Consider the following 144179-nt stretch of genomic DNA (forward strand, 5'->3'; position numbering starts at 1 on the left):
TTGCGCGCCCGGTCCCGACCGCTTCGACTCTATCCGCGCCTTTGAATTACACGCGCATAAAAATTAATGTGGCAGCGTGACGACCCTCGGGGCATGCGCTCCCTGCAGGAATTCCCCGGCCGGTCCTACCGGCAGCAACCGGCAGGCAAGCCTCCGTTTCTGGACCTCGGCGGTGGCCGCGCAGACTCGCAAAACATCCGATTTCCTCGATTTTGTTTCTTCCAGGACACAAACCGCACGCACAGCACTTTTCGGTAGCATGCAGCTTCACACGTCTGCTATTTACAAACATACTTATTTTTAAAATGGTTCAAATGGCTCTGAGCACTACGCGACTTAACTTCTGAGGTCATCAGTCGCCTAGAACTTAGAATTAATTAAACCTAACTAACCTAAGGACATTACACACATCCATGCCCGAGGCAGGATTTGAACCTCGAGCGTAGCGGTCGCTCGGTTGCAGACTGTAGCGCCTAGAACCGCACGGCCACTCCGGCCGGCACTTATTTTTACCTTTGCAAAATCCACAGCAATGCTCTTATGTATTGTGGCAAATGTTGCTTGACTTGGAACTTGATCCCCTCACCGGGGAGCCGGCCGGTGTGGCCGTGCGGTTCTAGGCGTTTCAGTCTGGAACCGCGTGACCGCTACGGTCGCAGGTTCGAATCCTGCCTCGGGCATGGATGTGTGTGATGTCCTTAGGTTAGTTAGGTTTAAGTATTTATAAGTTCTAGTGGACTGATGACCACATATGTTAAGTCCCATAGTGCTCAGAGCCATTTGAACCATTTTTGAACCCTCACCGAGGTCGAATCGTGAGCTAGTAAATTGGCTATTTCGCAGTTTGTCTGATATGTGGTGGAGAGTTAATTGCCTACAGTTGCTTCCCCCTAGACTGTGATGAAGCGCTCAGGTTTATATGCCAAACTTATCTGCGGTGTGCAGAGGAGTCGACGTTGATGGTGGTTCGTCCATTGGATGGAGCCCACAGACTAGTACTGTGCGGGAGGAGTAGGCTGTCTGCCTTTTACCTATCTGCCCTTTCTCTTCCCCTTTCCTTTCGTTTTCATATTCACCAAGAACACAGCATTATTCAGTCATTGGGCACAAACACACACTTGAATATGCAACGAGGTAAGTGGCGGGGGGGGGGGGGAGGGGGAGAGCGGAGGGGGGTGTCGGTTACACAACTGAGTCTTTCATTGTCCCCTTCGAAAACCGATGCAAATGGTTTCAGAAACTTTTTTGAAGGAAACAGAAATGGGGGTGTTAACGTCCCGTCGACGATGAAGTCATCACAGACCGAGCAGAAGCTCGGATTGGACGAAAATGGGCTAAAACCGTCGACCCTGGACTTTTCATAGCAAAAATCCCGGAACTCGCACAAAGTGGATTAGGAAATCACGGTATATCTAAATCCGGATGGCTGAATGGTTGTTTGGAAACTACTCCTTCTGAATGACAATCCAGTGATTTAACTCGTGCACTATCTCACTCTCTGTCATATTTGGATTAGAATTAGAGAGCCGGGAAGAGTATACTCATACTATGACTCCGTCACATGACGTAAGGTGGCTTGCGGTGTATGGATTTAGATGTAATGTCTCGTCTACATTGAGCTCAGTAAAATCGTAACGTTGTGTCATTTGAGAAGTATTCCTTGACTCTAGAAAGACATATCAACCTGTGTAAACCCTAATGAATCCGAACGAATGGTAACTGAATATCGTTTCCTTTTCCTTTCGAAATACAATCTGCATTTGTGCTAATGAGTAGCGTTTTAGCAACTTTAGATTGTGTGGCTACATCCTGGCTTCCCTGTTGTTCTACCAGATGGGCGAGAAACTATGTGCGAAGTCATCTTGGGTATTAATAATCGCTTCAGCTGTATTTAGGTCCTTTATTACTGTACCACTACCCGTTTCGTAACGTTAAAACCACATCTTCAGGTGACATATGATTAAAACATTAGAGCGGAAAAACTCGGAATCTTTTTTCCCAACATTAGTTGTCTGTGCTAAGTTCTTTTGAAGCTTTCACTAATTAGACGTGCTTCGGCTGGCGGTGAGTCATATAGCAGAATCGAATTGCTTCTGGATCGACTGAGAGACAGTGGGGCATTACTGGATGCTTAAGTTCTGAGAGAGCTAAGGGCAGAAGCATAAGGTTTCGACTCCTTGTTTGACATACTGTTTTAATCAGTCCAGTGGTCCAACGACAGCAAATACTTCTCTACCAGTGACAGCTACAGCTGAAAACCCGCTCTTACCTTTGGTTCAAGCCGTTCTCCTTCCTACCCACTTCTAGAGATGCCTATACCAGAGCACAGCCTGAAAACTCTGTGAAATTAGACACTATCGGATTGCGAATGGTTTGGATGAATCAACTGGTAATGCGTTGCTGTCTGAAGTCGTGTAGTAATCACAGTGTCATTGACAGTGTGATAGAACTAAACCGCGGTACGTGTTTCTTGTGATCTGAGGATATTCGTTGCCGGTCGATATCGGTGACTGTTCCGGGCAATAAACTATTTTGAAGACTTTTCTGTATCTTAGTTTTGTAGTGTAGCTGCTGCAAACTGTTGAGAAGGAAAGGTCGGCTGAATCACGAACACAGTTCTCTCTTCCCGGGCAGTTTCTCACCTTAAATTCCTTTGTTTAGTCGCATGTATTAAGGCGTCAGTGTTATAACAAGGGTTTTAGAATTTATACACATTATTTTACAAACGTCCTCGTGAAAGTAAATGATCTACAGTAGAAAGAAAGAGGTGCCTTGTTATTTAACATTAACAGCGTTCTAGGGTCGAGTATACATTGAAAAACATATTACGCATTTCAAGACGTTCCGACATGTCGCCACGATATTTCGGCTGATGCCCATTCAGCCATCTTCTGGTGAGTTTTACACTCCAAACTTGAAATCTCACGGCAAAAACTTCAACAGTCAGATGTTAAATGTTTTCTAATACGTTGTACGAGATCGTTCAATAAGAAATGCAACACTTTTTTTCTGAAAGCTGGTTGATTTTATTCCCCACTCTGTTGGCCACAAAACTCTATTTTTCAACATAATCTCCGTTTAATGCGACAACCTTGCGCCACCTAACTGAGAGGGCCTACAAGTTGTGCCCTCATGGTACCACTCTACTGTTCGAGGTCAGCCAGCGCTTTACTGCATCAATAACCTCACTATCATCCATGTATTGCTTCTCGCGGGGTGCATCGTCATGGGGCCAGACAGATGGAAATCGGAAGGCGCGAGATCTGGTCGTTAAGGTGGATGAGAAGAACAGTCCAATAAAGTTTCGTGAGCTCCTATCAGGTACTCAAGCTTGTGTGAGGCCGTGCGTTGTCAAGGAGGTGGAAATTACATCGAATGAGAGTGTCCACACGTTGAAACATTGCAGGAGTCACAGATATGCGCGGCCGGCCGGCACGCGGGATATCGGACAGTTTGCGCGACCGTGCTACGATGATGATAGACGCCTCGCTCACCGATTCACCGTGCTTTTGTTCACTGTCAGGTCTCCGTAGACATTCGGCAAGCGCCTATGAATATATGCGATGTTCTCGTTTTACGCTTAAAGGAACTCAGTTACTGCTCTCTGGTTGGAACGCACCTCCGTCTCCGTCACAGAGGCAATTTTGAAGGCTACGTATAGCACCGCCAACTATAGGAACGTCATGAAACTATGGGGTCTGAAACGTGAATATTCCACGATATCCCACAACAAATTCCGCATTTTTTAAACCGAAACTGGCCGAGAAAAAAAAGTGTTGCATTATTTATTGAACGCCTCTCATATTACTCTTTAGCCCCACAGTCCTTGTTATCAATACCAACCAGCAAATCTGTAAAGTTCCTCCACCAGTATGAGGAAACAAGATTGGAAGGACGGTGGTGGTCATCCGTGAATTAGAACAAGGGTGGTGCCGTGCAGAGGCGTGGGAGGAAGGGGAGGGGGGAGGGGGGATGGAGGACGGAGGACGGAGGGTATGCTTATTACGGGAGAGGAGCGCAGCGGGGGAGGCAAAAGGCTACGGAGGAGCGCAGGACGACGTTATCGCGATTTCATTCCGCCCACGTTCTAATAATGGCTGCCATAATTCGTGGCAAGTGTCCGATTTTCCAGCGGCAGCAGCTGAACTCGCGGCCTGTGTATATATAGATATAGAGCTGCGGCAGCGGCAGCGGCAGGAAGAGCTGCCCTGCCGTACATAGAGGGCGCCTAGTGTGGGCCGGATCAATATGGCCGCCTGGTCCTTACCTCGGCACGTACGGCCGTCCCGCCAGCCACACTTAAACGTTATGTCCTCCGCCAGCCGGCCGAGACCGTGTAATTTCGTCCGCGGCTTCCAGTCACTCCCAAATGTCGCCTGACGCCCTCCCGAGTGAGACTGCTGTACCAATGACCGGCCCAACTTTGCTGCAGTGACACCAGCTGAGACTCCATACTTTAGCTCGGCGCATGATCGCCGCGGTAGTCGTCCCACTTTGCCACATGGGTCTCTCGTTGCTCGCTGCGATTTAGATATTAAAAATTCCCCAATATATATTCGCCGATACTCTCCATGAGCAAAAAAACAGCTTAGTATGCTAACACCTCGTACTCCTGTTAGCTGTCACTGTTTCTACCGTGCGCGCCCCCTTGCGAGATAGTTTAGTGGTCCCGCATGAATATTCACTCTGCAGCGAAGTGTGCGCTGATTTGAAACATGCTGGCAGATGAAAAATACCTACTGGACATGGAATCGGACGAGGGACCTTTGCCTTTCGTGGGCAAGTGCTCTACTTACTGAGGTATCCAAGCGTGACTCACGACTCGTCCTCGCAGCTTTACTTCCGCCATTGCGGAGACATGCCTAAACCACACCCTAGGGGGACTGTTTTCAGGACGAATTTTAACTCTACAGCGGAGTGTGCGCTGATGTGAAACTTCTTGGTTGATTAAACACGTGTGCCTAACTGGGACTCGAAGCTGAGACGTTTGCCGTTCGTGGGCAAGGGCTCTACTGGCTGAGCTGTGCAAGCGCGACTCAGACTCTCCCTCATATCTTCACGTCCCCCATTACGTCACTTCCCACCTTCCAAACTTCACATAAGTTCTAATTGATTTGTATGTATTGTACTGTATGTTAACCGGGGATACCTTGCACTCCTGAAACAAGGTCGTAGCCTCGAGGTCCCGTCCAGCACACTGTCTTAATCCGCCACGAAGTTAGCGTAGTGGCGTTTCGAAGAAGCTGGGTCAAATCCATGTCTGGATATTCTGATATCGCTTTTCGATGGTTTCCACAAGTAGTTTGAGACGAAGGTCTCATTAATTTCTTGAACAAATGTTCAACCAATTCCCTTCGCTAATAGAATGTCTAAAACATGGAGGGAGGCCATTTGAAATTCTGTATACGGTCGACGACGGGGGTCAGAACGAGATCTCTGGCTCGGACAGGGAAGGAAATCGCCGCATACTGTTAAAGATACTATCCCAGAATTCGCCTTAATTAGTTTGTCCGAAACATTTAGCTGAGTATTCGGGCAGCGATTTGAACCCAACGGCTCCCAGTTGCGATATTGCAGGTACAAAGGAAAGAAGCGAGTTGATGACAATGAATAAAACAGATAATACTAATAAACTTAGGCCGGAAACCATTGGTTTCCTCGATATCGCCACATTTCATACTTGGTCGTCGTCTTATTGTCGAAGATTCGTGGTACGCATACCCGAACAGCCACATGGATATGTGCCGGTGCACCATCTCGCATGCAGCACATACGCATCATTTTACCAGAAGCAACATCGACCAAACTGTCAGTTAGTTTGTGTTACAGGAAACGATGTTACACACGACCAGTAAGTGTGTCGGTCTTGGTTCCCGTTACCATGGCCTCCCAGATTTCCCGGCTTGAACGTCTTGAATTTTTTCTTGTGGGAATATTTAAATCTCTTTTTCGTATTCGCTGACAGGTATACCTCCGTGATTTGCAATAGGCACATTTATTGGTTCCTCATACCCTATGTTTGACACTAGCAATCCGAAGTAAACGGGTGCAGCTTCCACTCGACGTATCCTGATTTGAGATTCCACGACTTTTTTAATGTTTCTAGCTGATAATTCTGAGTTGGTTTGTTAAAGATCCACGGCTTAATCCGTATTCAACTAACATAGGGCTTGTTCTCACGAAGATCAGCACGCTAGCAGGCCGTAAAAGTTCCACCTCTGCCGCCTGATTCTCATACCGCTTCCAGTCATGCAATTTGAGCTTTATCATGATTTCTGATAACGTAAAGATATTAAACATACATAGGAACCGGTTTTCTCAACTTAGCATGTACCAAAGCAGGTGGCGCAATTGATGGGTGTTATGGATCGATGCTGGAATTTCGCGCCCGGCCATCTTGATTCAATACTAATACCGAAATGATCCGTCAACTAGATATTCTCTAAGTGCTTCTTATTTAATAATTGTCCTGGACTGAAGATGAAGTATCTAACTGTTGGATTAGTAGTCACACTAATATAATTGCTATCCCAATTCCCGTGATCGGTTAGTCATATGGAAGCAGCTGATTGGATTGGATTGTTTGGGGGAAGAGACCAAACAGCGAGATCATCGGTCTCATCGGATTAGGGAAGGACGGGGAAGGAAGTCGGCCGTGCCCTTTCAAAGGAACCATCCCGGCATTTGCCTGGTTGATGTAGGGAAAGCACGGAAAACCTAAATCAGGATGGCCGGACGCGGGATTGAACCGTCGTCCTCTCGAAGCAGCTGATGCATCGCAAATTTCCTATAAGACGTTCAAGGTGAATATCCGTACATAAAATTTAGTCAGTGCCTTTTCACGTCACAGAAGCGGCTATGGGATCGTGATTCAGCGCGCTTGCTAGCCGATCAAATAAAAAAAAGGCAGCCCAGTTTTTGCTACAAATTCGCTGACGGACTCTGGCCACGAATGCGGACAGGCACAGACAGCGCAGTTAAGCGATGTATATTTTCTTCGTGTTCCCTTTTTTTCCCGCCGACGCCAGTGCGTTCGAGTAATAAACGTCGGCCTCGGCTGGGAAGGGAAGCGAATGACGTCCGCTGAAGAGCTGCTATCAGCTCATTTCCCGCGGGCCGCTGCGGCACTTCGACTGCCGTGTCAATTGCGCGACCCCCCCTTACGCTCATTGAAATATTTGAGGGTGCGATGTTTCTGGCGGCGGAAATGAAGCCGCTCCCTGCTGCCTGGTAGCCGCTAGCTACCCTGTCAGCAGGTCAGCGCGCCGGCGTGGCCGACAGCGGCAGTTACCACCGCGCCGCTGACAGGGGGCGCGAAGCTGCCTTCTCCCACGCTCCACTCCGAAGTTCTGCCGCAGTTCTCTACAGCGCAGCCTTCCTCACTGCCACAGGCACTTAATGTAGTACATCCAGAAGTAATGCACTGAAGGCGACAATTACTGTTCAACGATGCGACTCGCAGCGCCTCGCAATTTCCGTGTTGCGATAATCACATAGGCCTACTAAACCTTCTATTTCACAGTGACGGCAAAAAATTTGCAACACAAAAAAATTAATGTAGAGTAATGAAATTCCTGGAATACATTTGTCTAGGAAACGTATTTACGTGATTAATACTGCAGCATCACAGGTGAATGTAAGCCCGAGATGAGCTACTGCACATGTGAAATGAAATGATCGTATGGCATTGTTGGCCGGGAGACACCATTCGGGGTTGTTCGGCCGTCGTATTGCAAGTCCTTTTCAGGTGACGCCACATCGGCGACTTGCGAGTCAATGATGATGGACGCACAACACCCAGTCCCCTGCCGCGGATCGAACCCAGGCCCCCTGCGTGGTAGGCGGTAACGCTACCGCCACGCTATGGAGGCGGACACTGCACATGTGAAATGCTGTTACATCAATAACTTGTGTGACCGCCAGAATGTGGAATGCAAGCATGCAAACGCCTATGCATTGTTTAGCACAGGTGCCGGATGCCAGCTTTTGGGATGGAGTTCCACGTCTATTACACTAGGCCGGTCAATACAGGGACTGTTAACGCCGGCTGTGGATGATATTGGAGAAGTCGTCGAATGATATCCCATATACGTTGGACTGGAGACAGTTCTCGTGTTCGAGCAGACCAAGGCAACGTGTTGACACTCTACAGACGTTGTCGGGTTACAACAGCCGTATGTGGGCGAGTATTATCCTGCTGGAAAACACTACCTGGAATGCCAACGCAAAACGTCGAATCACCAGACTGACGAACAATTTTTCAGTCAGGTTGCGTGAGATAAGCACGAGAGGGCTCCTGCTGTTGTATGAAATCGCACCCCAAACTATAACTGCAGACGTAGGTTCAGTGTGTCTAGCACTTCTTCAACTGGCCAACACGCGGCCATCAGTGGCACCGAGGCAGAACTATCTTTTATCAGACAACAGACCTCCACCCTGCTCTCTAATGAGCTTTAGACTGACACCACTGTAGTCGCAAATGGCGGTGCTTTGGAGTCAGTGAAATGCGAGGTACACGGCGTCTGTCCTTGAAGTAACCGATTTGTGACAGTTCGTTGTGTCACTGTGGTGCCAACTGGCGCTCAGATTTCTGCTGCAGGTGAAGTACGATACGCCAGAGCTACACGCCGAACACGATGGTCTACCTTCTCGGTAGTGCCACGTGGCCATCCGGAGTCCGGTCTGTTGTCCACCGAACTTTTTCGTAACCTCCGCAGCCATCAATCATGTACAGTGGCTACATTCCTGCCGAATCGTACTGCAACATTGCAGTAACCCTATTGCACGACCTCGTTCAAACTCAGTGAGATGTTGATAATGGCGTCTTTGTGGCCTTAAAGGCCTCCTTCACAAACTTCAACTGACCATTTCCAGTCAAAAAGGTACCTAACAATGACGAGAGTCACAGCGTGTGTTTATAGCAATCCTAATTGGCATCTTCATAGTGGTGCTACTAATGCCACTCTTACCTGACTGGGGCGAAATTTGAATATACATCATCTTCCAGATGTGGAAACATGGCTACAAACTTTAGTTTGTGTCACACAGCTCCTGCCAGTGTGTTTTAATAAACGGCTGAAACAGTCATCCAGTATCAGTTGCTGGTTATCTAACTACGATTTTTAGTATATCGTACAATTACTGATCGAATTTTAAAAAAATAAACTTCTGTCATAATCTGCTCATTAAATAGGTGTAATCTTACTGTAAAGACAGCTTTGAGGCACTGTAAGTCATGGCGCGTAAATTACCCACACTATATTTACCCAGTATTAGAGAATGGAAGTGCTTAACTACTTCCAGTAAACTTTACATGTAATTTCAGACCTTTTAGAAACTTCTTCTCGCTCACAGCCCTCTACCAAGTAATGAAAGGAAAAAGTTTATCGCTTACTATATTTTCGCTGTTCATGCAGTAGAACTTCAGAATCACGCATGATGGTTTAAGTTACTGTTTGTGTATTAATAGCTCTATTCGCAACACATTTTGCAGACAATATCAGCATATGCCTCTGTATTTACCTGCAAAATTATATCATTATACGACACGCAGTTCAGGAGATGTTATGTCACAAACATAGAGATGACCGAAAAACTTGCTTTTCTTAAAACGTGGCGCAGATTACCCACACATGGGAGTTCAATTCTTTAAAGATTTGGGGATTTGAGATTTACTGCATTACATCTGTTTCTACTTTCTAATGGTTCAAATTGCTCTGAGCACTATGGGACTTAACATCTGTGGTCATCAGTCCCCTAGAACTTAGAACTACTTTAACCTAACTAACCTAAGGACATCACACACATCCATACCCGAGGCAGGATTCGAACCTGCGACCGTAGCAGTCCCGCGGTTCCGGACTGAGCGCCTAGAACCGCTAGACCACCGCGGCCGGCTTTTCTACTTTCTCAAGACTGGAAATGCTTGAGGCGGCGTCTTGTGCGCTAGAGCGTATATTTCTGTGCAATAAAATAAATACAAAGAAATATAATGTGTTTATCAACACTTTTGCAGATACCTGATCGTTTCATTACACTGATACATAAGCCGACATTTCCCCCACTTTTGCAAGTGACCTTTGTCAGGCTGATTTATACCAACCTGACTAAGAATGGTTTGAACAGCGGCGGAATTGTAGGTTTATGTAATAACTTGGCTAACTGGTAACACACTTGTTAAACTTTTGCTGAAGATGTCAGTGCCCTCGGAAGCCTAAACTCCCACAAATTACGACTGCCTCGCTTGCACTGGAAACTTGAGAAATGACATATGTGTGTAACTGCGGCCTCATAAATATTTTTATACACAACTGATAAAACGTATCCCGAAATTACTATATAAAGAAAAATTAACCACTAGATACCACGAGATGTGGGCCCGTCAGTATAAAAGAGAGCGGGGTATATTGTGTGGTCAGTAGAGAAGCAGTAGCAACGGGATAGATCAGCCAGGAGAACTCATTGACTTGGAACGTGATCTAGTCATTGCGTGTCGCGTGAGTAACACATCCATCAGGGATATTTCAACCCTTTTAGAGTTACCCAACTGCCGGCGACGTGACTGTAGATTGAAATCTCGAAGGAAAAATCACAGCTACACCAGGACCAGCAGATCTAATGCAATGATGGACAGGGACCGTCGGGCACTGCGGAAGGTGGTTGTATAAATCTCGTCAAATCGGCTGAAGGAATCACTCCTGAGTTCCAAAGTGCTACGAGCAGTCTAGCCAGATAGATGACCTCGTGTAGGGAGTTAAAAAAAAATATGGCGTACAGTGGTCGGCACCTTTTTAAGTTACATGTTTCTGTGGTCAATGCTATACGATGCTTGATGTAGTGTAAACAGTGACGTCACTGAACAAAGGATGACTGCAAACTTATGATGTGGATTGATAAATTACGCACGTTACACCCTGTGGCAGTCCGGTGGGAGGCGAATGTCTTCAGAACGTTGCCTGCCTTCATGTGTAAGGCTAATAGTGAAGAACGGAGGGGTGGTATTGCGTCAGTGAGGTATTTTGTATTTTGGGTGCTTAGTGTGTGGTTCGTTTTCTGCGCTTTAGAAAACATACACGCGGAAGGATCTGAAAACATTCCACAGAATTGTGTACTGCGTGCAACAGAGGACGTAGACGATAATTTCCTATCTGAGCCGGATGGTACGCTTTTGGGATGAGGTAGAGCGTCGACTTCGCTTCAAACCCTTTGCGTCCAACATAACTACTTTGTCTGATTTCGGCTCTCGAGGAAGAAAAGGCTGCCATTCCATTTAGTCACTTCATTGAAAGTGTCCCCAGCAGAGTCCAAGCTGTCGTAAGGGCGAATGGTGGATTCACCCTATATTAATACCCCTACCCAGTGTGATCAGATAATGTATAGGACTAATGTTTTACCCGAACATTTTTGCTAATGATGTATAGAATATGCTGGAAACTTTACATCTTTATGGGTGGGTGGGGATTTGAACTACAAGATTCTTCATTTCACGAATCTAGTGTCCGAATAACTACATAGCTTACCTCGATGCTTAAAGTCGACAGTGCTTAGTGCTATACACATCGAAATGTCATGTGGAAGGAGTAAAGAGAGTAGATACTCGCAGTGTTATTTCGCAACCTTGAGTTCCGGAAACCCATTTTAACTGATCCAGTCGATATTTTTGCTCGATGAGTTACTGTTTACGTTATTTAATACCTGATGTTAGTCGCAGTTCGTTGTCATAATACGAAATTAGGGTGCAGATTTAAACAAATTTCCAGTGTAATTTAGTTGCTTTTGAATACAGTGATCAATATGTTACAAATATTTACTATTCAAAAAATCAAATGGTTCAAATGGCTCTAAGCACTATGGGACTTAACATCAGAGGTCATCAGTCCCCTAGACTTAGAACTACTTAAACCTAACTATCCTAAGGACATCACACACGTCCATGCCCGAGGCAGAATTCGAACCTGCGACCGTAGCAGCAGCGCGGTTCCGGACTGAAGCGCCTCGAACCGCTCGACCACAGCGGCCGGCATTTGCTATTAAAAACAGTCTTGATCACAATTTATTTAGTACGAATCACTCTCTTGCAAAAGGAGGTTCTTACTCATTGGTCTGAAGATGACCACAGTAGTGGTCAAAACCGGTCACCGTAGTAAATAATTTGTGATCAAGACTGTTTTTAATAGTAAATAATTGATTTAGATATTTGCGGATGGCGCTGTTCCATACGTTAATGACTTTTAAGGAACCGTATGTGATCAATTTCCGTTTCATTGTGAGTTTTTTTTAGTCGTAAAATAACCAACTGACGTCTATCGACAGCGACGAGGATTTCGCAGTCCTCTTAGCGGGGATCGGACGCGATGCTGCCAGGTGAGGCTATCGACAGCTTTAGTGCCCAAGGCCCACCGCGGCACATATCTTCCCCGAAACGCCAAGCGCCACAATTTACGGTCGCCAGCGCAGACGTCTGGCGAAGCCCATTCTGTATTTGTGTCGAAACTCGCGGTTCCACTTAGCGCGATTTACATACGGGCATAAACAAGGCGCCGACGTCAGTCTCCGGTGACCTCCGCGTTCTATAGCTGGCCCGTCGCTGTAAGACAGCCGCGCGTCCTAAAGTTTAAGCACAAGGCTGCGACCCGAGTCGTACAAAGTCGTCCCACGTCACTCCTTCCAGTAACTCGCGTCAGCGCTCGAGGGGCTGCGACTGAGCAAGGTGGCAAGACAGCGGGCTCGCATTTAAGGTGGGTGGAGAGAGGAGGAATGTGAGGTTCAGATCCAGAACTAGGTTTCAGTGGGCCAGCTGGGTGGCCGAGCGGTTCTAGGCGCTACAGCCGGGAACCGCGCGACCGCTACGGTCGCAGGCTCGAATCCTGCCTCGGGCATGGATGTGTGTGATGTCGTTAGGTTAGTTAGGTTTAAGTAGTTCTAAGTTCTAGAGGACTGATGACCTCAGAAGTTAAGTCCCATAGTGCTCAGAGCCATTTGAACCATTTTAGGTTTCAGTGGACTGCCTAAACACTAATACAACTAGACGAGGACATGATGGCTAGTATCATGCACACGAGGTATAAAAGGACAGTGCACTTGCGGAGCTGTCATTTGTACTCAAGTGAGTCATGTGAAAAGTTTTCCGTCGTGAATGTGGCAGTAAGACAGGGATTAAGAGTCTTTGAACCGGAGTGGTTGTTGGAGCTAGATATATTGGACTTTGTATTTCGGAAATCGTCAAGGGTGTGTCGTGAATACCAAATTTCAAGCATTACCTCTCACCAGAGACAACACAGTGACCTACAACCTTCACTTATCGACCGAGAGCAGCGGCGTTTGTGTAGATTTGCCAGTGTTGACAGACAAGCTGAACTGGGTGAAATAACCACAGAAATTAATGTGGAACGTACGACGATCGTACCCATTAGGACAGTGCGGCGAAATGTGGCGTTAATGGGCTATGGCAGTAGACGACCGACGCCACTGCGAATGCTAGTAATGCCACTCCGCTTGCAACGCGTCTCCCGGGCTCGCACCATGTCGGTTGGACCCGAGATGACTGGAAAATCGTGGTCTGATCAGATGAGTCCCAATTTCAGTTGGGAAGAGCTGACTGTAGCGTCTGAGTGTCAACAAGTTGTCAACAAGACACTCTTCAAGCTGGTGGTGGCTCCATAATGGTGTGGGCTGTATTTACATGGATTGGATTAGGTTCTCTGGTCCAACTGAACCAATCATTGACTGTATATGGTTATGTTCGGATACATGGAGATCTTTTGCAGCCTTTCATGGACTTCATGTTCACAAACAAGGACGGAATTTGTATGGATTCCAGTGGGACAAATTGAAAATTTATGCTTGAGCGGTATTCGAATCCGGATCTCGTACTTACTATGCAGACGCGCTGACCACTATGCCACCGGACACAGTGGTCATTACAACCGCAATGACTACCGCAGCATGCCTCCCGTCAGATCCAAATTCTCAACTTATATCAAGCACTACTCATGTAGTCCCGCTGCTCATTAGCGTCATTAATTGCTGTATCTCGCCGATTCCCGTAACAGTTCGAGCTTGGTGTGCGTCTGCACTGAAGGGTTTGTTTTTCGGACATAACTGGAAGAACAGTCACCACATATATAATGGATTGAATTAATGGGAGGGGCGGGGTTGTACGGGGTGACCAAGGTTTGACATTAATAACCTGGTTAAAATGGCTGTATGTCGCATCAGCCATGCAGAGATTAAGTAGCTTGCGTAGCTTAGATTGGAGTGGACAGCTGCATCAAACCAGTCTTCTGACTAAAGACCTTAACTGAGACGGGTGTTACGATTAATCAAGGAAAACCCCCAGTTGGAAAACGGGGCCAAAATTACTTGGTTACTGTCGAGTTGCAATTTACAATTTCTTTATTGATTACTTCAACCATTAAAAGTCATTTCTTTATCACTTGACCAGGAACAGATCCAAAAAGCTAGTAGGCATGAGTGCCTTTTCAAAACAATATACTTTACAGTTAACGGCCAAGGCATTTTACTTAAAACCGACTTTGATAAAATATTTGATAACAAATCAAAATTTTCCAAGTAATGAAATTAAAAACATTACTTTACCGTTAATATCCAAGCCATTTTACTTAAAACAGACTTTGACAAAGCATTTAATAACAAAATTAAAACTTTCCAAGTAAGGAAACAAAAAAAAACCACCAATTTGCATACAATTTCGCTACCGAACATGTAGGGAGCCCACGTCTTTTAAACTTTGGCACAACAATATATTAAATTACAAGGGCTCCCTAACCGGGAGGCAGAACTAGCATTTTCAAAGGATGCCAAGTAGATTAAAACAATCAAAGTAAAGATACAGTCATTCACCTTTTATTATAACTAACAATTTTAAAGCCACGTAATTTTAAAAATCCACCAATGAAAGGCAAACAGTGGCCAAAAAACGATTAGAGTAAAATACAACCATTTAACATTTTACAATTACTAACAACTTTAATACCATGTCCTGCCACCAAAATGTCCTGGGATAGAAATAATTAACCGACCGGGTGTAAGGGAGGCCACAATTGTCTCCCGAAGGATGCTCAGGCTAGAAGCGGGCTAACACACCCACAAAGCCTCACATTCAGCCATCACATCGACCTCACTGGAGGCCAGGGAAGGAGGAGGAATCAAATCAGGAACCATAATCCCTGCCCAAAAATACACTTCCTCCCAGGCGGTACTAATAAGAAGCCAAAAGATCACTGTCTATAATTACACCGGCGGCAGGGACAGGAAATCCGAACGCAGAAGGCCACAAGGCAGAGAAAATGTAATCTAAAACAATAATCACTGCCCAAAAACACACTTCCTAAAGGGCAGTACTAATAAGAAGCGGAAAAGATCACTGTCTATAAATACACCGACGACACGACAGGAAACCCGAACGCAGGAGGCCACAAGGCAGAAAAGACGCTGGTTGTACAAACCAAAATTCTTCAATTAACATCTAAACCTTTAACCAACTTAACTTGCAGTTTATCAGAGAAACAGCAGGTGAACTCCGATACAAAGGTTCCTCACACCCGGCCGTGTACACGTCGCCAGCGTACCCAACTGGGCACAGTCACGCAGCCACGCGCTCTGTCACCGGAGCCCACGTCTTCTCTGCACCCACGGCCCCAAAATTCCACTCCTCAGGTTAGGCGAGTTGCTAGTCCATCATTCCCGCCTCCAGACGGAAAATGTAAAGACATTCGTTGCCGCTCCCACCAAGTAGTGACTCGGAACCACAGCCGTGGCCCCCGGGTGCTCACAGCAAGAGCTTACAGCCTTGTCCCCGTCAACTCGTCCCACTCGTCTCGCACCGCCAAGATAGACCACGCGGCTTCTCGCAACAACAGGCAACTCTCCACCGCCACGCCACGCCGCGGTCTCATAGTACGACATTCTCTAATTGCCGATTTTAAAAACCGACCGACCGACTCGTCACCGCTCGGCAACCAATCGGCCATCCCCCCAAAGATCTTATTCCCTTACACAAGGCTAACAGGAAGCAACGACTCGAAGATCGATAACGCCAGACACGCCGCCAGAGGGAAATCTCAACAGAATCGTACGGAGCATAACGATAAATATAAAATAATCAATTTACGATGGAATGGAAGGACTCAGAACAATCTTTACAGCGCTATATATTTTGAGAGCCGACACACGGCTCAGCAACAACGACAACAAAACCGACGACGACGGCGAACAACGACAATATCTTTATCAACAAGCAGCAATTGCAACAGTAACTCATTTCTGAGCGTCATCGGTCTCGTATGAGGTCCACGCGGTAGAATACTGTAGCTCTACTTGAGTCTCCCATGTCGTAGTGAAGCCTCATATTACGAAGAGTTGCCTGCTCATCATATTCGTCGTGCTTGCCAATGGCGCCCGAAGATTTATAAATAAACATGTGATGTTTGATTGGGCATTAATACATCGGAAACTGCTGCCAAACGTCAACGTTCGTACAACGGCCATGCATTATTACGTGATATTAAATATGAGTTTGCGTTAAGATTTGTGGAATTCTAACACACGCTCCGCGAAGTAGTGCCGAAGGGAACCAGCGCCGGCGCGCCCTTAAGACGGCGAGGACGCGCAGAGGTGAACGCGGGGGTGGGCGGTGGTTGGCTGGGTAGGGGGAGGAGGGGGTGGAGCAGCTCTATTTACATTCCTGGCGGCGGCAGTGACGCGGCCGGACATCTCATCAGCCGGCGGCGCCTCTGGCGGCGGAATGCGGCTTCGCGTCTTTATTGCGAGCGGCCGGCCTGCCCATTAGGCCCTCATCACTCGTGCCGGCGGTCCGAGGCCGAGGCGGAGGCCCCGCGAATAAAACCTTACGGCCGGCGGCTGGGAATGCGCCGCACTTGCGCCAATATGGCACCGGTGCTTAGCGGAGGCTGCCGAGGCGACCGCGCAGCGCCGCGGTTATTAACACGGCGCGCGATGGATGGCTCGCTATTGCCGACGCTCTCTGTCCGGCCGCTGGACGCAGCTGCTGCGAATGGGCGCGGCTGGCCTAGGCTGGCCTGCCTCCATTTCCGGCGCCACTAATTGAGGCCTGAGGCTTCCCCCTGGCCGTCCCGGAAGAAATGCTGACAGCACGCACTACCGGCCGGCTCTGTCGGCGATGGAGACCTCTGCAGCAACGCTCCCCAGCGGAAGAATCTTCAGTGTCGAATTTAAAGCGCAAATCAGTCAAGTGTCTCTCTCTAAACAAACGCATCAAAAATCAATTTTATGTCTATGTCTTCCCCACTTATTTCCTGTCATGCTCGCCAAAATTAATGAAATTGCGTTAGTGTCTCCTACAGCACATACAGTAGTCGACAACTTCTCAAACTACTTACGAACGCCAGCGCAATACTAGCAGGCCTATTGTGACGTCTTATACGTTTATTCTTACACGTGTAATCCCCTCTAATATCACGAGATAATTCCAGTTTAGGTCATTCCAGACGAATACGTCTAGGTGTTTTACAGCTGTCGTTTCTAGTGATTTTTCAGCGACAGCGTGATCGAACAATAATAAATCTCTTCACCTGGTTATGCGTAGTACTTTACGTTCATTTAGTTGCCGTAGTGGCCCATACTCCAGCCCTGGACGTCCCAGGTTCAATCCCTGATGGGGGTAATTTCACTCATCTCATTCCGTCCAGGACTGCCCCAGGTCCACTCTACCTGCTGTTAAAGTGAGTACCGACGTTCTTTCTCGAGGGTGAGGGAACCGCGGCAGATAGGAAGGATCTACGTGGCGACAGGCCGATAGGCTGGTCACGGGCTAGCGGTACAGACTTTACCTTTTTCGCATTGGAGTCTTGGAGTCTCTGACATTATGCACTAGATCAGTTATATGCAGCGTAAATCCGAACTTCAAAAAATGGTTCAAATGGCTCTGAGCACTATGGGACTTAACATCTGAGGCCATCAGTCCCCTAGAACTTAGAACTACTTAAACCAACCTGACCTAAGGACTTCACACACATCCATGCCAGAGGCAGGTTTCGAACCTGCGACCATAGCGGTCGCGCGGTTGCATACTGAAGCGCCTAGAACCGCTCGGCCACATCGGTCGGAAAACCCGAACTCCACTGAGAACATTTCAAAAGCTGTTACAGGTAGTTTCTGTATATTTCGATATTAGGGACTCGTCGTCTCGGGTGGGTAGTTACACAGTAACAATGCAATTATGATATATTCGGTTTGTTTCGCTAATTATCTGTGTTTATGTGAAAATGTCTCCACAATGGCGAAAAAGCCCTAACATGCTAACGTAAAACTCGAAACACAGTGTAATGCAACAATCACCACATACTGAGGTACTGTGATATAGTTGCCATCGCTGCACAAACAGTGCATCTAGAGCCTTGGTGCCGCTCTTCCTTAGCATTTAGTGAACCCATACACGACGAGCGTATTAGCTAACTCTTCATCAGGAAACCTATTTTGTCAGTAAAACTCTCCCATCTTGCGTATTGTAAACAGGAAAGGTCCTAAAACAGTCCCTTGTGGTAGGACTGCCGATTTCTCTTCTGCCGGAAGTCAGTCTGGAGGGTACAGCCGCAACTGCCTAACCCTTAGTATCTTTCCGACTCGTACCCGAGCCTACAAAACGAACAGCGCGGTAAATCCGCGGCGGCCGGACGTAACTCGCTTAGCCGCGAGGCGTGACGACGGCTGCGCCAAAACTGCGGCCGGGATAAGCCGCACCGCAGCCCGGCGCGGCACAGAGCCGGGCCGAGCCGCGATATACGTGATGGAGCGCCGGCGCCGCGCCCGCCGCCCTCCTGGGAGAGCATAAGCAGACGTAAAGGCATCGTAAATATGGGGAATATCCGCCCGGGCAAAGAAGACGCAGCCGGGGTAATTTGGTTAATTGGCTCCAGGCATAATGGTATAATATGTTCTATGTGGCGGCGGCGGTGGCGGCCGAGGTCTCGGTTCCCCTCCACTCCGCCCACCCCCCTTCCGTCTGCCTCACCGCCTCCGCCTCCTCCTACATCCTGCCCCGGTAATTGCGAGTCTGCCAGGGGACGAACCGTCCATAGGTTTATATTACAGTTTCATATCCCGCGCAGGCGAGCGCCGGGCGCCAGAAAACCACCGACTGCCGTGCGCCGACACTATTCTCCCTCCCCAGCCCCCACCACCAACCACCGGCCTCCGACTGTCCTCTTCCTCCTCCTCTTCTTGCCCTCATCTCTCTTTTCTCTTTTTCCTCCGGGGCCTTAGCTGATTTATCGTCCATTGTCTTTCAGTGGAACATAGATATTTCGCGTCGCGTGTCTCTTTTTGCATATAATGCGCTCGCCTGCTCACTCGAGCCGTCGAGAAGCAGCCGTATCGCGCACAACTATGTGTGTGTGTGTGTGTGTGTGTGTGTGTGTGTGTCCTGGAGATGGGGAGGACCCTCAAGATACGACTGTCATTCCGTCTGCTCCCTAATAGCGAGCCGCGACTGCTGGCGTGCTAGCCCCGTGTTATTCTTCAGGTAATCTCGCCCGTAGCTTTGCGCCAGTCTCCATCGTCCTTCTTGATTCCCCTCCCACCCCCACCTCTTTCTGGCTCTCATCTAAACTTGTGCCCGGCGCCTCTCCTCCCCCACTTCCACCCCCTTCCCCCGGTTTTGAAATACCTGCGGCCGTCTCGTTGCGACCGAAGCGAGTAGCCTTTTCGCAACGCACCTGGGAGCGAAAATGACGTCCGGTTTTCAGCTGTCGGGTATAGGTTGTCAGTGGCCGCCGGCGCTGACCACGCCCAGTCAGACAAAGGAGAGTGGGGGTCGTAAGGGAAGGGGGAGGGGGAGCTGCGCTCTTCCACGCAGCCAACCCAGGGGCACATAGCCGTCATGAAAGTGTGCGAGATCGCAACTGTTTGTTCCTTTTTAGCGGGAGATCGGTCGTCACTTGACCTTGGAAGAGTATCCAACAGCCCACAGCTCGCCGTGAGGCACATGGTGTACGAGTACACCAGTACGTAATTAATTACGACCTGCAGCAATGAGCAAAAAATGTAGCTCGTAATCGGATTACTGGCTCTCATCAACGCCGGGCGCTGCCTGCTTCGCTCCGCAATAAATCGAGGCGACCGCGATAAATCGCCGCGATTTTCTCGTTCCTGCTCGCCCCTCCCGCACATTTGATCCAATCCTTCTTCCATTGAGCTGACCGTACAGGCGGCGCTACCAGTTCGACCACGTCCTTTTAAGGCGAAGACATTCGTTATGCCATTGCAGCCCGTGGACTGCCAGGACTAGTACGCCGTGCGCTGTTCCGCGTGTATTCTGTAATTGTTCACTATAATTGGCATTTGCACTCCCCATACCGGACGAGCATGTAAGACGCTGTAAAATCTGGCGCGACTCGCGGCCGTTGGTGCGACTGCGGACAAACAGGGCACGCAGAGCACGCTTGTTATGGTGATTACACTAACAACACGAGAGTGTCACGCGCCCTCCGCTGTAGAGTGGATTACTCTGCCAGGTTCCATTCAGAGAACTGTCTTTGTGCAAGGAAAGCAGCTCCGAGCTGACAATGTCCCATTTAGGTACAGCAGTGAACTGCAGGATTTTTGTATGGCAGCTGCTAGTAGACTAGCATTTCTTCTGAGATATATGGGAAGCAAGTAAAGGTGGATGAGAATTGCACACATAATACTGTTTCTGTACCGCTCTTTACCATCATGTTAGTAGTAGCACTATATGTAAATGTGTGGCATGCTTTATTTTTCCTTCTATTGACTACCGGCTTGTTTCCGTAAGGTTTTTCACTGTGCCATGTACTGGTAACGATGTATTTGGGCCATTTAGCTGATTATTTCACTTTTCTGAAATTCAGATCCTGAATGTAGAAGCGTAAGCTTGCGAAACTGATAAAATGTGAAAAAAATAAGCTACAAAATTTGCTGTGCTTTTAAACTATCGAGCAGCGTTTCCCTTTTCCTCATCTGACAGTTCATTGCCACTTGTAAAGGTAATATGGCCCAACAGTATGATTTATTTGAACTCAGTCCTTGTCTCCTAACTTACAGTGGGAAAACTATATTCCTTGGATATCATTTAAGAATGTAGCGTTATTTTCTCTGCTAAGTCATTAACTGGGTTTTTGTTTCCGTTTTAAGAGAATTGTGTGTATGGACGGACGTGATTCAAATACACTCCTGGAAATGGAAAAAAAGAACACATTGACACCGGTGTGTCAGACCCACCATACTTGCTCCGGACACTGCGAGAGGGCTGTACAAGCAATAATGATCACACGCACGGCACAGCGGACACACCAGGAACCGCGGTGTTGGCCGTCGAATGGCGCTAGCTGCGCAGCATTTGTGCACCGCCGCCGTCAGTGTCAGCCAGTTTGCCGTGGCATACGGAGCTCCATCGCAGTCTTTAACACTGGTAGCATGCCGCGACAGCGTGGACGTGAACCGTATGTGCAGTTGACGGACTTTGAGCGAGTGCGTATAGTGGGCATGCGGGAGGCCGGGTGGACGTACCGCCGAATTGCTCAACACGTGGGGCGTGAGGTCTCCACAGTACATCGATGTTGTCGCCAGTGGTCGGCGGAAGGTGCACCTGCCCGTCGACCTGGGACCGGACAGCAGCGACGCACGGATGCACGCCAAGACCGTAGGATCCTACGCAGTGCCGTAGGGGACCGCACCGCCACTTCCCAGCAAATTAGGGACACTGTTGCTCCTGGGGTATCGGCGAGGACCATTCGCAACCGTCTCCATGAAGCTGGGCTACGGTCCCGCACACCGTTAGGCCGTCTTCCGCTCACGCCCCAACATCGTGCAGCCCGCCTCCAGTGGTGTCGCGACAGGCGTGAATGGAGGGACGAATGGAGACGTGTCGTCTTCAGCGATGAGAGTCGCTTCTGCCTTGGTGCCAATGATGGTCGTATGCGTGTTTGGCGCCGTGCAGGTGAGCGCCACAATCAGGACTGCATACGACCGAGGCACACAGGGCCAACACCCGGCATCATGGTGTGGGGAGCGATCTCCTACACTGGCCGTACACCACTGGTGATCGTCGAGGGGACACTGAATAGTGCACGGTACATCCAAACCGTCATCGAACCCATCGTTCTACCATTCCTAGACCGGCAAGGGAACTTGCTGTTCCAACAAACAATGCACGTCCGCATGTATCCCGTGCCACCCAACGTGCTCTAGAAGGTGTAAGTCAACTACCCTGGCCAGCAAGATCTCCGGATCTGTCCCCCATTGAGCATGTTTGGGACTGGATGAAGCGTCGTCTCACGCGGTCTGCAAGTCCAGCACGAACGCTGGTCCAACTGAGGCGCCAGGTGGAAATGGCATGGCAAGCCGTTCCACAGGACTACATCCAGCATCTCTACGATCGTCTCCATGGGAGAATAGCAGCCTGCATTGCTGCGAAAGGTGGATATACACTGTACTAGTGCCGACATTGTGCATGCTCTGTTGCCTGTGTCTATGTGCCTGTGGTTCTGTCAGTGTGATCATGTGATGTATCTGACCCGAGGAATGTGTCAATAAAGTTTCCCCTTCCTGGGACAATGAATTCACGGTGTTCTTATTTCAATTTCCAGGAGTGTATGTGGAACTCACTAACGAAGTTATTGCTTTAAACACAGTAAGCTAATTTGGTTCTATGTGTAACTATAGGGAAATGAAAGACACAAGTTTCAAATAATGGAATTTGTAAATATTTTGCTTGAGGGATACATTTAACATTCCTCTGAACAATTGATTTCTTGTTACTGGACATCTTTAGCAGAAACCCTTCCCTCACAAGACAGTATTTTTGTTGCGGATCCAAGCTCTTTCAAATCTAGTATTGCCACTAGCTTCATAAACTATAATGTCGTGCTGCCTATGCCCAACATATACTGTTTTTGTGATGCATTGATAATAATACTACCCATATTTTGCTCCAGTAATTGTAAGTCATTAGATGATACCGACGATACTTTACACAACAGACTGAAAATCTGTGACACCCTTGTAGATATTTTTGGAACAACACTCTCAGTTTTGTTACAAGATCGGTGAGAGAATCGAGTGTTTTCTTGTTACAGGAGTAATACAGACGTACTGCTGACAACCTCAATACGCCTATGATTCGATCCATCTCAAACAACCCTTCTAAGTAGTGCATAACAAATGAATATCACTAGCAGGGACAAATTTCCTGAAGAGTAATATAAGAAGCGGATGATAGGTACAACAACTAAGATGCGAAATTAACATATCATTTTCAATATTTTTCGGGTTAATAAAACAGCGAAGTTTGAAAGATTCTCTGAAAGACAAGACCAAAAAGTAATACTGTAAAATCAGTATTTCTCGGGGAAAAATTAAAAATGATAAGTAACGAGACACAGTATTGTAAGCAACTATTTTCTACGAATAATCGACTGTCAAAGATTGACTGATAACTTACTCTTGTGCGCAAAGGTGCGATGGTTCTGCTTTCTGTCCTCTAATCCGATTAACATATCAGTGTAATTAAGCATTCCGCATCATTGTGACGTTCAACTTTTAGCATTCCGCTGACCACTACTGTTGGTAATCAATATATATTTTGTACCTAGTTAAAATTATAGTCTATTCAGTCTTAATAGCGTTCTTCATATCCGTTTACGATTTCATATGGCAGCTTTTGGATCACAGCGTATGGCAGAGAAAGGAGGAAAACATTGGCCTATTACAGTTACTTCATAGAGTTACTTCAATGTTCTACAAAATTGCGTGGACGCTATATTAAGAGAGATCGTGCCTTTTTATCCGCAATGAGTAGATGTTTGATAAAGTATAATTTTAAAATAAATAAGTAAAGGTTTTGTGTCACTGAAACTGCGGAACTTTCGCAGGATTGTTTTCCTATTCTATTTTTGACGCAACAGCAAGCTGATTTAAAGATTTTTTTGATTCTGATGATGGTCGGTTAATGTAAGGTCACTGCACACGCACAGCTGATTCGTTCGGCCTATAGAGATGGCTTAGAAATCGAGTCACGGGCTGGTTCTCTGTGATAAAAAAGCAGTAGTGATCAGTGAGATATTTATATTTACAGAGGACATTGTAAGGTACTTGTGAAATAAATAAATAAGTAAATCGTGTTTGGCTGTTCACATCGCCATACGGTGTGTAAAGTTGCTGGATTTGTTGGTGTTTCGTAGTGGACTGTCAAACCTGCCTACGAGCAACGTGTAACACACGTGGTCACGAAATATGTTGTGAGAATTGTGGTGATAAAAAGTTGCTGACTGAGTCGGACCAGAGACGTGTTTCAAGTATTGTGAATCAAAATCGCTTCCTAACCAGAAAGGAACTGCCGCAGGCGAGGAATGAAGGCCCATCCCAGCCTGTCGAAATACTGTGAGAGCAACTGCATGCAATGAACGTTCGGAGTCGCACTCATTGCAAGACGCTATGCTCACACAAAAATGGTTCAAATGGCTCTGAGCACTATGGGACTTAATTTCTGAGGTCATCAGTCCCCTAGAACTTAGAACAACTTAAACCTAACTAACTTAAGGACATCACACACATCCATGCCCGAGGCAGGATTCAAACCTGCGACCGTAGCGGTCGCGCGGTTCCAGACTGTAGCGCCTAGAACCGTTCGGCCTCTCCGGCCGGCTATCCTCACACAGGCAAATGAAGACAACAGCAAAATTTATCGGGCTGGAAGAATATTCGACTGGTTTTCTGAATACCTCCCAACCTATTACATATCGAATGACCCGAAAAATCAGATGTACTGGAAGAGTGGGAAGAAACGCGAAGCAATTTGGTGGAACTGCGCGATCAAATCCTCAGCAATTGGCTTAACCTGGATGCGACGTACCTGCAGAAGCTTGTGGACTCACTTCCTAACCGAATCAAGGCCTTTATCAAATCCAGGGATGGAAATACACGGTGTTAAGTGTGCTTGCAATGATTTTTCTAGGGGTTTTTGTCCGGTGAGTTTATTACTTTCCATTACATTTTACTTTCTGTGCTCCACACTTTGCATTTCGTCGTTTTCCTCTCTTTCTTTTTCTTCTACTTCTCTCTCTCTCTCTCTCTCTCTCTCTCTCTCTTACACACACACACACAGTCTTCCTCTCCCTCTCACTCTCTATCTGTCTACGTGCTTGTCTGTTTCGGAGCATAAAAGAAAGACTGAGGTAGGATTGCGCGATGCATGTATAAATTAAACCTTCGCCCTGGCTATACTGCTTTCTGCGGTGAGAGGGGACAGTCGGGGCCTATGTAAATGAGTGGCTGCCTCCCACGTCCCTCTGCAAAGGACCTTCCCCTCATGTCCCCTGCTGTTTCTGACCAAATCCAGTCCCCCCCTTCCCACACCCTTCCCCTCCACCATTCCTGCCGCAATCGCGGACACAGTCGAAAGCTCAGTGCAACCAGCCTTCCATCAACGGAGCAAGCAAATAAATAAGTGAACGGAGGAGGCGGAGGAGGAGGAGGGGGAGGGAGAGAGATTGGCTGGCGGAGGCGAGCCGCGGAGACGGCTCCCAAAGTGAAAAAGAAGGGTGGGAGGAGCCAGCGCCGGTCCGACCGGTTGCCGCGCGCGCGTCACGCACTTTACGCAGCCGATCGGAGACATCCGCGATCGCGATCCGCCGCCGACACGGCCCGAGCACCCGGCTGCAATATTTTTTAAATACCTCCCCACTGCCCCTCCGCTCCAACCCCCCATCGGGCTGCTGTCCGCGAGATCGCCAGCGCCTGTTCGCTGCACGGCCAGCGGTCTGCTCCTCTCTTTCGACCCTCTCTTTTTCTCTTTTTCGTTTCTCTCCCTTCCCGTCGCCGACGGGCAAGACTCGTCTTTCTTTCCGCACGTGACCCGGTGCGTGTGTGTGCTGGCCGTTTCTTTCCTCTCATTGTCTCGGCAGCGACGTGCCTCTGCGTGCTACCTCTTTTAGGCAGCCGCCGCCGTACCGTCCATTTACGGTATTGTCTGTGGAATAACAAAGGCCCACGGCGCATCGGCAGTGTACATTCTCTGGCCGGCCGGCAAATGAATGACGGAAATTTGGACCGAGTGGCTGTTTTTCTCTTCGCGTTTTTTTTTGTTTCGCAACCGGTGGTACTTCACCGACAATCTGTTCTCTCTTGTCGATAGGAGAGCTATAGTCTTGCTGCCTTGTTTATTGACCACTTGACGACAATGGGGTATTTCCGATGCTGAGTATAATGTTGCAGTAAAATCTCTGGTGCTGCCCACGTCAGCTGCGATGAACTTGTTGATTCAATACTCAGTAATACCTACAACTCAAAAATCTTGGAATTCTAGGAAAGGATTTTAGGTATTACCTGTGCTGAAGCACATATTTATAAATATAATTACGATATTAAAATATTTTAACTTTCCTAGATAGAATTCTTTCATTGTACCGGACACTTATAGAGTCGCGGTTCTTTTCGTCCAATTACCAGGTGACCTGGTAGTGAAGAATAAACTGGAGGGGTTTACCAATTTACCAATTCAGGAATTTTCCTTCCAACCATGTGAAACGTCTCACAAAACTTAGTCGGGAGACTGGAATTATTGTTACTTTATTTCTATATCAATTTGGTCTATTCTGTCAGAATTACTTTATAAAAATGTGTGTGTATGCGTGTATATGTCTCTCTCTCTCTCTCTCTCTCTCTCTCTCTCTCTCTCTCTCTGTGTGTGTGTGTGTTTGTGTGTGTGTGTGTGTGTGTGTGTGTGTGTGTGTGTTGGGTGAAGAGAGAGAGAGATTACTAACCAGAGAACGTCTGATAAACGTATGTATATTATCATAGTAAGGAAGTCGTTTGAAGTATGTAGATGAATTAAGTCTTTTCTGAAAAATCGTGATGTGGCACAATAGCTTTTTGCCACTTTGTTAAAACTACGAGTGTCAGTCAAACAACAGACGGTCTTCGGGTAAAACAAAATGACATTGTTCAGTTTGAATACAGCTGTTGTGTCAAATCATGAGTTTTCGAAAATATTTAAAAACTGTAATTACTTGCCTTCTTGAAATAATGATTCAATTAGGTTGAAAACGGTAAATTTATTTAAAAAAATTAGAACTAAATTTCATTTTAAATGAAGTACTTTGTCAGTGGTAATCTATAAAGATAAGTATGACTAGAAAAACAGATGAGGAACATTTCGATATGCGCACGTGAGTGCATGAATGATTTGTGCCATGGTTTTTCTCAAAAATATTGTTTGTCAATTCGTATTTATTTGCCTTTTTTCTCGTGTTCAAGCTAAGTCATTTCCCTGGTTTCGCGAATGTTAGCTGTAGAGATATTAATTTTGTCATGGTGCAGATATGAAAGAACTTTGATGTTTTATAGATGACTAAAGGCAGACGAATGGTGTAAGAGGAAACAGGACGAAGTTACGAAAGTGGAGGCCGCAAAGTGGTTTCCACGATTCATTAATTTCGTTTCCGGTTACTATTATTTTAATTTGTATTTGATCTGATTTCAAGAAATTGGTTTCGGTAGCAGGAGACTTACACGGATAATTTTCTTGATCACAGATAATTAACCTCATTCGACGAGTCAATATATTTTGCGACACATTCAGTATGGTAGTAACTAAGTAGTGTTCTAAGCCACTGTAAAGAATAAACGAAGGATCTGAACATATGTTTTCGCGATGCCCACATTTCTCAACTTTCTTCACACCGCGGAATCGTTGCTGAAGTTTGCCACAGATGGGGAGAACAATGGCGCTTTAGATATTATCAATTTTTTTCCTTTTTCTCGTCACACGCTTTATAGCCGGTACGAGTGTTGGACCTAAATCCTCAGATGGCAGTTTAACGGCGAACAAGATAAGATTTATTGAAAGAATGCCACCGAGCGTTAATGTAGCATTGTTGCGGGGTACTATAGCGTTTTTAAGGTTTTCTCGTGTTGATAAGCCTTCGGCGAGGCACTAGCGAGCGGAAAGTGGACGCACGGTTGGCGCCATGTAGCGGCGATAATCTCGCCTTGGTGCGGCATTTACTTGCAGTTCAAATATTATAGTTTCCTACATCGCTCTCAGAGATACCCGTCTAACAAAGTATTCCTTGGGTTCTGTTAGGCATACTCTTTAATAAAATTTCATTTCTTCTCTTGTACATCATAAATTTCGAAACCATCTCTACCTGCATAAGTAAGACTAAAAGCTGACACGTGTGATGTTCCTATTGCCTCATTTCATACTTGTTATCCATTTTTAGGTGGAAATAAGTTGCTAATTTCTTTGGAACAGAAACATTCTTACAGTCAACAGCCCAGATTACTGTATCATGTAAAATTCTTTCTTCTCTGCCTCAGATTACCTAAACCTCCGGTTGTAGAATGACATCAAGTAAATGCGTGAGGTATTAAAGTGCCGTTCAGCAACAACGTAAAATTTGACTTTTAACGGAGAAGGGCTTACTTTTTTCTTCACTTCTGCACCGTACAAAAGTCAGGATTTAAGTTTTGCATTTTATCTTATATTACGATACATCTGTTCCCTATGCATCCTTCTCACTTCGGTCTAAACTAATCTCGACACCAGCTCTAAAAAATATTGATCCTGTTTGAAGATTCGTGTTACATATGTGTGATTGGTACTGTTCGATCTACTAATTATGTGATCACTCAAAAGCACTCACAAAGCGCTGACGCGTCTTCCAATGACCTACCAGTACCAGACTGAAGTTTCGAAAAGTTAATAACACACATTCAAAGTGTAGAATTAGATCGTCAACTTCGTTTCGCATATGTTTGTCCCCGACTTATATGAGTTAAAAAAAAATCTTGCTAGAGGACCTTAAGATCAGTTTTATGAATCAATTGCTGCCCATGAAATACGGCAATATCCAACATTTCTAAATAAGAAATGAGCAAGCAATTCGTGGAGGCATAATAGCAAATTAAGAAAAAGAAAAAAAAGTGATAGAATATTGAGGGGCCTATACTCGCAGTATTTATTGTTTTCGTCAAATCATTACAAAAGCATAGAACGTTCTGAAAATCAAAATAATGCATATATTTCATTGTAGGAATTGCTTTCTTAAATAATGGAAGGAATCGTATGAAGTGGTAAAATAAAATGCGACCCTTATCTTCAGCTACATATAGCACCGAAAATTTCGAGCAACATATAGTACTTACTATAGACTTCAAAGGGCGTATCATCACTTGTTATTCTAATGTGATAAAGTGTCGGAGGAAATGGCAGTGTCTGGGGACACATGTAGATATTTGATACTGCTTTTCTTGCTAATACGATTTTGCTTTAAAAACAACAGTGTAAGGAAAATAAAGACAAGAGGATCTGTGTTTTCAAGATGCAGGCTGACAGGCGATTTTAAAAAACTGGTTTTACAAATTGATGAAATTAGAAAGGGTTTTTCGAATATTGCAATATAAGGGAGTATAAAGGAAATATAAACGCTCTCATCTCATTATATTCTGCATTCTGTTTTCTTGCTGCACTTACCTGCTAAACCTCAAATTTAATTGACATAGCCAGTAATTCTTTTTTACAATATTTAATGTACACATCTTATTTGCTTAGCTCGGCTACGTTTTACCCTGTCACAGTGAAATCATTCGTTCTCTCATGGCGACTAGGCGTATGATACTTACGAGCTGCGAATTTATCGATTTGTGTCGTGTTTGTACCGGCAAAAAACATTAAATCGTGTCGAAAATAATCATATTTTTTAAGACAGTGTATTCATCCTTTTTATTTTCTGAGGAATAATTAATGCTACAAGTAGAAAAAAAACCTTGAAATAACGGAAAATTGTTGCTTTCCTTTGTATATACGACTAAATGTCTTAAAAAAGCAGGTCTTGAGTGTATATATTACCATTTACAGAGCTACTGTCTCAGCACGTACATAGTGCAGGAATGTGATCTGCAACGTTACAGTCTGCTTCCACATCTATTTAGCATCTTATATGTAGTAAGCCTAACATCATCAGCAGTATTTACTGGTTCTACTCATACACAGACGGTTTCTGTGTTATAGAGGCGCCTGAAGATAATGTACCATGTCACCGAAGCCATTTGTGTACGGCTAAAACCGTTAAATGCAGCTGTCGGTGCTGTCCTTACTACATAAAACTGGCAGCAAAAGCCGTTGTTCTAATATCTACCAGAAGGAGGATGTACGGAGACATTTGTTTAACGTCTACCCCGTACTGCTGTTCGGCTTCCTATGCAAATAAACACAAATTTGTCAAGACATACTATCAAAAGTGTTTAAAGTGAACAAGTTGACAGTAGCTGACATCATTAAATAATCCAACAGCAGACGATGAGAAAATAGTACGGAAATATATGAGATCTCCAAATACTCGTAATTCTCTTCTAACGGAGAGCGTAATAATCGATAGTGCTTTTTCTTTCGGTAACATGAAATAATTGTTCGTGTGAATATTTTGTAATTTTTCCTTTTTTAATTTATGGAGAGGAGAATCACTCTTTTTAGTCATACAATCACTGATTTGGAATGTAGGGTACAGGCTAAACAAAACGGGCAACAACATCATAAAGGGAAAAGATTGAAAGTATCATACCTAATGTTGCAACAGGAAAATAATCGGAATACCAGAGATGCATCTGATTTCGTCCCGCCTAAGATAACGTGCAAAAGAGGCTATGAGCAGGCGACGCCGTATAATGATAAAACCACTAGGTCATTACATGTTCAGTGCATGTTTCTTTATGAAATACATGTAAAATAACGTGAAATGTGAACCATAAATTTACATCATCTTGAGCTTCCGATGAAACGAGATAAACCTAATGGTCGGTAGGATATATGTGTCACTGCTAGTGATGAAGGAAATAAGAGAAACGTAACATTACAGGTAAACAGTATGTAAAATGGTTCAAATGACTCTGAGCACTATGGGACTTAAGTGTTGAGGTCATCAGTCCCCTAACTAACCTAAGGACACCACACACATCCATGTCCGAGGCAGGATTCGAACCTGCGACCGTAGTGGTCGCGCGGTTCCAGGCTGTAGCGCCTAGAACCGCTCGGGCACTCCGGCCGGCAAACAGTATGTAAAGAAACCATTAACACACCGTATTTTGGAATAGAGAAAAGTCTCCATTGTAAGTTATGCGGATCCCTGACTCGAGGGTCAACCGAAAAACACCCATAATCCAACATACACTCTTTTTTGTTTTACCGATAACTGATATTTACTGTATTTTATAAAATGTGCTACATGTCACATCTGACGTCTCAGTAAATTGCTTACGCAGCAGTCACCTGAGACGACGGGTTGAAAATTATCGACCAAGATGAAGTGGAAAACAACGAGAAAATATTTCAGTAAATTGCTTACGCAGCAGTCACCTGAGACGACGGGTTGAAAATTATCGACCAAGATGAAGTGGAAAACAACGAGAAAATATTTCAGAGTGTTCGACGGTGGGCTTAGGGCTTGCATCATCCTACGGTGATAGCACACCATTCTGTACGAAAACATTCGTTATAATAGAATACTACAGACCTCGTTTTTTATTTTGTTAAAAAAGCGGCTAACTTTACACACGTAATCTGCAAATCGGATACTCTGCCCGCTGATAATCGGGAAGTTTCTGTGCACGTTGTCTCAGTCACGATGTGTAGTATTGCATGTAAAGTTTTATTTGTGCGTTGTATTATGCTATGGGAATCCTTAGTGATTGTTAAACGTCTTCTGCGGACGCATTCTATCCCATTCGCCCGTAATGTAGTTGGTAGGGATAGGTAGCAAGCTGTCAGGTATTGTGCGACGGCGCGAGCGCCTGGTGTGCGGCAACCAGCGCTACACGCGGTCGCGGGACAGGCTCGGTCGCCTCCGCCGCCGCCGCCGCCGCCGCAGCCGCCTCCAGCGCCGCCGTCGCCGTCGCCGCCGTCCACCGGTGGCGCAGCGGTGGTGGAGGTGCAGGCGTCCACACAATGGCGGGGATGAGGGCGGAGAACGGGGCGTGTGCGACTGTCTTTTGTGCCTGTCCAAACACGGGACACAGGCGCTGAACAATGGCCACATAAATCAATGTAATTGGTTGCAGCCATGCTTACCCCGTCCGCATGCAAGTCTAAGCAGACTCGAGGGAGAAGCGAATCATTGGTCGGCCCGGGAACATCCCGCCCAGAGCCCCTCCCACCTGCCGTGGCCGTCGCCGATGCCACCGTCGGGTCGCCACTGGTCGGTAGCCGGTAAGCCTCCACCTGCTCGCGTTCGCAGCCAGGGAACACGAAGCGAGTTCGGCGAAGCGCTCTAGCATCAGAAGGAAACAACGCAATAAATATATTTTGGGTACGTCAACAGTAGAAAAAGAAAAGGCCAGTACACGCACTGGATGGCTATAATATATCTATCAGTGCATTTCATAAAAAAAAAAAAAAAATGGAAATACTTATAATGAACCCTTCCAGTCTCCCTTTTCATTGGCATTCTTACTTCTGCGATGCACTTTCAGACTTCACAGCTTCATTATCAGGGATCTAGTTGTGTAAGGACCTTCACTACAATGACAATACGCCAGAAAAGCGTGTCAATGGGTTCAAATGGCTCTGAGCTGAGTCCCCTAGAACTTAGAACTACTTAAACCTAACTAACCTAAGGACATCACACACATCCATGCTCAAGGCAGGATTCGAACCTGCGACCGTAGCGGTCGCGCGGTTCCAGACTGCAACGACTAGAACCCCTCGGCCACCTCGGCATTCTTAGTAGAAATTTGCGGAATTGTGGTGGAACATATACAGTATTATACAAGAATATACAGCAAGTTCTCGATTATTAGGGTGTGGATGTATCTGGTTAAAGGATTATAGGTGCATGCTTCGACAATTTTTGTAAAACGAAGCCTAAAGTATTCTGTTATTACTAGAACGAATATCTTCATTTAAACTACGCTATTACCCATGTGACTCATGTTTTACCGCCAGAAGACGACGCTGGTCCCAATTTGACCGTTGGAGAACACCGACATATTTTTCAGTTGTTTCCCATTTCCTCTGCAGAAAAATTCGGGGGCCCTATCCTTGTAACATATCCCCGGCTGATTTTCTGTCTAAACTTTTGCCTAGTTCTTTCTTTACGGATTAAAATTGGATAGGAGAAGAAGAACTGCAGCGATGGCCCCTTGATTAGTTTACATTTATCGCGAGTCTCTCGCCCAGTGAAAAGTCCCGAGGGAATGGAAAAAGGCGCATGTGACCACTGTATATAAGAAACGTAAGAGAACTGACCCACATAGTTACAGACCAATATTTTTAACATCGGTTTCTGCAGTATTCTTGAAGACATTCTGAGTTTGAATATGTTTAATTTCCTTAGAAAAGTTTCTTTCCGTAAATCAGCACGGATTTAGAAAACATCGCTCGTGCTGAACTCGGCTTGCCGTTGTCTCACATGATATCCCACAAACCATGGATGAAGGGCAACAGGCAGATACCATATTCCTGAAATTTCGAAAAGCATTTGACATGGCGCTCCATTGCGGAGTTTTACCGAAGGAATGAGCATATGGATAGGTTACCAGGTATGTGAATGGCTCGAAGACTTCTTAAGTAATGGAGCCCAGTACGTGTCCTGTGTGTTTATAGGACCGCTACTATCTTCTGTATACATAAATGATATGACGGCTGTTTGGTGATAACGCTGTGGTGTACGCGGAGGTATCGTCATTGAGTAACTCTAGGAATATACAAGATGACGCAGACGAAATTTCTAGTTGGTGTGATGAATGGCAGCTTGTCCTAAAGATACATATGAGGGGATGAGTAGGAAAACAGTTGTAAGACGTTGGAACATAACATAGGTATGGTGCAGCTTGAAACGGTCACTTCGATTAAATATTTACCCGTAACGTTGCAAAGCGATGTAAAATGGAATGAGCACGTCAGGTTCGTAGTAGAGAAGGCGAATGCCCGACTTCGTTTTATTGGAAGAATTGTGGTAACGTACAGCTCATCCGTAAAGGAGACGACGTATAGGGTGCTAGTGCGACCCATTCTTCATTGCGATTGGGGTGTCTGCCATCTCCAGCAAATCGGAATAAAGAAAGACATCGAAGCAATTCAGAGGTGTGCTGCTAGATTTATCACCGGTAGTTTCGATCAACAAGCAAGTGTTTTGGAGAAGCTTCGTAAACTCAGACGGGAATGGCTGGTTGAAATGGCTCTGAGCACTATGGGACTTAACATCTGAGATCATCAGTCCCCTAGAACTTAGAACTACTTAAACCTAACTAACCTAAGGGCATCACACACATCCATGCCCGAGGCAGGATTCGACCCTGCGACCGCAGCAGTCATGCGGTTCCGGATCGATGTGCCTAGAACCGCTCGGCCACCGTGGCCGGCAGGATGCTCTTTCCGCAAGGCACTGTTGCGCAAATGCACAGAACAGGAGTTTGAGGCCGACTGAAGAACGATTCTACTGTCGCCGACGTACAGTTCGCGAGAAATTACAGCTCATGCGGAGCTTTTAGGCTGTCAGTTTCCCCTCGCTCTGTTTGCGAGTTGAACAGAGAGAGTCTCTTGGGCGATATAAGCAGAAGAGGAGAAATATCCTTACAGCCCCGGCTCATTTTATTTGGTACAAGCCGCAATTCGCCACACGCAGCGGTAGCAGAAGGGCCCGATCTCTCTTGACGAGAGCCGTGTCTGAAAATTTCCAGGCGCTGATTGCGGATCTCGGCGGTCCGTCCGTCAGTCAATCTCCATCAAAACTTCATTAAGTAAGTTTCTACGAAGAAAGTGCGGAAGACGAGAAGAGCAGACGACGACGACGGTGGCGACGCCTCGGGAATGAGCCCTGCAGCCCGCGGCCGCCTTTTGTTTTCGAGCGGGCGATCACGAAACGTGATAAATTACAATAAATAGAGTTCTGCGCCGCGCCGCGCGCTGCCGACCGTTTTGATTACAACATTGTTCGGCGGTGGGCGGCAGCGGCGCTGATTTCATTTGCCGATACGCACGCCCAGTTTTACTAAACGTCGCTGCCGCCCTCCTCCCCCCCTTTTCTCTCTCCCGCCCCCGCTCTTCAGGCGTCTCTCTGTGAGAGCACCGGTAGCGCCGGGCGGGCGTCGGGAGCGCGGGCTGTCTTTTATGACGGTGCAAGTTTTCGCCCCGGGGGGAAAGTTTTCGGTGGCTGCTGGCGGAGATGAAAGGACGGGGGTGTAGCGCCGATGCACGGCGCGTGCGGCCTTTGTCTTGAGCAGGTACTGCAGACAGCCCGTCACACACGTCACGCGCCCTCCGGGTCCGTCTCCGCCCCCGCCCCCGCTCCCGCCCCCGCCGCCGAGCCGTGCACGGGCAGAGGTGGTCGCCACGCCACTTTCCTGCCTGTGGCGGCTTTTACTTTTCGCAGCAAAGGCTGCAAAAGACCGCGACCGTCCCAACAGCGCTGCAAGGAGGCGAACAAAGGCAGTCTCCGGTATTGCCCACCAGCTGGAGGATACCGGAGCAACACCGGCTTAAGCCGTCGGCACTCGGGACGAGTTGACGTGCACACAGACGGGATGTCCAAAGTCTCGAAACAGAGCGTCACCGGCACACGGGATGAGATGGTTAACGTGATTTTACGCTCTCCAGCGGAGTTGTCGGCCTCATTTGGCTAGCAAAGAATAGAATTTGTTCACGAAAATAGACGCTCGTTAAATTCCTACGTTACCGCTATGAAAAAACACACATCCACCGTCGTCCATATGCTAGACGTTCTGTCTGTGGTATACGCAAGTAAAAGCTCCAGCATACATGAACGTTTAATAAGACTAAAGGGAAAGATACACATCCGGGTCAGTAAGGACATCAGCCTATAAAGGGACACCAATTGGAACTGGCTAAAATGGTTCAAATGGCTCTGAGCACTATGGGACTTGACATCTGACGACGTCAGTCCCCTAGAACTTACTAACTAAACTAAGGACATCACACACATCCATGCCGAGCGAGGATTCGAACCTGCGACCGTGGCGGTCGCGCGGTTCCAGACTGAAGCGCCTAGAGCCACTCGTCCACACCGGCCGGCACCAAATCGAACTAACCCACCCCTGACACAGAACGCACTTATGAACATAACATTAAGTATTACAGGAATTATTTTTAATAATTTCTTAAGAAAGTTCCACAGCCTTTCGGGAAACGCAAAGGTGAAGAAAAAAAATACATATCACAAGATTTGAACCCTAGAGCGATCTTATCTCTGGACACAAACATTGTGCCTGTATCATATTACACTAGGCTGTAGCTTCGTTATATCATATTTTGAATTTATGTTATAGGTTTTTGTACGCTTTTATCGGCGATATGTTATCAATTTTCATTAATTATAACGAATCCTGCCAAGAAGGACACGTTTTTCGTGAATCTTAAATGTTCCGTTGCCTTAAAACTGCTTACTCTGAAACACGCGATAACACTAGATACGATTTTTTTTTTAAATCTCATGAGAATTAACTGCTAAGGTCATTAGTCCCTAAGCTTACACACTACTTATCCTAAATTATACTAAGGACAAACACACACACCCATGCCCGAGGGAGGACTCGAACCTCCGCCGGGACCAGCCGCACAGTCCATGACTGCAGCGCCTTAAACCGCTCGCCTAAAACCGCGCGGCGAAAACTCTTTAACCGTAAATATAACGTTTCAAGTAGTTTCAGTACAGCAAATCGTACAAACAACGATTCTTTATCGTGTCGTTCAATATACTGGGGTGTAAGGTACAACTTAAATTCTATAAAATGTAATGCCACATGTCTTATTCCATGAGGAGCTGCGGAGAGATTTGGAATGAAACCTACCGCTCTGTACCAAAGTTAGTAATGAGAAACTTTTATCTGTCTTCTCTCCAAATAATGTGGCCTAATAATGGTGGTAGAAGTTTTTTCCAGCAGGGTTAGAAATGGCTATCCCGCTGAGTCAGAATCGAAGTTAATTTTATCGATGAAGCCTTAAATAGTCGACTTTTTAGTCTCGACGTTTATGGTGCAAGTGTACCAGTATACCAGTGATACGGACAGAAACTGACCATTCAAAAAGTATGATACGCCAGTGAAATGTATACCAGTCGAAAAGTTGGTCTCATATCTGCACTGTTGTCTTTTTTGAAGCTGTTCTATCAGCTAAACCGGTTGTGGACAAATAATTTATATGACAGTACTGAGTCGACATGCATTTTTACCAGTCCTCCTTTTTCGTTTACGCATTTGAGAAATCGTAGTCTTGGAAATGTGTTTAACTATAGTAGCAATATTAAATTTCGTTTTAAGATTTCGCAGTAGTTTACCGCCCAGGTTACCAGAAAGAAGTGGTCCCGAAGTCGAAAACGGTGTAATATTCAGGTAGTCAAAAACCGGTAAAGATCGAAGATTACAGTAACGAATTTCTAGAAGCGCATGGACGAGGGTGTTGGAGGGAGAAGTAGCAACGCGTGTACACTAATAAAAGGCGCGACGCAAATCCGTTTCTTGATTAATTTGTGCCTCATCTCTTCTGCGAAAGTATTCTCATACGGCGGCTCCATTAATCGCGTATACCACGCCGACTGACGTAATGACTTTGTTGTAAAAATCACAGCGCACGACGTGGCATTAGTAAAACGCACACAAACGCGCGCGCACACACACACACATACACAGAAGGTGCAGGTTCGCGTGTATGAACTGGCGCGCAGCTGCGCCGTAAATCTGCCACCTGTCGTGAATAAATATTGCTACGAGCGCGACTTCAAGGCCCCGCGAGGCGATCGGGGGTAAACAGAGTTGTGGCCCGCGGCTATCGGGCGCGCGTGACAATTAACTGCTCGCTTGATGAAATACCGCGCTCCGCCGGAACAAAGCCGGCACCGGTCCCGCCCACCGTCTCTGTGAGCCGTCCTTATTACCCGGCTGCTCGTCATTATTTCGTATAAAGCACCGCATGCGTTATATCGAGTGTCGATTATCTGTGTACCAGAATCTGGCTTATAACGCACGACGGCCATTCGCTCGGACTAAAAATGTTGCAGCCGGGAATTAATGATCGCCGCGGCGCGTAAAATATACGCCTCAGTTAACGTCGTCGGCTGCCGAATACGGGGACATGTCAGGGAGAGCGTACTTGTTTCTGAGGTGATGATTGGTCCGCGTGGTGGCATCAGGATTAATGGACGGAGGCGATGGCGAAAGCAAGGCGGCCGTGCCGATAGAACTGCATTGAAACTGCTGTTTGATATGCTCGAGAATTGAGTTGTGCGGTATAACGAGCCCTCGTAGAGACAATATGTCATGGATAAAATCACTGGTGTATCAATCCGTTCACATCTCCGCTTCGTTCTTAACGAAGTCAGGTATTGGATCTAAACCTTCGAGTTGAAGATGGACGCGTTGTGAACGCAGTTCAATCATTATTCATGGTTAAAGACGTAAATACAACATTTCAAGTGAATAATGGTTCAGATGGCTCTGAGCACTATGGGACTTAACATCTGAGGTCGTCAGTCCCTTAGAACTTAGAACTACTTAAACCTAATTAACCTAAGGACAACACACACATCCATGCCCGGGGCAGGATTCGAACCTGCGACCGTAGCGGTCGTGCGGTTCCAGACTGAAGCGCCTAGAACCGCTTGGCCACACCGGCCGGCTCAAGTGAATAACAATGTTAATAAGCTTGGTCGCAGTCCGCCCCGGTAGTACGCGGTCAGCGCGGTGGATTGCTCATTAAAAGGGCCCGGGTTCGATTCCCGGCCGCGTCGGAGATTTTCTTTGCTACAGGAGTGTTTGTTGTGTTGTCGTTACGTTTGCGTCGTCGTAATTGACAGAACGCTGTTGAGCTGGTTGAATGGACACAGCCCGAAAGCCGATAAATTGAAAAAAAAATCCTTGATTGCAATTCAGTTCATTAGTAATCAAATGACAAGTTTGTTAGCGTGGTCATCATCCGCTACAGGCACATAAATACTAAACCTATTCTTGATTAAAACTGTCTATTACTTCGTGACTGCCATATAGTTTCAAATTTCATCAAGGGAACTCCAGATGTATATATTGTGTAGATATTTTATCGTAGATGTCGTTACAGTTGTAAAAGTACTGTAGGCTACCGTTGACTATCGTAAATTATCGTAGACTACGGTAGTAATTAGATAACCTATTTCGGCTGAACAACAAAAATCTTCAGATGACTCAGAGAGTGTTAATCGCCACAAAACGGTTATTACAAGTAACTTGTGAAAATACATGAAATTGGGCCAGAGCATGGTGTCGACGTAGAAAACTAGGAGGAGAATGTTACCAAACGGAAAGGCAATTGTTCTGTTCGTTTCCTACATCTGAATATTGTCGTTGCTCAACTGAAACCGGTTTTCTAGTTTCTACTGTATTGCATTGCGCCAAATACTTTTAAAATTTATCATAAATACTATTATAGATCACTGTGTGTCCTTCAGCTTTTGCAAATGCCAAGTAAAACTACGTTTCAATGAAATTGTTGGTCAGTCGGCTTCCTTTTGGTGGATCCTAAAAACTCCAAAACTTTAGTAAAGAGAAAGTTGTGAAGTCTTCCGTCTAGGCCGCTTTATTCTTGAGTAAAAAAGTCTATTACTTGGTTGTGAACAGATTACTACCGTAAACACAGTCTACGGTAGTTTTCTTAGTAGCTTTGGTCAGATAAGATTGTACCTACGTTACCCGTACGTTGACTGTTGCATATCTGTCGGGCGTTATCTTATAACGATCTCTTTCTTTAACCTACGGAACATTTTTGTTCCATATAGCTATCCTCTTGTCTGGTATTTAAAAGTAAAGAGCATTTATAGCAAAACTGAAACTGTCAATGTTTAATTCAGTTTTTATTTAAAAAATTGTTGATTTGTAACGTGAAACGGAAGGGTATGGTTGTAAAAATAAAAGAAACAATATACATTTATCATAGAGCGCTAAAAAACTCAATTTTCTTAACAAAAACGTAAAAAACAACGATGTATCAAACATCGCTTCAATACTTCGTCGAACTTATATTAAACATATTTATGTTATTCACAAAGGACTTTCCCATTAATAATAATAATACGAACTCTTCCCTTTGTGCATGTTGAAGAACTTTCTGTTATGTACAAAATAACAGCAATAATCATACATATTTTTTGTGTTTGCGCACGTAAACTATTCGTACATCAAAAGTAATTGTCTTGGTTGCATAAAGCGCAGAAGTTAACTAATTTTTATTACTTGTAGAATGCAATTTATGTTCTGTAAGGCAGTAAGGTGCAAAGTGGACAAACACTGACCGATGTGCGGTTCTAATTATGTGCAAAACAGGCAAACAGAAAACAGAAAGAGGTTGTCGCTTACCTGTTTCTGTCTTATACAATCATTTATGTTTCTTTTTCCCTAGTAATGCTACCAATACTACCGATAACCCCATCATTTACTACGTCACTTATGTAGTATACCAAAACTACCGAACCGTAGTTTTGGTAGAGCGCAGCTGTAGGTGTAGTGCATCGTTGCATGTCATTAAAAATAAGCAACAGTTGTGAGAGTCTTGAATGTTTCATATGCATGCCTTATATTTCTAACAGCTCAAACCATCTTATTCATTTGTGTGATAAATGCTTTATCGAAGTAAACAGATGACTACGTTGTATAGGCGAACGGAACCAGAATGTGAGATGCCGTCTACATATTATCTAAGATGTGTAAGCAGTGTGCTGACATTACTCTTTGAAGATTTTGATAAACGATAAAATAATGCCACATAATTTTTGCTGATAAGATATTCATTGTGCTTTTTATTGCAACAACAGATCTGTCGTTTTGACCGTGCATTTATTGACAATGAATCATTTACATGTCTCGGCCTGTACCACACCGACAGGTATCATTCTGTTTTCGTGCAAGCGCTTGGTTAAAATACGAAAATTACATCGGAAAATAATTATAAGGTATGCCGAATGTCATTTGTCTTCTGCTGATCAGCGAATGAGTCGCTCTGTTGACAGGTAATGAAGGGTCCGACGAATTTACCTGAATATGCCCTTTTCATTTTTTAAAAATATATTTATGCTTGCCAGTGAAGGTCTGTGATAATTTTCCCCTCATTACTATTCCGGTCTACCTGCTCCGACGCGGCTAAATTAATTATGCGCTGTTGCTTTGTGGAGCGCAAAAATGAGCATTTCTATACAGCACTGGAAACACGTGCGTATGGCCAGCGCATATTTAAAGTTTGTCGGGTAAAGCCGAATGTGCTGTTGTTCCATTGGACAACGGCTGCAGTTATCATTCTGTAACAACTGCGAACAGTACTCGTATACTTGAGGCGGGATCCAGTCGACCGGAAACGAGACAAACACGAACGGAAATATCGCAGAGCTAATTAAGGGATTGTCAGAGTCGTCAAATAAAGTGGAAGGTCAATGTGGCGTGTCATGCAAACACTTGCGTGTCACTGTCGATTTCTGTTTATTCGTGCACCTTCCCAGGTGACTTCCCGATGCTGAGCAGTCCATTTCTAGACCTTCCCACTCTATAAATACCCAAGATGGTAATCGAAAGGTGAGGCCTTGTCTCAGCGCACAACCACGATAATCACCGGACCACAAAGGCGGCCGGTCCTGAGGCACCGATGAAAGCGGTTTGCAGGCTGGCTGAAGACGAGCCTCCGGTTCAAGGCCAGCTGGGGGCGCCACCCGCAATCACGGCGTAATGCGTCTAAATAACTTTTGTTCCCCGCCGAGGAAAGAATGGACGAGGAAACTTCCGCGGGGGTGGGGGAGAACCGAGGCGGCCGATCACCGCGCCGTGGAAAAAGGGAGGAGATTTGATTTAAGATAGCATATGTAATGGCTGCGAGCAAGTCAATCATCGGGCCTTCATAACCCCGCTCGCATCGTGTTATTTTTTATGGTTTTAATTTTATGGTTTCCCTGAAACGATGGCCCTGCTCGTACTTCATCCATGGCTGAGCACTAATCGAATGTTGGGAAATTTATATATAATTAGTTCAATGCCTACAAGCGGCCGAGCCAACAGCCACATGTGCCGTCGCGCTGCTCATTTTGTGGTTGCCGCGGTGATGGATAAGAAAATTGGTTTCGGTTTCTTGGAGGGGTGGGGGCCGGGGAGGGGTGGGGGCGGGCATTACATGGCGTCAGCGGCTCTCGTTCGGCGGACTCTGCCGTGCCGTACTGAAAGCGGTGCTCCTAGCCTGAGGCGAGCCAATCACAGGGCAAACTCGATGGTCATCGGCTTCCTACAACAGCACTTGTTGCGTCCGGAGTAAAGCAAACCTCTCTCACACGTAAAGCTCTACGACCGCAATACACTGAAGTAACCAGACCATCAAATCACCTTGGTTCAACTATGGGACTTAACATATTAGTCATCAGTCCCCTAGGCTTAGAACTACTTACACCTAACTAACCTAAGGACTTCACACACATCCATGCCTGAGGCAGGATTCGAACCTGCGACCGTAGCAGCAGCGCGGTTCCGGACTGAAGCGCCTAGAGCCGCTCGGTCAAAGCGGCCGGCAGTCACCTTGGTATTGTACGACTGTCGTGGACGCTATGGACGGAGTACTCCTTCGACAACAGGAAGTTGAGCAAAACAGCTGCTACTACATTTTAAGAAACGCGAGGCCCACAAAGAAGTTAGGCCATGGCCCGTACGTCACAGCATGTGACACTACAGGTCTTTTGAGTGCCAGCGGCCGTCTCAGGCTGGCAGCGAGTTACTGATATAGAACAGTTTAATAATTTTTATTTGCGTGTTTAAATACATGCATGCTCTCGATAATGCACGAAAAATGTAAGACTTTTAGTGGATACCTTTTGATTGACATATTGATTTCCCGTGGGCCTGACAGGGTGCCAAGCGATGTATGGTGGGCAAGGCGACTAGTGTGATGTCACAAGTCGTTGCAGAGCCCGTATTTCCCGTGGGCTCCGAAGATATCAGACTGGAGCTGAGCGTAAGGGCCGACTGACACGGAACCTCAACGGAACGGAACGTGACATCAGCGTCAAATGGTGCTGGTCCCACCAGACCAGAAGTCAGCACTACACCACTTCGCTTAGCACAGAACCGAAAGGTGGAAGCGATGTTACATGACACCATCTGTAATGCGAAAAAATGGGACTGTAGTATCCGGATAAAGGAACCAGCAATGATTAAGTTTATTAATGGCCAGATCAAAACTCATTAAAGACGATCTTGCCAAAGATTGCATGGTAAACTGCTGCGAAATAAAACAACGGGAAAAGTCGGATGATCTTTGAAAGTGGGACCGCCGCTGCGATGAATTGTGTAAACGATTTAACGCCGCTTGCAGCTGTCGTTTTTTGTTTCTTTATTCGGTGCACGACTACACAATTTCGCTCTTAGCCCATTATAAAGGATCGTATTAAAAGGAATCAACATTAATTCACTGTATTAGTAATCAGTTAAAACTAAAACATAGTAACAAGTCAGATCTTAATATGTGCTACGATTAATAAAAATTACTTTACAAACAATTCGTCGTTGCCATATTATGCAATGCACAGTCTTACACAGGTTCAAAATGGTTCAAATGGCTCTGAGCACTATGCGACTTAACTTCTGAGGTCATCAGTCACCTAGAACTTAGAACTAATTAAGCCTAACTAACCTAAGGACATCACACACATCCATGCCCGAGGCAGGTTTCGAACCTGCGACCGTAGCGGTCGCTCAGTTCCAGACTGTAGCGCCTAGAACCGCACGGCCACTCCGACCGGCCTTACACAGGTACACGGACTTTTATGACGTAATGTGCCATCGATGAATTTTGTTGTATGGTAAGCTTTATTAATCCTAGCACGTATTATGATATGACTTATTATTATGATTAATTGTGATTTCATTTGGCGCATTATAACCACTCAGTGTTCATGAAGAACATTTACCACAGCCCCTACTTCTGTGAAACGAATCTGACGAACTTGGCACGTGCGACAGCCTCGTAAGACACGTGTACAAACGTGTAGTCGAGGGGGATTTCACTCCGTCACTTAACATGAATGTCACCTACTAACCTCACGAGGAAAAATTTTAGTTTATAGCGTGATCCAGATTGCACGTTGAACAGCAGGTCCGCATCCTAAATGGCTGGTCGCTTCCGTTTATGCCTGGTGAGTACAAGGCTTTTCAATCTCCAGTAGGTTCTTGTTAAGTAAAGTACTGTGGTAGTCGTAGTACCTTTTAATTATGTATTTTTCAATTTTTTCAATTACAGGGTATTTATTCCTCGAAATGAAATCTAGTTTGCATGTGGGTGCAACAACTCTCCGACAGTTCGACATTTTGTATTCCTCGAGATAGCCCACGACGTATGCAGGCAAATTAATTCGTGCAGGTGGCCAACTTATCCTCACAGCACATCTGTTCTGTGAACAGAAAAAAAACTTAAATCTTGCATCACATATGGTAGAAATAGTAGTGGAATTCCGCAGTATCGAGAACTACCCCAATATCATCATTGCGCACAGCATTTCATGCGAGCCATGTGCGGTGCCGTCGATTCAACCGTGGCGGCAGAATAGAGGATTCATGCATTTCTAAGTCCCCACCATTTATAAAAATGGCGACCGGGGGAAAGGAATGTGGCAACCGGATCCGACAACGTCGCCACAAGCGATGTCGGATGGTTTACCGTATCGATACGTGGTGGGGGTCCTGGGTCTCTAGCCTCGAGGGGAACGAACGTCGCCTAAAAAGGAGCAGAGGGAAGGAAAAGTGGTCCGCGTGTACAGTGGTGTGTGAGGCGGCGTGGTGTCGCGTTGACAAGCTAATCTCGCCGCGTCCATACATCACAGCACGCCGCCGCCCGGAAAATCGCAAGCACCACCCACTGCCTCATTGCGCGTAGAAGCCGAATGCCAACGCACGCACACCGTCTACTGTGCAACCGCTTTCATCCCAGACTGTCACGCCAGCTGCTACGACGATGATACCACTCTCGTGCTGTGTCGAACCGTTCGTCTTTTCTCAGTAATCAACAGCCTGCAGCGATTGATTATTTGGGGGTGGGGTGAGGGGGATTATGCCTATATACCGAGGCACTATTCGTAGTCAACTCGAGACGGAATGAAAAAGCATCCCTTGCCCCCTTTTGATCAACATCCAGTTGTCTCATTATTTCCGAAACTCAGTAATTTCAAGACGTTGGCATTGATACAGTGTTTTTTGTTCGCCTTTTGCGCAGTTGCTGGCTAAGCTTAGCACCGAAAGGCGGAAGAAGCAATACTTCTGTTCTCAGTGTAACTCGTTTGCTAAGTTGATATTTGTTTACAGAGAAACGACGAGAATGTGTAACGTATTGATATTTTAATCTGATCAAATCTGTTTAGATCTCGATGCACAACATCATCGGCTTACGCCTTCACAATTCTAGACAGTTCGGAATGTTCAGCGACAGTATGGTGTGACATTTTTGCATCTTCCTACGATTAAATAAACGAATGAAGTCCTTAAATTTGGCGGTAGAATAATTCTGGACCAGTAACATTGTAAGCCAGTAACAATGGAATTTCGCGTTGTACATGACTGAAGGAATAAAATCATCAGTTACAATGTGAGCATATTGACTTTCGATTGCCCGTGACTGTGCTTTATGTTTATGATCGTAACCATCACATAAAAATATTCATTCATGTATGTTCAGTGTATATATAGGCTATCAGAACGTGTTTCAGATTTTCGTCCATCATCTGGAGCCTTGTCTGCTTAACTCAGGACACTTCTAGATGCTATAAAATAAAATAACACCAGTAGGTTACAGCCGTAAACATATCCGTTTCGTAACTGATTGCTGTAAATATCATACCAGATAATCCAAAAAACAGTCGCTGTCTTCCATCTGCCCCAATGGATAAAGCCACGTTTACAACAGCGTTTATGAGCCTGCTGTGAAACGGATCGCAAAACAAATGTCGTGATTGATGTCGAACCTCTGTTAACGTCCTTCTAAATCAATGCTCTAAGAAAAGTTTTTGTTACCCAATTTAATGCAAATGGCTAAGCTTCTCCGAGCGGTTCTAGGCGCTTCAGTCAGGTTCGAATCCTGTCTCGGGCATGGATGTGTGTGATGTCCTTAGGTTAGTTAGGTTTAAGTAGTTCTAAGTTCTAGGGGCCTGATGACCTCAGACGTTGAGTCCTATAGTGCTGAGAGCCATTTGAACCATTTTTGCTAAGCTTCTGTAACAGGTCGTGGAGTAATGAATACAAATTTGAGACCATACTAAGATTTTTTTGTTCAAACAGACGTAGACAGCTTGGTAGTCAAAAGTAAAGACGTAAGAAACATTATTTCTGAAAATAAAGCTTAGGTCTCTAGATGAAAGGAAAGATGGTTAATGTTTAACGTATCGTCGTCAGGTGGCTCCAGGGAAGTGTGATAGGAATTATTTTCTGTATACATAATGATCCGGCAGACATGTCGGACAGCAACATACCGTTGTTGTAGGTTCGAACAACATGTAAGTGTTAGGAAGATGCTTCAGGAACTCAACTGGAAAACACTGGTGGGAAAGCGAAGTTCTTTTCGAACAACTCTACTAAAAACATTTAGAGAACCGATATCTGAAGCCGAATGCAGAACGATTCCACTGCCGCCAACATACTCGTGTATTTCGCGTAAGTACACGAAGATAAGATACCGTAAAGAAATTATGGCTTATACGAGAGTAACAGGAAAGGAAATGGCTAGTATAGGGTACTCTCCGCCACGTACCATAAGGTGGATTGCGGAGACGTAGATGTAGGTGTAGATGCAGACAACGAGATCGTTAGAGACGGAGTACAAGTTCGGATTGTTTCAAGGAGGAGGAAGGAAAGCTACTGTGCCCTTCCAAAGGAACTGACCGGCAGGGAAATCACGGAAAACATAAATATGGATGGTAGCATCCGGATGTGAACCGTTGTCTTCCCGAACGCGAGTCCAGTGTGCTAACCACTGCGTAACTTCGTTCTGTTTTAGCTGTCTAGAGGTTACATTTTTTGCTGCGGATCACCTGGTAGCATCAGATCGATATAAGTCGTCGTCGATTCGTTATTAGCGCACTGCTTTATGTTGTCAAGACTTATCATTGTACATCTTACGATTCATCCTCACAGCAGTTAGTTCATCACCGTTGTTTCGCTCATTAGGCTATTCGTTTCGTATACTTCTTAATTCTCCTGTCAGCTGTTCCCTCCAACTCATTCAGCACTTGACAGCTGGCACTGCAAGTTGAGCACAAAACCGGACGTGGAGCTCCATCAAGGCATGAAGGAAGGGAAACGTGTCTTGCCTTTAAAACTGGCAGTTTCTGCACGCTATGGGCCTTTACAAGCAGTCCGAAAGCCAGTACTGTGCATGTACTGAAAGAAATCACGACTCTCCGTCACGTATTACTCAGAGAACAGGGATAGCAAAGCGTGGGTGGCTTTTTGCAGTGTCTGGCGCTGTTGTGCGCTCACGGATCCTTTTTATCTCGTGTGGCGGCTGTCAGTCCGCTTACCGCTGCCGATACAAGAGGTTTATCCGCTGGGCCGAGGACGGGGGTACGCTCTTCACACCGCCGGCTCGGGTCATGTTGGCGGCTGCTGAAATCGAGGGTATCATTCGTCTTTCACACGCGTGTTATCTGCTAAACTTACCTACCACGATCTTTTCCGAGCTGATATCCTTTTCTTGTTGCTTGTGGAGTTCGGAGCAAAACACGTAAATAATATTTGATGTTAGATAAGTTCTGAATAATGATCTGGTTTACTAGAACAAATCTTAAATTAAAAATAGAGAACTCAAAAATGGTTCATATGGTCCTGAGCACTATGGGACTCAACGTCTGTGGTCATCAGTCCCCTAGAACTTAGACCTACTTAAACCTAACTAACCTAAGGACATCACACACATCCATGCCCGAGGCAGGATTCGACCTGCGACCGTAGCGGTCACGCGGTTCCAGACTGAAGTGCCTAGAACCGCACGGCCACACCGGCCGGCAATAGAGAACTCAGTTTTTCTATTTACTTTACAATATGATCTAGGGTGCCGGATTTTATACTTGTTGCATTGCTAAATTGCGAATTGCATTATTTTAAATATCATGCGCGTTTTAGCCTGCCGCTGTGGCCAGGCGGTTGTAGGCGCTTCAGTCTGGAACCGCGCGACCGCTACGGTCGCAGGTTCGAATCCTGCCTGGGGCATGGATGTGTGTGATGTCCTTAGGTTAATTAGGTTTAAGTAGTTCTAAGTTCTAGGAGACAGATGACCTCAGATGTAAAGTCCCATAGTGCTCACAGCCATTTGAACCATGCGCGTTTAACTGATGGAAAATCGAATACGAAAGATGTAAGACAAAGACGTAGTCAGTGAAGTTTGGTTGAATATGGAGAAATTGAGGTCAGTTATGACAGTAACGTCCTCTTTCATTAATTCATTCTTTTGTTCTTTCATTCTGCATATTGCCTCTGAGAGACTGAAATGGATAGGGTCTGCTTACAATTGAACGGCAGGTGCTGTCATCTTGTTCACCATTGTATTATACATATTATTTTACTCATTTTTACACGAGCTTTTTATTTTATTTCTCCGTGATAACACATTGTTTCTGTTATCAGCTCATGTGTTATTATGCTAAAACATGTGACGATAAAGGAAAAATAAATTAAATGTGTCTTGTATAAAAAGGAAATCTTTTCAGCTTTTCGTAGCAAGTACGGAAACGACGAAGTGCTTCACTGCCGAGACGACGAATAGGTGTTGTCATAATATTATCTCAGTGCAATGGCTATTGGCATAGAAAGATGCAAATATGTAAGAGATATGGGTAACAACTTAGGTTCTATCTACATAGATAAGAAAAATTTGGAAAGTTACTTGTTAACTGAGTTACCAAACTTTCATATGAAGCTGCTTGGTCTCTTATCGGCAGAAATATTGTGTGTTAACCACTGGCATCGAGTGACACATTTCACAAAATTTGAACTGTCTACCAATGATTGGTAATTAAATTTCTGAGTAGTTGCCAGCCTTCCTTCTTCACCTTACCATGTACCTAATAGAAATTTCCATTTCGACTTGTATATATTGACGACTATATATTGGGCGCAAGGGAGGCCGTGTTGTTCACGTAGCATCTCTGTATTGAAGAACCTGATTTATGAAGTCTCAGACCTTGTTCGGCGGGAAGTGGTGATTGAAAATTCTCAGCTCCTGATTTATTGGCGATTCCTGCAATCATAAACGAGGGTACGGAGTAGTCACGAACTCCACACTCCAAGGCTGCGGTTAATTGAAACGTGGAGCTCAGTGTTTCCTGCTGATGATTGCGGAGCTTTATTGAACAACGACCATCTCAGTATTTATTAATTCTGACAGGTAATGCTTTCAAGCTGGACAGCCATCGAAGCTAAGGATACGTTATAGTCAACTGGCGAACAGCTGTGACTTGTATTAACGCTGGGAAGTTCCTGAACTTGTATGTCGCTGTGGTATATTTTTGAAGCATACTGTTTTTTTTTTTTTTACGTTAGCAGCTTGCTCAATTTATTTGATTTTCAGATCGCAGAGATTGCATATTGCACACTTCTGACAGAGGATATCAGTCCCTTTATTAATAGAAATTTTCATTCCAAACATAACATTAAAATTGTTGGTATAATATTAATAACGTGTGATGATTGACAGGACAACGATATTAGAAATGTTGTCTTAGAAATACTTCTAAGACGATATTTCTTATACAGATTGCTTTTTAGGTCATTAGAAGACACTGTTTACAATATTACGCGTAATATTCACGCTTCTTCAGATTAAAGTAAAATCTACTAATAATAGCAAAATCGTCTTGTAAACATCGTTAATATATTCCTTTATTCATGTGAATCGCACATGAATCGTGATTTAGTCCATGATCTGACGATTATATTAAAATGTAGAATTTAGTTTCAAGTCCTACAGATCATTTCAACCACTCTTTTATCGAAATTATGAAGAACTAGTCTGTTTACAGGATATGTACAAGTATGCAAGCTTACTGTTAACATTAATGAAAACATTAATAGTTTTAGTCCTCCTCATGCAATAACCTTTTCTTTTACTGGCTACCAATTTTTAAGTGTAAATTCGTCAATGGATTAGAAGGAGTTGTTCAGGAGAAATGATTTTAAATTAGATTTAAAATTCGTTTCCCTGCCTGTCAGACATTTAAGTTATCGGGCAAATGATCAAACAATTTTGTTTCTGCATATTGAACTCCATTCTGAGCTAGTGACTGCTTCAACAAAGGTAGTAAATATCGTTTTCCCCTTTAGTGTTGTAGGTGTGAACATCACTGTTCTTCTCAAATTTTGATGGATTATGTATGACGAGTTTCACTCGCGAATATATGTTTTGTGACGGAGAAGTTAAAATGCCTAGCTTTTTCAAGAGGCTGCTACATGACGTCCGTGAATGAACACCACATATAACTGTTATAGCTCGCTTTTGCGCAGTCAGTAATTTCTTTATAAATGATGAGTTACCCCAGAGAGAAAAATGATGTTCACATTATTTTCTGTGAGTTGATGATACGAATTCCCTTGTGCTGCAAATAGGTAAAATGCCGTTCTTTTGTGCTCTTGCAGTATCAACTCAAAGCCTAAGCATTCCCTTATGTAAGTTTACGTGAAATATTTCTTAGCTTTTTTTGTGAGGCACATCCCCTCAACGTACACCAAAATGTTTTGTGCCCGCGCTGTATATACTGTACCTACAAAGAAGAAGCTGATGTGACTTGGATCCATTTCTTCGATGTCCAACGCGCGGCCGACGTTTCCTTGGCCGCTGCCGGCCTCCTAGGAAATCAACGGAGCCGGCCACCAGTTAGGCCGTCAATTAAGCGATGCCCCAGGGTACGGGCCCAAAGAAGGCAGCACGCGTCACGGCCGGAACGGCAGCTGAATACTGCACGAGCGCTTTCCACCATGCGTCGCCACGCGTTTTCAGGAAACAGCAGGAAGAGCTGCGGCTCTGTCGTCCACGTATACCAGATTTATATTCTCTCGCGCCAGTTTGCTCAGTGCTGTTTAAGTTTTCTAGCATTCGGGTGATCGCACCATGGGCATGAATGTGGGAAAATTACTAGAACCTGCTCACAATTTCGACATTTCATTTACAGCACAAAATGGTGAATTTTCCAGTAATGCGTATGAAGTCCCAACTGTTTTCAAAAGTATTCGTCCACGTCGCTCAACCGTAGGGGGCATGTTAGAACATTCCGGCAAATAATTCATTCAAATTTTGGTGGAGCTAACTGCTGTACGGGCTGGAGGTATACAATAACAGCTGTTTATCTTTTAGTATCTGTTAAGGTTTGTATGTTTATCTGTCCACATTGTGCGCAGCAGATCAAATATTTTTATGCATGTTGGTATAGATCAGTGAGGGCACCGCTTGTAACTCGACAGATAACTAAATGGTACTCCACTTCCAGCCGCATGTTCATAAGCACGACAGGTGTTGTGGCCTTTACTGCGACGTAGGTCCCTTGTCTAAAATGTACCAGATCTCGAACCTTTGTCCTGTAAACAACGTCCGTGGTAAGCCCTCACGAACTGAAATCCAGCGGAGTCAGATCGGGAGACGGAGGGGCCCAAGCAATAGGACTGCACCCCATTCCAACTCAACGCTCAGAATACGTCTCATGGAGAAATGCGCTAACAACGCTGTGGTAAATGGAGGTTGGGAGGGGGCGCCGTCAGCTGGAAAATGACGTCAGAAGGCATCAGTGGAACTGCATAGAGAGCCAACGTGTCGTGACAGATAAGCCCTGTCACTAGCGTCATGCGCCATGCCGCTCAACGTTGTTCATTAAGTGGCGAGGATCAAATCTCGGAAAGTTTCTCTGCCGATTTCATATATGCATAACAACATAAAACATCGATATCTTTTGTTATAAGGATTTGTCTGTGTATGTCTCTAGCCCGGACACGCTGCATTTTAATGTCAACTACACGCCCCGGGTAGATGCGACAGCTTGTATTTTATGATAAGCTTATTGTCTGCCTATGCCTTACGTCTTCTCACGATCCCTTGGTTCGAAAGCTTGACTGTGATCATAATCAGTCCGACACATGACACATTTAAATGTATTTATGCGTTTTCAACCCAATTTTTCCCCATTTGTACAATCAGTAACAGTAAGCATTTTACATGACACTGGCAATTTTGGGTTAGATTACCAGTGTCGATAATTTAATGATAGCGAAGGAAAGCCTTCCAAACTATCGGTTACAGCAATTTTGTCCTTGTCTTGGATCGCAGACAAAAATGTGTCTGTGAGAGGGGTTTGGCTAGGTGTACCCTGTTGTACTTTTTTTTTTAAATACCTTTTGTACCCTACTCCGTAGAGAAACGACCAACTGAAAATCTCATTTCTTTCCAGCCAACCACCACTCAAGAAAGAGTCAAAGGGGCACCCAAATAGGATTACCTGGAAGGGGATTACCAGTTCCAGCATTTGCTTTACAACCAACGGAAACCTCGCATGAACCTTGATCAGAATGAGGGGATGGCAGTTAATTTTATTTCCGGTTAAATGCCCCCCAAATACAAAAATACAATGCTTAATGTCTCTTTGAGTCTGTTACAGCACTCAAGGGAGTGAACTCCATGATTTCCTCGACGTGCCGCCGTCACAGCGCTTTTTTTGTACCTTCTAAGGAGAGCAGGGCGGGATGCTGTACAGCTTGGTTCTTTTCAGTCCAGATATCTTGTTCTGACCTTAGACAGGTCATTGTCACCCAAAATCTATCTCCAGAATGTGAGAGTGAACATCAAAACACGGAAAAAAATAAGCTGTAGAAATCAACAGAAACCGCCTTGAGAACCATTGCAACAGTCTTCAGATCGTCAACTTTAGCTGTATCATACTCCGTCGCAGAATACTGTCGTTACACCTGACTAAACAATTCTCGCACTAAAATAACTGACACTCAATGAAGTAATGCGCCTCATCACAGAGAGTATTCGTCCCACAAACACGCACTGGCTGTCGGTTCTTAATGATATTCCACTACATCCATAAGAAGATTACAGTGATTGCTGAACTCGTGGACAGCGCAGAATCACCGATCCATTCAAGACTTTCATTATTAGGCCCCCCAGCGACTGAGGCCTACCAACAACATCATCGTGGCCACGACAGCTAGCTTGCAGAACAGTCATTTCAACATGCAAGACGCCTGGAACAATAATTGACAGGAAGAATCTTACTTGGTTCGTCAACTACTAACTAAAACTCCTTGAGCGATAGCAGGTTTCCGTGTACCTCGACAACCCTCGTGCGTACTGAATCGGATCAGAACTGACCGTGCCAGATGCGAAGCATTGCAACACCATTGGCGATGAAAGTCCTCTCCTCAAAATGACTGCGGGGAAGAGCAGAAAACTGTTCACCATATACTGTAGCATTTGCATGTTCCCTCAGAGCATTCAAAGGGGCAATGGGAGACCTACACAATTAGTCTGCAGGACTGTATTTAAAAAATGGGCTTATGGTTATGAACCTATTACGAACCTGAGATTGTGTGTATCCGTGTAGAAATGTACATATTTGTTATAGGTAGTTGTCTACTATTTTCTCCTGTCTTCATAAGATAAATAAATAAAGCTGGCAGTCGGGCAGAGGAGTTCCCAATCGGAACATTTGGGAGGGGATACCCAGTCCGATCATTCGTCTAGTGACGAAGGGAAACTTCCCGAAATCTTTATCAAAGCCGGCGGATTGGACCTATTTTTAAAATATTCCTTTGACCAAGTTGTCCACCGCCGCATGCCCACTTAAAAGAAGACAGAAGTAAAAAAAAATTCATGTAACTGTTTATCACATGGGAAAACAGCTCTGAAGTTACTGCGAGTGAGAGAAGTTCATGTTCATTAGGTCAGTGTATGATGTACACACTCCCAAGTGAGAGGGAAAAAACTTACTGTACAGTGACAGCCAGGGCGTATTGTCCTGTGAGCTGCAAATTCATATTGCCACAGCAGAAAAAAGAGAGAGAGAGAGAGAGAGAGAGAGAGAGATAGAGAGAGAGAGAGAGAGAGAGAGGCGCATATGTGTAAGGTAGGAAATTACCATAGTTCATTCTGCATACAGTATTTATCGAACTGAACAGAACCTAGATGGTGTACCAGTGATATGTAGCGATACGGTGATACTGAGAATAAGAGACTCTGTGAAACAAATTACCTGTTGAGACGATCTGGCATCTCAGTCCGTGTACACGGTATCAGTTTTTGTCTAAAACATTGTGAAAAAGTTCATGCCGAAGTCTTTAAGGTTTTTTTTTTTTTTTTTTTTGAGAAGGTATGAGAGAGTGCGCAAAGCAGGGTACAGGGAGCCGACCACGGAGTCGACTCAGACCGTATCGGCGCGGTAATAGGCAGCTAATGAAAGTAAAGCGAGCCCGCGATGGGTGGCGAGCAGCTGAATGAAGATGGAGTAGCTGCTCTTGATGGGCTTGTCAGTTAATAGAGCGCCGACTCAACTTCGCCTCCGTGAGGCGGCCGTGGAACTTTCCAATTGCGCCCTTGTCTTAACCGGCTGATTGCTCATTTGGATTTCAGCTCGCGGGTTTACGGAACCATAAGCTAATCTTTCACTCACTTGGGTGAATATTCGAAAATATACTGCCGGGCGTATGCCTTGGATAGCTGGAATTCCGTCAGTTGAGAAAGGGAGGGAGAGTTTGTGTCAAGAATGGCTGTGACTAATGTTATGTGCTCTTAACGCTCCTGTTGAGATTCCTTACTGGCTCAGTTATGCACCGTCGCTCTATGTCGAACTGATAGGATCGACAAATGTTTTACGAGACTGAAGGTCCAATTAGGAGTATGCCGGAACGAAAAGGCAGGGGCCTGCTTTCTAATTTTCATGTAGAAAGTGTAGAAGGCAAGGTCCTGCAGCCCAGAACGGATCTTTAATCTCTTGAGCCTTTTTGAACTGCACACTACTTCAGAACCACGCGTTATAAGCGCACGGCTCGACAGCCAAGAAGTTCAGAGCATGCTGCCCTATAATTAAAGGAATCTGAAAGGATACGAGCTTTCTGGTAATTACAAGGTCCCATCTCGCTGGTTTTCGTCGATAGGACAAGACGCCAAAGGATTTCAGCTTTTAATGTGGTTTTTGCGCGCCATGGCGACATGTTGTCCTTGTCTTCTCAAAGAAAACATTTCCGTTCTGGTTACACAGCAGGGCATTTACGAGACCTAAGAGAGAAAACGTCCTAGCTGCAGAAGACTGCGGATCGTATTGGGGGGGGGGGGGGGGGCTGAAGGGGATACTGGGAAATGGGAAAGTAAACTACACTTCTTAAGGGATGCATAAGATTTTTTTCACAGATAACTAGCTCCCTTTCATCTATTTTTACAGCGCAGGCCCTCCAGATTCTCGTATACAATAGTAGTAAATCGTTTCAAGACGCACTACACATGCTTCCGTTACACGCAAACTTTCGATGTAATGGCGCAGAATTTCGTTTGTATACGTTATCAGGAAAGAGATGTATGGTACAGTTGTTAACCCCTAGGGGCAACGTAGATGGAAACGAGTCTTTCCTTCGCTCACATAGACTCACGTGGGCGAGTGATTCCCTTCAAGCGTATCCGTTTTAGTGCTCGTAACTATCAGTATATACAGAACGCATCGAAAGCAGTGGGTAAATTTATCATTTATTTATTTATTTCTTACGTTGCAGCCTATTACTAGCGATTTGCGAACACATTGTAGTGATCCTGATCTGTTAACGTAGGCTTTGTTATCATTATGATAGAACATAATTGAAGTAATCCTTTTTGCGGTAGCTATAGATGTTTCTACTACTAATGAAGAGAGTAAATGAAATAAGATGTTGCCTGTACCCTGCACTATTCAGATAGCGCCAATGTTAGTGTCTATCTTACATACGGCCATTAACCTTCGTCACGAACTCGTATGCCGACTGTAGATGTAGATCTAAATGTTAAATCCGGTAGGCGGATCACCGTCATATCCTCCGTTTGCACTGACATTCATGCAGTGTCCGTTTATAAGGAAGTAAAAACTATCCGCTTTCATGTCAGATACTGTAAATGAAAGTTCCTTCCGCCAGCAATGGTCGAAGGAAGAAAGACTTCGCTGTAATCATCAGACAATAATGAGGTCATCAGAGACGGAACGTAAACGCCGTGTAAATCGTGGAAAACGTAATGTTGTCCTCGATGGTGAGTGTTCATTGGAGGTGAGGGTATCATCTGGTCGTTAAGTGAATGCCGTCGACCACTGCGTTGTAAGTGGTGAGCGGTAAGGCCTGTAATGTGGTGGCTCGGCACTCTCTTAACACTGTGGATCTCGGGATATTGAATTCCCTAACAATTACCGAAATGGAATGTCCCATGCGTCTAGCTCCACTACCGTTCGGTGTGCAAATTCTTTTGATTCCTCTCGTGCCTCACCGAGCGAGGTGGCGCAGTGGTTAGCACACTGGACTCGCATTCGGGAGGACGACGGTTCAATCCCGTCTCCAACCATCCTGATTTAGGTTTTCCGTGATTTCCCTAAATCGTTTCAGGCAAATGCCGGGATGGTTCCTTTGAAAGGGCACGGCCGATTTCCTTCCCAATGCTTCACTAACCCGAGCTTGGGCTCCGTCTCTAATGACCTCGTTGTCGACGGGACGTTAAACACTAACCACCTACCTACCTACCTCTCGTGCCTCCATAATCACGTCGGAAACCTTTTGACACGAATCACCTGATTGCAAATGACAGCTCCGCCAATCGCTTTTTTACACCATGCGTACGCGATACCGTAGGCATCTGTATATGTGCATATCGCTATCCCATGACTTCTGCCACCTCATTGGTATATTTACGTTCTTGGTTTTGAATTTTTGTCCATAGTAGTTCAGGATAGGACCACATCGGGTTATTATGTCTATTTTTTTCTGTACTTGTAGGAAAATTGTGGAAACATAACGTTGTCCTCGGTGGTGAGTGTTCATCGGAGGTGAGGTTATCACCTGGAGTGCCCCTGAGAAGTGTGGTAGGTCCGCTGTTGTTTTCTATCTACATAAATGATCTTCTGGATAGGGTGGATAGCAATGTGCGGTTGTTTGCTGATGATGGTGTGGTGTACGAGAAGGTGTCGTAGTTGAGTGACTGTAGGAGGATACAAGATGACTTGGACAGGATTTGTGATTAGTGTAAAGAATGGCAGCTAACTCTAAATATAGATAAATGTAAATTAATGCAGATGAATAGGAAAAAGAATCCCGTAATGTTTGAATACTCCATTAGTAGTGTAGCGCTTGACACAGTCACGTCGATTAAATATTTGGGCGTAACACTGCAGAGCGATATGAAGTGGGACAAGCATGTAATGGCAGTTGTGGGGAAGGCGGATAGTCGTCTTCGGTTCATTGGTAGAATTTTGGGAAGATGTGGTTCATCTGTAAAGGAGACCGCTTATAGTACGCTGGTGCGACCTATTCTTGAGTACTGCTCGAGCGTTTGGGATCCCTATCAGGTCGGACTGAGGGAGGATTCAGAGGCGGGCTGCTAGATTTGTTACTGGTAGGTTTGATCATCACGCGAGTGTTACGGAAATGCTTCAGGAACTCGGGTGGGAGTCTCTGGAGGAAAGGAGGCGTTCTTTTCGTGAATCGCTACTGAGGAAATTTAGAGAAGCAGCATTTGAGGCTGGCTGCAGTACAATTTTACTGCCGCCAACTTATATTTCGCGGAAAGGCCACAAAGATAAGATAAGAGAGATTAGGGCTCCTACAGAGGCATATAGGCAGTCATTTTTCCCTCGTTCTGTTTGGGAGTGGAACAGGGAGAGAAGATGCTAGTTCTGGTACGAGGTACCCTCCGCCACGCACCGTATGGTGGAGTACGGAGTATGTATGTAGATGTAGATGTAGACTGCGTGCTTGTCCTCTAGAATGCGACTTCAGCGTGTTACCAGCTCATCACCCCTTTCGTGTAACAGCATTCGAATCGACTCTCTTCGGAGCGGTAACAGCTGCACTAGAGTGTTTAGCATCTCACCAACGGAGGTGGCCTGACGTAACAGGGGCTCCAATATTTCTTTGGCAGGCACATTCGCACGGCTCTTTTCTTTACCTCCGGGCAGGCGGGTGATTACGCCGGGCAGAGGTTACGCTCTTCTCGTTTATTTGTTACTCGGTGCCTCGGGAACCCTGGGACGGACGGGATTAATAGAGAAGCGTCAGCCACCTGTAGCTGTCACGGCGTGAAAGAGAGCCTCACTTAAACAGCGCGGGGCCCTTCTGGAAGGCGCCGGCTGCAGGGGCCTCGTTAAGGTGTTTTGGCGGCAGCCGCTGCGCGTGTCCGCCTGCCCGCCGGCCACTTAGCCGCTCCTTTGAGCCGCGCCGGCCCGGGGTCAGCGTTAACGCGCCGATGCACTTTTTTACCCCCTTTTCCCTGGCTGCCAGAGCGCGCTTCTTGTCGCTAATTACCGCGAGGGTGTCGCGGCCGGATCCGCTGAATGGGGCGGCCGGGCAAAAAGCGAGCTTCCGCCTGTGTTTCGACGGACGATTTGCCGCGCTCGCGGCCCCCTCTGGCCGCGTAGCGATGCCCTGCGGACGTGACAGCGCTATGCCGCAGTGGGCCGCTAACGCGCCGTGCCTGGCCAGCTCTCGCAGCGGGGGTCGGCTCCCGACTACGCCTCGCACCGGAGTACCCAGCACGAGAGTCGCCTACCTCATCATGTCGGCCGCTGCGAACACCATACCGGCCTCACTTTTTATCCAGATTTCACCTTCGAAAAGCTGCGGTGCGGCTTACATCCGCTACCACCTCTTTTTACATATCCTTGCTCTAAAACAAAGCCGACCTGGGTGGCCGAGCGGTTCTAGGCGCTACAGTCTGGAACCGCGCGACCGCTACGGTCGCAAAGTTCGAATCCTGCCTCGGGCGTGGATGTGTGTGATGCCCTTAGGTTAGTTAGGTTTAATAGTTCTAAGTTCTAGGGGACTTATGACCTCAGAAGTTAAGTCCCATAGTGCTCAGAGCCATCTGAATTTCTAAAACAAATTGCGCTCATTAGAAAAAGTTCAGTTAGCATCTGTAACCGAAACTGGCGGCAAGGGATTTTATTACGCAAAACTGCAAACTTTTACCGGTATTTTATTGGCGTAAATATTGTATTGATCTACCAATATTGTTTCTTTACCTTGTAATCAGTTTCACTTTGGTACAGGTACTGGTACTGACTTGTGACGATATGAACGACAATTTGATGCAGATACGATGCGAGCTTCAAACATACGTTAAACCAAAACCTCAACTAACAGAGAGGCCGGAAGAAAGTATGGACAGGACGAATCTAAAGTGCGACTTTGGGTTGCTTCAGAGCAAAAACGGGAGAAGACAATGTCAACGAGAAAATCGTTCAGGTGACCGAAATGTGGCAAATGTCTGGGGCTTGAAGCTGAGGTTCTTTGCTCTGTGCAAGATAAGAGGAAAGATGGGATGCGTTTCGAATCGAAGGACTTGGAAATCGCGAGTCTTGAACGTGCGCCAAGGAAAAATGGTTCAAATGGCTCTGAGCACTATGGGACTTAACATCTGAGGTCATCGGTCCCCTAGACTTAGAACTACTTAAACCTAACTAAACTAAGAACATCAGACAAATCCATGCTCGAGGCAGGATTCGAACCTGCGACCGTAGCAGGAGCGCGTTTCCGGATTGAAGCGCCTAGAACCGCTCGGCCACCCCGGCCGGCTGCGCCAAAGAGAACTTCGCGCGAGTATTTGTTGGTGTCGTCAGTTTCTGCGGACAAATGGTCTTACTCCCAGGCAAAGTACCATACTAGCATAGAAAATGCTAGCATAGAAGAAAGGTAACTCATACCCTTTGCAGTAGATTCACAATGCTGACGGAGCGGCAGTATGATTGACTAGCAGACCATAATGACACTAGACCTGAAAGGGGGCACAAAGTATACTATTAAGAGGAACCGGGAATGACGAAGTAAAGTAAATGTTATATTCGCTGTTGCAGCCAATTGGGGAAAGTACTGTCCTTATGTCATTCTGAAAACGAAAACTATATGCAAAGGAAACGTTTCCTAGGGCTTAGAGATTTGTTGCCGAGAAAAGGGCTGGCTGAAAATGCAACTGATTGTCGACTGGCTGTCTACTGTTTGGAATGGCAGACGTGGGGCATTCATTGCTAAGAGGGTGAAGCTAGTGGCAAATTACTATCGAACCAATAAGGTAACTGGCGTTCGTGAAACCGAATCTTCTGTGCACTAGCACGTTAAAGCGTCTGCTGCCATCGAACTTCACGAATAACAGCCTCCCAATTAATCTGGCTGGGCCACGTTGTCGAAGGGCGAGTGAAGCCCTAGCGGTAAACATCAGTCGTCTCATTGTCATTGTGGTAAGTGGACCAAGTTATACAAGCCGATAAACTGCTGCGACCCCTTCTCTTTTTGCCATTTACATCGTTGTCCAAAATCGAAGAATCAGATGAGTGACAACAAGTACACAGCGCGCTGGTAAGAAGGTCATTTGTTATGAATGAGCCATAATCTTGAAGAGGTGAGTATGTTTTGCTGTCTCGGAAGTAGAGCAGATCAAGAAGGAACATTCACGGAAGGCGTAGTAGCAAGCACAGCGCAAGCATCGTTATTACGTACAAAGAATGGTGGTGACGCCTTTTTACCAGGAAAAGGTTCGTGAAAAGGAGTGTTTGGGGCACGGAATAAAACATGGGCAGTGGAGAAGACAGAAGTGAAACGATTACAGTGGTCTGAAATCTGGTGTTAAAGAAGACTGCTAAAGATCATCTGACTTGATGGAGAAAGGAATAAAGATCTACTAATACGAGTCAACGAGAAAAACTTTAGTGATAAAAAACTAAATGAATCAGAAAGAGAGACTAGCGGGTTGTATATTACATGCGTTACTACTGAAAATCATATTTACAGGTATGGTGGAAGGTAACAGTCATAGGGTAGGCTTAGATACGAGTGCATAAGGGATCATTGATGATGTAGGATGCATGACTATGCTGAAATGAGTAGGATAAGAACCAAGCGACACGACCTGAGAACTGAATCAATAACTCCGTCGCTCTCTAAAAAAAAATACGCTCGGCATCGCTCTGTGACAATAATAGATACTAAAGCTGGTATTCTAGGTAATTAAAGCGGAAGCTCAAATTTATCGAGAAACATGTGTAACATGATATCGTAAGAATTCTTTGAAATAGATTCTTCTTCAGGTAACGTTACCAGATACTACGCTGTGCTTAGGATTCGGCGTGTACAGCTGTCGTTTCCCTCTTAGTTTTGTCTGCTTACAGTAATGCCTCAAATATTCTCGTCAGGCGTTGATTCCCAGAACAGTGTTGCTGGATACTGACAACCACAATAGTTATTGTTTCATGTACTGTATCTAGGAGAAATTGGTGGATGCCTTTCTCGGCAGTGTTCGTACATCAGTTGCCTGATACTGACAATGCTTGGCAGTATACGCAATCCCCAATACAGTAAACTTCCATTGCACCTGTGGCGCTAAATGTCGTTGAAAGAAGGACAAAGTAGCGGTATTGTTTTGCGAACTGATTTATACTCATCCTTTTTTGATATGTTTGCGTTCTGACATCGACTGCAATGAACTTACATCTCTTTATATTTTCCGCGAAGACGAGAGCACTTTTTCAGTTTCGCACGAACGACTCCAGACTGCTGCGGGACTGAGCGCCCAGTGAAATGCGATGCTACCGGATTTGTCGGATGTAGAAATGACAGAGAGGCGTTGCCTTGCCGTGGGATTAGGAGCATCAGGTCGCAGCGGGTCCCGGCGTCGCAGATCACCGCCTCAGATCTCCTTACCTCTGGGTGCGCCCGGTGACTCATCAGCGCCTTCATTCTGACGTCACTCGGTCTTTTCCCCGAGTCTTCGGCCGAGCGTTCATTAATCTTATTCATGTCTCTGAATGTTTCCTGATTCACCGTGACCTTCTCCTGTCTGTCACGTAGAACTACGAAACTAATCGTTTTGTAGCGAACTCAATGTGAATCTGTCAGACAGTTCTATGCCAAGTTCTTGAAGGAAGTTACTTTCCTGCAAAAGCGTTTATTTCCAAATAAGCAACTGCGTTCGCAGGATAATGACGTCCTCAAACGATTCTTTTTATTTTATTTTCGGACGAAATTCGTTTTACGAAAAACACCATTACTATCCTCGTCATCTTCATGTTGGACCATGCTGCCAGTTTCATTCAAATATGATATCTGAGGTCATTCGCCCATGTGTTCCCCAGCCACAATATCTTCGAAGAGTTAATTTTAGACGGAGTCCTTCTGTCAGCCCTTAGGTATGTGATTCATAAGAACTACTTGCAACAATTGCTTTTTTTCATTCTTGTACTTTTTCAGTTGTTTCGAATATCTTATATTGCTGTATCCTGTGTTCGTTTCGTATTTCCCTCTGAGTAGATCCAGCCCTCCTAAGGAATTTCATTTCCATTGTTTCAGTTTTGTATTATTCAGACCGAAAACTGGTCTCATGTTGCTCTCCACGATAGTCTATACTGTGCAAGACTCTGTGAAAATTTTGCAACGCACATCCATTTAAACCTGCTTACGGCAGTGTAATTTTGTCTCCCTCTTCAATACTTAGCCCGTTCGCCCTATAATAACTATACTAATACTTGAAGCCTCAGGACGTTTTCAAACGACCGATCCATAACATCTCTCCCCAGTTCTATTAAATACATCCTCATTAGTAATCCAATATACCCACATAATCTTCAGTATTCTTTTGCAGCACCGCATTTAGAAAGGCTGTGTCCTTTTCTATTCTGAACTGTTTATCGCTCACGTTTCACTTCCGTACAAGGCTACACACGGCAGACAAATACCTTCAGAAAATACTTCCTAGCACATACATTTTTATTCCATACTATCAGAGAGTCAGGCTTCGCCCGTGTACGTATTTTTTTCAGTGTTCTATTAGCCCATCTCTCTGTATACTGTATACCTCGTACCTCACCCTCGCTATCTGACCATCTCCTCCCCCTTCTCTCTCCACGTTGTCATTCTCACCCCATAGGAGTCTGTGCGGTTCTTAACACTCGTAGTATTTCTTTCCAGATCGTAACTAATATGTGTACCGAAGTTGGCTGAAATCGTCCCATGTGTTTAGGATTAGCTTTTTACCCGTGGCTTTCCCGCGTACGCAGATATCAAATATCTTACACGTGTATTTAACGAATTTCACACATATCTGAACACATACTACACCTGTATCTGTAGCGAATTTCTCCCTACAGTTTCATTTTTACACAGCTTATCTCCTTATCTATGTTTCGTGCAATTATATATTTTTGTAGGTACATTCAGCGAAATGTGTGGATACTGTCTGCGAAATGAGTTGCGAATAGAGTTAGTAGTAAGAAATTAATAAATTTTAACGTCAGCTTAATGATGCAGCTTTGCCGCATTATGGGTATTCACTCGGCACTGGCTACATTGCTTTTTCACCCCTACCCGCACCCCTTGGATAGTAGATGTTTCTTACCACCACAGCGATTATTTACAGACAATAAACCAGTCACAGGACTGGAGACCACAAGAACAACAACAACAACAAGAAGTGATATGTGCATCACGTTGGGTTGAAATCGGTGCATCACGTTGGGTTGAAATCGGTCAAGTATTTTCGGAGGAGATGTGGAACGTACACATAAATACACGGCAAGCATTTTTATAGTGTGCAACGACTAACAAATTTCTCTTTTTCAGAAACGCTTGCCTTCCTGTTACCCATTCGCATTTGATATGTTCTCTACTCGGCCATCATTAGTTATTTTGCACCCCAGTTAACAAAATTCTACTACTTTCAGTTTATTACTTTCCAATCGAATGCCCTCAGCATCCCCTGATTTAATTCGACTACATTCCACTGCTGCTTTACTCTTTTTGGTATCCGTCCTCTAAATTGCAGTATTGAAAAGTAAAAATGCGTGACACACTTCCAGTTTTAGTGTTGTGTAGTGTTGATAAGTACAGGGTGGCGCACGAAATGTGTTACCATTTAGTTTTAGAATATAATCTCTATTGTCAATACAATCTGAAAGGAACATATAATACAATGAAGAGTCGTCCATGGAGATTTGTTCTTACTCAGCACATGCTCAATATGTCCACCATTTCGTTTCCTAACTTCCTTCAAACGAACACTGAAGTTAGTGTTAACCTTACGGCACATGTCTTCCGTAATTTCATTGCAAACTTGAAGAATAAGTCTTCTGAGCTCCATTAAATCACGTGGGCGTTTCGGGAAAATTTTTTCCTTTAGGTACCCCCAAAGAAAAAAGTCACATGGATTAAGGTCTGGACTATTGGGGGGCCAATTTTGTCCGTCATTGAAGCGACCTGGAAACCTGAGTGAAATGATCCGCATGTCGAAATGCTTGTGTAAAAACACCAACACGGTGTTTGCAGTATGTGGCCTTGCTCCATCTTGCATGAACCACTGCGTATTGAAGGGCAAGGCAGTAGCAAGAAGCTGTGGAATTTAATGGAGCTCAGAAGACTTATTCTTCAAGCTTGCAGTGAAATTACGGAAGACATGTGCCGTAGAGTAATCACTAACTACAGTGATCGTTTGAAGGAAGTTAGGAAACGAAACGGTGGACATATTGAGCATGTGCTGAGTTAGAACAAATCTCCATGGACGGCTCTTCATTGTAGTATATGTTCCTTTCAGATTGTATTGACATTAAAGTTTATATTCAAAAACAAAATGGTAACACGTTTCGTGCGCCACCCTGTATATTGCTCTTAAGATGTTGTCTAGACTGTGGAAATCGGTATAAGACCACGTTTGGGGAAAAAAGTAACGTTCTTCAACGTCTCGACGAGAGAATAACACGAAAGTACAGTTAAAACTGTCGTCATCGTGGCCACCGAAAGGGTAGCGAAACGGTCCAACGGCCGAGTATGTGGCGGAACGTACTCGCGCGTGACTTGCAGGTCCCTCCCAGATGAACACTCAGAAATTACAACTCATCACGTTTGATTACCTGCTCGCAGCTGGAGTCATAGTGTCTCCAGAGTGCGGGAGAAAAAGATGCGAAACCCCGGCTGGCTAATTTGCTGACAATGGCACGCCCACGGAGCGGCCAGTGGCAGCCATCCATGAAGCGTGCACGCGGGGCTGTTTGCCGCGACAACTTGCCCGGAGCTGCCCGCTTTTTCCGACGCTCCACGGCCGCTGTAGAGACATCGGCGCCTCTGTTCGGCGACTGCGGAACGGCACTTTTTTATGGTTCGGAAGAAACGCGCCACAGTATGCTCGCTAATGCTCGGACAACGGTAGCTGCAGCGCAGGCAATTTCTTTTCCCGTTTTATTCTCGCCGAGCTGCCACTGCATTCTGTACTTCGAGGACGTGCTGTTTGCGCGAAGGACAATGGGGCAGCATAAGCTGCTGTGTTTGTTCCATTTTCGCCTTTGATCGCATGCAGTTCTAGCAGTAACATGTGAAGATAGAATTTTATCTGTGTACATATCACAAAAAAGTAACACACACTGTAAAAATAAAACAAGAAAACAATGGATGAACGGAAACCAGACGTGGAATTAATCTGATGCGTCCTGATTTGTGAATTCCACAACGTCTGGATCGCCATCTCTCAATCTGACTCTACTAATTGTAGTTGAGACAGGTAGACTTTTTGTAATTATTAATAGCATCGTAATATGCACTCTTAGGCTGTACGGCGCTGCCTGTAGATCCGATATAAGTTCCTCGCATACGTACAATCGAGGTGGTAAACTCTGGTGTCACTTGCGAACGCTTATTGCCAAAAATTCGATCATATGGGGTATCATCTGAAGTATGTGATTTTTTTTATGGGGGGGGGGGGGGCTTTTACTGTACGAAATCCTGATGATTTAACCTACATTCTTGTCTCTTCTGTCCAAAAGCATCATGTTGCTCTTCCTGCAATCATTTCAGATATCAAACTTTTCAAATCGATTTTTTATTTTACTTCACTCTGAAGCTCACTGTACACGTCGAAGATGTGGTGGTGTAGAGTTGTTTCCATTAGATTAGCAGACCAGGGATGTTGGCTCTGTTGAAATACAGGATGTACGGAAATTTCCATTACGAACTGCTAGACTTGTAGAGGAGAGTGATTAGATGCTATTTTGAACTGAAACCAATGTGCGGAACCGTTCCATTTCTGTGCTACAAACATTTGGAAACATGTTGGTAACGTGACCACTTTTACAAGTAATTGATTATACGTGACCCAGTACGTCATTTATTTTATAGTTCCACTCATTAATAGCCATATAAATCGCTCGTGCGTCCGTGTATGCGAGGGAGTCGGTCGTTGTGGAGAGCGATCTTGATAAAGGCTCTACCATTACCGTGAGCTTCACCATTCTGAAGGATGACGTCTACGTATTCTGCAAACGTGTACTCAACTCTGGCTCTCACAGACAGGTGAACGAGAAACGAACGTGGTCAGAGAGGTAGGATGGAGTCAAATGACATCAGGCGACCCGATGTAACCATCCCCCACCACGACTACCGTGTTGCATACCTACCTAGTAAATGTGTTTTCAGATGGCTGCAACATGTAAACATTTCCGGATATGGGTTCTTGTTCAAAGTATTGTGCACTCTTAAAGTCCCAGAAGTCTGTAATGGAAATTGCCGGCCGAAGTGGCCAAGCGGTTCTAGGCGCTACAGTCTGGAACCGCGCGACCGCTACAGTCGCAGGTTCGAATCCTGCCTCGGGCATGGATGTGTGTGATGTCCTTAGGTTAGTCAGGTTTAAGTAGTTCTAAGTTCTAGGGGACTGATGACCTCAGAAATTAAGTCCCATAGTGCTCAGAGCCATTTGAACCATTTTGTAATGGAAATTTCCGAACACCCTGTATAGTTAGTTAAATGAGCTTTGGTCTTCCCCTGGCCTTATAATTACCAAGAGCATTATATAACCAATCTAGGGGGCCGTATCTTGATGAAGGCAATGTGGACGGACTCGTACAGTAGTTCATACGTTGCTATATCGTTGGATGCTAACAGGTTTTGGAGGCTGCTTGGGAACTGATGGCCAAGAGCCTGAAGACTGAACATTGATGTGACACGCTTACAGAGGACATCGAAAAAATATGCAGCAATGACTTTAATGAACTGCACGCGCCTGCTTTTCAGCCAGTACTGGCGGTTGCCGCATCAGAGAATGTCCATATTTTAGCATTTGTATTGCGTGCGCCCCTGGTAACTGAGTGGTAGCCCGGCACACAGATTTGCCGGCACGGGAGCTCAGCGTGCTCGGTCAGAGGTTTAGCTACCCTATGTAATAAAAAAAAACTGAGTGAATGGATCAACAAAGAACCTGAACGGCTGTCATCGGACGTCCGCCACGAACAAATTCATCGACCAATATACAGCAAAATTAGATTAAAAAAAAAAAATCTGGTCAGCGCGACGGAATGTCGTACCTAACGAGCCGGGTTCAATTCCCGGCTGGTTAGTAGATTTTCTCCGCTCAGGGACTGGGTGTTGTGTTGTCCTTATCATCATCATATCATCCCCATCGACACGCAAGTCGCCGAAGCGGCGTCAACTCGGAAGACTTGCACCAGGCGAACGGTCTACCCGACGGGAGGCCCTAGCTACACGGCATTTCCATTTGTATTGCGAGTTAAAAACTTGGAGAGATGTTCTGTCCATTAATGTGTGTCTGTTTTCCGTATTCCTTGTATTTTTCATGCTACCGTATTCGTAAACCCCGAAGGTACTTATGAATAATTATGTATACTAGGATCGGCCGGCCGGTGTGGCCGAGCGGTTCTAGGCGCTTCAGTCTGGAACCCCGTGACCACTACGGTCGCAGGTTCGAATCCTGCCTCGGGCATGGATGTGTGTGATGTCCTTAGGTTAGTTAGGTTTAAGTAGTTCTAAGTTCTAGGGGACTGATGACCTCAGATGTTGAGTCTCATAGTGCTCAGAGCCATTTGAACCATACTAGGATCCAGAATGCTCAATCTGGCTATCAGCTAAACTACTGAGTACTAAAAAAAGTAATAGCGATACTTGCCTCTGCGTTGACTGTGTCTCTCTGATATGGTGAGTAATGCGTGTCTGTCGTGCTGTTACAGGGGAAGGCGGTGAGGGCGTGGTGGGAGGCGCAGGTGCGGCGGGCCCCGACAGCCCCGGAAGTAAGGCCGGCGGGGGCGGCGCCAGCTGCTCCGAGTCCGCGGGCTCCGCGTCGCCAGACCGCGACGCCGACGCCGCCTCCGACTGTTGCAGCCCCGAGCCGGAGGCAGACCAAGAGCCGGAGGCCGAGGTGGACGGCGACGCCGACGCCGACCACGAGAGGGACTCTGAGCAGGGCGCCGACGCCGACGCCGATGCGGACGCCGAGCACGAGGCCGACGCCGACGGCGACGGCGACGCCGCCTCGCCAGACCCGCTGCATCTCGCCACAGCGCACAGGTGAGCCTTATCCTTGCGCCATCAGTCTCCTGACTGGTTTGATACGGCCCGCTCAAATTTATCTCCCGTGCCAACCTGTTCGTCTCAGAATACCACCCACACAAGCGTCGTCATTTATTTATAGAACGTGTTCCAATCTCTGTCGTCTTCCACAGTTTTTACTCTAGTACCATGAAAGTACACGTTCCAGTCACACTAATGTGACCACCTGCTACAATGGACGTCAGAGTGCAATAACCACTCACAGGTGGCAGCACTAGCAGTGGAGGGTTCACAAAGTGTGTTGGGGGGACGCAGACAAAAGTGCAATCGTTCCAGTAAAGCGGAAACTGAGCGATTTATCAGACGTATTAAAAAACTAAAAACCCGCCTCGATTGCGAAAAAAGCACCTAGTGTTAACCCAGGTTTCGGCGTAGATAACTACACCTTCTTCAGAACAACAATAAAACCCACTAGTGCCTAAGAAGGCCTTTGTCAATGATTAAAAGAACACCATAGCTATATACTTATAAACGAAAAAGAAAAGGAAAACACAAACAATACATACGTACGAAGTCAAAACCATTACTTAACTTAACAGTGTACGCTCCACCTCACACCAGCCTGTTCGATGGGCCATGACCCGCCATAAACTGCAGCTACAAATGGTCGCTCACTTACAAGCCCTAGCTGCAGTTTATGGCGGGTCATGACCCATCGAACATAGGCCGGTGTGAGGTAGAGCGTACACTATTAAGTTAAGTAATGGTTTTGACTTCGTACATATCTACTGTTCGTGTTTTCCTTTTCTTTTTCGTTTATAAGTATACAGCTATGGTGTTCTTTTAATCACTGACAAAGGTCTTCTTAGGCACTAGTGGGTTTTATTGTTGTTCTGAAGAAGGTGTAGTTATCTACACCGAAACCTGGGTTAGCACTAGGTGCTTTTTTCGCAATCGAGGCGGGTTTTTAATTTCTTAATATATTAACCAACGATTGCTGACGCGCTGCGATGTTGAAAGTTCTTAAATTTATCAGACGTCCAAAAGTGGATGGTCATTGTCTTTCGAGTCAAGGGTGGAAGCACTTCCGAAACGGCTACGTCTGTAAGCTGTTCGCGTGCATGACAAGATGGCACTATCCAAAACCAGCATCGAGGCAACTTTAATGATGACAAGGGTGAACGACGGCAAGAGTGATGTATACGAGCGCTGAGTGATGTATACGAGCATCTGACCACCAAAATGAACCAAGTGGGTAGGAACACGGTCTGCTCAACCACCACACAGCGAACGTTGCTGCGCATGGGCCTTTTCGTGCGTACATGCTGACTGCTGATCATCGACACAACCTGAGGTCCACTGAGTGGCGACAAGTGGTCTTTTTAGACGAGTCACGTTTTATGCTCCATCGGACAGACGGCTCTGGGCGTGTACAGCATGAAACATCTCAAAGCAAACACTCTCCGACATTCGTCGGACGTGTCCAGTCTGGGGGCGGGAGTGTCATGGACGTCGTCGCTCCGGACGGCACAGTGATTCAGTTGTGCTGTTACAGGGGAAGGCGGTGAGGGCGTGGTGGGAGATGCGGGGGTGGCGGAGACTGTGTCCGCCCCTACATGCACTTTGTTTTACCTCGGCACGAGGACAACGTAGGACTATCCAAACTGTCTCACAGCTCACAGTGTACGCGCGTGTTTCGAAAATCATCAGGATACGTTCACCGTACTCACGTAGCCAGCAGACTCCCCGGATTTAAACACAATCTAGAGTCTGCAGGACAACCTCGATTGCCCTGTTCGCGCCATGGATCCTCGACCGAGAAACCTAGCGCAGCCGGAAACGGTGCTGCAGTCGGCATGGCTCCACATCCTGGTCGGCATGTTTCAGAAACTCATTGACCCTCTTCCTCCACGTCCGCGCTGCCATAGGCGGTTATTCAGGGTTTTGGCAGGTGATCAAAAATGGCTCTGAGCACTATGGGACTTAACTTCTGAGGTCATCAGTCCCCTAGAACTACTTGAACCTAACTAACCTATCGACATCACACACATTCATGCCCGAGGCAGGATTCGAACCTGCGACCGTAGCGGTCACGCGGTTCCAGACTGTAGCGTCTAGAACCGGTCGGCCACCTCGGCCGGCGACAGGTGATCACCTGATGCCTCCTCTTCTAATCAATATTTCCCACATATTCCTTTCTTCGCCAATTCTGTGGAGGGAATCGTCATTTCATACCATTTTCAGCATTCTTCTGTAACATCGAACCTAAGACGCTCATATTCCCTGAATTTCCAGGTTTCCCACTGTGCATGACTTATTCTATACGACATTTTGCTCGACGCGTATATTTTTAAAAATTTCTTCCTCACGTTAAGGCCGATATTTGATTTAGTAGAACTCTTTAATCAAAGAATTACTTCTCTTCTCGTGCTAGTGTGCTTCTTATACCATTCCTGCTTCGTCCCTTATGCAAAGTACCAGGGTACCTGTACTTCTTCTACTACTGGTCGCAAATTTTGATATTAAGTTTATCGCTTGTCTCATTTCTGCTACTCTTCATTACTTTCGTCTTTCTTTGGTTTGTATTGTATTGTATGTTAACCGGGGACCTAGAAATGACGACGAGGCTCCGTCCCCGCCGCAGCCGCAGTGCTCCACAACTCCACGACTACCGCAGTCCATTTCACCCCTCCGCCCCCCACACCGAACCCAGGATTATTGTGCCGTTCGGCCCCTGGTGGGCCCTCCAGGGAACGTCTCACACCAGACGAGTGCAACCCCTATGTTTGCGTGGTAGAGTAATGGTGGTGTACGCGTACGTGGAGAACTTGTTTGCGCAGCAATCGCCGACATAGTGTAACTGAGCCGGGATAAGGGGAACCAGCCCACATTCGCCGAGGCAGATGGATAACCGCCTAAAAACCGCCCACAGACTGGCCGGTTCACCGGACCTCGACACAAATCCGCCGGGCGGATTCGTGCCGGCGACCAGGCACTTCTTACCGCCCAGAAAGCCGTGCATTACACCGCACGGCCAACCGGACGGGCTTCTTTGGTTTACTCTCAACAAATATTTCGGGCTGATTAGACTGTTGGTTCCGCTCCACAGATTCTGTAATTCTTCGTTACTTTTACTTAGGGTGAATATCAGAAACAGCTTGAAAGTAAGAATAAACCGAATAAATAAAAGAGTTAGCTGGTTATCGGATGTTAGGATTAATAAAAACGAAATCAAAAGTGACGAGGAGAAGCGCAAACCACAATCACAGAATTAATACAAACTAAAAGTCGAGTGTTGGAAGAATGAGTTCGATAGTTTTTTAATGGAGAAAAAGAAATCGTAACTATGGCCGAATAATTGAAGGTTTAAACATTGAAACTATTGCAAACGGAAAGAATATTATTCAGAAAAGAAATGTGATGTCCTTAAATACTAAGGTAAGACGCTGGAATAAGTTTCTTCAATTATATTCATAGGAGAAACATCTGTCGTTCTAAAAGTGGAAAATCGCAGACTGGTGCCTCTCGAATGGGTGCAGGGTAAGGATACTAAGAGCGTAAGGAGAACCAAATTGTGAAACAGTAAACACCTGTTTGCGTCTTGTGATGGAGGGATTTTGGTTAAAGGTGGGATGGGTATTTCTACCTTCAATTATTCCTTACGCAACTGAACAGTCTGATTTAAGACTGCATCGTGTTTGCGTACGTCAGGTAAACAATCCCACAATTCTTTCTAACATATCCTGACTAGTCTGTCACGGAACTACGAATACAAGCATACAAACATGTTAAGAAGCGACTTCATATTCGCAATGAAACTCGACGATCTTTTGTGGGACAAGAGCATGTACACACATCTAAGCGTGCAACTCGATCGTTGGTTTTTCTTGTCAGCATTGATCGCCCCCACTTAGGAGACTATAGAGAGACACGACCTGTTTCGTGCTTCCTATGAGTAACTTCAACTTTCGAACTAAATACAGCTTAAAGGCAGGAAGCAAACATTGGTTGCAGAATGTATCTCCTCAGTATTAGCTTTATTTTAGCCCTTAAGCGAATTCCGTAATCCATGTAGATGTAGAAGGGCTATTCGGAAAGTAAGGTCGCGAAATGGAAGTCATTGTGAAAATAAAAAATGTTTTATTTCTAACAGTTAACTACTTCTTCCTTCCACTTCTGTACATTGTCGCCCCTCGAATTGAAACATTTGTTGTAGCATTGTACCAACTTTCCAATACCTACTTTATATAAGGCAGCCACGTGTGCTTTCCGTCAGTTCTCTACGCTGACCTTCAGTTGGGTATTTGTACCAAAATGTTGTCTTCAGAGCCAGCAGTTCAGGTAAGCAGAGATGAAACTCAGTGAGAGTCACTTACGAGCTGTATTGTGGGTGATCAAACACTTCCCATTGAAAACGCTGCAAGAACGTCTTCGTTGCCCCTGCAGAGTGTGCTGGGAATTGCCATGAAGAAGGAAACGCATGACAGCTATGTTATGTGGGCTGCATGACATCAGGCGAAATCTCTCACCAGGCCCTCATACTTGGCGGAAGACACTATATATCAAGGCATCTATATGTGCTCACTGTGCGTTCAGAACTGAAGAGAGTGACATGACACAATACTAGAGACGCTCCCCAACACATCTGTGCTGCAAAGTTTTATCGGATTTTGCCTGTGGTTTCCATTTCGTGCCCTATCGAGCCTTACTTTGAGATAGTCCTCATATTATCATACTGTTTCAAAATCGCAGCGGGACAAATGTATTTAAAGTATTTACATCCTCTGTACTTGAAGCGTAAACTTCTGAGGCCACTAAAATGTGTGATGTGTTTTCAATGACAGCAACATGCCCACAAAGGTCCGACGATGGCGCAGCTCATCCGTCGCATCAGAAACTCTTTCTGTGCTGGTCGCTCTCGCTCACCTCGTTCCCTTCTTACCCGCGTGCGTCATCTGATTTATCGCCAGGTCGCCTGTAATTTACAAACCAGTCTGACGATTTTATTACGTCTCGCGACATCGGGCGCAAGTTTCTGTGCTTCCCGCGTATCCGAGACGAAACAGGTTTTGTAATACTCCGCGACAGCCCTCGTCGTCAACTAAGAATTCGCTTTCAAAGCCACCTTAGCTGGAATTTGATGTAAGTAAGTGCACTGGACAGCCGTTTGCACATTTTTTCTCACATGTATACCTGTTTGCTTTGTTACACAATTTTACAGTTGAACAGCCAATTGTAAAGCTACTGCAGTTTCTGTGGCGATGTGGCTGCCTAATGCAACATAAGGATTGTTGTGTTACAGGAGATTTACAAGGGAGGCTTTGAATTCATATACTGAGTAATTCAGTCTTGTGTACTGGCTTGTTTTTTGAACTCTGACCCTGTCTCGTATTTTTTAAACGTAGAAATACCACGTGTAACTACTCACTCAAAGTACCGGAAAGAGTTTTTTCTTTACTGGAAGCCATAGTTTTCCATGCCAACCTCTTCAAAGGACCGGCATATTTCTAATTTCACAATTTCTTTGATCTACTTGGATACAGTAGCATCCTTGCTTACGAACGAGGAAGGTTAGAGTGTTATTTAGAATGAGGATTCAGGACGTGTGCGTAATCAGAAGGCAGATATAACCATGGGTAACAGAACTGAGTCTAAAACCGCACTCTACAAATCTGTTATGGCTTCAAAGGAAAGATCAGAGGAATCGTGAAACGCGCATTTTGTTTAGTTTACCGTCGAAAATACACAAATGAAGTCTGGGATATGGAATTGCGACTTATTCGCCTGTGTTTTCGTTCTGTACGAACCAGTGACAGGTAGTAGTATTATGTATGGAAAATTATCATCATTTATTTTCTCTTGCCTCATTTTCTTTCACTTCGGTGTACTCCTCCCCTTCCTAAGGCCGACTGGTCTCCCTTTCGTGTCACCTTTGACCTGAAGAGTTTTCCTCCAATTTTACTAGCTAGGGATGAATTATACTTCGTCGAACAGATGCTATGATATTCGTCTTATGTTGCTACACTTGATAAATTTGTTGCTTAAATGCTTTATGGAATGGCTTTCAGATCCTTGACGTTCGTGAACCTAGCGGAAAAAAATTGGACGTACTGCCGCTATCCGGTTTATTTACGATTACTTAAAAACTAATATATCATAGGGAAAGACACAAGCTGTCGCCTCTTCCATATGTGTTAATACAGAAGATAAATCGCTTTACTATCAAATTCTCATGCTCTTGTCATGTCATTTTTTTTTTCATTTTTGTTGTTATATGCTATTAGATTCTTTTAGTAACACAAGTTGGTGCGTAGTTTTCAAGGACAACTTACTAGTCTTTAATTAAGTACCATTACTCTCCTAATATCAACAAGTGCAGAACAACGCGCTCTGTCGGAACGATCGTGAATCGGCGGCCGACGGGTGACATTAATACAACGAGCACTATAAGAAATATTAACAAAAATGTATAAACACTATGCATAACTTAATTGTAGAAAGTTGTCTATAAAAACCTATGGTACGTTATGGTTACGTAGATGATGGACACTGAATTTAGATAAATGAGTTAATAAAAAAATGAAATATTTTTCACTAAGTACGCAAATTTGTACTAGAAACGGTGATTTTATAATCTGTACAAGATTCTGCTTCATTAATGTTTTAGTGTCGATATCCAGTTTCCACGACGCGTTTCGGCAGCATGGTGTGACCGTCACGTGCCCGTCTAGTAATTACACATTATTTTTCCATATGTGCGATATTTTTGCTATTGGTATGTGTTCCAATGACGTTACGTGGCGAACTAGCGTAGGTTCTTCGAGAAACTCTGTTACGTGTGCAGCACCTCCACCTCATTTCATTGGCTCACACAATCCACCACCAAAAATAACGCGTGTATTCCATGTGTAATTGTACGAAATAGTATTATCGTACGAAATAGTACAGAGTTAATAGACGGGCACTTGATATTTACAGTTTACTGTCATACTCAACTAACATGATTGAGGCTGATAAGTGTGTTTGTTATAAGACTCGACAGACTGTCCAAGAGTCATGCATTTAGATATTTATATGTTCGATATAAGTGTAGTCGTTTATTTAAGTGACCGGCAACAGTGACTTAGCAGCCTGCTGTCACGTGCTGTGTTTACATATTGGGAGTCATCTATGCAGGACGGGGGTTGTAATGCATTCGTTAATAGCACGGCGCTATTCTCGACAGGATTTTGTCCAGGTTTCCTATGGACGTGAGATCTTGCGAGAGGTATTCATAAAGTAATAATTATTACCTCTAAAAATAAAGTTACGTAATTTCGTTTTATTTGTTACCAGGTACGCGCCGGCACTCCTGGCACACATTGGAAACGTCGCACTACAGCGCCATAGCTCGCCACTAGATGAACCTTAAAGAATGTGGCGTAGCCCACATCCATTTTTTCAGTGGGCTGCACCGTTGGTTTAGCTCGTCTAGGGGTAAAAGTGTTTAAAACAGGGAGGTAGTCTTTCGTCCCTACTGTTCAGTCTGTTCATCGAAAAAACAATGACGGAGATAAAAGAAAGGTTCAAGAGTGAAATTAAAATTGAAGGTGATAGGTTATCGATGATCGCTGATGAAATTTGTATCCTCAGTGAAAGTGAAGAAGAATTACAGGGTCTGTTGAACGGAATGAGCAGTCTGATGAATAAAGAATGTGGATTAAGAGTAAATCGAAGTAAGCCGAAAGTAATGAGGAGTAGCAGAAATGAGAACAGCGAGAATCAGGATTTGTGTAATGAAGCAGTTAAAATTGAGGAATTGTGCTACCTGTGGAGGAAAATAAACCATGACAGATGGTGCAAGGAAGACATAAAAGCAGACCAGCACTAGCAGAAAGGGCATTCCTGCGCAAGAGAGATCTAATACTATAAAACATAGACATTAATTTGAGAACGAAATTTCTGAAAATGTGCGTTTGGACCACAGTATTGTATGGCACGGAATCGCATTGTCTATGTTATACTGAATTACGAAGCAAAGTATCTTTGGGCACGCATGCATGTGCAAAGTAACTTAGCTCATAATTCAGAATAAGAGAGGCGACATCGCGGTGAACGCACATTGGAATCGTGTATTCGTCATCGCCATACTGGCGTATCACCCGGCGTGAAGGTACGGGGTGCCATTGGTTACACGTCTCGGTCACCTCTTGTTCGCATTGACGGTAGTTTGAACAGTGGACGTTACATTTCAGATGTGTTACGACCCGTGGCTCTACCCTTCATTCGATCTCTGCGAAACCCCACATTTCAACAGGATAATGCACGACTGTTACAGGTCCTGTACGGGCCTTTCCGGATACAGAAAATCTTCGACTGCTGCCCTGGCCAGCACATTCGCCAGATCTCTCACCAATTGAAAACGTCTGGTCAATGGTGACCGAGCAACTGGCTCGTCACAATACGCCAGTCACTATTGTTGATGAACTGTGGTATCGTGTTGAATCTGCATGGGCAGTTGTACCTGCACACGCCATCCAAGCTCTGTTTGAGTCAATGCCCAGGCGTATCAAGGCCGTTATTACGGCCAGAGGTGGTTGTTCTGGGTACTGATTTCTCAGAATCTGTACACCCAAATTGCGTGAAAATGTAATGGCATGTCAGTTCTAGTATAATATATTTGTCCAATGAATACCCGTTTATCAACTGCATTTCTTCTTGGTGTAGCAATTTTAATGGCCATTAGTGTATTTAGAGGCAATAGTTCAAAGTTAGTGGCTACCTGATGGAGGACGTTGTGCTGTAGCTGTAAGGCGAGGCAGTCGCAGTGGACGGAGGTGAGCAGCGTTGCGCGTGCCCGCAGGGAGCCGTCTCCGCGGTGCGAGTCGCGCGACTCGCGGGCCTCTTCGGGGCCGCCTCGCTGCGCGTCGCGGGATTCGCTGTGCTCGGAGCCGCGCGCGGCAGCCGCCGCTGCAGCCGCCGCGGCCGCGGCCGCCGCCTTCCTGCCGGGCGTGCTGCCCGTGCCGCTGGCCGGCGTGCTGCCCGTGCCGCTGGGGCTGCCGCTGCACCACCACCACCACCTGCAGCACCAGCACCACCAGCCGCTGCACCAGGCGCCGCCCGCCGCCAGCTCGCCGCCGCCCGTCCTCGACTTCAGCACCAAGTCGCGCGGCCCCTCGGCGCTCGACGAGTCGCCGGTGCTCAATCTGAGCAAGCCCGCGACGCCGGAGCTGGTGGCGGGCGCCGGTGCGGCCAGCGCGTCGCAGCCGCTCGACCTGTCCGTGGGCCGCAAGCGCGCCAGCATCGACCGCGACTCCTCGCCCTCCAGGTCGCCGCTGCCGCCGTGCAGCCCGCACCCGCCGCCGCGCAAGAACTCCAGGATAGACTATTCACAGGTACGCCGCACTCGTACATGAAAAATTGAAATATGTGTGTGTTGACTGCCTGAAAAGAAACTAAGAAAACGCGTTCTCTAGAATTTCGCAGTAAAATGTCAATTAAACTAATAATTTGATTGACCGGATATAGCCCATCGTGTACGAGGTGAAACAGCCTCATGTGCTGACATTTCGAAAGACGCGGTAAATCAGACCTTTGCGGAAACAGCCAGCAGTATTTTCTGATACGCACACTAGATAACCTGTGTTCGCATACAAATAAAATAAGAATTTTAAATTTCATGTTATTGTGCTCGGTACATCTTAAGTTGTTGTCTTATATTCTTTAACTATGGCAACAACCCGTCATAATTCGCTTACCTGTGGAGTTTGTTCTTCTGTCCTGTCAGCAACGTAACAGAAAACACTCTTATTGCAACTACATGCGGCGGTGCAAGGATGCTGGCGCACAGTGAAGGTAAAGCGACCTTGACTCTGTTGCAGTACTTCTTATTTCAAGCGGATTACTAGGGGACTGATGACCATAGATGTTAAGTCCCATAGTGCTCAGAGCCATTTTTTCCAGGCGGATTAGCCCTGTGAGTGGAGTAGCCCCGCTGCACTCTATCGGAATTTGCCGAAGATGACCTGTGCTACCTTTTCTGAAGTTCCTTTTACACGTTCAGCTGTCTTGTCTCAAATGGCTACTCCTCAAAAGTCAGTGTGCTGTGTCTTGTCTGTTACGTGTGGTCATTTTCGTTTACACGTCAGCGCCAAAATTGCGTGTTTCGTGAGAGCTGTCTGCTGTGCAATTTGCCACCTGAACAGTAAAAGTGAAAGTTAGGATTTTTTGATTCATAATATACAGCAGTGGGCACATATTCCAATGGAAGACCGCACCGTAGGTTACCGATATATCCTACAGACGATACATACGTAACTAATTAAATGGCATAAATGCATCAAAAAATGGAGCCGTAATCTGTTGTAACCTGTAATGGAAAGTAGAAAGCATGTGGCTGGGTACAATAATTGGAAAAACTGCACTTACGGTGTCCGTGTCTTAAACAATGTGTGCTGCTGTTGGCAATTCGTTAATGTTGGCCAATAATATACGGTAGCCACTGAGAATCGCTCAATCTAATCATGTTTTTCTGAATATTCCGATATTTCCGAGGGTGTGGATTGGTAATAGGTTTTCACAATTACTTGGTTGTTTTTTTTTCCAATATGTCGCGGTTTCCATGATTTTGGTTGGGGTGGGAACTTTATTTATTTAATCGTATGGCTAGGGCCAACAGTTGGGCAGACCGTTTGACGGGTGACGGTCTTTCAATTTGACGCCACTGTAGCCGATGAGGATGATACGATGATGATGAGTACAACACAACACTTCGCCTAGTTAAAAAAGACGTAGATTAGTGCTGATGTTTGCAGTTAACCTTGTTCTTTAGAGTATATAACTGCATTAATGGTAACTTAGTAACTTAAGGGAACCTTGGGGATATCCATAGGGAATGTAGGTCATATTAATCATGAGATCTCGGACGTGAGAAAGCTCTCAGCCAAGAGGGTTCCCAAATGTCTCACTGCAGACCAAAAGAGTGAAAGATTGTTTGCTTTACAGTCCACTTCGCTCCATTTTCGTCGGGATCTTATGGAATTTTTGGATCGTCTCATTACCACGAATGAAACACGGATACACACTTATGATCCAGAGACCAAAAAACAGTCGAAAGAATGGAGACACAATGGTTCTCCCAATCCCTGAGCGGAGAAAATTCCCCGACCCAGCCGGGAATCGAACCCGGGCCCAGAGGATTGACAATCCGTCACGCTGACCTTTATTTTTTTTTTAAAGATGACGGCCACCTTGATTTAGGTTTTCCGTAATTTCCCTAAATCGCTTCAGGCAAATGCCGGGATCGTTCCTTTCAAAGGGCACGGCCGACGTCCTTCCCCGTCCTTCCCTAATCCGATGAGACTGATGACCTCGCTGTCTGGTCTCCTTCCCCAAACAACCCAACCCTTAAACCTCTGACTGAACACGCTGAGCTACCGTGCCGGCAACCATTCAGCTACCGGCTACCGGGGGCGGACAGGGTGGGAACTAATAACACAACATATACTGCTGTGAGTGGAAACAGGGCTAAGCACAGCACATTGTGAAAAACATTTTGATCGGCTACCTACTTCCAGTTAATATTTCCTCTTGTTCACTTCGCATGATTCATCACGGTAACTTTACGGACAGTAGCACACAAGTGAAAGGTAGCAGACACCATTAGGACAATTTTATATTGTAATTTGTAGTTTCAGTTGGTATTCGTAATGGTCACGACCGAAACCAGCCCGAAATACCCGAATTTGCGCCAGAGAGGTGGGTGCTGTGTTAACGCCGCGCTGTGCTGTGTCGCCAGGCTAAGCCGCCGTCGGTGGTGTCTCCGTGGACGTCGCCGGTGATGGCGCCGCACTTCCCGTACTTCGCGGCGGCCGTGTCCGCCAGTCTGTCGCCCAAGCAGCAGTCGCAGTCGCAGCCGCTGGCGGACGCCGCCAGCGCCACCGTGGCGGCCGCCGCGGCCGTCGCGCTCTGGAACGGCAAGCTGAAGCAGGCGCAGGCGGCGGCCGGCTTCGGGCCCACGCCGTCGCCCAGCGACGCCACCAAGGCGCTCGAGAAGATGAGCGAGCTCTCCAAGCTGGGCGGCGACGAGCTGTTCCGGCCGCAGGGCCAGGCCGCCAACGGCGCGGCCGTCGCCGCCGCCGGCGCCAACCGACACAGCGCCTGGCAGTCCCACTGGCTCAACAAGGGCGCCGACCAGGCCAAGGACGTTCTCAAGTGCGTCTGGTAAGCCTTACTGCCACTGCACTTCTGACAGGGCTCTCTCGCTTCCTATATATTTGCTGGGTGCTGTAGTGAGTCCGGACTACTATATCGGGGAGTAACAAGTACGAGGCGTGTTTTTTAAGTAAGTGGTTGTTGTTGTGGCCTTCAGTCCTGAGACTGGTTTGATGCAGCTCTCCATGCTACTTTATCCTGTGCAAGCTTCTTCATCTCCCAGTACCTACTGCAATCTGCTTAGTGTATTCATCTTTTGGTCTCCCTCTACAATTTTTACCTCCACGCTGCCCTCCAATACTAAATTGGTGATCCCTTGATGCCTCAGAACATGTCCTACCAACCGATCCCTTCTTCTAGTCAAGTTGTGCCACAAACTTCTCTTCTCCCCAATCCTATTCAATACGTCCTCATTAGTTATACAGGGTGAGTCACCTAACGTTACCGCTGGATATATTTTTATTGGTCTTTTTCACTGACGCACATGTACATTACCATGAGGGGTGAGGTACACGTACACACGTGGTGTGCGTCAGTGAAAAAGACCAATAAAAAGGTGTTGGCATGTGGACGTAATTTGCTGTTCCAGTCTCTTCTGTGCCTAAGGTCCATCACCGTTCCCTTTGGATTCCTACGTAATTCGGTGCTCTCCGATACACACGAACAGCGGAGGAGTGGTGCTCAAGCGTCAACTTTAGGTTACAATATCTCCGGATGTAATTAACATTTTACAATGCAACAAACGGCACTGATTACGTATTTGTTTATATGTTCAGATGTGCTAACAAAACAAACGGGGTTCCATTTAAAAAACGTAGGTTTGTGTTAGAAAACATACTTCCGTGCATTTTTTTATTGTTTGTATTAACCAATTACACTAGCCCCTCTCCTCACGTTCGGTCTGTGGAATCGATTCGTCAGTATTCGATGTGGTTTACGAAATATATCCAGCGGTAATGTTAGGTGACTCACCCTGTATGATCTACCCATCTAATCTTCAGCATTCTTCTGTAGCACCACATTTCGAAAGCTTCTATTCTCTTCTTGTCCAAACTAGTTATCGTCCATGTTTCACTTCCATACATGGCTACACTCCATACAAATACTTTCAGAAACGAATTCCTGACTCTTTAATCTATACTCGATGTTAACAAATTTTTCTTCTTCAGAAACGCTTTCCTTGCCATTGCCAGTCTACATTTTGTATCCTCTCTACTTCAACCATCATCAGTTATTTTGCTCCCCAAATAGCAAAACTCCTTTACTACGTTAAGTGTCTCATTTCCTAATCTGATTCCCTCAGCATCACCCGACTTAATTCGACTACATTCCATTATCCTTGTTTTCCTTTTGTTGATGTTCATCTTATATCCTCCTTTCAAGATACTGTCCATTCCGTTCAGCTGCTCTTCCAGGTCCTTTGCTGTCTCTGACAGAATTACAATGTCATCGGTGAACCTCAAAGTTTTTATTTCTTCTCCATGGATTTTAATACATACTCCGAATTTTTCTTTTGTTTCCTTTACTGCTTGCTCAATATACAGATTGAATAACATCGGGGAGAGGCTGCAACCTTGTCTCACTCCCTTTCCAACCACTGCTTCCCTTTCATGTCCCTCGACTCTTATAACTGCCATGTGGTTTCTGTAAAAATTGTAAATAGCCTTTCGCTCCCTGAATTTTACCCCTGCCACGTTCAGAATTTGAAAGAGAGTATTCCAGTCAACATTGTCAAAAGCTTTCTGTAAGTCTACAAATGCTAGAAACGTAGTTTTGCCTTTCCTTAATCTTTCTTCTAAGATAAGTCGTAAGGTCAGTATTGCCTCACGTGTTCCAGTATTTCTACGGAATCCAAACTGATCTTCCCCGAGGTCGGCTTCTACCAGTTTTTCCATTGGTCTGTAAAGAATTCGCGTTAGAATTTTGCATCGGTGACTTATTAAACTGATTGTTCCCTAATTTTCACATCTGTTTAAGTAAGTAAGTACCATTTTGGAATTAAAATAAGACGTCCTAAGATAGCTCAATAATTTTATTTTTACATGAAAGCCTGTACCTTAATCTACTTTCCTACATAATTTCCGCCAATATTGAGGCACTTGTCATAACGTTGTACCAGTTTTTGAATACCCTCCTCATAGAAGTCTGCCGCCTGACTTAATCACTGCATCACCACTGTTTTGACTTCTGCAAGTGCAGAAACAGATGGTAAGGATCGGCCCGCATCTCGTGGTCGTGCGGTAGCGTTCTCGCTTTCCACGCCCGGTTTCCCGGGTTCGATTCCCGGCGGGGTCAGGGATTTTCTCTGCCTCGTGATGACTGGGTGTTGTGTGCTGTCCTTAGGTTAGTTAGGTTTAAGTAGTTCTAAGTTCTACGGGACTGATGACCATAGATGTTAAGTCCCATAGTGCTCAGAGCCATTTGAACCATTTTTGGTAAGGATCGGGGATGTACGGAGGATGATTTCGAGTTTCCCATCGAAAAGATGTGATGAGATCTTTGGTCTGATTTGCCACGTGCGGACGGGCATTGTCTTGCAGCAAAACGATGCCCTTGCTCAACTTCCATGGACTGTTGCTTTGATTCTGGTGTGACGTAGGCCACCCATGTTTCATCGCCCGTAATAGTTTGGCTTCAGAAATCATCACCGTCGTTGTGGTACCGCTCAAGTAAAGTCAATGCACTGTCTAAACGTTTGGTTTTGTGCACATCCGCCAACATTTTCGGTACCCAACGTGCGCACAGTTTTCGGTAATTCAAGTGCTCGGTCTCAATGCCATACAAAACACTACGAGAAACATTTGGAAAGTCATTCCGCAAAGAGGAAATCGTAAAGCGTCTGTTTTCTCTCACCTTATTGTCCACTTCCTGCACCAAACTTTCATTAACAATCGAAGGACGCCCACTCCGTTGTTCATCATGCACATTTGTGCGGCCATCTTTTAAGTGCTGTCGCCCACTTTCTTACCATTCCATCACTCATAATGTTTTCTCCGTAAACTTCACAGATCTCACGATGAATAGCGGTCGCTTTTAGGCCTTCAGCACTAAGAAATCTTATAACAGCCCGTACTTCACAGTCGGCGGGACTCACGATTATCGGAGGCATCTTAAACACTCAGTACACAGCGTAAACAAGAATCAGACTGTAATGGCGTCGGTGCGTAGATTAAGGTACAGGCTTTCATGTAAAAATAAAATTATTGAGATACCTTAGCACTTTTTTTAAATTTCAAAACGGTACTTTCTTAAAAAAACACGCCTCGTATATTGAGTTATATGCGATTGCAGGCTTTCTCGTTGTATTTCAGCAATGAAATCTTCACGGGTTATCAGCGAGTGGCGTAGTCTTCTAGTCACAACGTTTCAATGGATTGCGTATCCATCAACTTCACCTGAAGATGATGGAAACGCAATCCAATGAAACGTTGCGACTGGAAGACGACGCCACTCGGCTGATAATCCGTGAAGATTTCATAGCCCAAGTATATTGAGTTATTACGACGAGACGGTCCATGATTTTGAAATAGGCACGGAGGGAACAAGGTCAATGCCACAGAAGTGTTGCGCTGGATCTCTTAATGGAGGCACGTTACTGTTCTGGAGAATTTGAAACTTCTTTATTGAAATGAATGTGTCTGTACTTAAATTGCAGTATGACTGAGAAGATGAAACTTCTACGTCATTTGATTCTCAAACAGTTGAGTGAAACTGAACGTACTGAGCCTACTTTCTCTTTACTTTTTCTTAGAATGTCAACACTGACCCACAATATTCTAGCGCAACGCAGTCTGACTGCTCAAAAAAATTAAAACCTGACTTCAAATAATTAATTCAGAAGAATGGCACTGACTAAAACGAAATCTTAACAATAACCTATACATTTCATTAAGCACTTACCTCACAGAAATCTTCATTAGGCGAACTACTGCAATATAGCGAGCGTCAATCATGCTAGCTAAATAAAAGATTCTAACTACTAAAGCCACTGCTACTAATAGGCATGTAGTTAACAAAGGAAAGATTTTGTTGCAAACCAAATAATGTATTTTTTTACCTTAATAATGTGACATCCAGATCAGCCACGAATGTAAATTGTCATTGACATTTAGTACAAAGGTATATAATCATGAATAATATTCAATCTCCAAGTCAAACATGTACAGATCGTTAGCCTACGCTAACACTTCAGACCTCTACCTTCCATCAATGCTAATTTGTCGCATTTAACATCCGTCACTGCTGGCGACTAACTTCCAACTGCCCAACACTACTGGCGATTAACTTCCAACGAGTCCAACCAGCCACAGTCTCTCTTACAAAGAGAGCGCAGTCAGAGATCCAATGCAAAGCACTAGACAGCGCTGCCAACGCAGAAGCAGCGCACCGATTTCGATTTCGATTGCTGTAAGAAAAATGGAATCAAGTCTGTAACATTTAATGTAGATAGCAGTTGATATTTAGCCTGATTACTACTTTCGACAAAGTTATACTGCCATTTTCAGATCATTCGATAGGTGAATTATAAAACCTCTATGTGTGACACATTGCCATCTGGCCGTTGAAAACGTGGAGGTAAACTCACAGACAAGACACATCCAAACATCACTAAGTATAATAATAGAAAAGCCGTAACTGTATTAGCAAGGCACTGAGGTGTCAAATACATCTGATAGAGCACATTAATCGCTGCCAGATGTGTGTATGTTGATAATCAACTCCGTACTGTGTAAGTAGATACCAACTGGTTATCAACACGCGCACATCTGACAGCAACTGATGTGCTGTATCCGATGTATTTGACACCTCACAGGCTTGCTAATGTAGCTACAGCTTTTATTTTAGTATACTTAATGATGCTCGGATGTGTCTTTTTCTGTGAGTTTGTCTCCATGTTGTCAATGGTCGGATGGCAATGTGTCACACGTACAATGCCAGGTGGTCACTGTGTAATGTTTAGTTTCGGTTTCATAGCTGCGAGCTTGTTACTCATAATTCTGATGCGATTGTGAGCTTACTTCGGAAATTAAATTATTTATTCTTCACAAGTGCCCAGTTTTGAATGTAGAGGCACCAGCAGGTACATGGCTTTAATAATTGCAAAGACGTTTTTTCAATAAGGCATTTACGAGAGGGTGTTGAAATTCCTTGACTTTATAAAGAAAAATTGTCGGTGTTGGTTTAAAAGCATCTCAACAGGTATCTCAACCGGTATTGCTTTCCGGACGCATCATTATTGGAACTTGTATTCTAGTTTTGACCGACACTACTTCCTGTAACAGTACGTGACATTTCTTTTAAACACCCCGTATAAAGAGTAAACAAATTTACGTTTGTAAATGGTTGTATGGTACATTGGTGGACTTATCAGTTGCTTGGAAGGAAGAGGGTTGATATTAAACGTCCTGGCGATATGTATGCAATTAGGAAGAGGGTTTAATTCATAGTCAAAAGAGCGGAGGCTGGCAGGGAAAGTGGACATCATAGTTGTATCCATCGCAGTATTCGCCTGCAAAGTTTTAGGGAAACTAGTGAAAACTCACGGCCGTTGAATGGCCGATGTGATACAGAATATATGCTGTGTGCTGGGAAAAGACTGTTTAATCACAAATTGAATATAAAAATAACATTCGTTAATTTTTAAGACACTGTACGAAAGTACATTATGAAAACTACTTGTCCTTTACCAGTGTATTCGTGCCATATTACATAATATTCTCTGCTGTGTACGACGCTGAAATGGAGGCTGATGTTTGCATTATTCAAATGAAGCATAGAAAGTTCTTTTCCGATAGTTTTAATAATAATCAACTCTGTGTAGCTAAATTTCAATAACTGTTTGTTTTATTATCCTCTACTGATACCCCTAACAGTTAAACAGCCTGGATGCGTCGCGGGAACATGTCCTTCCTTGCTGCCCAGCTTTTAGTCATCTCGCTTCACTCTATTGCGAAATTAACCATTCCTTGATGCCTGAGTATGTGTTCCGTCAACGATATCTTCTTTCGGTGAAATTGTGCCATATATATCCTTTTTCCTCGAATCGATTCCATGGCTCTTAATTAGTTACCTGCTACTCCAACTAATCTGTAGCAATATAGTGTATTGCCACATCTCTAAACCCTCTGTTGGCTGTGCTATCTATTGTCCACATTTCACTTTCTTCTAAGGCTACACTCCCGACAAATAGTTTCAGCAAATGACGCTTTCCTGGCAGATTAAAACTGTGTGCCGGAACGAGACTCGAACACGGGACCTTTGCCTTTCGCGGGCCACACACAGTTTTAATCTGTCAGGAAAGTTTCATATCAGCGCACACTCCGCTGCAGAGTGAAAATCTCATTCTGGAAACATCCTCCAGGCTGTGGCTAAGCCACGTCTCCGCAATATCCTTTCTTTCAGGAGTGCTAGTTCTGCAAGGTTCGGAGGAGAGATTCTGTAAAGTTTGGAAGGTAGGAGACGGGGTACTGGCAGAAGTAAGGCTGTGAGAACGGGCGTGAGTCGTGCTTGGGTAGCACAGATGGTAGAGCCCTTGCCCGCGAAAGGTCTCGAGTTCGAGTCTCGGTCCGGCAAACAGTTTTAATCTGCCAGAAAGTTTCATATCAGCACACACTCCGCTGCAGAGTGAAAATCTCATTCCAATTTCAGCACATGGTTCTAGTACGTTAGGGAAAGTTTTTATCTGCAGATATTCTTTGTGACACCTCACCATTTGGTACTCCACCTCAGCACGTAATTTTTAAATGCCTACCCCAACACCACGTTGCACACTACAGTTAGCGATGTTATTTTGCTGACAGGTGCAAGCAGAGTTTCCCGAGCCTGGCAGCCATGACGGCGCACATGAAAGAGGCCAAGCACTGCGGCGTGAACGTGCCCGCGCCGCCGCCTCCGCCCCCGCCGCCTCCTACGACGCCACAGCAGCCGCCGACGCCGCAGCCGACCACACCGACGTCCAACTCGAGCACGCCCAACTCGTCGTCTGGCGGCAAGCCGACGGCTGCGGACCTCAACCTGCTGATCAAGGAGACGATGCCGCTGCCTCGCAAGCTGGTGCGCGGCCAGGACGTGTGGCTCGGCAAGGGCGCCGAGCAGACGCGACAGATTCTCAAGTGCATGTGGTGCGGTCAGAGCTTCCGCTCGCTCGCCGAGATGACGAGCCACATGCAGCAGACGCAGCACTACACCAACATCATCTCGCAGGAGCAGATCATCTCGTGGAAGTCTGCCGACGAGAGCAAAGGCACCGGCGCCGCCAACGCAGGCGGAGGCGCGGGTGCCGCTTCCGGCGCCGGCAACGCAGTCTCCGGCGGCGGGGGTGGCGCGGGCGGCGGCGGAGGCGGTGGCGCCAGTTCGCACGTCAGCGCCGTCCTCACGTGCAAAGTGTGCGACCAGGCCTTCAGCTCGCTCAAGGAGCTCAGCAACCACATGGTGAAGAACTCGCACTACAAGGAGCACATCATGCGCTCGATAACGGAGAGCGGCCGGAGCCGGCGCGCGCCGAGAGAGAAGCGCAAGAAGTCGCTGCCAGTGAGGAAGCTGCTCGAACTGGAGAGGGCGCAGCACGAGCTCAAGAACGGCGAGAAGCTGTCACTGCCCCGGGACGCCGTTACGGGAGGCAGGATCACATGCGAGAAGTGCGGCGACAAGATCGAAACGGCGCTCTTCGTCGACCACATCCGCCAGTGCATCGGCGGAGGCGCGGCGGCCGCCAATCACGAAAGGAATCTACTGAAGAACCGGTTGCTGTCGACGGGACTCGTGGACGGTCACGATACCCTGATCAAGGACAACGGTCGCCACCACAGGCCACCGTCCGGAGGCAGCCTCACCGCCACCGATCTCTCCAAAGATGGAGCCCACAACTCTGTCACCACACCTTCACCAGCCGGCAGTGGCGACGTGTCCTCGCCGTCGGTGCTCAACGCCATCGAGAAGCTGATAGAGAAGAGCTTCGACTCCCGGGCGAGGCACGGCGCGGGGATGGCCGGATACGGCGGTGCCGCCGGCGCCGCTCCGATGGGGTCGTCGATCCTGAAGAGGCTCGGAATCGACGAGAGCGTCGATTACACCAAACCTCTGGTCGACGCGCAGACCATGAATTTGCTTCGGAGCTACCACCACCATCACCACCAACAGCAAGGCTACATGCACCAGCGCAGCAGAGAACGGTCGGGCAGCGAATCCAGCTCGGTGTCGGGCCGCGTGACTCCGGCGAATGCGGCGACGACGCCGAGGACGACGCCGGAGAAGCGCGTCCAGACGCCGCCGACCAGCGTCAAGTCGGAACCGCCGTCCACTCCAGTGGCTGCGGACGAGGAGCCACTGCCCGCCGCGCCGCCAGTTAAGAAGGAGGCGCCTCCTACGCCGAACGAGGAAGACCACTCGACGTCGCCGGCCCCGACGATAGTCGTTAAGAAGGAAGCTTCCGAGCCGGAGGAGGAGCAGGAGGAAGACCGGCAGCAGAGGGAGAGGAGGTCTGAGGATCGCGAGGAGGAGAATGTGGTGCGGTCTCCGGGGACTGCGAGCAGTCCCTGCCGGAGCAGCCCTGCCAGCAGCGAGCGTTCCAACACACCGCACAAGAAGTCCAGCCTCGGCGCGCTGTCTTCCATGTTCGACAGCCTGAGCGGCGGCGGTGGCCCCGGAGGGTCAGCGGGGGCGGACGGCCCCGGCTCTGCGGGCTCCAGCGCTGGTGGCGGCAGCCGAACGTCGAGCAGTCATCCTCTGGCTGCGCTGCAGAAGCTGTGCGACAAGACTGAGCGCCACGGCGGCGGCCGCAGCAGCAGCAGCGGCAGCAGCAGCGCCGCGGGGATTCCCCCCGGGCCTGCGGGCGCCGCTGTGCCCAACTCCACCCCGGGCGCCATCCTCGCCTTCAGCTGGGCGTGCAACGACGCCGTCGTCACCGCCGACTCCATCATGAAATGCGCCTTCTGTGATACGCCCTTCATCTCCAAGGGCGCCTACCGGCACCACCTGTCCAAAATGCACTTCGTCAAGGACGGCGTCATCCCGGACCCGGTGGCGCTCAAGGCGGCGCAGCAGCAGGCGGCGGCCGCGGCTGGTGCGGCCTCCGGCGCGGGCCCGGCTTCGACGCCTGGCGCGGGGGCTTCCGGCGCGCCCACAGTCGTCAAAGGATCTCCATCCGGCAGCTCTGCGAGCGGCGTCAACAGCGGCGGCGGGTCCTCCACGCCTTCCGGTAGCGGAGGCAACGGCGGCAGCGGTGCCAAGAGCCCGCAGACTCCGTCTAGTTTCGAGGAGAGCCCCCACTCCAAGTTTCTCAAGTATACCGAGCTCGCCAAGCAGTTGTCTAGTAAATACGTATAGTCAGCGACGCGGGACTCTTGTTTGGTTATTCGTGCGGCACGGCCGATTGCCTGTTTGTACATAGTGTAAGTGATGGAAGGCGAAGTTCGGTCGGCCGTGCTCCTCCGGGACAGGCGCGCAGTTACACGTTTACGACAGCCCTGGGTACTACTTCTAGCCCCTGCCTCACATAACCCCTTTCTTTCCGTAAAGTCGTCATTCCAATGCCCACTGTTCTTAGTAGAATACGTAAAATGATGGAAAATTAGAAAAAAAAGAAACTTGTCCTCTTCCTGTACTCGCTGTTGGTGTTTTAAAAGAAGTAACGAGAGAAGAAATAATAATTTATGAATCTATTAGTATTAAAACTGCGTGGACGATTCTGTTGCCTAGCGACGTATTTTTGTCCGCGCCGAGTACAATGTGATGCTACCATATCCTGCAGAGGTGAAAGAGTTCTTTAAAATGTAACAATATTGTCCTAGAGTAGAGTAAGAAACTGTATCTGATGAATTTAAGAAAAAAAAAGAGGAACATACATTTTTCTTCGATGCCACTGGGTTGTATACACCACAAAGAGAAGCGTACGAACGAAAGATATGAGGAATGTGGTACCTTCCCGTCGCAACTAACATTCAAATGCCTCCGGAATCCGACGCAGTCTGTTATACGAGATCACAGGAACGATTATACTTACCTGTATTAACGTGATACGCCACAGCTGGGACTTTGAATCTGGCGATTGGTCGTGCTGACCGGAAGTGGGGCTGCAGTCTCAAGTTTTTGAGTTTAACAGGTACTGTGATTTTACGTAATAATTCGGTGTAACTTGCTTCCTGCTCATGTTACTGGCCAGGATTCCTCGTTAGGCTTACTACTGACAACTAGCAGCAGTATAATTACTTAGCGCCCCCCATCAAAACCATCTCCGATTAGAGAGAAATCATTCCTCTAAATCTTGGTACAGCCTACTGAAAAAACACACCGGTTTCGTCATTTCTCAGGTGTCCTCGGTTACATCGTCTTACATATAGCGATTTATTTTTGTGAGTTAATTTTTCCTTTTCGAATGTAGAGTAAAATTAATCCACGTAATTCATGTTTCGCGTAGTTATTACCTGGATGAATAATGCTTTATTATGTGTTACAAATCGCGAAACCACTGGAAGCGGCGGGCATCATGATATGGAAGCAAGTCGAACTTGCCCGTTTCTGTGCACGTGCTCAACGCCTCACTTTCCGGCGTTTTTTGTATGTAAGTTATTTCCGTCTGAATGAAAGCGGCCCTCAACCTTCAGTAACTTCTTTCAAGCCCATGTTCTTCCTTGATATACAGGCTGGCTCCAACGATCTGAACACGAAGCGAATGATAAAATATTTGGAGAACCAGTTGACTTTATTTTCATTATTCTATTGGTATGGGCTTGGAAAAGTGAGAAGAATACAACGAATGAATTTACACCTTTATGTTTAGTTCTACGATCTTCCTTCAGCATTCAAGTTGGTATACAGATCCAGAAAGTAATAGTATAAAAAATACATTCGTATACGTATCTTAAAATATCCAATTCTTCCTCTTCTGAATAAATGCACTTATTTAATCAGCAACTATGTAAATATTAAGGAGTATTTGCATAAAACAAATGTATACGCTAGCTCGAATAATCAAGCTGAAACTTAATGTACTTCCCCCAACCTTTATTTTGTTAAGACATGTTCTTTTTTTTACATAATTAGTTTATTTTGTGTAACAGAATTCGTTGGACTTACGTTGATACATGGTCAGATTCAATATTTGAACATCATGCCTTTTCAGCCTTAAATGCAGAAAACTTTGTAATGGTCACTCTTTATTTATTACGTATAACGTATTCTGTGAATTTGCGCTAATTTAATAAAACGAAATCTCTTTTCTTGTCATTGTATTGTTATTAGTTTTACCTCATCTATCTCCATTCCTTGTCTCACACCCAGTGCAGTCTCTTAAGCATATTACACGAGGAAGTTGAGAACTCATAATTACTGGAAACACTATAGTTCAAAATGAATTTACATTGACCAAATCTGAACTATATATTTTATTTTTGTGCTGGAATACATTAGAATTTTGCGATGAGCGAGAATTGGTGATTCTGTTGTGAGATGATGCACGAAAAACTATGAAACAAAACACATACATTGTATGAAGGCCACACTCCTCGAAACACACAGTGACACTGGCAAACCTTTCTCGCTAATCCTATGAAATATGAAGTAGCACTAAGCAATGTGGAATACATTTAATGAAAGAACACTGCATTCATCTACGCTGAGCTTTTTCGACCAAATTACTAAGAACTTTGATAACGAAACAACATGCATGCCAAATCACACAGAAAGTATCAGAAACATAATATTTACGCTGACGGAAGCTTTCTTAAGATATGTGTCACAGAAAAGCTGTATATATGAAACACCCATAGAGTCAGCTGCCAGCCATGCATAAGACTCTCACCTTCACGGTTCTCTTCCTAGCTCCAAGCCAACATTTTCAGGATGTTGTAACATACATTTTCTGTTCGCATGTGCAAGAGCCTAAGCCCTGGTATGTGAAGGGAATCATTGAGCACATACAACAAACAAATACACCACAGGAATGAAAGAAATGGAGAGAACATCGCATAGGCAGGAACCTGGTTTGGATCGTAAACCGACGCTCAATTTTTCCCTGTCACGTGTCACGTGTAAATGGTATGAAGGCCACGCTCTTCGGAACATGTATTAACACTGATGAAACGTTCTCGCTAAGCCTATGAAATCTGAGGAAGAACGAAGGAATATGGAAGACGTTTAATGAAAGAAGACTACATTCATTTACACTGAACTTTTTTGACCAAATTACTAAGAATTTTGATAACGTAAATAACATGCAGGTGAAATCACACAAAGTATTAGAAAAATAACGTTTACGCTGACGGAAAATTGCCCAAGAGATTGTGTCTCGGAAAAGTATTGTACATAAAACACTCATAAAATCAGCTACCACTTATGCCTAACACTCTCAGCTTCACGCTTCTCTTTCTAGATCTACACAAATATTTTCAAAATTCAGCAACAAGTGCAAATCCTATAACATAGCACTTTGTATTCGTATGTATAAGCCTTGGCATATGAAATGAGTCACGTAACACATACAACAGGAAAATCGGCCACAGGTATAAACAATGGAGAGCATCGCACATAGGCAGGAATCTGGAGTTCATCCCTAATCGACACTCACTTTTAACTTGTCTCGTGTAAACAGTAAAGGTAAGTACTATGAGGCAGAGCATTCTGTGATGGCAAAAAACATGCAAACTTTGCTAATTGTGGGTAGAAGTAAGCATTACAACTGAAAGATATGTACCTTCAAGAACTTTTCAAAATTTTATAAGTTTTCACAATGACGTCGATCAACGTTTTGCAATACAATCCCTGTGCAACAGTAAAAACTTGACAAGAACATGAAAATTACTAATTGCGTTCGTTATAAATTTCTGATTAATATCCTCTTCGGATGTACTGCTAAAGTTCCTGATGGTTACGCGTGAAATGCCAGTTTTTAATTGAAATGGTTACTTCGCAAATGCAACTCGTATTTAATATGTTTGGTTGGAAGCAATATGTCATTATCTTGCTTCTTACACATTAGGCGGACAGATCACGCAAGTTAGCTGTCAGTGGATTAGCCGTCTATTCTGTTAACTGGGCTCAGTTTAATTGTAGCATACAGCTAGTCACGCTCTTAATAGAGAAATTTTCACAATACTTAGCTGGAGTCACGCTGCTGTTGCCGACAATAACATCATTACATCTATTCAGCAACACAAAGTAACCAAGCAAACTCACATTTAACTTTTGACACTATATTCATTACAGAATGTACAAAATTTCATACGAAGTAACAAGAATGAATACAGGGTGAACGGAATTGAAACGTCTCGTTTGTCACAAGTAACCGTGGTGATCAAAGGTATGCATTCTGTTATTACAAATTATCTCAGTATCGACACATGTCTTCCTTGATAGCACACTTAGTGTAATGACAAAATTTTATTCATAACCAATTTGCACAAAAGACATTGATTCTTGGTTTAATAAACGGAATTCTGTACGATATTCCTTCAGATTTATTGAAATTGTGGGAGAAACATGGTGTGGTAGATGTATGACAGAGGTGAAAGACGCTCAACCTTCCTACTTCAAGAAAACAGGTATTGACAGGAGTGAATATTACCGAGCATCAGTTTCATAAGTCATGCTTCCAAAATTCTGACACAAATTGTTTACAGAAGAATGGCAAAAACCGCAGAAGCCAATCTCGGGAAGATCGGTTAGGGTTGTGGGGGTGCGTTTAAATAGTTTTGTATTTAATGAAATTGCTTATTAATGTCTCTGCATTTTGTAGCTTAATTCTCTGTTCCCCTGTAAGTGTGCCATGTATTTTGACTAACTTTCGACAAGGCCACAAAAAGGATCATTCACACTTGTACTAATTTTGTTGATCAGGCTGTGGATAATGACGTAGGTTAGTGATTACAAACAATTTGTCATGGATAAGTGATGTATTGTTGCACCAAAAGACCAGTTCTTACTCAGAACAACCTAATAGAGAGTTATCAAAATTCAAACATACCATCAAGCTAAAAGAATGAAAATTAATAAGAGTTCATGAAATGTTTGCTCGCCCTAAAACACTAACAACGATCGTAACCGTCCGGAATACATTAGTGCTGCAAAAATATTCTAAGTCGACAATTTTGACACTTGGTGTGAATCAGAAATTCGAGCGACATGAATTCGGCGTAGCTGTAATGCCTATTAACTCTCCGGCCCTGGACCTTATACTACGCAAAGGGAGCGAACCATGTATAGAAAGCTTGTTAATTTTCCCTGCATACACAGGTCCTGTAATGCGGCAAGCGTTCTCTTAGTGAAACCTTTAATAACTCCCCGCTAGCCCATATCGACTCTTTGAACTTTTCCTCAAAAGGAGATCCTTAGCTTTCTCCTCAACGCTCAGAGTATCTTCCGGAGTATAAAACAGTGAGTTAGGAATTTTTCTACCTGACGAACTATTAGGTTTAGGACATTTGTCTTGGAAAATTCCTACTCCCCGCAAATGTTCATCATTTTAACTGACTTACATCATCCCGTTAGTAATTTTGACTCTCGACTAAAATTGATATTAAATTGTCTATTGTCATATGACTAACAGCGGAAACAAACACAAATTTCTCATAAACTACTACTCCTAGCACAACATGACAGTAGCCCAATGACAAAAATATGTAACTCAACACTCACGCAAACTTTGGTGCTCGTAGCTTTAATCTACAGCTGAACTCAGTTTCAGTCAAACATCGATAAAATGCTAATATATTACGAACTACTCCTCACAAGGGAACGAAACTCCAGTTCCGGTGGTACTTGTACATCCTGAACAGAAATTCGTAATCAAAATATTAGGTCATAATAGAACGCAGTTGCAATAATTGAAATACTTTTAACAATAAGACTCTAGTTAACTGCTCGCTGCTCGACTGTGGGGACGGGAAGTCCGTGCAAAAGATCGAACAGACCTCGAATCCCCATAGATTCCGCAGAAATGTAGTGAAATACGAGGTAATACTGATTCTGCGTCTTAGAAGACAGACTGAAGGAAGGCTACATTTATTGCATTTGTAGATATAGAGAAAGCTTTTAACAGTGTTGAATGAAATACACTCTTTGATGTTCTGAAGTCAGTACGGATAAAATACTGCGAACGAAAGGTTATCTACAATACGAGAAGATTTTCCAATGATCGCTACCAGTTCACGGATTTTTTGACTTACTTCAATTATTAAATGAACCACTCTTCAGACTGCAATGACAATACAAAAACGTTTAACAAATCACACAATTATAGTCGTGCCATGAGCTGCGGTCATCCGGCGAAGAAAACGAAGTAAAACGTAATATGAGGAAATATTCACGTCGTTTGACGGTCTGCTGTTCACATAAAGAACTGCAAATAAATCCACACTTTGTTCATATGACATGGTTGCCCTTTCATATTTTGAAATTCACGGTCGATTAACAATCAATTTTAAAGTCGGTGATCTAAGACCTTTACAGACACCAGACTACAGTTAGGAGAATTGAAGGTCATGAAAGGAATGCAGTAGCTGGGAAAGAAGTGAGACAGAATTGTGGCCCATCCTCGATGTTATTCAGTCTTTAAATTAAGAAAGCAGTAAGGGAAACAAAGGAGAAATTTGGAATAGGAGTTAAACTCCTATACTTAGATATGTCCATGATACTGCAGTTCCGCCAAAGACGCCAAAATACCATTTGAACGGGTGGATAATGTTCTGAAAAGAAGTTATAAGATGTACATCAAAGTAAGCAAAACAACCGTCATGGAATGTAGTGGAATTAAATCAGGCAATGATAAGCGTATTTTCTTGGATGATTTTTGTTATTTGGGTAGCAAAATTACTGACGATGGCTGGAGTAGCGGGGATTAAAAATACAGTCGGGCATAACAAAGGATATATTCCCCTCATTTTGTCATCTTTATGCAATTTTCGACGCTAGACAACTAAAAAGGTTGTTATGTGGAAGAGTAGAATTCAGATATAACACACATTGAATCGCCGCTTTCCCCGCCTGTTATACCTTCTCGTTATCAATGATTCTATAAACGAATTCTGATGATTTATTGCAGTTTATACGTTTTGTAAACTCCTATAGAAGCTACTAACAGAGTAATTCCCTTCCTTGGTCGAGTTTCTGAATCAAGAGGTTTCAATACAGAGACAGTGTCTGTCACTCTGAAACAATTTACCTTCTGATCAGCATGCACATTAGTAGTGACTTTCATCACATGTTTATTACACAAATTGTGATGTAGTTTGACCGACTATGTTGTACTGTGGAAGAAAATTTTAACGTAAACAGTGCCGTATCGGAAATTCTGGAGCTTCCATTATATCAATCGAAACAGGAGATGTTGATCCAAAATGACAACTCTTAAGTACTAGAGCAGAGCCGAGCAATCGATGCAGCGCCACGAAAATTCAGAAAATTGCTAAGAGCGCTGATAGTTGTGATCATAAAACAAGGTGAGACGTGAAGTAGCTATTTTAAAAAGAAAGAAAAAGGAAAGAAAAGAAAGAGCACCATGTTTCTTTCCCTCGAACATTGCTAATACCTAACACATGTGAGCGAACCACTTACGCCTAAACAACGAATTAAAATCAACAGAGAGAACTGATTCTGAAGCGCCTGTATCGCAAGAAAATTCATTGCTTCTCACTGCTCGTGATTAAAATCACAACCGAATGATGCGTAGATTTGGCAATGTATTAAATATTATATTCACTCCGACTTACGTTTTCAATTAAGTTAATAGTAATAACGGAATTAATATGCAAGCGTCAACAGTATTGTTAGTAATGAAGTTAATGCTTTCACTTTAGAGTGCTCAATAGAGTGACCACCAAATTACAATGATAATATGCGACAGCTATATACTCATGCCCCTTAAGTTCTAAGATGGGATCCATGAAATACAGAGACGCACAGCGAAGACTTATTCATTTAAAAGTACTGTACAAACGTTATGGACTGTAACGGGCAACGGATTAATACCAAGATTCACACAGACACACACACACACACACACACACACACACACACAGTATAGCGTTTTACCACGACCAACAACTTTTTCGGAAGGCAGAATTTTTATTTTAGTCTGAAATATGTTTCCTAACTGAATACATAAGCAGTGTCATCAAAAAATTTCAGTATAATTTCAGTATAAAAATCAAATAAAAATCCGATACTAACAAGTTTGCACTATTTTTCAAAACAGTAACAGATGAACAACAAATGGTTACGCGTATAAAATGACGTCACTCGTAAATGCAGTAGGTTTTAAGTGATACGTGGTATAGTACACCGAAAACGAGGTAGCAAGACAGAAACAGGATACAAGGGTGGCACACTACAAAGTAATGAATAACTCCATAACAGTATACAAGAATGAATACTGGACATTGACTAAGAATAATAAACAAGAATTCGATCAGACTAAATGAAACTTTTGGAGACAATAGAGCAATATGCGAGAGATAATTTACAAAGCAATATTATTCGAGAGTAATTTATTACATACTATTTTAATGAAAAAATCGAACAAATACGTGCGAATGCAACGGGAACGGCAAATCATCACCATGTGGGAAGACAGGCTGGTTAACAAGTAACCAGTAACAAAACAATAGGAAAGAGAGGCGGAAGTAGGTCACCTAAGACACAGACGGTTTCAATGAAGACGGAGCAGGCCTTACGAATATTATACGAAAATGCGAGGAAGATGTAACGAAGCAGGGGACCGACATTGTTTCAATATGTGGAGAAACAAATATGAAGAAGACCACTTCTATCTCGTCATTATGGTTCGTCTCCTAATCAGACATTATTACATAACTGTTGCTGGAAACATTGCAAATGGTGTCTTGAAATGATCCATTTAATGGATGTAAGAATCTTTTTATAGCGATTAGGACGTATCGTTCGAGACAGTGCTACAGACCAATCATTTGCACTGTACATAAACTTTTATGTACAACAGTTTGCGGGAGGGAAAGGTACTTTTACAAATGCTAGTTGTTCTCCATTCCTTTATCAGATACCAAAGATACTGATAAATAAAATTATACACTCACAGCAAACATCAGTGCCACAAAAAATTAACTCAGTTTTCGGTGTCAATTAGTGTTCCCTCACTACTATGTCAGATACAGGTTTTTTCCGAAACAGCACGATTAAATTGGCATCACGGTATAGGGGGACTCAGTGCGTTATTTGTACGTAAAGAGACATAAACTGATCATGGATACAGAGCAACAAATACTGAGTTACACCTAATTAATGTTTTGTTATACAACTGCGACTCAGAGATCTGTTCCCACTAACGCATAAAGACAATTACAAGAGTTCAATTGCTGTTTACTTTTGAAATGTACGTTGGCCATCTGCTGTGAAGTGAAACTTGAGATGATCCCTAGACACCTAACTCTTAGCAGATCTCTGCAATTATATTCTTGCAATAACTAAAGCTGCGAGAATCACTAGTGTTCAACAGATAACGTAATGGCACGTTCCACGGGACTGAAATCGCTTTTCACTGAATTTTAACAATTCTGTCTTCATTTTAGGCATGTCCATAAAGCTCTTGAGAAGCGTTCAGTAGAGAATAATTGTGTACTGAAAGTTATCTGTCACATATGGTTTAGTTTAGAGATTGTGCAGTAAACAAGCAACGGTTTTCTTATCACTTTTATGAACGATGACAGATGAATGATGATCTTTGGTCCAGGTGATCTGCGTGAATCTTTGTGTTCATCACTGCGAGGGCTAACATTTTTAATTATCTACAGTGGAACAGTTAGATTTGCTGCTCATTCCAGCCAGATTCAGGCAACACATATACACACTGAAATGTTTAGATAAAAGTATGAGTATTGTACCAATCTAATTAGTAAGTTAGATGTAATTCACATCCTACAGCTGAATTCTGGGAAGTTCTCAGACGCTCCGTATAATCTGCGAATGCTAAGATGTTTATCGCTACATTTACCACCAGAAATTCAGCATTTGCCTAGTTGAAATTAAGCCACTCTATTTTAAACAAATCTCACCTTTCTCACTGTTTTTCACGTGTCAAAATTTTCCTCCGTCGAAACAGTCGAACGACTATTGATTCTAAGAAGTAGTAAACCTTTCTTCTTCCTTGAAAATATTCGTGCCTGTTACACTCCCTTATTTTTATCAGAGCACAATTCTTATTAGCACGCATATGCTGGTGCGTTGCACTACTGAAATTCCACTCCATTTCCTTTTTCTGTATTTCGAAATTTCTCGCTAACACAAGTGCTTATAACCTCTCTGTCTCTTTTTCATTTGTCTCATAGATAACAACTTTGGCAGTCCTATTATATTTTACGTTTAAAAAGAAAGACACTTCTCCTTAATTACACACATCAAAAAAAGTTTTGCATCACCTCGGTTCGGAGAGTTACGGAACCTGTAGAGAAAACTGGAATAGAGATCAACATAAACATCATTTCCGCCCTTTTTATTGCTCATGAAAAGCACACATTGCATGTTGTACCACCACACAGCGAGACCTTCAGAGGTGATGGTCAGTGTCGGATTTAAATATTTTGCGCCCCTAGGCACACCATATTATATGCGCCCCCCCCCTACAAAAAAAATTTAAATAATAACTATTACCCGATCACTTCACAATTGCCGTTTTGAGTGGGAGCCCTTTGAGCGTACTCTGCTATTCGTTGTTCCGAAGGACTCGTCAGCAGTCTAGTCGCTCTCAACCAAAATGTAATATGATTCCTGAACTGTACTTGATGTACGGCAGCGGATAAAACAAACTTAAAATTGCATTGTGTTAACACATTCTTCTGCCGAAAGACAACAGAAACGATCACAAGGAAAATAAAATTATACATTTATTTTTAATAGGTTCCTTTACACTAAATCGTTAAAAATCCAAATAAAAAAGTTATGTTACGGTCTAAAAATTGAAGCGAATCGTTTTACGATCTAATAACTTGAATGTATAGCAGATAAAAAAACACGTTCCGTATTAATACTTTAATCAATACGAAAGCGTAAGAAATGAAAATGAAATAGAGATTTCGGTGCACGAACTAATAACTAAATACAGACGAAGAAACACAGAACTGGATTTGCTATTACATAATTTTACAGACAAGTGTGGAATAATCAAATTTGTTTTATAATCTAATAGTTAACGTGTAAAGCATTAGGGTCTGTGTAGCTAGATGCTGCGTAATAAGTGTACACAATACCTTTGATACATGTAAGGGCTGAACAGTTTTGTACTGCAGCTAGTGCTCTCACCATAGCTCTTCCTGATGGCATTAGCAAAGCTTTTACGTATTTAGCGACAGAACTCAACTACGTTATTTATTAACAGTTTTTCATCTGAGCGTATTTTGCGATAACGTATATTTCCGCGATAACTATACGTTTCAGCAGAGGCCAAGAATATGCATCAGTTGTAATATACTACAGTACCAGTATGACTTGACTGCACAGCGCCGAGAAGCCTGGGTCATTCGGGTATTGTCTAGTACTGTCGGAAGCCTTCGGTCACGTCTGCACATAAACGAGGATTAGTTCCGCGCTCTGCCATTGGCAGTTGTAAAATAGACAGGTAATACGTAGTTTGTAAATCCAGTTACTGTGATCTAAGTTATAATAAAAATCACATTATGATCTTAAATTTTTAAAACTAATATGAATAAATAAATAAACTCCACAGTCAGCAAAGTTTTCGTCTGGCTTTGACGGCAGAAAACTAGTTATAATATCTTCATAGTTCAGACGATTATTAGTTAGGAGGTCGGTTTCGATGTGAAGAATGGATAAGGAGTTCAATCTCTCCTCAGACAACGTAGAACGTAGGTACGATTTCAGTCTTTCAAGTACAGAAAACGAGCGTTCTGCTGAACAATTTGTAAGTGCCATACACAGAAATATTCTAAGAGCAATGCCAACATTCGGAAACACGGACTGTAACCTCTCTTATCGTATAAATTTACTCATTTCGACTAGCATATCACTAATCTCAGAAAATTTCAAAAGTTCCGTGAAATGTACACATCCATTAGGGAAGTAAGGTTCTAAATCTGTGTCATATGACGCTGCACATTTATCTGTATCGTCAGGTGAACTGTTCTTAAGGTTACTGAAAACTGTGAAGGAGTCCAACAGTGTTTTATAGATTTCTTTCCTCTTCACTAATTCGCCGTACAAGTTGTTGAGTACTAGGAGAAGTGTTTCGACTCTAAATTTTTCCCTTCCAGTCAGAAAAACTTCTTCAGAGTCCGCTTCTTCGTCATCATGAAGTTTGCGTTTTCGTGACCTTTTATAGGTGCATTCATAGTCTATATCAGTAACAATCTCCATGGATCTATTTCCATAATAATCGAACATGCCACGAATGGATGCAATAAATCCTACTAGTGATTCATATAATTCACGCACTATTTTAGTATCAATATTTAGACTTTGCTATTTCAGATTTACACTATTAAGCCACTGGAGTATGTCCTTCCAAGCTGTCGTCATAAATACTGTTTCTAGTCTGCTGAGTTGATTTAATAAAGCTGAAACCTCATTTCACTGTTTCTAGTCTGCTGAGTTGATTTAATAAATCATTTCACAGAAGTGGTTTTTCAAACGTATTATTGGCGGTATGTGTGAGGGCATTGATAATGCCCTACCAGTTTTTGTATAGACTTACACACGTTTCCTCTCTTGTTGACCAACGTGTTTACCGTTTCGCATCCTGGTTTCAAGAAAGAAAGAAGTTTTATCCCAGCGCTGTGTAGAAGCAGCGAAAAATTATAAAAGTTGTGCACTACACTGAAAAATGAACATGCTTCTCGACAACAGCTTGCAGCCCTAGTGCCGACTAAATTCAAAGAATATGCTGCACTAGGCACATAAAGCGCTTTCGGAATTCGTTCTTTAATGTGAGCCAGCAAACCAGCGTAGGTTTCTGACATATTGCTTGCGTTGTCGTATGACGGGCCTCTACATTCAGTAATATCAATGAAATTTGTAGACAGGACCTTTATTACGGCTTCAGCTAAGTTTTCGGACTTGTTTCCCGGGTTTCGTAAAAACAGGAGGGAACGTTCAACAGGTTCAGCATTCTCGCTCACATATCTTAATATGAAAGATAACTGATCAATATCTGAAATGTCAGCAGTAGAATCTACTACTATACAGGAAAAATTTGGCCTGTTTTATTTCACTTATAATAATTCTCTTTATTTGTTCAGAAAGAAGCTCTATTTTTTCATGATAGATATTTCAAGAAAGATAACTTTTATGTCCCTGCCCTGGATTTCCATATGGTCCAATGAACTCTGCGAGAAAAGGAGCAAACTCAGCTATAAGTTCAAGATACGTCATAAATTGACCATTACGTAATGAATGGAATCTTTCAACGTGTCCACGTCCTCGAAGTCCGCGACTTGTTAGCTTCTTCACTACTGCAAACACCATTTTCAACACACTGCACCAGTACATTTTTTCTGTCTTAATATATGGCTCGAAATGGTTAGCTCGTGTTCCAAGTGACTTCTTTCTTGTTAAGAGTGATAATTCAGAATTTTTGTGTTCAAGTGAATTCTCATGATGAGATAAAATATTAGAAATATTTTCCAATCTGCAATACCATTTGTAGCAATCGTTACAATTTACATGGTGCACAAAAAACAGCACCGGTGCTACAGGAGTATACTAGAAAATTAGGCAAAGTTGGTTCACCATTTAAAAGTTTACGATAAAATACATTTTTGTTCAAATATCTGGTTTTATCGCTTATTGATCTTCTTGAATTAGCTAAATCACCGTTACAATTTTGATTAATGCCACGTTGTAAGAGAATGTCGATTGTTGATTCATTCACACACCATTCTGCAGTGCTATCACTAACGAGCTTATTTCTTTTTGTAATGTCTGACTCGACACTTAGTTTTTCGTGAAATTCGAAATCAGGAACAATATGCTTCTGTATTTACTTCTTTTACAACATCTGCAGTGCCAGAAATATCATCCGTGCTACTGAATTCGAAGTCGAACCAGCGACATTTTTTGCGAGAAATTTATCTACTCTACGAAGTGTTTTTAGAACATTGGCTTCTCTTTCTCGCCTTTCCTTCGATAATTTCCGAAATGCCGCCCCACGTAATTTTGCACGTTTGCTTTTTTCACTGTTATTCATGTTCACGCACATACAAAATTGTCAACCAACAGTCAAAACAAAGAAAAAAATTAGTAAAAGGAAAGAAAGAAAGACGGTATTCAGTTTCCATGGTGCTACACCGCACATGAGCACAAAGCTTTTCACTTTAAACACGGCGCATAAGCGCAAAGATTTTTCCTTTAAACACGGAGCGATGAACTGACCAACTCGGATTACTCGACGTGGCTGTGCTATGAGAGAACAACAATGCAGGATAATTTAATTTCATTGTCGCCTGTTTCTCTGCTGTCAGTGAACAGTAGAAGCACACCTGCCGGCTAGAATTTGTCCCGAAAAGAAAATGGGACAGTCCCTTTTTTGGCTTCTGTTTCCCTCGTCGCCGGAATATTGGCTGGGACGCAAATATATTCTGAATGTTTTTGACACGGTCTTTCTAATTTAAAAAAGCATATAATTTTTGCAGATTCTTGCAGTGAGTGCAGTGAGGTGTGCTTGATCGACTCTTATCCCACTTATTCTTATAACATTTTATCGGTTTCTGAGGCAGAGAATACAGACTACAAAGTTTAAGTAGTTGTTGACAATTGATGTGATGTGTTGTCATTTGTGTGAACACTGCTGTTATGTCTACACGTAAATGCACCTTTTGTTCCAACATAAAATAAAAATCTCAGTTAAGAAGTTAAATACAAAAGTTGCAACGCCACGTACTATTCGATTGCATAGAATCGTGCTGGCTGCAGCACAATAAATGAGACAAACGGAAGTTGGTTTCTTCTTCTTTTTTTCCAAAAAAAGTAACTAAGTAAATAAATAAATAAAATTTTTAAACTGTTGTGTAGTGTATTTCACACATTATTATATATTCTACTTACGTTCTTTTCGTAAAAACATGTGTTTAAAAATGTAAAACATTCCCAGTATCAACATGTTTTGTTAAAAAGGTGTCATTAAATCTAAGCTCAGATATTAGATATTGAAGACCACAAACCTTTCACATTAATTATACTAATGGAGGGTTGCCTTGATACTTCTCTGTAATTTCTACCAGAAATTTAAGTAGAGTCGGGTTTTACATACTGAGGCCCACACAGTGTTTAAGAAACTGCTGAGTAGTTTATCACAGCTTTTCAGGGTGTCCTGGTATTTTCACAGGCAAAATTTGGTAGGGTTAAGTAGAAGCCGACAACGTTCTCGGAATGATCATGGAGATGACACCAGACAGAAATCCAATGTTAAATTTCAATTTTGTCACCAAGTAAACAACGTATATTTCCAAGCTTGTATTGTCGAATTTCGTTCTTAAGGCTTATTGAAACTAATAAGTTGTTTAACAATATTAAAAAATTTGTCGTTTGTAAGCGCAGTTATTTTAAAACGTAAAATGTTAAAAATGCTGCCACCCCTCCCCCCTTGCCAGTGGATAGTGGGCATATCCATATAAGAAAATCCACCACTGGTGGTGATCCAGATCGTCGTACAAACAGCTTATCTAATAGCCCGCACCAAGTCCTCTTGCATTGATGCATGCCTGTACTCCTCACATTAAAAAAGTTTTGCATCACACCAGTTCCCATAACTCCTGAAGATAGATAATGACTATGGATATTGCTTCACAAAGTCCCTTTGACTGTTCAGAGATGTCACTAAACCCACCTAAAGACGTAAAGAGCGATCTATGAGGAGCGCCTATTAGAGTGGGTCCGACAGTCGATCAATTCCACTCATTCCGACAGGAAGGAGGTACACGGTTCGTATTGTCTGTAGTTCAATCATGCCTAGACGGTCAATACCGCGGTTCGATCGCGTCCGCATTGTTACTTTTTGCCAGGAAGGGCTCTCAACAAGGGGCGTGTACAGGCCTCTCGGAATGAACCAAAGCTATGTTGTTCGGACTTGGAGGAGATGCAGAGAGACAGGAACCGTCGATGACATGCCTCGCTCAGGCCGCCCAAGGGCTACTACTACAGTGGATGACCGCTACCTACGGATTATTGAGGAAGCGTGACAGCAACGCCACCATGTTGAATAATGCTTTTCGTGCAGCCAAAGGACATCATGTTACGACTCAAACTGTGCGCAGTAGGCTGCATTATGCGCAACTTCACTCCCAGTGTCCATGGCGACATCCATCTTTGCAACCACGACACCATGCAGCGTGGTACAGATGGGTCCACCAACATGCTGAATGGAACGCTTAAGATTGGCATCACGTTATCTTCACCGACGAGTGTCGCATATGCCTTCAACCAGACAATTGTTGGAGACGTGTTTGGAGGCAACCTGGTCAGGCTGAACGCCTTAAACACACTGTCCAGCGAATGCAGCAAGGTGGAGGTTCCCTGCTGTTTTGGGGTGGCATTATGTGGGGCCGACGCACTCCGCTGGTGTTCATGGAAGGCGCCGTAACGGCTGTACGATACGTGAATGCCATCCTCCGACTGATAGTGCAACCTTATGGGCAGCATATTGGCGAGGCATTTGTCTTCATGGAGGACAGTTCGCGCCCCAATCGTGCACGTTTTGTGAATGACGTCCTTCAGGATAACGACATCGCTCAACTAGAGTGGCCAGCATGTTCTGCAGACATGAACCCTATCGTACAGGCCTGGAGTAGATTGAAAAGTGCTGTTTATGGACGACGTGACCCACCAATGACTATGAGGGATATACGCCGAATGGCCTTTGAGGAGTGGGACAATCTGGGCCAACAGTGTCTTGATGAACTTGTGGATAGTATACCACGACGAACACAGGCATGCATCAACGTAAGAGGTACCGGTTTGTACTGCAGTCTGGACCACCGCCTCTGAAGGTCTCCTGTATGCTGGTACAAATGCAATGTGTGGTTTTCATGAGCAATAAAATGGGCGGAAATGACGTTTATTTTGATCTGTATTCCAATTTTCTGTACAGGTTCCGGAAGTATCTGAACCGAGGTGACGCAAAACTTTGTTTTTTGATGAGTACATATTTGTATACCTATGAAAAGTAACTGGTCCTCCCTTCACGTATTTCTCTTTACATCCATAGCAAACATAATACTGCACCACAGCTGTTACTAAAACTCAAACGTGCAGAAATGTATGTAAGGCAAGGCGACTAGGTGTAATATTCAGTTTTTACTATTACCGCAAACTCTAGACAAGCAGCGTCATCCCAAAATCACGTGACTAGTTCGATTTGGTGTTGAAAACATGTGCAGTAGACTATGCTCACTGCATAGCTCTTCATATTCTATGTTTTACTTTCTTCATACATCTTCAACTTCTTTGCGAGTTATGTCGTTGAACAATCGAGTTGATTTAATGCTTGTTATGTTTCATCTGATAAATATTTGGTTGAGTAAACTTTCTAGCCTGCCACTTTCGTCTTGTTATTTTTCCTGCGGCAGTATTCTGCAACACATGTGTGTCAGCCCGATGGTCAGTACATAGTTCTGTTGGTTTATTCACAACTGAAATTTCAAATTCTGCACCACCACGTCGCGTACAACACATATCATCGATCGATGAGATGGTGGCTCTGGTTCATCAGTCGAAACTGCTACAAAACGCTGGCTTACTAGACAATATGTGTACCTTGCATGATGAGGACTCTGATGATGGAACGTCTAGCTAAGATATGTCCATAATCAGAATCAATATAGGTAAGCAGTGAAGATTCTCTATTAAAGAGAATACCAGACTTCACAGTCCGTTTTTAGTTGCAGAAAAATGCATTTCACGATTTATCAGATGGGTACCATTGGTTTATTAGTAAATCAGCTTGTGCAGTTAATATCAAAACTGATGTCGGAGCCAAACATTGTTGTATGGAACCACATACTCCCAAGGCTTTCCGTTAAGGTTTAGTTTTCTTCGATGACTTATTGTTTACAATTTTTCTTCATATGTCTCTCTTCCACGACCAGAGAGGGTAGCTATTAAATTTAAACTATTAAACTTGAAAAGTGTTACGATTTCCTGTGTTAACATAAAATTTCAATGTAAGTGAAGCTTCGACTAGAAATACTACAGAGTTTTAAAATTTGTGTTATAGGAGAAGGCTGAAATAAACATGCGCGTGTCAGACAACATGAGGAGATACTGAATAGACACGGGGATAGAAAGTCTTTAGGCGCAACTTGTATAAAATGATAGGGTGACAGAAGACTACTTGAGGCATAAGGAATAATTAATTTGGTGATAAAGCGTGGTAGGTAAAAACCGCAATGGGAGATCAGGGTTTGAGTATAGTAAGCTTGTTAAAGTGGGTGTAGAATGCAGCAGCTGTTTAGATATGAAGCCACTTGTGCAATGCAAACTAGTGTGGGGCATCAAAAGTGCTTGTGTGCACATTATCCTGTTGAAGTGCCGTAACATGCATTTATACTCGGCTACTTGTATGTGATGTAAATAATTTATCGGAAGCTGGTAATTGGTATTTAGAGAAGGAAATATAACACATCCGCTGTAATATCAGCCTTGCATCACATTGTATATGAGAGCACGTATCAATGTACTTCCAGCCACAACACTAAAACGGTAGTTATCATAAACTGACTTCATACTAGCACAAAAACACTTCTCAGTCTCTTACTAAGTAAACACGACTGAATGCCAAATTTACTATAGCCAGACGTATAGGCAACGGCCTTGCCGCAGTGCATACACCGGTTCCCGTGAGATCACCGAAGTTAAGCGCTGTCGGCCACGGTCGGCACTTGGATGGGTGACCATCCAGGCCGCCATGTGTTGTTGCCATTTTTCGGGGTGCATTCAGCCTCGTGATGCCAACTGAGGAGCTGCTCGACCGAATAGTAGCGGCTTCGGTAAAGAACACCATCATAACGACCAAGAGAGCGGTGTGCTGACCCTACGCCCATCCTATCCCACATCCTCCACTGAGGATGACACGGCGGTCGGATGGTCCCGATAGGCCACTCGTGGCCTGAAGACGGAGTGCAGACTATTATATGATCAAAGTTCTGACTCTGCAAATGAAAAGGCTCACTATGCCTTACACCTCTAACTGCTTACTTCATATTCTGACTTTCTCTCTCCAAACTTTCTTGGTGGACGTGCTAACTTTTCGCACCGACGTAATAATCGATATTGATCAGCGTGAAATTATGCATCAAGTCTTACATAATTACTTCACACCAGGAAATATAATTAGCAACGTATTATGCTGCCATCTGACATTTAACAGGGACGTAGTGTAATGGGAAATCCTCCTCTAGCATTACTTTCCTCGACAGTAGTTGTTGATACGAGTATTATTTTTCGACTTTTGAACAGGTCAGTATTATCTCAGCTGCTTTTCTGAAAACTTTCACATAATGTTATAGCAGTATATATATATGAAATAATAATCGAAACTAATAGAAATTCATTTGTCAAGAAAAACTGTAAACCCTTTGGAGTACTGTAATTACCGCAGAGTGAATTAGTAGTAAGCATGCCTCTGGTGTGATTGGACGTATTTTTGTATTTTGGGCGAACAATGTAATTTCGGCTTTGTTAATGTGAAATTCTAAAGACTCTATGATATACTAAAATGCAACAAAAAACTTTATCGTAACAACAAAAATTCTGCAACTACAATCTTCAAATTTGTTTAGATCTGTTCAACCATAAGGACCTAAAACGTGAGAATTTCAGGTTCAAGAATCAGACCCCTTGAAAACAAGAACTGGAGCCAGTTCTAAACGCAAAGCTAAGTAAACTAGAAGGTTTATTGTAATCTTCGCTCCTCTCAAATTTTTCATAAAGACTTTGCTTATTGTGGACAATAGCTGGAATTAGGAAGGAGGGGGAGATTATAGTAGTTCATATAGGTTTGAATTATCTGAATACGTTCGCAAATCTTGCTATATGTCAACACTAATACATCATTTTCATTTTTTTTGCTGAGCTTGCATGACCAAGCAGAATATGATCCGAGTGCAATCAGATCAAATATTGTGTTGAGTTATGGCTAGCCCTTCCTTCTATATCTCGTTAGACTTTCTGTTTATATACCAAATTCGTCGTGTTTCTTAGAGACAGACCCAATAAATTAGCGTCAAAGCTTCAGGAGGCAAGGTACGATACTTGTACACACTAATTTACGTGAGATCAAATGTTTGTGTTTCATTCACCTTCTGTTAATTTCTTTCAACAACTTCTTACATAACGTACAAAATTTATTATCAGTGCTCAGAATGGTATCGCCTTTCCTCTAGGTTCACATGTTAACAGTTAAATGCATTTATGTTTTCAGACACTTATACTTAGTCCTTTGGAGACAAATCAAACCGAGGTGGTAGCAGAGAAATATTTCCTGAAGTAAACTCCTAATGGTAAAAACGAAACCACAAACACAGCAGTGAATCACGAAATTAAATTGGTTAACTTAATCTGTGGTTGGAGGAAGCATAATATGACTTCATCCATGAACATAGGGAAAAATTGGTGTACTCTCGAAATACGTCACTGCTGTGCCAGTAGTTCTGTCACATGCCATGTACATACAGGTGCAGGACATTTCAGGTAAGATGTTGTTAACCACAAAAAATGACTGAAAAAAATATTTGCGATTTTTCTGGTTCTCCCAAGGTCTTTCGTGACGACAAGGGTCACAGGTGAACGGTTGGATGTCATTGTGCAACGGTCACAATACACTGTTGGGCAAAAATCGCAACACAAAAAAGACAAAAAAATATTAATGTAGCGTAATGAAATTTAGGGAATACGTATGTCTAGGTAACATATTTAAATGATTAGCATTGCAAGGTGACAGGTTAATGTAAGTGCGAGATACACAATTGAAAATGTGAAATGATAGTACATTAATAATCGGTGTAATCACCAGAATGTTGAATGCTTCCATTTTGTTGTACAGGTGTCGGATGTCAATTTGTGGGATGGAATTCCATGCTTGTTGCGTGTGTCTGTCAATATAAGCACGATTAATGCTGTTTGTGGATGATACTGGAGTTGTCCGATGACGCCCCTTATGTGTTCGACTGGAGACAGATCTGGTGATCGAGCAGGCCAAGGCAACATGCTGGCACTTCGTAGAGCATGTTGGGTTACGACAGCAGTGTGTGGGCGAGCGTCACTCCTTTGGAAAACACCCCCTGGAATGTTGCTCATTAACGGCACCACAACAGGTCGAATTACCAGATTGACGTACAAATTTGCATTTACGGTGCGTGGGATAACCACGAGAGATCCTGCTGTAATACGAAATCGGATTCCAGACCATAACCCTAGCCGTAGGTCCAGTGTGCCTAGCACGCAGATAGGTTATTTGCAACCCGTCAAGTGGCCATCAATGACATATTGTCAGACCGGCCTTCATCAGAAAATACAAGAGCCTTCCACCATGCCCTCAAATGAGCTCTCGTTGAAGTCATAAATGGCGATGGTTTGGGGTCAGTGGAATGTACGCTGCAGGGCGTCTGGCCCGGAGCTGTCCTTGAAGCAACCGATTTTTAACAGTTCGTTGTGTCACCGTAGAAACAACTGCTGCTGATATTGCTACGACAGAGCCATATTCCGCATATGATGGTCCTCCCTCTCGATGGTGCACAAGGCCGTTCGGAATCCGGTTTTCTTGCGAGCGTACATTCTCGTGACCACCGATACCAGGAGTCATTTACAGTGTCTACTTTCCTTCCAAGACTTCTGCAATACCGCACAAGGAACATCCGGCTCCTCATAGCCATATTGTACGACCTCGTTTAGAGTCAGGTGCTGATAATGGTGTCTTTGTCTCCTTTATATCCATTCTAAAGTAACATTAATTCTCCACTTCCAGTCTCAAATGAAACTAACGCTCACGAAAGTTGCATAGCGTATTTAAATCAAACCTGATTCGCATTCTCATTGTTGCGCTACTAGCGCCACTCCTGTGCAATTGGAGCGAAATTGGAGTAGACATCATTTTTCATATGTAGAAACACATCTACTAACTTTCGTTTACGTCGCTCAATTCCTTCTTTGTGCTCGGCAAGAGACCGCATTGCCATCATCAGGTGCACTGATGAACCGACCGCTTGGGATCGGCACAGCGCTTCTCTCCCCCCACCCCCTCTCTCTCTCCGATCTTCAGCACTAACAGCCTCAGCATCTCCTCCTGTACTCCTCCTGTCGACGCTTGCTCCATTCTAGGTTCACGCATAGATGCGTGTGTTGGCAGCACCCCTGCTGTTCCTCCACCTGCTCCTAAGTCAGTTTGTTGCGGGATATCTCCTTCCATTTCTTAATCGGACTAACTTCGACTTTCCGGGTCTTACTAAGGTTGTAGCTGCTAACACAGTTGACTGGCAGTGGTGGTCGCTTGCCGAAATATTGTGCCCATTCGACACTGCCATCTAGCTGCTCACCCGTGAACTAGTTCGAAAGAAATATTTGTTTAAGTAGGTGTACAAATGAAACGCTACTCTTTTTGTGGAGTTAATTTCTTGAAAAGAACCTAATTTTTTCAATAATGAAACTGATGTACTTGAACCATCTGCGTCACAATCAGTTTAAATCAAATTTCTAACGGTTTTAGTTAGTGAGTAAAAAACATTCATAATTTTAGAGGTGGGTGCAGCATTGTACGTAACTGGCTGCGTTGGGGTCAGGAAGTGACCCAAAGGCAGCTGAGGAATTGGCAGGTCATAGATCAGAATTAATTCTGATTCCTTGCGTTGACATATGTTGCGGAGGTGATGGTGACTGGAATCGCACGCTGGACTGTTACCCAAATATTCCTGAATATAATAGTCCTTTATTCACTTTAGGTACAAAGAGTGGATCGCAGCTCATGGTAAGGCTGTTCCACACAATGACGTCCTTGGATGCAGATGTGTGGCATGCCGATGTCAACAGCCGTCAGGGAGGCAGAACGTGCTAGCAGTGATGGGCACTGGTGATCACAAAAGGGTGACGACGGCATGTGCCACTGGCGTTGAGTGACAGGCAGCCTGACTGCCTCATGGTCGCAGTGGAATGGACAGCGTCTAAGCCATAGTATCCAGCATGTCCAAGATCGAAGGTATGTGCCCACACTGGATGGTGATCAGCAACAACGAAAGTCCACAGGGACGAGTCAACAGTAACATGTAACTAGACAGCCCTTGATAGAACGTTGAACATGCAACCAACCAGGGAGATGAACACCAGGTGATCCAGAGATGAGGAGAAACCAAGTTGTCTGCACACAAACTCCATCTCAGCCGGATGCCTGCAACTGCTGGATTCAAAGTCCGTGCTTCATCTCAAAGTTAATGACTGGCGTAGACTGTGGCGTTTGGCATACTGTACTCACCCAAATACTGTTCTGTAGATAGAGCGTTGGCGCGCGCTTGAGAACATCTTAGAGTGAGGGGTCTGATTCTGGGGAGTATACAGTACATGAGCTGGCTGGTTGGTATTTCTCCGTTGGCAGCACTCCCACCCTCGGAACTCATCGCAGGCTGTAGCGGCCGGGATCACCAATGGGCGATGATGGCTTCATCCACTCTGTTTTCTTCTTTGGTCAGCTCCTCCAGAGGCCTGCCAGAACTGTAAGATTTCCCAGTTTCGCCTCTCTGAGGAGCTGTTTGGAGTCTTCCGTGTTGTCAGCGTCCTGAAAAAGCACTCTTGCACTCTGAATACACGTCCTCGTGCAACGTTGCATGGACAACTGCTTCCTCCAGGACAACGTTCTGCTGATTGCAGCCTGACAGTTCATTCCCCTGCAGGGTTGTGGTAAAACAGCTGTAATAAGGTGAATGTTCTTGCCCAACAAGCGCCCATTTTTCTGAATGTACGACTTAATGCGCCTTCTAAACGACCTGCAAATGAGATGCAAAGTTGCTATTGTGAAGGAGCGACAATCTTGCTCGATAAGCTGTTTGAAGTCAACTAGGGTTATGGGCTGTTGTCATATGTACTTGTTGAAGTTTTCAAGTGGGAGATCAGTGCTCTCAAGTTGTCCACATTAGAATCTTTTATGAGTTTTCCTTTGCAGGAGAGCCCTTCCAGCAAGTCTTCCCTTCAGCTTCCCTAATAATGATTATACGTGATCACTTCATTTAATATCGCTTGTAATACTTATTTGATGTCGTGTTCTCAAGATGTGCACCTTCCAGCTCAGACGCTGAGCGTTGTTAGTGGTTCTACGTTAAGTTATTTCTTGGACTTTTGTCAAGTACGCTTTTCAAGGCCAGTAGAGCGCATCTTATCGTAATAGAGAGCTGGATAGACCCTGAGAATCTGCAGTAAAACATCGGTTGGCTTGGTGGCGATCGCTCCCATGAGTCAGAGGAGCACATCCCCATGTGTAAGTCATAGGGTTTTCCCTGTTTCGGTCGCTAAGATCCCAGGCAGTCGTTGCCTGTGCAGATAGTATCGTGGAACGTTCTTGCAAAATGCAGCAAGAGCTTATAGTTGGTAATATACCAGATATGAAATTATAGCTTCTTCAAGACTAAACCAGGATTCACGACGCCCCACAAGGAACTTCGACAGGGCTAGTGCAGCGGTCGTCGTCGCCACACTCTGTCTTGATTTCGTAAGTACGTACATAAACACCGCACCGGCAGCTAATTTCGAATGTATCCTACAATCCCAAACATCATTTCACATTACGAGCTGTTGCAATACTCTACGTGTTTTCACAGCGCTAGAACACTCAATAGTGCTAACTAGGCAGATGGCGAATGATGATAACATCACAGGTTATCAGTTTTCCAAGTTTGTTTTTTGTCCAACACGACTCCCGGAACAGCTCATAAGCTAATCCTGTAATACATTTTGGAATACAATGGGATTTAGTGTAAGTTACCCGCAATAGCACAGATACTCGTAATTTTAACTGTCAATTAAAAAGCTAACGAACAATCGATGCATTGCAAAAACGTAGGAAACTGCCAAGATGAAAGAGCCACGAAGTAATATCGAGTGTGCGTGGCTCCGTGGTAATTGACTTGTTCAGTATCTGTTCGTAAAGGGCAAATGCGTTAGTAGTTTGTTGATCTGCTTGTAACGTCGCGGGAGGTGACTATCGCTGCAGATAATATCGCGCTGTTGGATAAGGCGGCGGTAATAATGATACACTTGGTGTCCGTAAATAACAGCCTAGCTTCTAACAAGTCACTCGTTTTACACTTCTTTGTTTAGGAGACATTCGTAGTCTGTTTTTTGTAAGAACGAAGAGATTTTCCAACAACAATAAAACCTTATTTCTTCATTCAAATGCCACTTGCAACAGATCAAGGAGACAAGGCATCACCGCGCTGCTGCTACGGTCGCAGGTTCGAATCCTGCCTCGGACATGGATGTGTGTGATGTCCTTAGGTTAGTTAGGTTTAAGTAGTTCTAACAAGGGAACCTCCCCATCGCACCCCCCTCAGATTTAGTTATAAGTTGGCACAATGGATAGGCCTTGAAAAACTGAACACAGATCAATCTAGGAAACAGGAAGAAGTTGTGTGGAACTATGAAAAAATAAGTTAAATATACAGTTTGTGTAGTCCACATGCAAGATAGGCAACATCAAGGAGGGCGCGATATCAGGAGCGCAGTGGTCTCGTGGTTAGCGTGAGCAGCTGCGGTATGAGAGGTCCTTGGTTCAAGTCCTGCCTCCAGTGAAAAGTTTAATATTTTATTTTCAGTTTATGTGACAAACTCTTACGTTTTCATCACTTTTTTGGGAGTGATTATCACATCCACAAGAAAACCTAAATCGGGCAAGGTAGAAGAATCTTTTTGCCCATTCGCCAAGTGTACAAGTTAGGTGGGTCGACAACATATTCCTGTCATGTGACGCACATGCCTTCACCAGTGTCGTATAGAATATATCAGACGTGTTTTCCTGTGGAGGAATCGGTTGACCTATGACCTTGCGATCAAATGTTTTCGGTTCCCATTGGAGACGCACGTCCTTTCGTCTACTAATCGCACGGTTTTGCGGTGCGGTCGCAAAACACAGACACTAAACTTATTACAGTGAACAGAGATTTCAATGAACGAACGGACAGATCATAACTTTGCGAAAATAAGAAATTAAAATTTTCACTCGAGGGCGGACTTGAACCGTCGACCTATCATTCCGCAGCTCCTCACGCTAACCACGGCACTCTAGAACTCAAGTGCTCCTAGATGTTGCCTACCTTGCGCATAGACAACGCAGTTTGTATATTTTGCTTATTTTTTCATAGTTCCATACAACTTCTTCCTGTTTTCTCGATTGATTTGTGTTCAGTTTTTCAAGGCCTATCCACTGTGCCAACTTACAACTAAATCTGAGGGGGGTGTGATGGGGAGGTTCCCTTGTAAGTCTAGGGGACTGATGACCTCAGATGTTAAGTCCCATAGTGCTTAGAGACGTTTGAACCATTTTTGATAAGGTATCATCAGTCTGGGAACGAAAAACTGCGTTATGCAGGTAATAAATTTACATGCTTTTGGCCGTATGCCTGTTTACGCCAATGCACATTGAGCAGTGTTTTCCGGTTTAATAGATTCTATCTAGAAGAACGATTCTCTGGAAGGTCCACGAAACAACCAACCAATGTTGTCCTAAAATCATCGTTTGTCGTTTCCGTCTACAGATTTCTTTGAAGTTGTGTGGAAATGCGTGTAGTAAAGAGGCTGTTAATTTTGTTGAAAAATTTGGATGTTTTAATAATTCATAATACACATCTCTTAATAGTCCTAATCTCAAACAGCACATTTGATGACAGGTATGTAGTCTTACATAAGTATATGCATCCTTTCTGTTGAAATGCAGACTTACTCGAGCCTATATATTCACCTTGTTGGTCTATAGCACTTTCGCTGTACTCACCAACTGCCGGCTGACCAAGGAATCAGTGAGAAGAACCCCTTATTAACCTAACCTAAGAAAGACAACTTGTACTTTTGGACACGCGAACCCAAGGAGTCGTCATGAGGATTGAGACCTCTCAGTAAAACCTATAATACTTTTACATACAGTGTATGAATTTCCATTTTCTCTGACGTATATTTCTAAGTTGTTTATTTTTGAAAAAATTGTTATAATATTACATACTGCATATAAATTTCCAATTTAGTCTGCTAACTTTCGGAGAATAAAGCGGTATGACAACTAACAAGGGGTCTTGACGGTCTCTGAAATTCAGTTCTGGATGAGACTTAGGGGGTTATGTTATGTTAACCGGGGACCTAGAAACGACGGAGAGCCTCCGTCCCCGCCGCAGTCGCAGTGGTCCGCAACTCCCCGACGACGACTACCGCAGTCCACTTCACCCCTCCGCCGCCCCACACCGAACCCAGGGTTATTGTGCGGTTCGGCCCTCGGTGGACCCCCCACGGAACGTCTCACACCAGATGAGTGTAACCCCTATGTTTGCGTGGTAGAGTAATGGTGGTGTACGCGTACGTGGAGAACGTGTTTGGCAGCAATCGCCGACATAGTGTAGCTGAGGCTGAATAAGGGGAAACAGCCCGCATTTGCCGAGGCAGATGGAAAACCGACTAAAATCCAGCCACAGACTGGCCGGCTCACCGGACCTCGACACAAATCCGCCGGGCGGATTCGTGCCGGGGACGGGCGCTCCTTCCCGCCCGGAACGCATGCGTTAGACCGCACGGCCAACCGAGCGAGCAAAGGGGGTTACTGTTCTGCCTCAAGGGTGACCACCCATAAAAGTTGTAAAGCGCACTCGCTAGAAGATTCCGAAAAAAGGACGCTGTGGTTTTACGCGCAGATCAGATACCAGTCACTCTACATACTATGACGGTACAGCGGATCCGTTTGTCACGTGGGCGTTCCAGGTTTGATCCAAACTTTCAGTAACATTTAATTTTGTTTTCTCCTTTTCATTGTTTTAAAAATTATAACACCTTTTAAATAAAGTTAATGACCTAAAAAGTAATCCATTAAATCGTAAAGAATTTTATTTCATTTGTGAAATCACTGCTACAGCTAACTGACATAAAATGTGAATAACAGTTAATCTTTTCGTTTTAAAAACTTTAATAGTTTAAAATGCATTTTAATGGGTGTACATTAAAGGTGTTATTAATACTGGATCCAAATTTTGGGTAGGGTTTTATTCACATATTTTTTTTTTACAACATCGTCTTTATTTGCCAATTTCGTATTTTGCATACATTGAAAACAAAAAGAAATATTTTAACATCTTACGCAATTTCTGGAGAACAATTGCACACGCGAGCGACATTTTTTAAAAAGATGTCATGAAACGTTGTCTTTCATCATAAAACCTGAAAGAGCACAAGGTATTGAGAGGTGGCATGAGCCCCCTCTCATATTTCTATCTTACGATTCTCCTCTCTAATTGCATGCGGTGGAAAGTTGCTATTCCTTCACAAGCGGACTTCCCACGCAGCGTCTCTCGTCACCCGGGTGGTCCAGTGACAGGCGGGCTCTGTTGACTTTGAAAGGGTAAGCCGACAGGTGTGAGGGAGTCGAGTGAATGCTTTCCAGACGCAGACATTGTCAAGAGGCACGCCCGCAGGGCCTGAAGTAGCTGCTGGGCTAGAGGTTCCGTTACTTCGCAGAAACTTAGCGAAAACACTTTCTGGCGGGCTACCAGCGAGGCGTGGCAATGACTTGTGTACCCAGGCAGGCAGCTGTGGCGGAAAAATTCCCGCACTTTGTGCAAAATAGTAACTGTGATTGGCTTGCTCAGGGCATAGCTCCGTGACGTAGCAAGATCGGCGCAGAAATTGGCACCAAGAATCTCCATTGGTGGAATGGTAGTGTTCCGGCAGTGGAGTGGAATTTTCCGCCGGTTTTCGAGTTGCTGATTGGAACGTTTAACCACGGCCTCTGTCGTGGGGGCGGGAATGTTCTGTGTTCGGTTTTGTACGGGTGCTCTTGTGGGTAGTCGGTTCTCGCCTTTCGGTCGAGGACGTCGAAGCAACCAGCCATCGGCTCCGGTACGCCAGATCGTTTTCTGGCAGTTAAGAAGACAGTTTGGTAAGGTATGTCCGCAGCACCGGCAGACAGGGATTTTCCAAGGTGATAATCAAAGCTCAGCAGAGCGCGCCTGTTCGTCTTTTTCTAACTTTGTTCTGTCTTGGGTAGCAGGAATTAATGTTGGGTTGGCTATGTGTTTTCTCTAAGATTTGAGTTGCAAGGAATTGGCTGCACATACCACTTCGTCATAATCCTCACAATCTAGTTTAGGGACAACTTCACATTCACAGCGTTTGTTTGAGTCTCCAATTTGAGCCAATTTGATGTATTATAAATGTTTCATGTGTTTTTGTTTATTATTTTGTGTTTAGTCTTAATAAATCATATTGTTATTTTGGACAGAACTTTCATGCTGTTAATCGGTAGAGCAACCCCATCATTCCTCACTATGTTAATGAACCCTTCGTTTATTTAACTTATTTATCAAATTAAATTATTGCAGGTGCCAAACTCTCTTCTACTCCACTGGCAGGGTTGATTAGAGTCAGTTCGCGTTTTTTTTTTTTATCCTTGTGCAACAGCAAAAGTTAGAGTTAGAATAGGGGGGGCTTAGAGCATCATGTACATATGTAGGTTCTAGAAGAATTGAGTGTTAAATGCACTGCTAGCCCCGGCACCTTGCATAAAATGGCGACCCTTAGCCTCGGATCTTTCCTGGAATCTTCTGATAAACAAGTATTATTAGTAGTAGGGACACTCAGAATTTTTTTTGCTTAATTTTTTTTTATTGATTAATACCCAAGTTTTTTCTGGTAGTTCCGCATTTAGTTTTAAGTAGTGGCGCATGATTACAGTTTTTGTTTTCAGTGTATATATTCTTTTGTTCATTGTTTTTGTGTTCCTTTGATGGTGTGTCCGTATCACATCACACTTTGTTGGGTTTGTGTGTTGTTTCTGTACCACAACAAATCGTGCGTATAATTACAGCGTTGGAGAGGCGTTGTTGAAATTTCATGTCTATGTGTAAAAATATATGGAGTAGATTAATTTTATTGTGCATTTTAGATAAATTTGTTTTTCATGAATGATAACGAGAAGTAAGGCACAACTATTATCGAGCGAAGCTAAAACAAAAGAGGATAGCATAATGGATAAGGGGCAGTTTACTGACGGGGATAGTTTCGGAGATGAGATGGGCACATTTTTAGCAGGACAGGACGCCAGGGTCTTTGATGAGGAAGGTGATTTGGACGCGATCTCAGAGCAGCGTTGCGGCCGTGATTATGATAGTGAAGTAGAGACAGGCACACAGGTCGAGACGGTAGCAAAAGTTTATAATCAAACGAACGAGAGCAGACAGGGGCTAGCTCGGCCACGTCAGAGCTCTAGCGCCCAGGTGTCCAGAGTTACATCTCCCACGTTTGAAGAGGATCAAAATGATGACATTAACCCAATACTGAGCTTCCTACGATCAATGAAAGAAGAAGCTGACGAACAGCGTAAAAAGGAGAAGGAAGAAGCTGACGAACAGCGTAAGAGGGAGAAGGAAGAAGATGAGATACAACGTAAGAGGGAGAAGGAAGAAGCTGACGAACAGCGTAGAAGGACACTGAGGCAATAATTTCGCGTATAGGGGAAATTCGTGGGGAATTACTAACAATAAAGAAAGAATGTGGAGAAACAAAACAAATGTCAATGGTAGCACAAAAAGTAGCAGGCCTAGCCAAAACGGCAGCAACAGGGGCAATGAAAATCGCAAAAGTAACTTCTCAACTCGCAGGGCGCTTGCGACGTGCGACACAAGCACACTCAAAATCCCTAGCGGTCTTAAAGACTCAAGGTAATATTGTGGTTACGAACATCACGAAACGAATGAAAGAAGTAGAGAGTCGGATAGCAAAACTAGAGCGAAACGGGCACACGAGCACTGCGCGTTCGGATACCAATGATGGAGTTCACGGAATTGTGTCTCCGAGGAAAAGCCCGCCGTGCTCTAGCCCAGTGACAAAGTGCGGAACTAACAATGCACACGCAGAAACAGAGAGTAATAGCTCCAATAATTGCAGCCCACTTAGAAGAGTGAATGCTGAAAGCCACTTCTACTGTGATACAGAGGTAGCAAATCACAGTTACAAGCAAGATAGATCAGGACACTCAGCAGACGTGCAAGTATCGGAAACGAGTGACAACAGAAGTGCGAGGATCGGACAGGATTTTGATCACAATCACTTCCTGTCGATACTAAAATTCCAAAGTTCAAAGATAATGGAGGGTCGATGCATCCGAAAAGCTGGGTGATGCAGTTTACAAATTCATTACCGTCGTAATGGCCAACTCAGGCAAAATTAGAATTCATGTGTGGACACATCGAAGGCCAAGCCGCGGAAAAGATGCGGAGTGTGGCAGCGACGTGTCGGACTTATCAGGAATTTGTTGATGCATTCCTGCGGACCTACTGGTCAAAAGAAACGCAAGACAGGATTAAAGAGGAAATAATATTTTGTCGTGAACTGGAAGTGTCCGGGCATAGGAGCGCAACCAAATTTTTTGATGATTTACTCAAGAAGAATCAGTTTTTAGATATTCCATATAGCAACGGAGAAATTATTAAATTTTGCTTTTCCAAATTGCCAGTTAGGTATCAACAGACACTTGTCGGGAAGTGTGGATCTGACATAGAAGCATTCAAGATTCTATTGCGCGATCTCGAAGTAGTGTTCGATAAACAAGACGCAAAGGACAGGAAGAAGGCGCAAAATAACAGATACCACGGGCCAGCAAGGGAAGACGACAACAGATCGCATAATCGCACTGGTCAGTTAGTAAACCATGGTTACGGAAATCAAGGTTACGCTATTCAAGGTTATGGAAACCAGAGACACAGAAACCAGAACGTCAGTGAATAGGGTCAATCTAGACAAGGAATCTGGAACAGGAGGAATAACGCACGGCAAAGCGACCGTAATTGGAGAGAGCGAAATCAAGGACAACAGGAGAACCAGGAGATTGAAATTAGACTTGAAAATCCTAATGCACATCAGAGGAGGGGGAGTCTAACAAGGGATTGGCGCTAGTCCACAGGACTCCACCACATCTCTCACACAAAGAAGTTCGTGGAATAATAGTAGTTTAAGTGGTGTACATAGTAGAATTGGCAAATATATGAACCTTTCTTCGGGGAACAATAATCGTTGCATTAATAGATTAAGATTGTTAAACTATTAACACGCTGCGTTTTCTCGCATAAGAATTTGCTGCTGTTAACTTTTTTTGTCTATGTTCGGGATCTCCTCTGTCGTTGCGATAAGAGGCACTACCTTTCCATGAGCAATGTTTTTGTCCTTTCCTATCTGGTGTCCATGTTAAGGGATAAAGATGAGTGACGAGATGTCGCACAAACGGGCGCATACAAGAACGTGCTCTTAGAAGCGTTCTGAGAAGTCGTGATACGCTCCATAGCGGCCACAACCAGTTCGTGAGACGTTCATACCAGTGCTTGCAGGCACGCGTCAGTGCACTGCAAGATTGTGGTATATTGCGAGATTTCGAGGATGAATATTGGCAGTATAGTTTTTGCAGAGCTGCGCCAGCATCGTTGTCTTGCAAGTCGGGGTGAACCTGTGAGCGTTTGACTCCAATGGTGCCCTAGACGAGAGAAATGCGGGCATAAAGCCTACCATGCCAATGTGCTGGTTGGGGATTTAGCGTGCTGCTCGTGACTGTCTCAGATGAATAACCAGGGACTTATAGTTGGATATTCGTGACATACTGTGTAGCTGGCGTGTGTTGGGCGACTGAATCCTCAACAGGAACCAGTCCTGGCTTGGTCATATTACATTGCTTCTGGAAAGGTGTGCTTTGATCGCGAAAACCGCATCACATAGAGAAGGAAGTTGCAACTATAAATTTATTGTCGTGTATAGCCATGGCTAACCCAGTCTCTGGAGTTTCAGTGAGGCGTAGTGAGAACTCGGAGGCCATGTCGTACGGCGCGCACATCACTGTCGTCAATAGCGGCGTGCAGCGAGACATCTCAGCGGAACAGGAATTATGTAAGAGTGTTGTATAAGGTAAAAAGAAAAAAATAATAATAATAATAGAGAGAGTACCATATACTAGGATAAATTAAACTTTAGGATTTTACAATAACTAGATCCTTAATAGTGTGGCGGTTTTCTACCACTAGTGTTCAGCAGAGCGCGCCTGTTGAGATGTTATTTTTCAGGTCACCAAACCACAGACCCGAGATGGAGGGAAGACTGGCGAGCGAAAGTAGCATAGTTGCATGTTCTTTATAGCACAGTAAACCTTAGACCTGCATAACAACATAATTTAATTAAAAGACATAGAATGTAGATCGTTGGCAAATGGTAGTTAATTCTTGAGCATGTCTACTGTCGATCTATATAATTAATAGTAATATTAGTGTGGGCCTGCACATTTAGCTGTTCATCCAGTGTAGCGTCACACACCATGTACAGTAGTAAGACCGGTCTCTATTTTGTTATAATGATAGCCATAGATTAATAGCTATAAAAGTAAAATAAGAGTGTCTGAAATGACAGACCATCAATGTGTCATTGTGTAAATTTATTATAACATAGAAGGTCATGGGAAAAAGTTAGGCATAAGATTTTTGTCAGAACTGTGCAGATGATGGGTATCGTGGCAATGCAGAGGCAAGCCAGCGCAAAAACAAGAAGTCTTTGGCTACCTGCCCGAAGGCGAGCGTCCGGTGCTGCAAGCTGACAGTCACCGGGCCGTATACCTGAGGGATTAGGCGGGATCCTCGCCGGGCCACAAGCGAAAGTGAGGCTGGCCATTGACACTGACACGCGACCCACACGCGACAGCCTGCTAGCTCTCCGGACGTGGCAGCCGTTTGGAGGGATTCCCTGCGGCAGACCACGTTGTCGTGAGTACACGAAGAAGATCACATATCGTGTCAGAACCTGCGCCTCATGTGCCTCAGGACAGAAAGGGACGCTATATACTCACCTGTTTGGGTTTTTACAACTCACTAGCATTGGCCGATCTGCATACACAAAGCAGTATCGTGGCACACTAACAAATGTATGGTCTCATTTCTAACTTCTCCTCTCTATTAGAGAGCAGTTTTAGCAATCGTCGCTCCTAGTTCGATCCTGTATGGATGACCTCACACACTTGTGGAGTCACTCCACGTGCCATCATCCCTCGTCGAACTGCAATATTGGGAAACGTAAAGTACTGTCCAGCGAGAGAAGAGACCTAGACTAGTGATATATCCCAACAAGTAGACCTCAGAGACAATTAATCGACGTGAGGAGAGCCTATCACTGTGTCTTCCTACCGTACTGCCTTGATCATATGCGTGGTTCTGACTACAATCTCAACAGCGTACTGCAGACGCTCCAGCACTCCCTATTGCTGTTGCAACAACGTAGCAACAACACCCAACGTTTAGCCCTATGTGATGTCAGTACTGTGGCCCCATCCCAAAAGCCCCCCTCCGATGCTCAAGACATGGAACCACGTGCATCAATGCATATGACTCAACATACCAACCCCCTCAGAGAAACTAATGAATTTGTGAAGTGCTTCGAACATTTCTAACAATGTGATTTAGTGCCTCATTCTCAGCACAGTCGTGAACAGTGTGCAATGTGCATGCACAACTTAATGTCCCATGAACCTTGTTTTTTTTCTTAAATTTCTTTCTCTAGTGTTGTTTTTGTAATGTATGTGATACCTTGTATGTGTTTGTTTTACACTGTAATTCTTATTACAAATTACTGTATTGTTCTCCACACCATGTTTTTTTTGTATCTTGTATTTATTGTTGTGTGTATGCAAACAGTGTGCCTGAAGTCCCCATAAACTGAAGCAGATACCACCACTGTCATTGTGAATGGACCATCAGTTCAGGGAACATTTTGTAAAGGTTATTCTTGCTGCAGGGAGACAGAATGAATCGGAGGTTGTAATTAGATTCTGAAAGATCACAAAGAGATTTTAACTTAAATAGTATCATGTGTGAGTGAGTTCAGGTTAGTTTAATGATTAAAATTGTTGTAACATCTTGGGCATTTAATTGCTGAGCACTCCAACTCTGATTGTAAAGAATAAATTGCTCCATATTTGGCTCACATATCCGGGCCATATTTAGAGAGTGAATGTCTGTGTGAATCGGTGTTTGGAAGGGGCTCCCTGGGTATGGATGTGTGATGTGAGTGTTAGTGTTCCATATTAAGAAGGTGAAGTTGGCTACATCATAAATAATTCTCCCCCTATGAGCTGCATTTTTCAGTTGCAGTGATTTTCTTTATAGAGTGCGGCATGTGCAGCCAGTTTGCGAGATTGTTCTTGGGCGATTGACTCACTACCTTGCTCCTAAGTGAGCCAACCCGTCACCAGTTACAATCTAAACTGGCGTAGGGGCTAAGAGAGGTGGCATGAGTCCCCTCTCATATTTATATCTTACGATTCTCCTCTCTAATTGCATGCGGTGGAAAGTTGCTATTCCTTCACACGCGGACTTCCCACGCAGTGTCTCATCACCCGGGTGGTCCAGTGACAGGCGGGCTCTATTGACTTTGAAAGGGTAAGCCGACAGGTGTGAGGGAGTCGAGTGAATGCTTTCCAGACGCAGACATTGTCAAGAGGCACGCCCGCAGGGCCTGAAGTAGCTGCTGGGCTAGAGGTTCCGTTACTTCGCAGAAACTTAGCGAAAACACTTTCTGGCGGGCTACCAGCGAGGCGTGGCAATGACTTGTGTACCCAGGCAGGCAGCTGTGGCGGAAAAATTCCCGCGCTTTGTGCAAAATAGTAACTGTGATTGGCTTGCTCAGGGCATAGCTCCGTGACGTAGCAAGATCGGCGCAGAAATTGGCGCCAAAAATCTCCGTTGGTGGAATGGTAGTGTTCCGGCAATGGAGTGGAATTTTCCGCCGGTTTTCGAGTTGCTGATTGGAACGTTTAACCACGGCCTCCGTCGTGGGGGCGGGAATGTTCTGTGTTCGGTTTTGTACGGGTGCTCTTGTGGGTAGTCGGTTCTCGCCTTTCGGTCGAGGACGTCGAAGCAACCAGCCATCGGCTCCGGTACGCCAGATCGTTTTCTGGCAGTTAAGAAGACAGTTTGGTAAGGTATGTCCGCAGCACCGGCAGACAGGGATTTTCCAAGGTGATAATCAAAGCTCAGCAGAGCGCGCCTGTTCGTCTTTTTCTAACTTTGTTCTGTCTTGGGTAGCAGGAATTAATGTTGGGTTGGCTATGTGTTTTCTCTAAGATTTGAGTTGCAAGGAATTGGCTGCACATACCACTTCGTCATAATCCTCACAATCTAGTTTAGGGACAACTTCACATTCACAGCGTTTGTTTGAGTCTCCAATTTGAGCCAATTTGATGTATTATAAATGTTTCATGTGTTTTTGTTTATTATTTTGTGTTTAGTCTTAATAAATCATATTGTTATTTTGGACAGAACTTTCATGCTGTTAATCGGTAGAGCAACCCCATCATTCCTCACTATGTTAATGAACCCTTCGTTTATTTAACTTATTTATCAAATTAAATTATTGCAGGTGCCAAACTCTCTTCTACTCCACTGGCAGGGTTGATTAGAGTCAGTTCGCGTATTTTTTTTAACCTTGTGCAACAGCAAAAGTTGGAGTTAGAATAGGGGGGGGCTTAGAGCATCATGTACATATGTAGATTCTAGAAGAATTGAGTGTTAAATGCAATGCTAGCCCCGGCACCTCACAGTATATCAGACCATTCATTAAAAAATAGACTATAACACTTTCTGATGCTCTACTGATTGTATTTGTGTACAGTCTTCACAGGGATTCATTCCTCTATTGTTTTCTATTAGATGAGCGCAATTTTGTATGGTTTACTAGACTTTTTCCTGGCTACAAAACAGACGTCATTTAGTTGAAAAAGAGGAGCACATTTTGGAAGAATCACTTTAATTGCACATGGCGGTGACTTCTCCTCATGCTGAAAGGTTTCATCATATAATTTAGGCTTTGATTGTCCTCCTCAAGAGTTAATATGTAATGGAAACTGCTCTTTTCTCACATAAGATTTAAAACAACGGTTGAGAATGTCAATATACAGTCCTGTCGTTGGCTTCCCGAAACTGGAATATTTTAGGACATTAACTTTATTTAAAGTCGTTATAAGTTTTAAAACAATTAAAGAAATATCCGATAGTGGGATCGAATCTGGGTCGCCCACGTTGCAAGCGAGTCCCCTACAACCGCAACCATTTCGCTGTTCTAGCACAGCACATAAACTGACCGGTACATTACTGGTGCGTAAGATTTTAGAGCAGTTTTCTCGGAATCTTCTAACTAGTGCGCTTTACAACTTGTATGAGTGGACACTCTTCAGTTATACTACTGACCTGCTAAGTCTCCTCCTGAACTGAATTTCCGAGACCGTAGGTTCCCCTCGTACGAGTCTCGAAAATCACAAAGTTTATAGAATTTACAAGCTACGTATGGCGTAGGCTACTTCTCAGTGGCTTGCCTGTTGGCAGCCCGCGTGTCTTGTACTTGCGCCTTGACCGCATGTGGAGGATATCCCAGACAGGTAACAGAAACTATTCACAGACTGACCGTGCCTTCTATCAACAACAAATCCAACACCCCTCGCGACTTAGAAAATGGGCCGGGAGTCCCCCATTCGGGGAAGTTCGGCTGCCGAGGGCAAGTACTTATTACATTCGACGCCACATTGGGCGACTTGCGCGTCGGAGATGGGGATGAAATGATGATGAGGACAGCACAACACCTCGTCCCTGAGCGGAGAAAATCTTCTGCCCCAGCCGGGAATCGAACCCGGACCCCTTGCCATGGCGTTTCAGAAAGCCACAGGCAGTTGAGTAAGATCAGATGGAGAGGGAACTGCTCTCTATTCTGAAATTAAGAAAACGCAAAAGTTACAAAAAGACTGCCTTCCGAGACGTAGACGGAAACGACTGAGAGCAACACCATCACCTTCACTGACACGCTCGAATGTCTGCCTGATTATGTTAAAAGATTTTATACCTTTTATTCAAAGTAAATAATTTATTATTATTATTATTATTATTATTATTGCACTAAAATGTTTTACATGTTTAAATGTTGTTACTAGTAAAATCGTAGGAATATGTGGCACTTTAAACGCAGACATATCGGCAAGGTACGCTTGGGGGTGTGGGGGAAGGGGAGGGGAGGCAGTGAAAACTCTAATTCCCTCCCGTCCAGGAACGAACCTGTATCCGCAGTTTCAGTTCGCGCATTTTAACCATAAAATGACATGAGGTAATCCATATGTACTTTCATTTCCTGTGTGTAAGTGTGGATGCAAATGAGAGAAGGTGTATCAGAATGGCTGAGAATTACATTTTATACTTTTCCTTTTGTTGCACACTTACAAAAGACACATTCATCTCCAGTTAGTTTAGTAAGGGTGCTGTTGACCACGCTGTTCAAGTATCCTCCTTTTCTTTTAAGCTTATTACTGTGCACAATGGAAAAGTTAATTTATGAAACCCCCATTTAAACGACGCCTGTGTTGCAACCAAACTGAAAGCACATCACTTTGGAATCAGAGCGTGGTGTGAGTGACAGGATGGCTTTGGCTTAAGACGACCATTAAGGAAATATATTGCGGGTGTGGTAATATTACCATAACATTAGTTTATCATTGATGTATTTATGATACTATATAACAAGCTGGAATAGTGAAGTATCCGAGATTATTTCAAAAGCAAGAAACAGGCAGTGATAATATATCAGGACCTTCAAACGCAGTTGTACTTGGCACTTACAGCATTACGGAACGGCTTGCGTGTGTTAACCATTTGCGAAGCTACTGACTGACTCGCAAAGAGCCTAAATCAACATTCACATCTCTGGCCTGTACGACACTGTCAAATTTGTTTTAAACACATCTTGGGTCAGAGGCCCTTGGTTAAATCTTTGGCAGCGTACTAGCGAAGCTTTTATCAACGATTTCTTTGATCAAAGATCTTTGTTCATATCTAGAGCGTGGGCCTAGCTCTTAAAAAATTTCGTCTTACTGACTCGTATCAATTGCTTCTAATTTGTAAAATGACTTCAAACTCTTCTTTATGTATGGCTACCATCACAATAATAATTTGCGAGTATGAGGAGCACGACGCTCTTCACAACCCCAAACACATTTACCATTTAGCTCAATAAGCTGTTGTAGTGTTATGAAGAAGTAGCTGCAGCCATCTGCAGTCTTGCAAGTGTCTGCACTGTGGATGATTTCAACTTAAAATTGAAAGTTACAAGGCGTCTGGCTTGCCTCCTTCGATTTATACGCTAAATTCATCGGCCCCTTTTCACGACTGGCGTCGGGCGGACACTTTAGTTTCATCTTGCTAGAAGTCTCATGACGTTATCTAATGCTGAGAATGGTATTTCATAAAACTGCAGTGGTTGTCGGTGGACTCTTGTATGTCCATTCTAAGAAGGCATGAGGACCCTGGAGTCCACATAGAGAGCTGAGATCTACAGGGGGGACCACAAGACATTTAGAGGCTTTACGGCGGGGTAAAGAGGTATCCTTCTGCTGGGTGCCTGGTCATGTCGGCATATGGGGCAATGAACAGGCTGATCGGGCTGCCAAGGAGGCCTGCAGAGAGCAGGATGTGGTCCAGTGTCCTATCCCCTTGCAGTCAGTCATCGCTGCACTCCACAGGAAGTGCATGGAGTTGTGGGAGGACGAATGGCTGGCGGTGACGGCCAATAAACTGCGGTCGGTAAAGTCAGCCACTCGGCCGTGGCGTTCCTCCTGCCGGCTGCTCAGGCGGGAAGAGGTGGCGCTCACACGTCTTCGGATCGGGCACTGTCCTCTGACACATAGCTATTTATTACGGCGGGAGGATTCTCCGTTTTGTGATGCTTGTGGCGTGCACATCTCTGTCCGGCACATTTAAACTGACTGCGTTTTATACCGTGATGCAAGGGCAGAAGCATAAGTTGATGGGGATCTGCCCTGTGTTTTAGCTAACGATGAGACGTGTGTGTCTAGGGTTTTTAAGTTTTGTGATGTGTCTGGACTCTGGCCTAAACTTTTAGGCTGGCGGTTTTAGTGTATTGCAGAGTGGCAGACTCCTCCCTTTTTTCCTTGCGGTCAGCCAGCCACTTCCATCTGCTCCATTGTTTTAGCTCCCTCTACCTTTTTCTTCCTGTGTTGTCCATGTTTTACTGCTGACGCCCTGCTTCATCCCACGCTTCGGTGTGGGTGAGCACATATTTTTCCATGATTGCTCCCCGTGTTTTATGTTCCGTTTAATGTAAATGTTCTGAGTTTTTTTCTTGACACCCGTCTCACTATGATACTGAACGGGCGCTGAAGACCTTGCTGTCGTGCGCCCACAAAATCCTTCTACTACTACCCTACTTAGAGGCTTTGTTCCGGGTGACGCGTGTCAAGGAGCCACCTGACAGGCCTCACGGAACTTCTCTGTCAATCAAGCTGAGACGGAGGTCACGGTACTCGCCACGGTTCGCTTCTGTAGAAGGCAGAGGACGGTAGTCTCAATTACTGTCTGCCACCATGTAATTCATTGTGAAAAATCACAAGTCTTGAAATGTCTGGGCCTACGCGGTGGGCGGAAAAGCTTCGCGGAGTTCTCGTCAGGTTGGCTAGGCTTCTGGAAATTCAGAAGTGTATGAACAGCGCTCTGATTCGCCCATCGCCAACTGTCGGCAGACGGGAATTTCTAGAGCAAACTGACGAGGAAGATGGGCTCTGGCTGGCCCGCATCTGGAGATCTTCTGTGCTGGGAATTTATTGAACGTGGAAGTTTTCATGCTGTTGACAGAAAACACTTTTTTCTGATTGGCGGTGATTATTGCTAAGTCGTCCATATGGGAGTCTGTTCGTTAGCCAAACGACGGTGTATTTATACTATTCTCCTGCACGAACGAAATCTTAAACTCGATATTTAATACTTCGGCTTTCGTTTTGCTATCTTCCACCGCCACACCAGGCTGGTCAATGAGTAACTGTATGGAAGCCTTTGACCCGTTAGTATCTCCAAGAACAATTCATATTAAAAAACCGAACAGACATGAGATCCCAAGAAGTTTTGGTCTTGATGCAAAATAAGTAAACGAATCAAAGCCATCACTCCACACACTCAGCGATCATAATGGAATGGAAATGAAGCATGGCAGAGAGAAGGCTGAGAATCGATTTTTCCAAATTCGTTTTACTGATGAGTATGGAACTGCAGAACGGCTTTTTTTCTTTGCACGAATGCCAAAATGACAGGAAACGACCCCTTCCTCCAGCGACCTACCTTTAAGTGCTGCCAGAAGATCAAGTTCTTTCTCATATTCTAAGCAAAATCGGATAGGTTGAATAGTCTTTCCCCTGTCGAGTGATTTTAATTGGTTTGCTTTCGCGCGATCATTTATTCTGACGTCTGGCTTAGTGTTCCTGTGATGATTGAAAGGCGATATTGTAACAATTTTATCTTGTCGTATGCCCGAAGTTACATTTGCCCGTGAAGATTTCTTATCGTTAGGAATGACATACTGTGTCCTACTTGCTAAGATCTCTTCAATCCAGTCACAAAGCTGGTCTCACATTCCGTACGCTCGTATTTTTTTCACTAGGCGACAGTGTGGGATCGTATTGAGTGTATTCCGGAAGACAAGGAACACGGCATGAACCTAGGTACAAGTACCAACTGCCTTCTGAATCACGTGGACTGGTAGCGTGGGCTGGGTTTCACATGATAGTTGTTTACGATATCCATGTTGGACAGATACATGGTCTCTAGAAAGGTCTTTTTTTTAATATTTCTGTTTCTGATTAGTTTGCTACGACCCACCACGAATTCCTCTCCTGAGCTAACCTCTTCATCTCAGAGTAGCACTTGCAGCCTAAGTCCTCAGTTATTTGTTGCATGTATTCATGTCTCAGTCTTCCTCTACAGAATTAACCCTCTACAGTTCCCTCTAATACTACAGGGGTAATGCTCTGATGTCTTAACGATTGACCTATCAATCCACCCTTTCTTATCGTCAATGTTTTTCGTACATTCCTTTCCTCGCCGATTCTGTGAAGAACTTCCTTCATCCTTGTCTTACCTGTCCACCTGATTTTCAACATTCTTCTGTAGCACCACATCTCAAACGCTTCGATTCTCTTCTGTTCCTGTTTTCCCACTGTACTTGATTCACTACCATACAATGCTGTGCTCCAAACGTACTTTCTCAATCATTTATTCCTCAAATTTAGACCAATGTTTGATATCAGTTGACTGCTCTTGGCAATGAATGCCCTCTTTGCCTGTGTTAATCTGCTTCTTGTGTCGTTCTTGCTTCGTCCGTCATGGGTAATTTTGCTTCCAAAATAGCAGAATTCCTTAACTTCATTTACTTGGTGATCCCCGATTTTTGTGTAAAGTTTCTCGAAATTTTCATTAATGCTTTTTCCCATTACCGTTGTCTTTTTTCGTTTTACTCTCAATTCATATTCTGTACTCATTAGAATTTTCATTCCAACCAACAGATCCTGTAATAATTCTTCACTTTCACCGGTCGGAGTGGCCAAGCGGTTCTAGGCGCTACAGCCTGGAACCGCGCGACCGCTACGGTCGCATGTTCGAATCCTGCCTTGGACATGGATGTGTGTTATTTCCTTAGGTTAGTTAGGATAATATGCAATGTGTACAAGAATCAAGAGGGAACAATAAGACTGGAAGACGAAGAGCGAAGTGCTCGGATTAAAAAGAATATAAGACAAGGTGCAGTCTTTCCCCCTACTGCTCAATCAATACATCGAAAAAGTAATAAGTGAAATAAAAGAAAGGTTGAAATTCAAGGTGAAAGGATACCAGTGATAACGTTTACTACTGACACTTATCAACAGTGAAAGTGAAGAATTCAAATGGTTCAAATGGCTCTGAGCACAATGGGACTTAACTTCTGAGGTCATCAGTCCCCTAGAACTTAGAACTACGTATCAATTCGTTCCACCTCCGAATTTACTCGCACGACCCACATTTTGAAAAATGGACTACTTTTATTATTCTTGAAATTATGCAAAAACATTGCTGTGTGCGAATGCGTAGAGCTGCGAACAAGATCTAATGGGCAATTGGTAGCAGACAGCTGCAGGTGTGGCTGGTGGATGAAACGTATTTGTATCATGTCTAATTTCAGCGTGAAACCCATTTTAATTAAAACAGAATAAATTAATCAAGCCAGAACACATATATACAGGGTGTTACAAAAAGGTACGGCCAAACTTTCAGGAAACATTCCTAACACACAAAGAAAGAAAATATGTTATGTGGACGTGTGTCCGGAATCGCTTACTTTCCTTGTTAGAGCTTATTTTATTACTTCTCTTCAAATCACATTAATCATGGAATGGAAACACACAGAACGTACCAGCGTGACTTCAAACACTTTGTTACAGGAAATGTTCAAACTGTCCTCCGTTAGCGAGGATACATGCATCCACCCTCCGTCGCATGGAATCCCTGATGCGGTGATGCAGCCCTGGAGAATGGCGTATTGTATCACAGCCGTCCACAATACGAGCACGAAGAGTCTCTACATTTGGTACCGGGGTTGCGTAGACAAGAGCCTTCAAATGCCCCCATAAATGAAAGTCAAGAGGATTGAGGTCAGGAGAGCGTGGAGGCCATGGAATTAGTCCGCCTCTATCAATCCATCGGTCACCGAATCTGTTGTTGAGAAGCGTACGAACACTTCGACTGAAATGTGCAGGAGCTCCATGTTGTGTCGTACTTGTAAAGGCACATGTTCCAGCAGCACAAGAGTATCCCGTATGAAATCATGATAACGTGCTCCATTGAGCGTAGGTGACGAAACTAAAATGAGCTCTAACATGGATGATAGTTTGGCCGTACCTTTTTGTAACACCCTGTATAATGAAAGACGGGGCTTAAGCGACGCTGAAAATTGTAAAATACTTGCACAATGTTTAGCTCAGCTCCTTACGTGTCCAGACCAAATCCATAAGTTGGAATTCTCGTATGAAAATATGTAAGTAGGCTGTTTAGGTTTTTATGTTGATAACGCCACGTAGCGCTCTGTATGAAAATCACTGACTGTGCTGTGTGCAATTGTGGCTGGTTTGCATTGTTGGAATATTTGCTATTGTAGTGTTGGGCAGTTGGATGTGAACAGCGCGTAACGTTGCGCAGTTGGAGGTGAGCCGCCAGCGGTGGTGGATGTGGGAAGAGAGATGGCAGACTTTTGAGAGCGGATGATCTGGACGTGTGTCCGTCAGAAAAACGAAATTTGTAAGACTGGATATCATGAACTGATATGTGTGAATACTATTAAGGTAAATACACTCCTGGAAATGGAAAAAAGAACACATTGACACCGGTGTGTCAGACCCACCATACTTGCTCCGGACACTGCGAGAGGGCTGTACAACCAATGATCACACGCACGGCACAGCAGACACACAAGGAACCGCGGTGTTGGCCGTCGAATGGCGCTAGCTGCGCAGCATTTGTGCACCGCCGCCGTCAGTGTCAGCCAGTTTGCCGTGGCATACGGAGCTCCATCGCAGTCTTTAACACTGGTAGCATGCCGCGACAGCGTGGACGTGAACCGTATGTGCAGTTGACGGACTTTGAGCGAGGGCGTATAGTGGGCATGCGGGAGGCCGGGTGGACGTACCGCCGAATTGCTCAACAGGTGGGGCGTGAGGTCTCCACAGTACATCGATGTTGTCGCCACTGGTCGGCGGAAGGTGCACGTGCCCGTCGACCTGGGACCGGACCGCAGCGACGCACGAATGCACGCCAAGACCGTAGGATTCTACGCAGTGCCGTAGGGGACCGCACCGCCACTTCCCAGCAAATTAGGGACACTGTTGCTCCTGGGGTATCGGCGAGGACCATTCGCAACCGTCTCCATGAAGCTGGGCTACGGTCCCGCACACCGTTAGGCCGTCTTCCGCTCACGCCCCAACATCGTGCAGCCCGCCTCCAGTGGTGTCGCGACAGGCGTGAATGGAGGGACGAATGGAGACGTGTCGTATTCAGCGATGAGAGTCGCTTCTGCCTTGGTGCCAATGATGGTCGTATGCATGTTTGGCGCCGCGCAGGTGAGCGCCACAATCAGGACTGCATACGACCGAGGCACACAGGGCCAACACCCGGCATCATGGTGTGGGGAGCGATCTCCTACACTGGCCGTACACCACTGGTGATCGTCGAGGGGACACTGAATAGTGCACGGTACATCGAAACTGTCATCGAACCCATCGTTCTACCATTCCTAGACCGGCAAGGGAACTTGCTGTTCCAACAGGACAATGCTCGTCCGCATGTATCCCGTGCCACCCAACGTGCTCTAGAAGGTGTAAGTCAACTACCCTGGCCAGCAAGATCTCCGGATCTGTCCCCCATTGAGCATGTTTGGGACTGGATGAAGCGTCGTCTCACGCGGTCTGCACGTCCAGCACGAACGCTGGTCCAACTGAGGCGCCAGGTGGAAATGGCATGGCAAGCCGTTCCACAGGACTACATCCAGGATCTCTACGATCGTCCCCATGGGAGAATAGCAGCCTGCATTGCTGCGAAAGGTGGATATACACTGTACTAGTGCCGACATTGTGCATGCTCTGTTGCCTGTGTCTATGTGCCTGTGGTTCTGTCAGTGTGATCATGTGATGTATCTGACCCCAGGAATGGGTCAATAAAGTTTCCCCTTCCTGGGACAATGAATTCACGGTGTTCTTATTTCAATTTCCAGGAGTGTAAATATCCGCGCGTAGTTCGGGCTACGTCGAATATGCATCTGGTTTCTGTGATATAAATTCTTACGTCCGTTTCAAATTCTTAAATCTGGACGAGTATTTGGTAGTTTTACTGTTGTTCTGACATTCTCTACACTTTCTAAATTTAAGTTGGTTTCATTTGATCATGTGACTACAGAATTTACACTTACTTAGCAGCATTACATTACAGTTATCTTTGTCAAGTTCAAGCGCATCAGGACTTTCTGTTTACGTGTAATCCGTATTAACTGAAGATAAAGATGTTGCATTGGTTCCGAAATACTAAATTTCACTGTACGCCAATTCAATTTTGAGGATTTGTCACTCGATTAGTTTCTGTACATGTAAACTTGTAATGGGAAACACGATTTTCGCCGTTTATGCTTGCTGAATAAATTTCGTGTGTTAATTCAGTTTCGCATTGTCTTTCATCCAAAGAATCTTTTCACATATTACACTCCACAGATTGTGAGCTTAGTGTAAGAATATGTTTGAATGCAAGCCAAGTTCATTCAAACAAGATTCGCACATTCGTCCAGCACCTTGTGCAGGGTCGTGAAAGCATTACATTTCAGTTGTTTCCTTTTATGTAAGGAACACATCAGTGAAACCTTCAGAGGAATTGGTAGTAAACCCTTAACATAAACAGATGTAACATATTACTGACAAATAAGTGTGAGTACACATTTGCAGGACAATCACTGGATGCATTCACATCCATAAAATACCTGGGAGTATGCACATGAGGCTATTCTAAGTGGAAACATACAGATACCATATCGAGTTCCGTAGGAAGATTTAATAGGAAGTGTGGGCCACCCAGGAAGGAACTAGCGTACAAAGTTCTCATTCAACCGATACTTGAATACGGCTTGTCAGATGAGATGCTTTATCATACAGAATTTTTAGATGAAACAGAGAAATCCAAAGAAAAGCAGAGCATTTCCTCACTGCTTCGCTTAGTTACGGTGAAAGCATCATGGGCATGTTCATCCAACTCCAGTGGTAGACGCTGCAGCATGGGGGTTGCGCAACATGGTGTGCTGCGCAGTTAAAATTCCGAGAGCATGCATTCCTGGAGGAGTCAAGCAAGATACTGTTTCCTTTTAAGTATATGTCTCGAAAAGGCCACAAAGGTAAAATTATGGATAGCTACAGGTCACACTTTTAATACAAAATTCTACTTATTAGCAGATATTTAAAACAAAAACCGCGAAATGGTCTCTTCACGTCTGACCTAGTTCGTTGTCTGAAGTGGAGTACAGCACGTAATAACATTTAGAAGTTCGCTATTGACGTCTTTAGGTGGCAATGGTTATTGACAGACAGTAACTTTAAGAATAACAATTCAGATTAAAATTGAAAATAGCTACTACAGGTTTCTCTGAAGAAGTGACTACGGGAGCCTCACAATGGTACGCACGTCTTCCTCTGTCCACTGCGAACTAGAGTACAACTACTTGCTGCAAAAAGGAGTGTTACTTACAGGTGTGTTTATTGTTCTTTACTTTAATTGGGGTCGATTTCGAAGCCACAAGGATACACATTCAACATATACAGTTAGAACCGATGCACAGTATATCCTCATTTATATCATACGAACGTAGGGCACATGGTTGGTTGGTAGGTCGGTAGGTCGTTTGGACGTGTCAGGCGACACCCGCTGATGGACGCCAGAGCTGTCTCTTATTCGTGTGAGACACTTGCAAATGTACTGCAAATCGACTATGCACTTATATTTATGAATATGGAGCCTTGGGCTTCAATATCACCTACAACGTGCTGACATGTGGAAAGTTTCCAACCGATTTCTCATACACAAACAGCAGTTGACCGGCGTTGTCTCGTGAAACGTTGTTGTGATGCCTCGTGTAAGGAGGAGAAATGCGTACCATCACGTTACCGACTTTGATAAAGGTCGGATTGTAGGCTATCGCGATTGCGGTTTATCGTATCGCGAAATTGCTGCTCGCGTTGGTCGAAATCCAATGACTGTTAGCAGGATGTGGAATCGGTGGGTTCAGGAGGGTAATACGGAACGCCGTGCAGGATCCCAACGGCCTCGTATCTCTAGCAGTCGAGATGACAGGCATCTTATCCGCATGGCTGTAACGGATCGTGCAGCCACGTCTCGATCTTTGAGTCAACAGATGGGGACTTTTGCAAGACAACAACCATCGGCACGAACAGTTCGACGACATTTGCAGCAGCATGGACTATCAGCTCGGAGACCATGGCTGCGGCTACCCTTGACGCTGCATCACAGACAGGAGCGCCTGCGATGGTGTACTCAACGATGAACCTTGGAGCACGAATGGCAAAACGTCATTTTTTCGGATGAATCCAGGTTCTGTTTACAGCCTTATGATGGTCGCATCCGTGTTTGGCGACATCGCGGTGAACGCACATTGGAAGCGTGTATTCGTAATCGCTATACTGTCGTATCACCCCGCGTGATGGTATGTGGTGCCATTGGTTACACGTCTCGGTCACCTCTTGTTCGCATTGACGGCACTTTGAACAGTGGACGTTATATTTCAGATGTGTTACGACTCGTTGCTATACCCTTCATTCGATCCCTGCGATCTCAGCAGGTTAATGCACGACCGCATGTTGCAGGTCCTGTACGGGCCTTTCTGGATACAGAAAAGGTTCGACTGCTGCCCTGGCCAGCACATTCTTCAGATCTCTCACCAACTGAGAACGTCTGGTCAATGGTGGCCGAGCAGCTGGCTCGTCAGAATACGCCAGTGGTATCGTGTTGAAGCTGCATGGGCAGCTGTACCTGTACACGCCATCCAAGCTCTGTTTGACTCAATGCCTAGGCGTATCAAGGCCGTTATTATTGCCAGAGGTGGTTGTTCTGGGTACTGAGTTCTCAGGGTCTATGCACCCAAATTGCGTGAAAATGTAATCACATGTCAGTTCTACTATAATATATTTGTCCAATGAATGCCCGTTTATCATCTGCATTTCTTTTTGGTGTAATAATTTTAATGGCCAGTAGTGTAGAAAGTAATGAAGAATCAGAAAAATTAGGTTCCCTATAAATGTAACGTTAAAACTGGCTGACCACGAAGTACACGAACTGAGGGAATTCTGCTAACTTGGAAGCAAAATAACGCATGGCGGACGGAGCAAAGAGGTTGTAAGAAGTTTGCTGCCACTGGCGAAGAGGGCATTCATCTACTGATATCAATCATAGGCCTTAATTCTGGGAAGAATTTTCTCATAATGTTGGTTTGGAGCACAGAATTGTATGGAAGTGAATAGTGGACTGTGAATTGCGGGAAAACCGGAAAAGAAGAAAAATCGAAGCGTGCTGAAAATTAAGTGGTCAAGATATTGCCTGCGGGTTGGGGGATAGAAGGTATATGTGGGAAAGACTGATCAGAAGAAGAGATGGGAAGATAGTACATGTGCTAAGACATCAGAGAGTAACTTAACATGACACTAGAAGGACCTGTAGAGAACCAAAACGATAGGGGAAGATTGAGATTTGAACATATTTTAATATACCCCTTATTTTCAGATTAAATTTTATTTCCCTATTTTCCAGATTTACATTATACATCGCGTCTGCAGATATCAGTGGCATTCAGTAAGCTCAGAGAGCACTGTATAACACTTAGCAGGGATTAAGATTAAGGTTCCCACGCAGGCTGAAGTAGTCGCTGGACCATCTGGCATTGCCGGCAGACTGTGGGAAGAGGTGCTGATGCTAGCTTTAGAAAGACAGCGCTCGATACGTGAGGAAACCACAGCCATGCTGGCCCGAAGCAAGAAATTTTGTTTAATATACACTCCTGGAAATTGAAATAAGAACACCGTGAATTCATTGTCCCAGGAAGGGGAAACTTTATTGACACATTCCTGGGGTCAGATACATCACATGATCACACTGACAGAACCACAGGCACATAGACACAGGCAACAGAGCATGCACAATGTCGGAACTAGTACAGTGTATATCCACCTTTCGCAGCAATGCAGGCTGCTATTCTCCCATGGAGACGATCGTAGAGATGCTGGATGTAATCCTGTGGAACGGCTTGCCATGCCATTTCCACCTGGCGCCTCAGTTGGACCAGCGTTCGTGCTGGACGTGCAGACCGCGTGAGACGACGCTTCATCCAGTCCCAAACATGCTCAATGGGGGACAGATCCGGAGATCTTGCTGGCCAGGGTAGTTGACTTATACCTTCTAGAGCACGTTGGGTGGCACGGGATACATGCGGACGTGCATTGTCCTGTTGGAACAGCAAGTTCCCTTGCCGGTCTAGGAATGGTAGAACGATGGGTTCGATGACGGTTTGGATGTATCGTGCACTATTCAGTGTCCCCTCGGCGATCACCAGTGGTGTACGGCCAGTGTAGGAGATCGCTCCCCACACCATGATGCCGGGTGTTGGCCCTGTGTGCCTCGGTCGTATGCAGTCCTGATTGTGGCGCTCACCTGCACGGCGCCAAACACGCATACGACCATCATTGGCACCAAGGCAGAAGCGACTCTCATCGCTGAAGACGACACGTCTCCATTCGTCCCTCCATTCACGCCTGTCGCGACACCACTGGAGGCGGGCTGCACGATGTTGGGGCGTGAGCGGAAGACGGCCTAACGGTGTGCGGGACCGTAGCCCAGCTTCATGGAGACGGTTGCGAATGGTCCTCGCCGATACCCCAGGAGCAACAGTGTCCCTAATTTGCTGGGAAGTGGCGGTGCGGTCCCCTACGGCATTGCGTAGGATCCTACGGTCTTGGCGTGCATCCGTGCGTCGCTGCGGTCCGGTCCCAGGTCGACGGGCACGTGCACCTTCCGCCGACCACTGGCGACAACATCGATGTACTGTGGAGACCTCACGCCCCACGTGTTGAGCAATTCGGCGGTACGTCCACCCGGCCTCCCGCATGCCCACTATACGCCCTCGCTCAAAGTCCGTCAACTGCACATACGGTTCACGTCCACGCTGTCGCGGCATGCTACCAGTGTTAAAGACTGCGATGGAGCTCCGTATGCCACGGCAAACTGGCTGACACTGACGGCGGCGGTGCACAAATGCTGCGCAGCTAGCGCCATTCGACGACCAACACCGCGGTTCCTGGTGTGTCCGCTGTGCCTTGCGTGTGATCATTGCTTGTACAGCCCTCTCGCAGTGTCCGGAGCAAGTATGGTGGGTCTGGCACACCGGTGTCAATGTGTTCTTTTTTCCATTTCCAGGAGTGTATATTTACTAATAAAATCCACATTTTCCACTAAAGGTTTTAGGAGAAGCCTATTGGTCATAAACACTTTCTTACATCAACATTATGACGCAAGGAAGTAATCATTTCAGTACACAAATGAACAAAGTTTAAGATAACGAAGGTGTACGAACAGTTACGTTGTTGCACGATTGTAAGTACGAGATCTAGACTGCGAGCCAGTCGCCGATGCAATACCTTCCCACCTTGTTCTGTCGTAAGACCATGCTCTCAGGAAATACCTAGCGTTGAGCAAAAAGTGATGGATTGCGTCATTATTGTCAGACAACGGTGTTTACGCAACTCAAAATATCATAAGGGCATACAAGAATAATACTTGAATTAATATAGCTCCTCGTTTTCATCGCTTAGAAATTACAGGATATATAATTGCACTTGCGAGAAATTCTGATGGCACTGATACTGCTTCTGCGAGGGACATCAGCTACGAGAACTTCGTGAGAAAACAAGTAGGAGCAAACCCTACGCGACGATTTACTGAGATAATCCAAGGACGGGCTGCCTTAATCTCTTGAAGCCCCGGCTGGGAAAGCACGGCCGGTCATACTGTACACTTCTTATGCCATCCTCTTCGAAGTCTCGATCTTAAAATCTATGAGATGAAGTACGGAATTTCAGAGTGTTAGTAGTCGATTCAACGTCGAGAATATCGATCTGACGCATACGTAAACTGACATCAGACACTATACATTAACTATATTGAATTTCAAATGGAGAATGAGATGAAAATTTAATGCCTCATCGAATAACTTCTTCTAGCATGTATCTCAGACCGTTGTACAGCATTATGTAGTGTTGCTCTAGCAGCAATTCGCTGTTCAAGGCAACGACGAGTCTAGAATCTTCTTCGCGGTTTTTTCCACTAATCTTCAACAGATATTTTATATGCATCCAATTTCGAAAAAAAAAAAAACTGTGTGGTATGTAGGCAAAATTAAGCCGAAAACGGCCTCTAGAGAGGGCTGACAGCGTAAATCACGTTGTCTCTCGTGAAGTCGGGTGTCCGGTCTGCTTCCACGTCAACGTCAACGTTAGCCGCCTCGTCCCATGTGAGGACGGCTCAAGAGTGAAAGACAGAATTTCGAATCAGTGTTTTGCAGCGTGGAGAGGAACTTGGCACTGAGATGCAAGATTGCTTTCTAAGTCAAACTGTCTGAGACACTTCCGCAGGTTTCGCACAAATAAATAAATAAATAAATAAATAAATTTAAAAAAATAAAAAAATGGGGAGATCTTACAATTTCCAACAAAATATCGAAACATTGGATATAAGTGCTTGTCTCAGAGAAACACATGGCGCAGGAGAGGATGTCAGATGACAAAACCGGTTTGACATTGTTGTTGTTAGAGAATGCAGCTCCATCTCAACCAGCTTTGCAGTGAAAACTGCAGAGGGAAATGCATGTAATGGGCATTTGCAATCGGCTACTTTGCTCACAGAGGCACGTGTAGCTCCACGTCTTCAATGGGTGAAACCATGCAGCCGCAGGAGGCGTGTAGTTTAGCCGGCTAGTCCGACGAGAAAGGAATTTCCCTGTTTTCAAGTGAACCAAAGAACCGAAGGTCCAAGGAGGCGTTTAGCCGCAGTGTGTACAGGGTGTAGTTCAGGATGTAGTTGCTCACTTTGATCAATCAGCACTTTCTTTATAACTGACCAGTTACGACATTACTGAGTGGAAATATGCAGAATATGTCAGGAGGTTGATACGTTTGTTTCCAAGATTAGCAATTATACGAAGAGCAAAAGAAACTGGGCTTGATTCTTTGAGAAATTCAATAATATGCTTGTTCCAGTTCAAGCTTTCATCGATACGTACACCTAAAAATTTGGAGCATTCTACCCTAATTATTAACTCCTGCTCATACGCTACATCAGTTGCTGGTACGAACCTATCTGTTCTACGGAGAATGTAGTGTGTTTCTACGGAGAGAATCACTTAATAATTGGTTCAAATGGCTCTGAGCACTATGGGACTCAACTGCTGAGGTCATTAGTCCCCTAGAACTTAGAACTAGTTAAACCTAAGTAACCTAAGGACATCACACACATCCATGCCCGAGGCAGGATTCGAACCTGCGACCGTAGCGGTCTCGCGGTTCCAGACTGCAGCGCCTAGAACCGCACGGCCACTTCGGTCGGCTACTTAATAATTGTTTGGAAAATATCATTTACTAACTCTTATGTTGCTTTTTCTCTCAGATGGGATTTATCATAACACTAGTATCGTCTGCAAAATATGATTTTACACCACTCACTAAAATTTTCTACCTTTCCAAAATTGTCTGAAATTTTTAGTACCACCTTCTGCATTTTGTCTGTCAAGTGTTATTCAAATCAGCTGTGTGTACAGCCATCAATCCCATAAACGTTGAGTTTTTTCTAAGAGAATGTCATGATCTACACAATCGAAGGCCTCAGAGAGATCATAAAAAATAACTACGACATATTATCATTTACTGCTTGTACTATTTGATGAGTGAGTTTATGAATAGCATTCTCAGTCGAGCAACTTTTCTGGAATCCAAAATGTGATATGCTAAGCAAATTTTTTACACTTAAGTGCTCGCCTACTCTAGTATTCATTACTTTTCCGAATATTTTGAAAAAAAAAAAGAAAGAAAGTCAGTAAGGGAATTGGAATTAAGTTTAAATTTGTGGTACAGTCCTATGGGACCAAACTACTGAGGTAATCGGTCCCTAGGCTTACAAACTAATCTAATCTAAACTAACTTACGCCAAGGACAACCACACACACCCATGCCCGAGGGAGGACTCGAACCTCCGACGGGGGGAGCCGCGCGAACCGTGGAAAGGCGCCTAAGACCGCTCGGCTACCACGCACGGCAAGGAAATTGGACGATAATTGTTAAAATCTATTGTTAGGAAGTGGTTTAATAGTTGCATAATTTAAGCTGTCTGGTAAAATTCCGATGCCGAGCGTTAGCAAAGTATGGCGTACAAGGCGACTAGTGTGACGTCACAAGTTCATTGCGGTGTCCGTATTACTCATGGGCTTCGAATCTGATGCCGCAGATCGTGCCTACCTCAGCGTCCTCGTTCGCTTTCACGACCCGTGTGAAGACGGCCCCACGCTGCACAGAGCGGCGCGGGTTTCCCCGTGTGTCGCAGGCGGCTACCCCGGGAGAGCCGAGCTGCCGGAGGAATGCCGCGGCCCACACGCGCGCCGACCGGTTCCGTAATGACGGCCGCTGTCGGCCGTGATTTACAGGGGACGTCCTGTCACGCCCCAGACCAGCGGAGTCCAGGCCGGGCCTAGCCCCGCTGCGGCCGCACCACGCCACCACTGCGCACGGCCGGCCTTCTTAATTAAACTCTCGCCACGTCTGCCCCTGCCCTGGCCGGGCGCCGTAATTACTGCGTCGCAGGTCTGCCGCTTTGCCAAATAAAGCGGTAATG

At 44.7% G+C, this 144179-nt stretch overlaps 1 protein-coding gene and 1 pseudogene across 1 annotated transcript; both read left to right on the forward strand.

The window, feature by feature from the left end:
* The first annotated feature begins 35199 nt into the window (after positions 1–35199).
* LOC126166707 (protein tiptop) lies at positions 35200–91923 on the forward strand. Its single transcript, XM_049920427.1, has 6 exons — positions 35200–35332; positions 68190–68526; positions 77351–77462; positions 77565–77882; positions 80285–80709; positions 87501–91923. Exons 1-6 carry the CDS (start codon positions 35200–35202, stop codon positions 90022–90024), a joined length of 3849 nt encoding a protein of 1282 aa, XP_049776384.1. The 3' UTR covers positions 90025–91923.
* Positions 91924–108467: 16544 nt separating this feature from the next.
* Positions 108468–108585, forward strand: LOC126099527 (5S ribosomal RNA; annotated as a pseudogene).
* The last annotated feature ends 35594 nt before the right edge of the window (positions 108586–144179 follow it).

This window comes from Schistocerca cancellata, chromosome 1 (assembly GCF_023864275.1).
Source record: "Schistocerca cancellata isolate TAMUIC-IGC-003103 chromosome 1, iqSchCanc2.1, whole genome shotgun sequence".
NCBI classification, from domain to species: domain Eukaryota; kingdom Metazoa; phylum Arthropoda; class Insecta; order Orthoptera; family Acrididae; genus Schistocerca; species Schistocerca cancellata.

What these genes read in the sequence shown, in the direction of transcription:
- LOC126166707 (XM_049920427.1), top strand. Translation starts at nt 35,200, where the DNA reads ATGCACGGCGCGTGCGGCCTTTGTCTTGAGCAGGTACTGCAGACAGCC. An exon ending in CATCTCGCCACAGCGCACAG is followed by an intron (nt 68,527 to 77,350) that starts GTGAGCCTTATC and finishes GCGTGCCCGCAG; the next exon opens with GGAGCCGTCTCCGCGGTGCG. An exon ending in GCGCGGCAGCCGCCGCTGCA is followed by an intron (nt 77,463 to 77,564) that starts GCCGCCGCGGCC and finishes CACCACCACCAC; the next exon opens with CACCTGCAGCACCAGCACCA.